Source organism: Vitis riparia, chromosome 14 (assembly GCF_004353265.1).
Source record: "Vitis riparia cultivar Riparia Gloire de Montpellier isolate 1030 chromosome 14, EGFV_Vit.rip_1.0, whole genome shotgun sequence".
In the NCBI taxonomy this organism is placed as follows: Eukaryota; Viridiplantae; Streptophyta; class Magnoliopsida; order Vitales; family Vitaceae; genus Vitis; species Vitis riparia.
This window is the reverse complement of record NC_048444.1, coordinates 453457-584071: the sequence shown is the minus strand read 5'-3', so window position 1 is coordinate 584071 and position 130615 is coordinate 453457. Positions and strand designations below refer to the sequence as shown.

Here is a 130615-nt window from a genome sequence, read left to right as displayed (position 1 = left end):
CCCTTGGTTTTTCAATTTTTGATCAAAGTAGTGTTCAAATGCATGCATGAGAAAATGATAATCGAAACCTCCAATAATTGGAAGATACACAATCAAAATTATAAATCATGAATTTATCATATTTATCATAATTTATATATATGTCATCAAAAATTTAAAAAATTCAGAATCGGTAATATTGATTTAAGTTTTATGTAATTACATACTTTTATTATATACTAATCCATCTAATTTTAAATTATAATTATCATTAACCTTTTTTAGTAAGTTTTTGAGTCATGAATGAGCTTAGTCTAAATGTGATTGATGGTAATAATACTTACTTTACGATGATTAGTAATATTAAAATGTAAAAACTATTATTAAATTTGTGACACACAATATTAATTGCATGATCATATAAGTTGGTAATTAGCGTTCATTCGGTTTAAGGAATATAATAAATTGAAAATGCTATGACATCATTATTGCAAAAAATATATGTAATATTGTGTGTTCTTGGTTGAAAACTTAACCCTAATGCCTAATAATCAATACATCTACCATTATTTGATCGATATATTCAACTAATATTCGGGATTAGGTATTAATTATAGCAATAATTAAGATGCAACTCTAGTGCAATGTGATTTTCACATGCCACTCCATAACCCAAACCAAATATATCCTTCATAATGTACATTCTTTAGTTTAATTAAGCCTAAAAATTGATAAAAATTTAATCCTTACAAGAGAGTAGCTTTTCCTACATATGCATATGTTGCATGTGAATGGGTTGATTTGGATGAAGTATATTCTTTTGGATAATGTAGGGTTCAATCAAACCTATCCCTCTTTTACTTATTTTATCCACCTCCTTTATTTTCAGCAAGTCCTTTAATTAGAAGAAAGGTAAATGGAGTCATTTATAATCTTCTTTACTTGAGGAGAAATTGCTTAAACTTCCTTCACCTCCATATGCCTCCTTTGGTATGGCTGATTGCTTCCTTTTCCTCATTAAATCACTTTAAAATATGTTAATTAATTTTTTCATTAAAATCTTTTGACAATGTGGTTTTAATTTCTACTTTTACTTTTTTTTTCCTTATAAAAATAGATAAATTGTATTGAAAAACAAGTAATCTATTTTTTAAGAATTTTATCTATGAGTCTGTTTCTAATAATATTTAATATTTGCATTTAATAGTGGAAGTGAAAGCTACATGCATATTATGTTTGATAATTGCATTTCATAAATGTTTTTATTAAAAATAAGTTTACCTTCCGTCTACGTTTGAGAAAAAAACATGCGTGTTCCGGTTTTTCAAAATGTGAATAAATCACATTAGGAAAGATAAGGTCTTCGTAAGGAAATTCTTTTCAAACATTCTTAAAGTTATACCCGACCTTCAAACACAACTTTTTATATTTAAAAAACTCTCTCAAAATAAATTTAAGAAAATATTGTTTTTTACTTTAATGGCAAAAAAGATCCTAATTCTAAATAACAATTGAAAAATGAAGTCATGGAAGCATCACACTTACGCCATACCCATTGTGATTGCCATACCCATTGTGATTAGAGCGACAATACTAAAATGGCTAACATTTGAAAGTTATGAAAACATGGACATGTGTCGTATTGGTGACAAAAAGATGGGGGTTTAGAAAGCATGATGAATACACCATCATATAAAATGAAAATTCTCCCAAATTTAGCTAATCTAACAATTGAGGATTAGGGTTTGAAAACAATATATTGATTGGGAGAGCATATCATTTGGGAATCTAGATAGTAGTATAGTTTTCCTCCTTTAAAAACCCCTTTATCCCTTTCTGTTATATGGGAATTGTATGAGAGGTGCAAACAGTTGAAATGTGAACAACCCAACAATTTCATTTGACGTAAGAGATTGGACCCATTGCATCATTCCTTATTTTTCCATGTCCTTTTGCTAATGGGTAACATCTACTCTCAATGCATAAAGGAAAGAACAATGACATTGAAACTAACTATGAATGATGCTGTGTTTAGCTAAGAATGACGTGTCTATGAAGATTCTTGAAGCCAATGAAGAGGTGTACAGCTCGACGATGCTAGTTGTCATTGATTTTTTTTTTTTTTAATTTTATGGGGTTGGTTGTCATCATACGGATTCATACCTAAGTCTACAAAAAAGAAAAAAAAGAAAAAAAAAAAAAAGAAAGATAGCAACATGCATAAAATAACATGATGACTAGAGATATGGGGTTAGGTGTCACAACACTCACAAGTTCGCCTGAGGGGCTTTTCATACGACGCTAAGGAGACTTTATCTTTGCAGAAAATTGTGTAGGACTTTGCCCTTTGTCTTTCTCCATCCAGGCGGCAGGCACTAAGCTTGCTCGGTCAGGGAGCTAGGTGAGCTTCCCGTTGGCCTTCCTTTCTTCTCTCTCACTCCGTTAATTTTCAGTGTTTTTAGGCAAAGGAAAAGTGAGAAAACTAATTAATGTGAACGAATATACATACTGAAGTGCATGAAAATGTATAGATTTCCATTGCAAAATTATAGAAGTTATGGAAGAGTTTGTGTTATCAAATCGGACCTTGTTATCAGATATAATTAAGCACCTAGCTGGGCATATGATGTTCTTACACATGAACTTCTTGACATCCAAATCCTATATATTGGCGTACACTTTTGCTTCCAACCACTCGGTGAAATAATATATGGCTATCAACAAAAATTTCTTCCAAGTGGGGGCAGTAAGAAAGGAGACGATCATATATGTATTTGCACGAGTATCCGAAAAAATGTATCCATGAACGCAACTCCTCATGGGTATTTGGTTTATGAGGGGTAGCAGAAAGGTATCTTTGGGGCAAGCCTCATTGAAATCCATGCAAATTAACTTTCCACTTTTCACCCTTCTTCGATATGACAGTCATATCCAAGGATTAAATTGTAGGGCAAGGAATTGTCTACCATGGAGAACTACACATCTCCAAGGATTAGTATATGTATGAGGCCATCTATTGGCTAGAGACTGTCTGGCTTGAAGGCATATTAAAAGTTGTTGCCCGACCACGAAATCTGGCCTTATCATAATTAAACTTAGCCTGGCAACACATCTCCATTGAGAGTCGATTGATCCTCCATAAATGACATGAATGCTCGGTTTGGGCTTTGATTGAGTGGGAAGAATAGAGGCGACAGGATGTGCTTGTGAATGGCTAGAGGTCAAGTACCACACTTATACTGTCACATTAAGCCCTAACTGCACCAATTTTCTAGCATAACATGAAAGTGTCGACCCTCTTTTGTAAGAGCCCTTGTCCTTATGGTAACCGTGGAAGCGAGATTGGTCCCTCTGACTGAATTCTCCTCTCACAGGGTTTGGTACTGATCTTTTCTACCTCTAAGGGACTTTTTGAGATGGACTCAAAAGAACAGGGTGTTTGAGATGATATATGTCTTGAACCCTTGTTTTATAATTGCATCTCGCCTGCAAGCTTCCATTGGGGGTATAACCTGGCCAAACTATTTCATGTAATCTCGGGAGCGATCTGGATTCCATCATGTAGACGCTGTAAAGGCTGCATACACCTCGCTTATGTCTAATAGAGTAAAGATATTGCAAAAGGAAAAGATCTTAAGCAACAGTAAGATGGTGGTTAAATCTAAACAGAAATTCCATTCCTCTATAAATCCGATTTTGGGTTCACCAGAAATGATATCACTAAGACCTGAGTGAGAGATAGACATGAGCAGGAACATGCAACTCATGATTCTTTCTAGGTTTACTAGATGTAGCTCTGTCGATTACTGCAACAGAAGCCTGCAATTTCTGTGCGTAGATCACAAAGCAACCCATTGTCAGAACTGTACTAATGGTAGAGATAAATGTGGCCACAGTACAAGTACTTTGGAGACGATATTAAATAGAACTGTTAGATTATTCTTGCCTAGTAATCCATTCAATTATTGTTGGAGAGAAACTTAATTATATCCAAAAGCTAATCAACATTAATTTAATTGAACTGCATGCTCCCCATTTGTTATTTCCGGTCACGATCATCATTCTTGGACAACTTGAAACATTGACCCTTCAAGCTAAGACGTTGATTTGTATGGTTAATTAGAACATTATTACATGAGTGATATTTTTGCTTCTGGGTTTTGATTAATCACTAAACCAAGCGTACTTAATAAATTTAATTCTGAGCTGGTCCATTGGGTTTATATGCAAGAGAGAAAGGCATTCATTAGATAAGACAGCAAAGGAATTCCAAAAAGTTTAGCCCTGTGCTATTTTGGTAATGCAAAGAATTTTTGCTCATCTCCTACAGAAATTTTCATTTGTTTCTTCCTTCTATGATAGTTAATACTTGGAAAAATAGTGTTAGCTTGTGCTGAGGATGACAAACAACTTGAAATTAATCTCAATGTCTCATTTCAATAAATATATTGTGATATTTTACATAAAATAAGAGAATATATAAATATAGATTTCTCTTAATCTTATAGACATATTTTAAAGGTATAATGACCTTTTAGACCGAACACTTATACAGTTAAACGTGGATCGTTACCTGCATGAACCTATATAGCATCCTTCATGTCAAATTTTCAATTTTTACGTGCCCAAATGCAAGGATGGGTATAGTTCATTAACCATTTTTTCCCGGACAGACCAAATATCTAACACAAAATTTAATAAAAATAAAAATAAAGTACATCTTATATTTAACCAAAGGCCTATCTTGGGATAATCACAGGGTCGGCATCACATTTATTATCACCTTCACAGTTCTGAAACTTTGTCGCATTGCCATTTACACACAGTGTAACCTCATGGAGATAATTATTTGGAATATTTTTTGAACCACCACATGTGATGAGCGCTTTCACTCCTGTTGCGTTCTTGATGCCTTCTGTGATATTGGCGATCGCATAAAAATTGTTATCGTTTGGAATTCCTGCAGTTCAAATTTTTTTGAAAGGGGTAAGAAATGTTTTAAACTTATTTATATTATAAGAATAATTAAAATTTTAAGAAAAATGGGTTTCTATGTGTTGATTTGAAACTATATATATAAATGGGGATATATTTTTTCATCTTCGGGATGGATATCAAAATATTTATTATTTGAGGGTACGGAAAATTTGAATTATTTTTAAAGATTTTTTTGTTCTATTTTCTTTCAAAAGTGAGTAGAAAAACAAAATATTTTTCCTCTATAATTTAGATCTAAAATCTTTTTCTCTTTATAAAAACAAAAAATTATTTTCTAAATGTTGAAAAACATATTTAATAAAACAAAAATGATTATTTTTAATTATTTTTACTTGTTATTTTAGGTACTATTTCTAAAAAATAATTATATAAATATGAAAAAATAATTAAAAATCATTTTTAAGAATAGTTGATAAGAATATTTTTAAAAAATATTTGAAAACCTAGAAAATGGGTTTAAAATATTCTAAATTTTCAAAAAAAAATTTATCCTACAAAAATAAAAAAACTGATATTAAAAATTATTTAAAAAAACCTATTTTTGAGAACAATTTAAAAAACCTTACCAAACATGTCCTTATTACCTGGGTGACGTAGAATAATTTTACTGAGATTGTATTGATTGTAGAGAGAGACGGCCCTTCGGAAGTAAAGGTCTTGGCTAACATTAGGCAAAGAGCACGTGCCGTGCTTCTCCCATTGGTATCTCCAAAAGGATTCATTGTTTCGCGACTTGTTTAGACTTGGCCACGCCTTCTCTAATTCACAGAGGAAACGCTTGTCCTACGAAAGGTGATTATCTTAGAGAAGAAAACGCTGCACAAGATAAAAGAAACTGTAGTTTTGCTTAGGCTTGGCGCTCAAGGTTTCCGGCCTCTGCTCCATAAGATTGAAGATACGATAGTGTTGGCCCTTCTGAGTAGGATAAACATAAATGGCGAGAGCTACAGCAAGGACTGACCCTAGAAGGAGTTGCAATTTCTTACTCATCGCTCACTCTTACTCAGCTCCACCTCTTACTTCTTAGCATACTATCTTTTTTGCCCGACATAAACTCTTATTTATAGAGGAATGAAATTCTAAATTTTAATTTCTTAAAAAAAAAAAGAAAAAAAGACCCCAAACGTATTCATTTTTTATCTAACCAAATGTGAACTGAAAAGGACAATGGTGGTCTTCTTCCATCAACAATGTGAACTGAAAATTTTCTACCTAACCAAATAATGTACAGAATGATGGGTTATTTCACATTAGAAAAATGATATATTATTTATTTATTTTGAAATAAAAATTACTATTTCAAAAATAAAAATTATTTGGTTAAAACAGACAAACATTTATACATTCAAAAGAATAACCTCATCTTTTAAAAACATAAAATATAATCCTTAATATAAAAATTCATTTTAATAATTTTTTAATCATTTTCCTATTCCAAGCACTTTTTAGATAAAAATGTCAAGATTTCATGTATAAATTTTAATATATGAAATTTATTTTCCAAATATGAGTATTATGTCATCTCTTTCAATCAAATATTTAAAAAAAAAATGATAAAAATGAAAATGCTGAGGTTATGTTTATAATTTTTCGAGGATTATATTTTTCCTTTGGCACAAATATTTTATGTTGGTCCATTGAAATTTCATGATACCCTTTGGTGACTCAATATCATGCTAATTGCGGATTAAAAATGAAATTTAGATTCTTCTTTTTACCATGAAATTACATTTATACAATTTATTATAATGCATACATAATTTTTTTTTTTGGTAAATTTAAATATTGGGTTATCGATAATAATAATCATTTTTTTTGTTTGAAAATTTTAATATTTTACGGTTGTTAAATTTATATGAAATAAACTATTTAATTTTTTTTATTGGGAAACAAAAATTCAAGATATTTATTATCAATTTTTTTTTCTTATATTCAAGTTAGATGAAATTTTATGAGTTTAGGCCACATGACATTACAAAAGATTTATATAACACTAGGTTTATTGAGATCATAAAATTGCTTTTGGAAAGCTTTCCTCAAATTTCAAAATTCTAAATTTTCAAATCAATGCTTCTCAAAATTTATGATAGACTAAATATTTTTATTTCTTATTAAAATGATTTTTCCATCAAATATGTTCGTATTATACATGCTATAAATGAATATTTTCGTTGTTATTTTTTTTGTTCTTTTTTGTTTAAATATTTTTTTCTTAAAAAAAAATGAAAACATAAATGTGTTTTAAAGTAATAATAATAAATGAAAATGAAAGTATATATATATATATAAAAAAAAATGTGAATTGGAAGAAGCCCGATGACCTTGTTTTAGATTCCCATGGGATTTTAGAGAGAAGATAGAAAGCCGGATTTTGAGAAAGAAAAATAAGGGTCTAGTAACTATTTTTAAAAATAATTTTATATTCTTTGAGATTAAAAAAAATAATAATAGGATTGACAACCACATATAAAACGGTTTTTTATTCTTAAAAAATAAAAAATAAAGTATTTTCAAACAACACATTTTAATTGTTTTTACTTGTTTTTAAGTACTATTTAAAAAAATAATCATACAAATAAAAAAAATGATTAAAAATGAAGTACTATATATAAAATTTATTTTTAAAAATATAAAGAATATGTTACAAATATTTTAGGTTTTCAAATAGGTGTTTATTCCGTAAAACATCTTTGAAAAAAAATGTTCTCAAGGATACTTTTCAAAACCATTTTTAAAAATATTTCCCAAATAAAGCCTAAGGCTTTGGAAAATTTTCCAAAATCAATTTTATATTATTTTCAAGAATTAATAAAATTATATTTTAAAATTGAATTCTAGAAACTAATTTTCCATTCTTAATTTTAAGAAAACATCTTTGGTTAACTCGATAAAAATAGTTTTATAAAACAAATAAAAATAAAAAATTGTTTGGAAGTAGTTTTTTTTTTTTTTTTTTTAAATTTTATAAAATTGAGGGTTTTATTCTCATATTTAACATGATGTGGTAAATAAAAAATTTATAAATTTATAAAATTATATAATTAAAACATAAAAAAAATTCCATACATCATTTTTAAATAGTTTTATCTTTTAAAAAAAAATTTATAGTGTAAACATGTCTATTTACAATTAATTTTCAATATTCTTATTCACATATACAAATCATAAATTGACCAAAATTTCAATAGCATATGATATTTGAGAAAAAAATTTGAACATAAAAAATAACAACCCCACAAATATGATCCAGGATAAAAATTTTGCCCATTTTCAGTAAATTTTCCATGAAATATCAGGCTCTAGTACTCACTAAAAAATTAGAATGAAGACAAAATCAGCTATAGGAAAATTTCCAATTTTTCCCATATTATCCATTTTTTTCTCTCACAATTACCAATCTATTGGGATTTTCCTGATTTTTGGTTGATTTTATGATTTTTCGCCACGATCAAAGTTGGTTAAACTTAAAAATGAGAGGGTGTTGAGGATGATGCTCAAAGTAGAACTTGGTTCTAGGTTTAAAAAATGGACTAAAAAATTAAATATATTTTCAAGTTATATTTATTATTGTCAAGTTTTAATATTATTAATTTTTAATATGTTAATTTTTACTTAATATTGAATGCATCGATTTTTTTTTTTTTTTTTTTTTCAAATTTTCATACAAAATTTTTGTAAAATCTAATGGTCGATTTTTTCATAATTTCCAATATTTAAGTCTTAGGTACAATGCTTTCACATGGGGAATGATAAAAATCAAAGAAAATAAATGAAAGATAGAGAAAACACCTCCTTAATTAGTGGTCCATAAAAACACCTCATAGTTAAGACCCCAAACGGATTCATTTTTTATCTAACCAAATGTGAACTGAAAAGGACAATGCTGGGCTTCTTCCATCAACAATGTGGACTGAAAATATTCTACCTAACCAAATAATGTACAGAATGATGGGTTATTTCACATTAGAAAAATGATATATTATTTATTTTTTTAGGAATAAAAATGACGATTTCAAAAATAAAAATTATTTGGTTAAAACAGACAAACATTTATACATTCAAAAGAATAACCTCATCTTTTAAAAACATAAAATATAATCCTTAATATAAAAATTCATTTTAATAATTTTTTAATCATTTTCCTATTCCAATCACTTTTTAGATAAAAATGTCAAGATTTTATATTTATAATTTTTCGAGGATTATATTTTTCCTTTGGCACAAATATTTTACGGTGGTCCATTAAAAATTTCATGATACCCTTCGGTGACTCAATATCATGCTAATTGCGGACTAAAAATGAAATTTAGATTCTTCTTTTTACCATGAAATTACATTTATACAATTTATTATAATGCATACATAATTCTTGTTTGTTTTTGGTAAATTTAAATTTTGGGTTATCTATAATAGTGATCATTTTTTTTGTTTGAAAATTTTAATATTTTACAGTTGTTAAATTTATATGAAATAAACTGTTTATTTTTTTTTAATGGGAAACAAAAATTCAAGATATTGATTATCAATTTTTTTTTTCTTATATTTAAGTTAGATGAAATTTTATGAGTTTTGGCCGCATATGATATTACAAAAGATTTATATAACACTAGGTTTATTGAGATTATAAAATTGCTTTTGGAAACACTTTCCTCAAATTTCAAAATTCTAAATTCTCAAATCAATGCTTCTCAAAATTTATAATAGACTAAATATTTTTATTTCTTATTAAAATGATTTTTCCATCAAATATTTCATAACTATTATACATGCTATAAATGAATATTTTAGTTGTTATTTTTTCTATTTTTGTTTAAATATTTTTTTTCTTAAAAAAAGATGAAAACATAAATGTGTTTTATAGTAATAATAATAATAAATGAAGATGAAAGTATATATATAAAAAATGTGAATTGGAAGAAGCCCGAGGACCTTGTTTTAGATTTCTATGGGATTTTAGAGAGGAGATAGAAAAACTTAGAGCCGGATTTTTAGAAAGAAAAATAAGGGTCTAGTAACTATTTTTAAAAATAATTTTCTATTCTTTGAGATTTAAAAAAAAAAAATAATAGGATTGACAACCACATATAAAACAGTTTTCTATTATTAAAAATTAGAAAATAAAGTGTTTTCAAACAACACATTTTAATTAATTTTACTTGTTTTTAAGGATTATTTTAAAAAATAATCATACAAATATAAAAAATGATTAAAATCGAAGTACTATATATAAAATTTATTTTTAAAAATATAAAGAATATGTTAAAAATATTTTAGGTTTTCAAATAAATGTTTATTCTGTAAAACATCTTTGAAAAAAAATGTTCTCAAGGATACCTTTCAAAACCATTTTTAAAAATACTTTCCAAATAAAGCCTAAGGCTCCGGAAAAGTTTCCAAAATCAATTTTATATTATTTTCAAGAATTAATAAAATTATATTTCAAAATTGAATTCTAGAAATTAATTTTCCATTCTTAATTTTAAGAAAACATCTTTGGTTAACTCAATAAAATAGTTTTATAAAACAAATAAAAATAAAAAATTGTTTGGAAGTAGTTTTTTTTTTTTTTTTAATTTGATAAATTTGAGGGTTTTATTCTCATAATTAACATGGTGTGGTAAATAAACAATTTATAAATTTATAAAATTATATAATTAAAACATAAAAAAATTCCATACATCATTTTTAAATAGTTTTATCTTTTTTAAAAAAATTTATAGTGTAAATATGTCTATTTACAATTGATTTTCAATATTCTTATTCACATATACATATCATATATTGACCAAAATTTCAATAGCATATGATATTCGAGAAAAAATTTTGAACATAAAAAATAATAACCCCACAAGTATGACCCAGGATAAAAATTTTGCCCATTTTCAGTAAATTTTCCATGAAATATCAGGCCATAGTACTCACTAAAAAATTAAAATGGAGACAAAATCAGCTTGAGGAAATTTTCCAATTTTCCCCATATTATCCATTTTTTTCTCTCACAATTACCAATCTATTGGGATTTTCCTAATTTTTGGTTGATTTTCTGATTTTTCGCCACGATCAAAGTTGGTTAAACTTAAAAATGAGAGGGTGTTGAGGATGATGCTCAAAGTAGAACTTGGTTCTAGGTATAAAAAATGGACTAAAAAATTAAATATATTTTCAAGTTATATTTATTATTGTTAAGTTTTATTTATTATTTTATTATATATATATTATATTATATTATTTAATATAACAATTTTAATATTATTATTTTTTAATATTTCTTGGAATCTTTTTGAATAATTCTATGAGTTTTGAATGCATCAATTTTTTTTCTTCAAATTTTTATACAATATTTTTGTAAAATCTAATCTTTGATATTTTCATAATTTCCAATATTTAAGTTTTAGGAACAATGCTTTCACATAGGGAATGATAAAAATCAAAGAAAATAAATGAAAGATAGAGAAAGCACCTCCTTAATTAGTGGTCCATAAAAACACCTGATAGTTAAGCCACCATTGTTGACTTCTAATGGGAATGCTCCGGCAACCCATGAATCGAGGAAGTCTAAGGAATAGCCAAGCAAGGCAATTACTTGTCATAAGCTTATGTGTTTCCCAAGCACTCGCACACTTATATAACTCTAAAACAAAGAAATTGCTAAATCAGCCATTTTCAAGCTTAATTTATTATGCTAAGCAATGTTATACGATAGGAAGTAAGAGTGAATAAAGGAAGCAACACTAAGAGAGTTTAAAAGAATGGAGGCTTGTTTTACCCAAAAATTAAATGTGGTCATCATAGAAACTTTTTAGAATCCTTGATGGTTCCTTACAATTTTAGAAGTTTCTACATAGAAGTTATGTATAACTTACATATAAGAGTTTAAAGAATGCTCTAGCGTACTTCAAATCATTCCTACCCATTCATGGAGATGTGTCTAGGTCTCTCTAAAAACTTCTCTTATATAAGCTTAAGTGGGACAATTTGAACATGATGGAGTGACAATCTCTTCCACTTGTCTTTTTTTTTGTCCAAAAATTTTCGATGTGCTTTTGAAACTACCACAAAACCTTTGTAGGTTTGATCGAACTTCTCTATTGTATCAAAATATTTAATCATTTTACGTAACAACTCTGGTAAAAAAAAACTAGAGAAATAGTTATTACGACTTTTATAGTACTTCGGGTATGGTCTTCAAGGACTGGCTTATGGAAATTGTCAATACTAGAATAAATGAATTACTTTTGTTTAAATCTTAAAGTGAAAAACAATATGTGAATAATGTGAAACTAAGTAAAAGAAATTAAATTAATAACAAAATTAATATTGATTTTAAATTCAATTGATTCAAGTTTAGAGTTTTTCACAATCCAACCTATAGTATAGAAATTAGAGAAAACAAAGGTCTTTTAAGTAATATGATATTAGGGTTTTGGGATTCTTGGCCGCTTGCGATAAAGTTGAGTTCTATAACTCAAAATTGCATCTGAAACCTAATTTTTCTTTTTTAAAACAGATTCCTAAAACCATCAAATGAATTAGATTGATTACTAGTTTAAGATTTGACTTTTTAACCATTCCTACTCCTTATAACTTTGTTTAGGGGTAAATAACGATAGAGAAGACGATGATAACTAATGATCAAGAATTACCAAGAATCACTAGTATTGGGTAATAACTTACCATATCATTCCATAAACTAACTCACAAGAATATGATATAAAAAAATTGATAAATTTTCACCTAACCAATAATTAATTTCATTGTTATAATAATTTACCCATTGTCCCTATAGGTTTCCTAGCCCTTAGGTTTTCATACTTCAAGCCCCAAGTTGGCTTTTAGCCTCTCATGGGGGGTGATGTCACATTCACAATCCATAATAGGGTAAAAATCCATAATTTGAATAAAAAGAAACTAAAAACAATATATTTAATAAAAAAGAAAAAGAAAACAAACCAAAGTTTTCGTCATTTTCCACCTTCAATGTCAAACTCTCTAGAAAAAGATCCGAGATCTTTAAAACTTAGAATTAAGAGAGTTTATATAATATCATCAATTACCTAACATGTGACACACTCTCATTGGCCACTTATTACAAAATAATTTTCTAAAAATAATTAAAAAATAATAATAAAATGGTGATTTCTAGTCATGTGGGGTCCATTTAGGGCGGATGAAGTGCCCTAGATGCCATTCATGAGGTGGAGGAGGCGAAACATCAAAATGACAATGGGTGAATTTGAAATTGGTGTCATTTTGAAGTGGATTTCAAAATTCATAAGTTGGATTTCGAATTCATAAGTTGAATTTCGAAATCATTTCGAAATGACCATTCAACTTGGTGCAGTTTTTTTCAAATGGTCATAACTTCTTAATTTCAACTCTGATTTGCACACCGTTTAAAGCGTTGGACTCCTGGCTTCCCAATATTCGAAATGATATATAGTATGTATAAAATGGACTTCAGAAAGTACTCTAAATTTTTCCTCCAATTCAGAGTATATATTGTCATCAGATTTTTGAGATCTAAATTCCCATACAGCTGAATCTTGCTTCATGTATCATTTTCCATGTTTTCTTGCCTTCTTTCTTACTCCATAATGGTCATCTCTCATCTTCCAAACTTATGATATCCTCTTTTTACCTTTTCTTATGGTCCATGAGTCTTGACTCACTTATTTCCTCATTTAGCCTTTTCTTGATCTTTCAAAATCTAAAGTGATTCAACTTGCACCATTTTCTTCCCTTGAACCTGAGATAAGTCTCCAGAGTACAAATTAAACTCATGGCTAGAACACATTTTCTTCCCTTAGCATCGATTTAGGTCAAGTTGGGTGATTTGAATGTCTTTTGGTGCACAAATTATATCGAATATGTACCATTATAGCACATATTTTGGCTCCAATCAAGGTTCCCAACTACCCTCACTGTATGGTAATCACTTCCATTTAATTAGGTATCTCGTTGTAAAAGGTACCCTTTATCTCCTAATGACTCAATCAATTATGACATACTTCGTTTCCTTGTCATATAAAGTTATTATGATAACAAATGTACTTTTTGACATCTCATGACTTAGTGTGAACCTGCATTTTTTACGATGCGTTCCCACTTGATGATGCGACTTGATTTTTTTAAAAAAATTGGAGTTGTCACTTATTTTTTTAAAGGAAAACAAAATAAGAAAAAAAAACCCTAAATACGACTTTTAAAATAAAAAGATGGTCTGTGAAACCAAGTCTGGATCGAGGGTTAGGTTACCTATTGAGAAGGTACGATAATGAACCGTAGCACCCCTCTAAGCCACTAAAAATATGTTTCTACTAAATAAGGTGAGACAAGTGTGACAATTGATAAGGAAATCAATTGATGCCAAAGAATAATCTCATGATGGAAGCAAATCATGCATGAAGAATAAATAAACAAAGTGGGAGTGAGAGCGTACCTTAGCAACAAATAATAATGTGCTATTGGAGAAACAAGGTTAGCTTAAGCATAAAATAATCGCATGCATGTCACATAAAACAACAAAGATCAAGCAATATTCACTAAGTATAACAATTAATAATAAGAGGAAAAAACTCATATGTAGGGCCCCATCAAAGGCCCATTGATTTTGCATGAATTAATTCTCTAAAATTCCATTATTTTGGTATAGAATTGTATTCATGGCTTATTAAAAACCGAGAGAAACAAAAAAATATTAAAAATTAAGGAATTTGTGAAAGACACTTGTTGAAGAGAAAAATGACAGAAAGTTTATTAAAATTAGGAAATGATTTAAATTAGGAAAACTAAAAAAACATGCTTGTTGAAAGAAAAAAGACAGCAAATATTTTATTAAAAAAAAATTTTGTCTACCTAAAACTCTAAGGAATGATGAAAAGTTTTAGAGTTAAAATTATTTGAAAAAGAAAAGGGTTTTTTGAAAAATCAATTTTTGCAAGTGAGGACGAAGAATCAAAGAGGCGGGGACACGTGGCCTTTAAGGTAGTGCATGGAAGGTGGCCATGCATTCTCATGCACATGTGTGGGCTCGGGGTGCAAAGGTAAGTTGCATTGCTGGTGGTGAGTTGACCTTGTATTAAAGAATGCCAATATCCCTCCCAACTTCTAATTTCCACAAGGGCATCTTTCAATGATTTGACTTCGGTTTCAACTCTGCATGCTTTTTCTTGCCAAATTCTGTAGCATTTTTTTTGTTCATGGTTGAGAGCTCTCTCTCAAGATGGGATAGTTTTTCCAAACCCTGCTAATGATGAAGAAAAACGGCTAGATCCAAGTTCAACTTGTAGTTGGATGAAGAAGCTGGCAGGGAAAATGCACTATGATTGCTCACTGCTAGTACGTTTGTGAAGAATGTTGATGTGCTCAGAAATGCCAGGGGCACGATAGTTGGGATAGCACTTTATGCTCACTTATGTAATGAGGATGGGGTATTGGGTGCAGGTAGTGTTGGTGATTGTAGCTGTTATCTCTCTCTTAATTTCAAATGCTGAAATCAAATGTCTCGGGCTGCCCGCTCTGGAATTTCTATAGACGTACAAGCAATGTCAGGTCCTCAGTAGCCATCAATCAGGTTCCACACTAAACCCTGTTGCAATAGGGTGTGAAAAAACAAAAATGGAGCTTGAGATACCAGAATAGGGTGAGTATTCATGGACTGATTTGCAGGGACACCATCATATGCTGAGAACTTTGAAGTCAGTGCCTAGACTTGAGCTTTCCATCGTTCCAAGCCAGAAGCTGTGGAAATCCCATTTACTTTTCTTTGATCTGCATGGTTCAGGTCTTCAATTCCCGCATTCATTCTCTTATATGTATGACTTACTAGTACTGTAACGACCCGCATCCAACCATGTAGATATTGTCCGCTTTGGGCTCAAAGGGCCTTTACGGCTTTAAAACGCGTCTACTTGGTTAAGATGAACTTTTACATATATAGTGCCAGGAACATTCTCCCATATCCGATGTGGGACATCACAAACACCCCACAATGCAGACACAATGTCTTCGTTGTATCCCATGGGATTGCGGGGCCAAACAGACAAATATTAGGCCAAACAAACCCCCACACCGGGGTCGGAGATCGGCTCTGATACCATTTGTAACGACCCGCATCCAACCATGTAGATATTGTCCGCTTTGGGCCCAAAGGGGCCTTCACGGCTTTAAAACGCATCTACTTGGTTAAGAGGAGCTTTTACATATATAGCGCGAGGAACATTCTCCCATATCCGATGTGGGACATCACAAACACCCCCTAATGCAGACACAATGTCCTCGTTGTGTCTCATGGGATTACGAGGCCAAACAGACCAATACCAGGCCAAACAAACCCCCACACTGGGGTCGGGGATCGGCTCTGATACCATTTGTAACGACCTGCACCCAACCATGTAGATATTGTCCGCTTTGGGCCCCTTTACAAGTATGACTAAGGAAAATGAAAGGTTTATGTTGTTCGCCTGGGATGAGATCTGCTCTTTTGATAATCTAATGGATTCTCATGAAATGGGATGCCCCTTTCTTTTGTGGCCATGAGGATGAGAAACTATGAGAACCATACACCAATTCTTCTTTGGACCATTTACTTGGAATAGATTGTGGCAATCTGGGTGAAGTTGCTCTCTCACGTACTCATAGGTCTAGGAATAGATTCCATGAAAGGGTGTATCTCTAAGTATTAATCGATATTGAATCACCATGGCATCGCAAGTCTACCGAGGGAAACTGTTATGTTGGAAATGTCGGGGCCAATCTTTGAACAAAGGTACTCCAATTCTTCTAGTTGTTTTGCTAATCAAGGACTTGCTGTAAAATTAATGATATGTGTCAGACTGAGTGAAACTTCTGCTTGTGAAAATTTTGAAAGAACAAATAGCATCTGGTCAAAGACTTGACATCTCTTTGTGTTGAAGAACGACTGGGTTTCCAGTCTGCAAAATCCCCAGAACCTGTGCTTGATGATGCCATCAGCTTAGGAGAAGCATTCTATGCCTCCTTAAGTTCACATTCTTGTGTCTTGTAGCATCATGTTACGACTACAGTTGTAATTCCCAAATCTGGAAAGTTGGGTGATGACTTGAATGTTGTGAAGACTTAGCAACAAGCTGGAAGATTGGAAATGAATTGGCTACGTACACTAAGGTGGCCATGCCCATAAGGACTTCATGCATGTGGAAAGTGAAAGGAAATGAGCTAAAGTTGGGTTAGGTGGTGTGGTTGGGAAGTTTCACTGTCCAGAGAGAATAAGGTTGGGTTCTCCAGTTGTGACGAGTTCAAAATCGGGTTCTCTTTCAATATCTGATCAGATTGGATATGGCATGGGAATAATTTTCTTTTTTTAACTGTGTTATTCCCATCATCATCATCATCATCAAGAGAAACAACATCATGTCTTGCGTAGAAGCAAACCTTCTTCATGTCTTCCTTGGCTTGATAAACCTCCAGTTCACCAAATAGATAATAGGACAATGTCTCCCGAAGACCATACCTTGCAGTAGTCCTTGTAAATAAATGATGGCACCTTAGGTCAACCATGTTAATTGCATACCCCATGAATATCTGTAAGAAACACAATATATTCAGGCTTTAATTATGCTGCAAAAGGATGAATGATTACATCTCCATCCAATATGGTGCAGTCCAGAACTTCATCTAGCATCGCATTTTTATGCAGAACAAGTACAAAACCTGAATCAATAACCTTTTCCATCATGAACACATCAGCTGAGATTACATTTCTTTCATGAGTCAACCATCGGTGTAAAAAGGAGGGCATCCAAATAGATGGAATACCCTCTCTAGTCGATGCTCTGACAATTTCCAGATTGAGTGTTGTAACAACAATGCATGTGGCACCAAACCTATCTCTTCCAAAGTTATTCCAAACTTCATTATTTCCCTCACGAGACCTCTTTGACACTTTCACTGAATTTATCACTTCTTGAGCAGCCCATTTTAAAAGTTCCATGTTGATCAAACCAAGAAAGTGTTATTCGGGGACTAACCTGAGAATGCTCAGCTCCATACATCAAGAAAAACTGAGGCATCGACAATACTAATTTCCCCACATAAGTCCAACCAAGATACCTTATCACAATTGTGAATGCCAATCTTGAACAATACTCAATGGAGCCACCAGAAAGCCATAAAGACGGGAAAGAAGTGAAAAGAGTTTGGTATTCAACAATGGGTTGCTGGTCTAGTGGAACATGACACTCTGTTTTTGGAGGGGTGTTGCTTCCACATGATCAAATGCCACCACGTGCTCACCACTAGCAGAAACCAATTACCTCTTGCAACACCCCCATACCCAATGGATTTAAAATTCTGACCTTACAGTCTCCATCAACAGAGAAAAAAAAATACAAACAAAAATAGAGTATAACCCCAGAAGAGCAAACAAGCAAACAAATCATTGAACTAGATCATGTTTCATGTGTTAATCAATGATCCAGAACAGGTGGAAGAAACGGGAAGTAGCAACATGATTAATAAAATATTGAGCTCAAAAACAAATCTATACAACGATTATTTATCAGAAAAGCCCAAGAAACCAAGAAACAACCAAAACAGAGCAAGCATGAAAGTAAACTCAGATTCAACACAGCTCAATGCACAACAAAATAAACTAACGATGCTTAGGTAACAAGAAAAGATGATAAAAACTAGTGATAATGAGGAAGAATGAATAAGAAATGCACATAGAAACAATACCTGACGTGCTCATCTAATCCTCTGAAGATCGGTAAGCTCTCCTCCTCCTTCTTGTTACTCTCAGGTCACCTACTATAGCTCCATTCTCTGTTTCCCCTCACTCTAAAACCCAGAATATCCCTCTGTATATCCCTTTCTAGCTCTTTCTGTCAGTTTCATTTTTCTCAAACTGTGTGTTTTCCCTCATTCACCTGGCTAAGAACCCAGAAAAATCAATAGGTTCACCTTCTCTGCTCACAGCTCTCTCTTTTTCTCACCATCCAAAAAAATGAGAATCCTTCATTTTGCTCCTCTATGCTCCCATCTCTTTTGTTCATTTCTTTTCTTGCTTCTGCAAGCCTCTCCCAACGGTCTTGGCTATCACTTACTACGTGTCTGTCTCTAATTGCCTCTTAAAAAAACCACCACCTCCACTAACAGACAAGTTGCCACTTTCTAATAACCTCTCTAAAAATGACACGTGCTCCTCTAAAACTTCACCATTTGGCAAAAAATAAGTAAGTGCAATAGCAATCCCCAACATGGGGGCCTACACTTAGATCATCCTTATCTTTGTGATACTGTCTCAAGCCACTTGTATGAAATATATAATAGATCTTTTAATCTTAGAGGTAGCTCATCTTGAAAGGACACCTTATCTCGTAAGTATAGGGAAAATGTCATTATATCTCCTAACAAAGTCGTAGTGCATTACCCTTAAACACTTAATTGGTTGAGGAGGTATTAACTTGATCAGCATTAAGTCTCCCACTTGATATTCATGTGTTGTCTTTTTTGTCATTCCACTAAGCAGACTATGTCAACTTGTTTTTGCCACCTCTTTATGAATTTAAAAGTCAATGACTCTTTCTTGTATAGTTTGTTATCAGGGTGAGTCAATGGTAAAACAAATTAACATTGTAAGTATTGTGACATCAATATTATTGTTAAACTCCTAATTTTGTTTAGATCAGCATGATGTGGGTCCACTTTTACACATTCATTGATATTAATTTTAGTATTGTACTTCAACACTATTCCATAATAGTCTCCCTATGATAATTTTATTTTAATTCCATTTTGAATTTTTGGTTTTAATCTTGACCCAATTTTGCTTATTGACACACAAGTGAGTCATAAGTTTCAAATTTTTTTAAAAAAATCTAAAATTATAATTTTTTGAATTTTGAATTTTCAATTTTAAGCCAACAATTCTTTGTTTTTTTCTCTCAAATTTAAAATCTAAAATTTAAAATTTCTATTTTTAATTAATTTTCTAACTTTTAAGTTATGAGCTTTTATCTATAAAGTATATACAACAAGAAGTAAGGGGTTCTTTGTCACACTTGGTTTGATGTGTGCACATTGGGAATGAAAAAAGAAATGAATGATAGAAGATATGAGAAGAAAAAACATCATAGGAGAGTGCCAACGTCATTTAATTATCATAGTTGTTAGAGGTATCCATCATTTAAAAAAAAAAAAAAAACACATCATTAGTGGGAAAATGAAGAAGAGTTGAGAAAAAAAACGTCACATGAAGGTGTTGACATCATTTAATTCTCATAGCAACTATAGCGGTCCACCACTTTGAAGAAAATTCCTTATTAGTGGGGACTTGCTACTTTGATAAAAGTAAAACCACCTCATAGTTAAGCCACCATTTTTTTACCTTTAAATATGGACTGCTTAGGCAACTCTTGAACTGAGAAATCCTAAAGGAGAGTCATGCAAGACGACATGTTACTTAGGTATTTACTAAGAACATGTGTAACACTTAGACAACTCAAATACACTTAAAGTTACTAAATTTGTCTTTTTCAAACTTAATTTGTTATATTAAGTAATGTTACACAATATGGAAGTTAAAGTGAATGAAAGTAGCAATTCTTGGAAAGTTTAAAAGAGTTAAAGTTTGCATTACGTAAGGATGCTATACAAGGCATGGAAGTGTTTATTGTTTTGGTCAAATGTGGCCATGATCTATTCATAGGCAACAAGTGAACTCTTAATAACCCTTAATGGTTCCTTAAGATTTTAGAAATTTATACATATAAGTTATGTACAACTTACATATAAGAGTTTATAAGAACATTCTAGAATATATTACATAACTCCAATCATCGTTTTCCATTTATGGATAGGTATAGGTGCTTTTTGGAAGCTTCTTGCCTTTATTTAAGCTTAAGTGTGATGGTTTGGGTATGGTGTAACACTCATCCACCTCCTAATAATGCTATAGATATCTTTGTTACTTCTTCTATTTGAAAATTTTCAATCTACCCCTGAAGTTACCACAAAGCCTTTATAGGCTCCTAACTAGACTCACATTCTAGTAATTCCTTCCATTTGATTAGGTACCTCATATTAGGAGGTATCCCTCATCTCTTGATGACTTGATTAGCTATGGCATACTCTGCTTTCTCATCATATGTGCCTAACAAAAGCATAATAGAGATTAGTCAATTGAAACCACAATCAAGATCCTTCATCTCATATTGTAGTTGTGCCTATAAGATTTTATGGATAAAATTGTACTTGATATATATATATATATATTGGTATTATAAAAATTTCCCAAAGAAATAATATTAAGAGAGTATTGAAAAGCTTCAACACAAATATTGTGAAGAGCAATTAAGACACTAATAGAGTCCAATTTAAACTTTCTTCTAATTTGTCACCAAAAATATTTTAGCAAAAATGTAAGATACAATTAATGTACCATATGTTAATGACATAAGAAGTATTATGTATATTATGATTTACACTGTTGGGATTGAGTCTCTAAAAGCAAGATATGATGTAACAAAATTAAATTTCACTATTCCCTAACTATCCCTTTTATGCATTGATATTGATTTGATTATTTAGTCCATATCACTTACATTGTACATGACTTTGGTGCATTAGGAGTTGCACAGAGAATACAAGTCATTTCTTGCAAGATGATAAGTTGTTCACATTCGATTCATGGATTTGAGCAATCTACTATAGATCATAGTGTACTACCTCGTAATTGGAGGGATAACTTGTCTTAGTCATTGGGATGAAGTTCCCATGGTAAATGCTGGTTACACATTGGACATGACCTATGGTGAATCATGACGTAAGACTCTCAGATAGTCATGATTCATCAAGTTACTATATTGCATAAACTCTTAACTTTGAGAGGATATTAAGCATGTGCTAAAATCAATAGGAGGTTTTGACTTATGAGTGAGACCCTAAGGTGGTTATATATCCCTAGGGGTTAAATCACTGTTGATGGAGGCTTGTTGCAACATGTATTCTCAATAGAGACACTATGATATTTCATGGGATTGAGACAGTATGTCCCCTTAGGTGATCCAAAGGACATGTGATAATGAAATCTATAGTTGCAATAATTCTTTTAGTGAAATTTGACATATACTCCTTGAAGTTAGAGTATGTCAATTGATCATATAATAAGATGATTTGTAACTTAAGAATTGTAAAGATAATCTTGATAGATTGATAATACTACTCTGTTAAATTATAGACACTAGTTCATGAGAAGTCTACATGCAATAAATAGTAGGTCATGAACCCAAACTTTGCTCATTGTAATTTCATAGGATATTAGAGTAAGTTGACTCTCTTTAGTGGAGTATTGAGTCAATTTCAAAATTGGATTTTGAAGGAGCTAGTATTTTTTTATGGGTCTCAATGATTCCCGTTCAAGCTCTTGTTTTATGGTGGCGCGCTTAAAAGGTATTTTGGGTATGTAGTTCATAAATATGCATAAGGACATTTTGGTAAAAACATAAAGTTGTGCAAAATCTTATTAATTAACTTTTTGGAATAGGTTAATCAATTAATTGAAGCTCATTAGGGCTAATTAATTAATTAGGACCCAAGTTAGTTAGATTAGGTGACCCAAGCTCAATTTGGTCTCAAATCATTTAAACTTATAAGGAAACCTATATAAACATTTTTTAGGGGTTAGGGTTTCATTCTTCATACTCAGATTTTGAGATTCCAAAGTTACAAACCCTAACCACTCTCATGGGAGAGAAAAAAACCCACTTTTCTCTCGTGTTAAGTTCCATGGAAGGAGAGATTGGGTATAAGGCTTTTGGGTAGACAAGTTCTATGATGCCCACAACATCTTCATCAGCTTGAATTTGATTTGGGGACATCTAAATATCAGGTATGAGTATTATCTAGATCTATAGTTAATAATATTTTTATTACTATTTTGTTATGTTACGATAGATTTAGAGAAACTTAGGAATAGTTGCATGCGCCCTATAAGATCTAGGGCCAGGGAACGAAGTAATTCAGAGTTCCTAACAACTAGTATCAAAGCCTTAGGTTAGGATTTTACATGCTAGATCTGTTCTAGGTATGCTCACATTTTTTTTGTAGGATTGGTTGTTCATCCCATAGCCTAAAAGAATTAATTTGTGAATGTCTTTGATTTATTATATATTAATTTTGGTAATAATTGTTGGTTTATATGCTTTAATTTTTAGTTTGGGTTGTAAGCTCCGTGATTAGGAGCATAGAATTTCTTTTTAGATGTAAAAGTTTTTCTTTTTGGCTAGATTGATTGTAAACTTCATTTTGAGGAGAATAAGACTTTTGATTATGTAAAAGTTCAGTTTTTAATCAATCTTGTTACACAGAGAACATGAAAGCATTCTAACCAATCACAGTGGATCCATGGACATTCATTAACCAGAAAAAAGTGAGCTTTCGAAGTAGCCTTGGGTGTGCAACAAAGGGATGCAACACTTGAGCTCTCATATTAGTGCTCAAGCAATGGTGTCAAGTGCTCTTGAGCGGCTCGAGCAATCGAATGCTCCTTCCAATGTCCCAAAGCTACATTCAACAATCTTTTAGAATTTTGGACGCTTGAGCGCAAATGGCTTGAGCAATTGAATGCTCTTTCCAGTGACCCAAAGCTACATTCAACAATCTTTTAGAATTTTGGATGCTCGAGCGCAAATGACAACAAATCGACGCTTTTGAGGGAATTATAAGGTTTATTTTTTATTTTCTAATCCTATTTTTGGTTACAAGAGTACTTAGTGATAATGGTGATTTGGATTTTATCCAAATTTATTTCCAATTATGCAATAGGATCCCAAAAAGACATGCAAAAATATTTGTTTAATTATCTCCTTGTTTGTTTTATACTTTTTATTAATAGCTTTTGTGGCTCTAGATATTTTGGCATTCTTAATTGGAAACAATTTTTCATGAATTTTTTAAAATTGGAAAACTTATTTAAATTAGAATGTGCATGTTAGGAAATTCTATTATAAGAAAAGATGTTTGGAAAGGATTAAAAACTTTCTTTCCTTTTTAAAATTAATTATTAAAATTTTTAATTAAAATTAAAATCTTTGAGATCTCTAAAAATAAATTTTTTCTTTTAAAGAACAACTCTTGATTTTTCAAAATTTTCTTTTTTGCATAAAATTTTAATTTAAAGAAAATAAGTTAATTTTATAAATTCATGATAGATACATAAGAAAGGTATCAAAATATTTATGAAAGTTTTAGTAATTTAATGAAAATATAAAATATTTTGAAAATACTTTCCAAAATTGATTGTTTAATTCTTTTTAAGCTTGTAGGATTATTCCTTTTTTATTTAGAGAAAAATATAATTTTGTCAAGGAATTTAGAGAGTCAAACATTTCAATTCTTAAAAACTTATTTGAAAATTTCATAAAAAAAAACTCTATATTTCTTGAAAAATTCAATTTTAAGATAAGAGTGGGCCTTGACTGTCATTTGTTGGCACCAAGAAGTAAAGTTGGGCCAAGTCTACCTTTCTTGTATATTGAAGCCCATTATACTTCAAACATGAGAAGCCCATAGTTGTTCAAACCATGTTTGAGCTTCATTTGAGAAGTTGCTAGGCCTTGAGAAAACAAATTCACTAAATTTTAGGATCACTAGATAGTTGAAAACATTTTATTTCATTTGGTAAAATTTAATCCTTGGAATGGTGAAAGCTCATAAAAATGTTTTTTTTTTTGCTTTTTTGTTTTGTTTTTTAAAGACAAATCATACAAATCACAGGCTGAATATTTTTGAATTTTTTTTAAAAATATTTTCTCATGCTTTTCTTTTGGATAACTTTTGATTTTTTGTTTTTTTAGCTAAAAAAAATGAAATAGAATCAAAGTCATGATTTTCTTAAGAGTAATGTTAGTATTATAAAAGTAATTTTAATTCATAGCACTTTCATTGATAACACTTTTAAGTAGGATAACTAAATTCTAAGGTATAATAAAAAAAAAAGGTGTTTTCATAGTAATTTAAGTAATGAATTATCTATGAAAAGTGAATTTTTTTTAAATCACTTATTAATTTTTTAAAATCACTTATTAAATGATAATTTAAGATTCATTTGAGGAAATTTTTTAGAATTTTTCATATAATTTTTTAAAATTTGTCAAACACCTAATTTAAGAAAATGTTCTCCAATATCAATAAATATTTCTAATTTTTAAAAGATCACTCGTAAAGCAGCTTTTAATAAACTTAAAAGCACTTCTTTAATCTTCTTAGGGAAGTGCTTTAAGGTTTTCCAATAGAACTAATCAAATTATTGTATTATATATATATATATATATATATATATATATATATATTTTTTTTTTTTTCCTATTATTTTAGTACAATAGGAATTCAATATATTTTGGTAAGTTAAGTCTTGATTAAGGGAATTACAAAAGACATAAATAGGTAGTCGAGGCAAGTTATCCTTTTTTTTTTTCATTTTATCTAAAATTTAATAACATTGCTTAATTTTAAAGATTTCTAACAAGAAGTAAAAGAAATTCAATCCCATATAAGAACACTAGATATTATATGAAAAAACCACCCACAAAAACTTTGCAGAAACTCTACAAATGTAAAAAAATCATAGGTCCCAAAAACTTCGTAAAAAAACGTGTCAAATGACCGCAAACAAATCCATTAAATTTGAAAATGATTATACACAGAATTACCTAATTTAGATGCTTTTGCTTTTTATAGTTTTATACAGGTTAATCTCTACACAAACTTTCACTTCCTTAATGCAATACTTTTTACTCCTGGGGTGATATTTCAATTTTGAATTGAGGTTAATGGATCAAACACTTTTTTTTTTCCTTTTTTTTTTTCTATTGAAAAATATTTTCAAAATCGTTCTTGAAAGATTGATTGATTAAGAGTAGGGGCTATGAAGATAACTATGTTCTTAACTTAAATTTATATTAAAAAAAACTTTTAAAAATACAAAAAGGACAATTAAAAGAACTCAGAACATAGGATTGACTTTTAAAAATTCTAAAAAGGGCTTGCTTGTGAATGTTGAGGGAGACGACATTTGAACATCCTTTGAGAATTTTGAACGCTACTTTCCAATTTTGCATATAAACCCTTGTTTTTCGTGTTTACTCCAAAATTGTCATCTAACTAACGTGTCATAATCATTTCTTAAGCTCTAATTATATGAAATGCATATATACCTCAAAATTTAACCAATTCTAAATTAGTTTGAAATTAATTATAAATAATAAAATTCTTGAAGGTAATTCAATGCAAATAATAATAATAATAATAAAATAAATTTATCAATTTCTACCAATGCATACGTTTACATTTCTCTTTCAAGCTTACACATGAATATAATAAATAAATAAATAAACTATAGCAGAGGGATGCTATGTTAATCCACCAATGAGATACAAAAATTTGAATAATTAGATAATGATGGACATAAATCATATGACTTTGGTTGGATCCATATTTATTTTTTTTCTTTCTCCACGGGAATAATAATTTTGGACACCCACAAATCGTAACTTAATTAAATGTATAATGACATAGACGCATTGAATTTGCATACTTTCATTATGAAAACATAGTCTAAAACAACGACTGTGAGACCTAATAATCCATTCTAAGGCTTGTTGGACAGAGACATATAACCAAAGTTGAACATTAGCATGATTTCTCAAATTATTGTGATGTGGAATAATATGTGAACATATTTTTGAGTGGAAAAATAGCCACGTGGACAAATGCGAGGTTGACAAGTGTAATGGGAAGTCATTGAAGAGGGCAATTAAGGGGACGTTGGACCATATAAAAGACTGGAGCTGGCAGTGATCAAAGAGAATTTAAGGTGGTGACCCCAGTGTCTCCAACCAATACGAATCTTTGAGCCATTACACCATTGCTTGCCTTACCACAAACATTTATTTTTTTGTATTTAGCCTTTTGCTTGTGGGTCCAAACTCTTTGTCGTTTTCATATATCGTAATCATATAAATCAACTCCACAAGGTCTGAGCCCCACCTTCTTTAATGATATTATTTAGAGATTCCCTTCAATCTCAATTTACCATTTTTCTTTTGATTCTACTGTTGGGAAATCTCTGCCATGCAAGGGCTCTCTCCTATGTCACTGTTGTCATAAATCATGAACCCCCCACCTTTTTTTTCTTTGGGATAAGTATAAGAAAGTGGAGGGGAGTGAGTCAAGCTTCCTTGTAGGAATGTTGAAATTTTTTCAAATTATGCTTTTATATGCATTGATAGCTTTTATGAAATTAGTTTTGAGTTTATAATCATTGCTACTCTTAAGGAAATTTTCATAATCCAAACGCAATTACATGCTAAAAAGACATAGTTTCACTATGAAATATAATTTTTTAAATTGTTTTTGGGATTCATAAAAGATTGTGTCTTAAAATAGGGAGAATCATTGTGAAGATTGTGGATCCAAAATAAATAATATTCATTCAATGTTGATAAGTCATACTTAATTGTATCAAAATTAATCATTTGTAAGATGTGTACTTTAAATTTATATAAGAGAAGATGAGTTGTAATACTATACATCATATAAAAAAGAGAAGTTCATTGAATTCATAGGCAATGATGCATGCATTTGGGATTTAAAGGAGTAATATTGATCCTTTTATTATTTATAATTTGTCACTATGTATCTAACAAGTAGTGACTCAATGCCAACAAACTTGGATTTATGTAGTATCGTTATATTTATTTACATTTTCAAAATGTAAGACATTGTTATATTTATTTATGTTATGAAAAAGTAGGAAAACCCATTTTTCTTCTTATGCAAGGAATATATTTTTATTTAATTAAGTTTTTAATTATACTTATTTTTTTAATAAAAACAAAGTTAAATATAATTAACAAACAAAGAATTATTGGATTATGAAGTTTGAATTAGTTTTATTGTGCTTCACGCGAGATATTAAGTGTTGAGTTGTCTAGTCAGTTTGTGGGGGTTGAGCTCCAGGTGAACTTGCAAGGATCCAACTATTTGATTAACCCTCGGGATGTAGGGTGCCACACCCCCTATAGATGATTTTTTTTTTTTAATTAATTATGTGTTGACAGGTTTGTTTCTATTATATATTTAATATTTTTATGTTTAGGGTTCTGTTTTTTTAGATTGTGATTGTAATTGAGAAATTTTTTTGAAAGTTTCACCATTATAATTTTTCTATTTTATTTTGATTAGTAGATTATTGATTGTTGGTGTACTTCGTGATCTATATTAAAAATTGTGTCTTTTGTCTTTTTCTTTATTTTTCGCTTGTATACATGATTTGATTATATATATAAAAAAATTACAAAGCAAATATAACTATTTTTATTTCTAGCTACCTTGTTCTATTGGTATAAATGGAAGTTTAAAAGCTCCCCAAATAACCCAAAAAAAAAAAAAAAATCTCACCATCAATCCTTAATGCAAACTTCCAAAATATGGTACAACATTTTATTTGAATACCCACCATATTTGTGATCATGATCATCTTCTTGAACAACCAGGAACGTTTGTCCTGCATGTAAGGGATTTCTTATGGTTACAACTCTCATATGATGACACTTTTGCATTAATTACTAGCCAGGATCATTTAGTAAGATATTTTGGACCAGTCCCACTGGTTACGTGGACACATTGACATTCAGGAGGCAAAGGACATTCATTAAATGAGATGATAAAGGACTTACAAAGACATTTTTACCCATACAACTTTTGTATTACAAGGAACTTTGGCTCACAAATGAAAGAATTAAATTGTCTTTTACTCAATATTTTATTTTATTCTATTCTATTTTGTTTCCATCATCACTTGGATGATTGGAGGGACGGTACTGATGAAGTTGGCGCAACAAAATCCACATTTATCTCTATGTCCCATTGCATTAACTTTGTCCTAGATGTACTGTAACTTATTTTGGTGGGACAGTAATTTGTGATTACAATATATTAAAGTTTAGTTGAATCAATTCTACTTTTGACTAAGAAAAAGGGAAGAAAAAAAAATTTGCAGGTCACCATTTTTCTCTGAACTTATCTAGAATTGAGAGAATTTCTACATCTGGTTTTTGACACCCACCCATTTATTTCATGGATTTTAAATCATATTTAGTAATAGAATATTTGAAAAGTTCAATGTTTTTAACTTATCGATTTAAGTATTAAGACATATAAAGTTATATGAACTAATTATAAAATATTTATTATATTAAGTTGTGTATGTAAAAGAAGCTCAATATAAATAAATTGAATTATGTTATGGAATAATAATAAATCATTAAATTAATTTATCAAACACCCTTTAAAAATAGTAATTTAAGTTATATTAAAATATTAAAATTTATCAAATATGGCCTTAGAAAAGATATGTAAGTGTTATTCAAAAGAGTTTTTGAATCACCTCGATGTCATGGAATATAGGTCCTAAACTTTATAACTTAATTTGTTTATGTTAGAAGAGTAGGGCCTTATTATTATTTTTTTTCTTCTCAAATTTATGTTTGGAAACAAAATTTTGTTTTATAATTTTTTTTTTATAAAATATAGTGAAATATGTAATGTCCCACATCGGATAGGGGAGAATGTTCTTGGCGATATATATGTAGAGGTTCCTCTTAACCAAATAGACGCGTTTTAAAGCCGTGAGGGCCCCCTTGGAGCCAAAGCGGACAATATCTATATGGTTGGGTGCGGGTCGTGACAAATGGTATCAGAGCCGATCCCCGACACCGGGGTTTGTTTGGCCCCGTAAGGGACGTTGTGTCTGCATGGGGGGGTGTTTGTAATGTCCCACATCGGATCCTCTTAACCAAGTAGACGCGTTTTAAAGCCGTGAGGGCCCCCTTGGGACCAAAGCAGACAATATCTACATGATTGGGTGCAGATCGTGACAAAATATAAAATCAATTGCAACATCAAATATTGTTATTTCGTCCCCTTTCTTTTTTAATGCTAAAAAATAATTTGGGGGTGCCCCTTTAAAGGTAGAATGGGTTGCTTGGTCCCAACCAAGATAGCTAGGCCAATTGGGCAATTCACAATTCTAGTTCAGTTTGAAACCAAGTAAGCCTCATGGGGTTGTGACCCAAGTGTGGTACAGTCCTTTTTGGGCCTTAACATTAACTGAAGGGAGTAATAAGTGAAATCCACACCACTCATGCACTTTAATTTAGGATGTCATTGTATTGACCTTCACATCTTTGAACCCTTTTTAGCATCCATATGAGTTTTTGGAAGAAAATTGATTTTTGATTAGTGAAACCAACCAAGATGAATGCATTTATGGACCTGGCAAAGTCTTCCATGGGTTTGACGGTGAAGAAAGCTGAACTTTCATGATTTTAATTTTGGATTATATATGATGGGGGTCTAATCTCATATTGGAACGTAAATTCCCACCTACCTAGACAAGGGGTCTAATATTTTAGGGTTTGTCTTGCAACTCTAATTCTAAAAAATGTCCAATTTTTTTTACCTTCAAATTAACTCAATCCAAAGAGTTCTCACACTATGTTTTCATTTATAGTCTACCAATAGCTTGACCACCACAACCAAAGGAATAAATTATGACACATAAATGGTAAAATTATGTGTGTGTAGAATTCTATCAGTACTAAATTGCTTCACAACTTTGTTGTTTTATACAAGAAATTTCCATTTTAGCTCATCATAAAGTGGCCAGGATAAGCAATGAGATCACATTTCAACAAATGAGAGTGAATCCCATCTCATATTTTTTTCCCACTCCCTCCCATTTATTTAATGGCTTCTCCAATTTCCATTTTCAAGCTCAAAAAGATTCTTGAAGTACGTGTGGAGTTTGTGTAGGATTCATGATAAATGTAATAAATGAATGATTTACATAAGTGCATACCATCTTGATAAAAATGGTTTGAATTTTATTATTGAAAACAATTAATAATTATTGTAAGGAGCTATTTCCCAAAACATTTTTTCTTTTTTAAAATTTGTTTTCAAAATTAATATTTTTAAACAAATCCTTGGATTAAAAAAAGTGGCAATTTCTAATCATATTCTAAAATGATTTCTTTAACGAAAATGAGAAGATAAACTAGAAAACCATGGTAAGTTGGGCTGAAGAAATTAATTGTAGAAATGAATTAACAGTAGCAAGTGAAAAGGGGAGTATGAAAAAATGCAACCACATATACGTTAGAGGGTACTTTGGTCAATAGATTTTGCGCATACTCTGATCAAAATTTATTTCGTGATCCCATATATGTCGCTGACCTTTCTTGGCTACCCCATCTCTCTCCTTTCTTTCTTTTCTTCGGAGACTTCTTCTTCTTCTTCTTCTACAAATCTCTCTCCCTCTCTGTTTCTGTTCTCACTGACAAAAATGGGCAGATCACCATGCTGTGACAAGGTGGGGTTGAAGAAAGGGCCATGGACTCCGGAAGAAGACCAGAAACTCTTGGCTTACATTGAAGAACACGGCCATGGGAGCTGGCGAGCTTTGCCATCAAAAGCTGGTGATTATCCGCACTGAATTCTGCATGGAGATGGGTATTCTGAGTTTAGTTTACTGATGACGGGGTTTTGTGACTTGGTGGGTTGTTGTGTGTAGGGCTTCAGAGATGTGGCAAGAGTTGCAGACTGAGATGGACTAATTATCTGAGGCCTGACATTAAGAGAGGAAAATTCAGTTTACAGGAGGAACAGACAATCATTCAACTCCATGCCCTCTTGGGGAACAGGTACAAAAGTAGATTTTTTCTTCTTATGACTCTTATGATCAGTTTTAGTACTAGTGTTATAAATACTCTGTGAGGAGACAGGTGCAGGGTTCTTGAATTTTTTTCCTCAAACCTCCACTGTTTTCAGTGAAAATCCGAGTCCTAAGTCGTGAAATTTGAGAAGTGGGTGTCTGAGATGTAATTAATACCTGCTATTAGTGGAAGAAGCTTTGATGTTCATCACCAAAGCTGGCTTCCAAAATGTACCATATGTCTTTTGTTTTGGCATCAAAACCATCTCGAAATCTTCATAATCCATGTGAAGGGTTTTGAATATGGGGGGAGGAATCTTGAATTTTTCTCCAAAATGACATAGAAAATGATGTTAGTTTGTTGTATTATCATCTTGATTGAAATGGGAAATGGGGGTGGTAGTTGATGGTCACTAGGGCGTTTTTGTTTTATAGGGATTTTTTGGGGGTGTGTCTCTATTATGTTTTTGTTGTCTTGTCTGAAGGTGGTCGGCTATAGCAACTCACTTGCCTAAGAGAACAGACAATGAGATCAAGAACTACTGGAATACGCATCTCAAGAAAAGATTGGCCAAAATGGGCATTGATCCAGTCACCCACAAGCCCAAAAGTGATGCTCTACTCTCCAGTGACGGCCAGTCAAAGAACGCCGCTAATCTCAGCCATATGGCTCAGTGGGAGAGCGCTCGCCTCGAAGCGGAAGCAAGATTGGTCAGAGAGTCCAAGCTACGTTCCAATTCTTTCAACCATCATCCGGGGACTCCCTCGGCTTCTACTTCGGCGGCGGTTGGGGGCAAAACGGCTGCGGTTTCTAGCAGTCCGCCGCTGTATCTTGACGTGCTTAAAGCTTGGCATGGTGTGTGGCCCAAGTCAACTGAAGGTGGTGGCTCAAGCGGCGGCGGCGGCGGCGGCGGTGGTGGTGGGGGTGTGGCGGTCGCTGGCGACCTGGAGTCTCCTACTTCGACGCTTAGCTACTCCGAGAATGCAGCGGCGGTGGCGTCCACGGCGGTGATTGACTTCGTGGGCAACTCAGGCTCTTGTGAGGGCGGGATCATCAAAGACGAGGGCGACCAACAAGAGTGGAAAGGCATGGGAAGCTCGACCCAGTTGCCGGAGTCCTTCACGTCGGCACTCCACGACATGGCCGTGCCAATGGACAGCGGCGCGTGGACTCCAGAGTCGCTCAAAACCGTCAACGGCGGACACTTCATCGAGGGCTTCACCGAGCTTCTCCTCAGCAACTCAACCAACCGGACCCTCTCAGACACAGACGGCGGCGGAGACTCTGACAATGGCGGCTGCAGTGGCAGTGGCAGTGACTACTACGAAGATAACAAGAATTACTGGAACAGTATTCTAAATCTGGTGAATTCTTCACCGTACGATTCTCCCATGTTCTGAAAAACCTTATGGACATGGGCACACAGAGAGAACCAGTTCAATTGTTAATAGCTCGGCCGTTTCCGCTCAGTCCTTATTATCAGTACTCTGCCATTCCTTCGCTGCAAACTGAGCAGAATCGGAATGCAACTCGTTGGAGTCGACTCAGTGATTATCTATATTATTTTTTTTCCTCTCTCTCTCTCTTTCTTTTTCTTTTCTTTTTCTTTTCTTTTTTTTTTTCTTTTTAAGTTATTATTCAAATGTAGATCTAGGGTGTGGAGAGTGGGAAATGGTGGAATTGCAGAAACTAATGCTAAATAGAGTGTATGAAATGAATGAATAAATCTTATTAATAATAAATACCTTTGTATTTATGGAAATATAGATAGAGATGTCCACTAAGGGGTGTATTTATGATCAACTTTACTGCTGTTGGTTTCATGTCACATTCTGGTTTTATAAGCAATCAAATTCTTTTGTCGTGTTTGGTTCCCGTCAATGAGAAAGAAAATAGGAGAAAGTAGCTAGAAAAAAAGTGGTTTTTATAATTGGTAAAAAAAAAAAAGACTTATCTTATGGGAGAAAAAAAAATGATTTGGACGGTGGTATAGATAGAGTGTGTCAAATTGTCAATAGACAATTCAATGATTAATGTAGGAAGAAATGAGAAAATTTTCTTTTTAGTTTTCTAGGTGATCAGGGTTTCATGTGGAGCTTGAAAATTTGTAATTTTGTGGATATTAAAGAAAATTAAAGAATCTTGTTGGGACGGTGAGTTTTTGTACTATGCTTCTTCGATTCTTACATTGTAATCTTTAAAAACACACTACTCCATACATTCGGAATTAATATTTTTTTTCATATTATTTAGAAATTATTTGAAACAAATTTAAGTTTATTTATTTATTTATTTGTATATAGGAAGGAGAATGAACAAAAAATATTGCTTTCATTATTTAAGTATAAAAATAACTCTTAAAGAGTTATTTTTAAAAAGTTGATTTGTAATAATTATTTTTTAAAATGTGGTGAAATAAACCCTAAATTTTTTATATTCCATGTAGAAAAGTCTCATTAATTAAAATTTTTATATATATAAAAAATTAATTTAATAAGATTATTTTCATCTAAAAAGTTGATAATATAGGAATAAGAAAATAGATGGAAATAAAATTATAGGTTAGTAAATAATATTTCGTTAAAGACATTTCTCCTAAACATATTAGTCTCTCTTTTTGGCCTTATTCGGCTATTTATATATCTCAGTATTAAGGCAAATAACAAAGAAAGATATTTGTTGTTATTATAGTAATTAATTAATTAATCATAATTATATATATTATAGATTTTTTTTTAAAGAATATTTAATTTTTTTAAAATTTTTAATAAATGTTAGAATGTGTTTGAGAATCATTTTTTAAAGTGTTTTTATTATTTAAGAGTACAAAATTTTAAATATTTAAAAAGTTAAAAATGATTTATTATTACCAAACAGACTTTTGGTAGTAGAGGAAAAGAATCTAATTTATAAAAAATTAGGGTTATCTTTCAACATCTATTTTTAGAACTTATTTTACAAAATTGGAGTTTGCCAACTCTTTAAATTTTTAAGTGAAACAAATTAAAATGAAAGAAAATAATTTTAAAAATATAAATATTTAGATCAAATTCCTCATTTTCTTTTGGATTTTTTATAATAAATGAGTTTTATTTTTCATATCTTTGATGACAAATTTTTTTATGAATATATATATTTTTTATCTATTATTATTTAAAAATCAAAAAATATTTTTGGCTGGTAAACTATCTAAGGATGACCCATAAAAAATAAACAAAATGCAACTAAATCTCTTAAAAAAAAAAAAAAAATCATTTAAAAAACTCGCCATCACCACCCTCCAAGGGGAAGTACAGAAAATAAATCAAGGAGCCCACTAGGGCAAGTGTGGATAATATCACAATAAATATAGATTTTGGTCCCAAAGTCCCACACAAAAAAAAAAAAAAAAAAAAAAAAATTGCTTTTAATATAGCCTGCAACAGCGGCACAAAAAAGTCTGACCAAGAAATAGCCAGGATGGACCCCCATCCTCTGTGGATCCGTTGATATGTTGACTTTGATTTTGTGGGAACAGCAAAATTAAATAAATAAAAAGGGAAATTATTGGTGAGTGACGTGGATGAGTCGTAGAGGCTCCACGTGTCTGGTCCTGAAATTTCATAATACAATAATTGGGGGGGAGGGGGACAAGTCACTGACAAAATCCATGCAATGTTGTTAACAAGCCATGCACACATATAAAGTTGGAAGGGACTTCGCATTAAGTGTACAAAGTTGTCACACGTTGGACCACCTTCACAAAATTGGTCCTGGACCTTCAAAATTATCTTAGCTTAGTTATTATTTTTCACTTTTATCCTATGCTTCCTGATGAAAATGCTTATTTATACTTTTGTATGCATTCCTGTTCAGTAAATATGTATCATTTCGATATTTTAATATTCTTCAAATCTTTAAAAGTTTTTAAAAAAATGAAAATGACTTGTTTTTTTCAATATTTTTTGTATTAATAATATTTTTATTATAAATTTCTAATATAAAAAAATGCCGTTACTTGATAGGGGATTTTTTTTTCTCTTTTTTTCCTAATTCATGCTTATAACCTTGAGCTAAAAGGGGTTGGGTGAATAATAATTATGAGCCAATTGTAGGTTTTTCTTTTCTTTTTTTATTTTTATTTTTTATTTTTACCAAAATTATGATTCTCCATTTTTGTCGATCCTCATTTCTAATTGCCTAGCAGCTACAAATGGACATGGTTTCCCATCCATCCTTGTCCTCATGGATGATGCCAAAGTGTGTTTGGTTTTGTTGGGTCGTTGTGCTCCATTTCATAGCCATTGTTTTAGGCTTTTTATGACTTAGGAAGCAAACTGTCCATATCAATAACTTCTTTTTGTTTATTTTGTGGGGGGTTTTAGAGTCTATGTCAAAAGTGCCTATTGCCTAATTATCAAAATGGTTATAGGCTATATAAGAGAACATATTTTCATTTAGAAAATTCACAATAAATTTTATGTAAATGTAAATGATAATGATATAAATTGTAATTTGTTCAAATTTGAGATAAAAGCTATTGATGAATTAGTTTTAAGTTAATAATTTTATTTCATTTTTTTATTGAACCTGGTCCATCATACTTTCATTGGTTTAACCCGTTCTTGTTTCACCTTCGAACTACTTCAAAATTGTTATTTCTTGAATTGTGTATGTAATCGGAATTATTGAGGTTTAAAGAATGCCTAATATAAGTTACCATATTAATTGCTTTCAAAATCAATGCCTCGAGTTTTAATGTAAGACAAATCAGTCATCCCTATAGTCCTAAAATTCTTGTAAGAAACACTATAATTTAAGTTATCAAAACCTTAATACAAGAAGTCTAGGAACTGACATTATATATGAACAAGTGTTGCCTATTATAATACAGATGTTTTAAGTTATAATAAAGTTTTTTTGATGCAAATGATGACATATAATAGACTATATTTAACATTATGGAAAGGGTTATGGACTTTATTACAAATTATAATGAATGAACGTATAAAAAATTATTGGATTTTCTACAAATAATATATTCCACATAAAAATCTAAATGGGAATTGAATGAAAATTAAGTATAGACATAAATAGATGGATAGACAAGATAAGTAGATAAGGTGATAGGAAGCAAGATGAGGAACCTTCATTATAGGTCTGCTCTCTCTATCTCTCTCCATGGATATATATAAAACAGTATCTCATCGTTTCGAAGAGGAGAGAAGAGAGAAGAAACCATATTCTATTCTATTGCAGATTAAGAAACAAACCCATTATTGTACAATATCAGTTGGTGCAGAGGCAGGTGAACTTCTCAAGATTCCAATCTCATCACTTTGTTCCGCCAATAAACTAAGGTGGTTGGTGAAATGACTCATTTTTTTCTTTTCAAGTTGGGTGTGTCTCCTCCTAATTATGATGGTGTCGTTCTATACTTGTTGGCATATTCCGAGGGATAGAAAGGCAACATTGGATATACATTTTTCAGGCATACGGGTGGAAATGTCAATTTTCTTAGCTTATAGAAGATAAAATTTAATGATTTATTAGTTTAATAAAAGTCATTATGGTTAAGTATAAAAAAAATGTGATCAATTGTGCATTTAGATCTCATTATTTTGTACAAACTTTTATTCTTTTATATTTTGATTTTATTGTTTTTATCGGGTCTTGTTTGTATTATTAATCAACGACCTTAATCTTATTATGCATTTGGATGGAAAGATAGATAATAAACATATAATCATTTTTTGACGAGTTCAAAGTAAATAATATCCCATATCAATTCCTAATAAATATCTTTCTCTTCAACTACACAAAACAATTGATCGACACCATAAAGGTATCATATCGTCTTCCAAATTTGATAACAAAGTATGAATTGATGAGAGTCAACTACTCATTAAATTTTTTGTCTTCCAATATTTACTTTTAGTAAACGATGTTGGAAAGTAAGAACATGTACCCAAATTTATTTTTATTTTTTCAATTTTTAAGCTCTATTTCAAGTCAGAATAAGATAGAAAGCATAGTCAAACAAGTTATAAATTGCTAGGAAGCTTCATGATATATTTGAATGGCCCCTATAGCAGTTGAATCCAGCTTGCAAAATTTTTATTCACCTCAATGTTTAATCATAATTAATGTGCTCAACCAACTTGAATGAAATCAATGGTGTGGTTCATGGCTCATGAACTACTTTTAAATACAAGGAACCAAATAATCTCATCAAATCTATTTTGCCTTTTTGTGTAGCACTTTGAAACTCCCTAATTTAATTTTATCATATTAATAGTTGAAGGATGAAACGACTCTTATTCAAATTCTATATTTTATTTGATATATTTTTTTTTATATAAGAGTTATTTTTATCTTATAGAGTTTTTCTTGTGGGTGAAAGAATTTTAAAATAAAAATAAAAGAAAAAAACCCAAAAGGAAGCTTCCTTTTTCGTTAAAAGTTAGATAATTTCAATAAATGAATTTATAAGGAGATATTTAAAAAAAGAAAATATGAACATTTCTATTTGAAAAAAAAAATTAAATAAAAAAAGGTTAAATATGAATTCCAAGTTAAATTGATGCAAAAGTGTTTTATTTAAAAAAAAATTTAAATTATTTGAGATGAAATTATAAAAAGGTTTAGAGGAGGAGTTTTTAGAATTTGAAATTCTTTTATATATAAATTATAGATGGTTTAAAATAATCCTTATATTTCAAAATAATAATAATAATAATAATTGATAAAAGGGTACTTTGAAAATTTTGATAGTGGGAGAATTTTGGGAAGGTTTGATTATATTTTAACTTTAAGAGTGAAGAAGATAAGCTTGATAAACCATATCTTAATTGACAAACAACCTATTCAATTGAGTCCAAGTCTTGATTTTGGACTTGGACCATCAATACCCTGACGACTCATTTACTTTGACCAAGAACTAAAATATATACAATACTGATCTTACTATTGTCAAAAAATATGTTAGACGTGCTTAATTGAGTGAAAATTTTGATTATGAAGATATTGTTTTAAAATCTGATGATGTCTTTTAGTAATTCAAGAGATTGGTTTACTTTTCCGTATTCTATTTTGTCAATTTGTCATTTTTTTCAACACATTTAACATCACATTAGAACCATATTCAAAGATGTTGCTGTCAATAATGACATGCATGTATATCCTCAAGTTGAATTTAGAGAATTAAAAAACTCGGGAATTCAATTATAAGTCATAAATTGCATCATTAGCAAAGAATTCTAACCTAGTGCTCAATTAGGGATTTTTTTTAAAGATAAAAAAAAACAAAAAGTTGGATAAAATGCCAGCAAAATATCTACCATCCCACGTATTCCTAGGGTACACCATGACTCCACTGAACCAACTACCATAGGATTTATTACTCGGTCTTCCCTAAACTTGTAGGTCCTCCCACCACCTATTTTAAATTTTAAATTTAAATTTTTTTTAGAAAAACCAAAACCTAAGCCCATTGGGAGTCTCATTCAAGGGAGTTCCCGGAAATGAAGGTAAAGTCCCTCAATCTTAATGCCATTTGCCTTGGGCAGAAGACGCCCTGTCAATACATGCATATCCACATCAAGGGTTGTATCCTTATCTCTCTAGCTGGTTTCACCGACCTTTATAAATTAGGGGTCAAAGTTTAGTATGGAATAGCACTCTTTAGTACCATAGTCAATGTTCTTGTATAGTTTATTTGAAAGTGTATGAATTAATCTTTTAAATGTACTTTTTATATGATATGATTTGTTTCCAATTTATATGTATACACTTCAAATTTCATTCTTTGCATCAAAGTTCAATTGTAATTTGAATCTCATTTATAAATTGGCCCAAATTTTCGAAAAATCTAATGATTATTACTAAAATTTTGATATGATAGCTTCTAATGTTATATGATGTTTCTCAGAGATAATAGACGAACACAAAATAATAAATACTTTTGAAACAAAATTATGACGTATACATTCTTACATAGGTGTACATTTTGTGCGGTTATTTAATTTACACGATCCAAGTCATCAACCTCACCGCATTTTCATTTAATATAAGTACGTAAAATTAAATAGGAGACTGCCAAATTCAAATTCTAGTCAATGCAAACCCTAATCGACCATGTTGCAATTTCATAGTCGTACCATGGTGACCTTACAAGAGGATCCACATGGAGCATGCTCCTGATATATCGCAATCTCATAAATTTAAAAAACAAATAATGAAAAGGGGATAATTTTTTTAAAAAAATTTGGTACATTAAATGGATGAATAATGAAGCCAGGCTGTATGGAAAAGTTTGTGAAGAAATGGTGAAATTTTGGCCACGTGTCGAGCTGTCAAATGGGAGTATTTATTGGGACTTCCCTTCTTTTTTTTAACCTTTTTTTTGAAAAAATATTTCTATGGAGAGTACATGAACATTTATTTCAATGTATAAATGAATCCCACATGGGTCTTTTATACACCTCCCTTTGTGACCAACGGTCCACATTAAATTGGCCTTACTTGCTACTGGGCACGTGCCATGCACCCGGGGCTCATGCTACTAGCCCTTGACATCCGGATGCCAGCTTTAGACAAGTTCGTTTAATACTCAGATTGGATTTGGATTGAATTTTATTCATCACCTTGGACCAAAAGTTTTGGCTTCCTAACCCAAATTCGATCTATACAACCCAAGCAACCCATTCAATCTAAATATAAGCCAAGTTTGGAAAACCGAGGTGGATTGGACGTTGAGCATTTTGGGTTAGATGTTAGGTTAGATTTGAGTTGAATGTTTATTAATTCGGATCAGACTAGAATTAAGTGCAAAATCAAATCAACCCAACCAAGTTGCTGCCTTAATCCCAAGTGGTTTTTCACATCCCGTAGTATTCTAAATTTTTAATGATATTAAAATAAATTGATCTTTAAATACATAAATAAATAAATAATTTCTTAAAACCTTCCAAATATGTCTTCATTGCTCAGGCACCTGATTGCCGTCCATTGCAAAGGTAGGGCATGGGCTTCATTGCTCAGGCAGATCTAAACCAGCGAGAGCCCTTGCCCGGGCTAGACCAGACTTATATATGGACCAGGCTTCAAGCAAATGGACCAGATTTCCACCCCGAAGTCATAGCAGATTCATTTACCTTGGGCAATGCCAATCAAGAATTTCAAAACTTGGGCCGTCTTTGGGCTTTGCTTCCAACCACCCGGCCTTGCAGCATTCAGCCCAAATTCACAGCCCCAAGCTCAGGGCAGCCCATAAAATTCTCAGATATCCTGAATGGCATGATTTCCATGAAATGAAAACCCCACTTCTATCCTACAAATTTATTTCCCGGAATAGCTATGATTTCCAAACAATACCCAACAGACTGGTAGTCCAAACAAAAGACTAAGGGTCTATTTAACTAAGTTATCAAAAATAGTTCTCAAAAATCAATTTTCAGGATCAAAATCTGTTTGAAAACAGTATGTATCATCTGTGAAAGCATCATACAATTATGCACAATGGGAATGTTCCCAGCCTATTCTCCATGTTTTGAAATGTTTATCAAGACACTAAAAAAAGCCTTACATTTATTCTAAAAAGTCACCCTATTTTCGAAATAAATTCTCAAAAATCAATGTTTAGCTCAACATTTGCCAAACGTGTTCTTAAAGTTGGATGACTCTTTTCTATTTTAAAGAACACAGCTATTTTTAAAAACAGTTGCAAAATGGGCTCTAAACCATCTTGGAAAACAAGGGAACATGGTTTCAAATTAACAGAAGGCATGGTACCTGAAAACTATATGCAAATGAATGGAAAATTAGAAGCAATGCCCGATGAGGAACTTTTCCTCCTTGATCTACTCCACATTACTGCATCAACAGAATGTTTTCCATGGAATTCTCAAGGTTTCAAAACTTAATTTCAGACGTTTTAAATGCCATAGTACAAATTTTGTAAGGCTTCCTACATGAAGTTGTTTCTAAGATACCATGAATTGATGTTCAACCACTTCGATAGATGCTTCATCCTGTTGAAGCTTTGCTTCAAAATATTGACCCACCAGCAATTCAACTATCAAGCCTACAAAAAGGATTCTATCATCAGAAAATCTTAGCAAAAAGTCTATGAACGCATCACCCTCTGTTTTACAGAACATAGATTTCAGTTTGTAGCTTAGAAGGAAACTGTTTATCGAGTTCCCAAACTTCAGTTCTGAAGTTGGTGACAAACTTTATGGTCCGCCAGGCTCAATAATCATGACAACCCTTTTCTCGAGATGAGTTTGGGAACAAATATACCAGTTTGTTAATCAAACCCACCTTCATAATTTTGATCAAAACCAAACCTACCAGGGGACAAGTTCAAAATGTAATCTAAATAACCATATTGATCATCAAGGAACCCATCACCATCACCAAATCTTAACAAACAGTCTATAAACATATCACCCACTAGAACATGGATTTCAGTTCCCAAACCTCAGTTTTGAAGTTGGCAACGAACTTTATGATCCGCTAGGCTCATTATGCATACCAACCCTTTTGTCTAGATGGGTTTGGGAACAAATATACTAGTTTTCTAATCAAACCCACCTTCATAAGATACATCGAAACCAAATCTACTGGAGGACAATATCAAGATGTAATCTAAATAATTGCATTGGACATTAAGGATTGATATGCTAGTAAAGAAATGCACCTGATGTCAAATCAAGTATGAATACCATACTGGCATTGTCAATTGCTGGCATGGGGCCTCAATACTAATGCAATTAAGTTATACAAACCAAGCATCGAAACGGTTTGCTAAAATGTACAGCCATTAATATGGAATTTTTACATTTTCAAAACTAAATATAATATATACGGAATGGGCAGTTAACATGGTGAGTGTTAATATAAAAGTTAATAGAAGAGATAAGGCACACCCAGTAACAGGACTAGACGAACAAATTCACTTACACTGCCGAAAACATTTCAACAATGTGTGGGCATTACAGGCAGCAATAAAGATGTAACATTTAAGCTGCAAAGCGGATCCCAACATTTACTTTTGCACATTGAGATAAGGTAACCGATCATTCAATGGTCACAGAACCTTAGTACTAGTGCAATCTAATCACTATATTAACATCAAAGTTGATAAGAGTAAGTAAAGCACATTGCAGTAGAAGAATCAATTGGACCAAATTTCAGTTTTGGCTCAAGCACATACAATTAGGTTCCTCTGTGGACTAAAATTCGGGAATAGTTTCGGGAAATTACAGGCAACCGAAACATGTTATGTTTAAGCTGCAAAGCGGATTCCCCCATTTCTTTTTGCACATCAAGATTAGGTAACTGTTCGTTCAATGATCATGAAACCTCTTTACTAATGCAGTTTATTCACTTTACATTGAATCTAAACCATATACTAAAACCTCAAAATCATATATCATAAGGGAGCTTAGCTATTCCATTGATCCATCACAACAGAAAGGATTATGATCTCAACCCAAAAGCACTTAATACAAAATGGGTGGAAACCCAGCTGCCATATTGAAGTCAACTCAGATTTAGGCTATTCTGCAGCATCTTCTTATGAAACCCTAAAAATTCCAACCACAAAATACAGATAAACAGAGAGATATACAGTGATACACTGCACCCTTTCATCGAAACACCATGATAAATCAGCAATACCCTATTGAATCGTTCCATTCGTGCTAAATAATCCCAAGAGGTAAGAATACAACCAAACGGAACAATTTCAAACCCAAAAATGAAATACCCAGATTCAATCTGACTCCAAACATGCAAAATTCATCACAAAAAGCAAAGAAAACAGAATGGTTTGTAGCATAAAGCTGGTTCAACTCATAAAATATAACATCTATTCCTAGGGTTTTTCACTTCTTAAACCCTTGCTCCATGGTTCTTGTGGGCTCAGGAGGTGAAGATGGTATTTATAGGCATTTCATGTTAGGGCAAGGGAGGCACCAAGACGAGAAGTGAGATCAACCGTCAGGAAAAAAAGTAGGAGAATCACACACGGTAGAGAGGTTTGGATGATATTTCTACCGTTTTATTTTCATTTTCAAATGTAAAAAAGTGTTTGCATTTCAAAATTTTGTTATGTTTTAAAAAATAATCATAATTTTCAAACATCTACATACAAAAATACTAACCTTTCTCCATCTTTTTCTTTTTATTTTTAAATTCTTTTCAAACTCTAATCAAATTTGAACTAATTTATAACATTAACCAATATATGAAATTTATGGAAATGAAAAATTAAAAAGGAAATTTTACCAAAATGAAAATAATAAGAGAAGGAGAAGGGGAGAATAAGGTGATGGTGATTTTGATATTTCCAAATTATTAAATATTTTTCTTTTATTTAATTATTTTTATATTTAATAAAAACATTTTTTAAAATACAATTTCAGACATAAAATTTAATCGTTGTATTCTACTTGTTTGATCTGTTTCCCTATATTATAATAAGAACTGGGCCGAGCTGGGTTGGGTTGGGCCCAACAGCTTATGTTCTAACCCTAATTTTCCTGCAATTTTGAAATAGGGGAGAGACGTTTTGAGCTTTTGGGGTGCAAGTGCAACCAGGGCGACGATGCTAAAGTGCGCAGCGGACAATTTGAGGTGCAGGTTAATCAGTAGCAGAGGGCTCAGCCACCATGCGGCTATATCAGCGCCTTTGGGGAAGATGATGGACTGTACAACCGGACTACAGTTCGTTCTGCCTGAGTCAAACAATGAGTCACAGGAAAACCCCAAAATCGAATTACCCAATCCCTATTTTTCTGGTTCTATGGAGCTCATGGCTGTCCCAAAGAGAAAGGTCGGCTTTGGTACTTTATTTTGGCTGTTTTTCTTTTTTTCTTTTTACTTCTTGATGGGTATTGTGAGGTTTTCTGTATCGATTGTTGGTTGGTTTAAGCATTTGGGTCTTTCAGATTTTAATCATTGACTTCTGGGTTGTCCAGTGATTAGGTTTTCATCTCATTTCAAAATTGAATTCGAGGTGTTTTTACTGTTTTGAGTATCGATTATACTGGTAGGAGGCGAGCAGGAAATCATTATAAAGTAAAGTTTTTGTATACTGTGATGTGGATTTTTTTTCGGGGTCGTGGGTTGGCTGGTTAAGCGTCTGGGTCTTTCGAATTTTGAGCATTGATTGTTGGGGTGTCCAACGACTTGGCTTTTATATCGTTTCATAAGTGAATTTTGAGGTATTTTGCCCCTTCTGGATATTGATCATACTTGTAGTAAGTGAGAAGAAATGAATATAAATTAAAGGTTTTACGTGGTGTGTTGTTGATTTCATTCTTGGGTATTGATTGTTATCTGGTTTAAGCATATGGGTTTTCATGTTTTGAGCATTGAAAGTTTTGTTGTCCAATGGCTTTGCTTCCACCCTATTTCAGTAATGAATTTTGAATTGTTTTTGCTTCTTTGAGTGTTGATTATGATGGTGGTAGGTGAGCAGGAAATAAGTCATTGAGTATAAATCAAAGGTTCTGCCTAATGTGTTATTGATTTCTTTTTTCGGTGTCAATTGCTGGCTGATTTATCATTTGGGGATTCCATGTTTTGAGCACTGATTGTTGGCTTGTCCAACGATCTGGATTTAATCTGGCATCAGCAGTGAATTTTGATGTGTCTCCTTTGAATATTGATTATACTGGTGTTCAGTGAGCAGGAAACGAGTATAAATTAATATACTGAAAAAATCATATTAGTTTAAGAGCTTGTGTAATACATGCATAATAAATCTAAATCTAGAAAATGAAATCTTGAATTAGAATTCCCGGGATGGATGAGCTAACATGCGAAATCTTGATATCTAGACCTATAATGAGAGAAGGAATGCAATTTTTTATCGGAAAATTAAATCCATTACAGAATAGGTTTATGGATGTTAATTAAACATGGATGATCAAAACAAACTGTTTTACAAAAATCGGTGATGATCAAACCACACTTTATCTTCCCAATGCAACAAAACCAAGCACAGTTGTGAATTCATAATTTCGGTTTTCCATAAATAAAATAGGAATCAATGAATGGTATCATTTCAAGTCACACAATTACAGGTAGGCCTACATTGTGAAAGCTCTGCTTGCATTGTAAAGAAGCTTGGATTGAAGAAAAAATTTATAAAGAAAAAAGTACATGAGTACACCCAGATTTTTAATTTCAAGTTTTATTTGCAATGTGCTGTTTGGGGTTTTGCTTATTTATTTCATTTGTTTTAGGTGATGAAAATTTGTTACTTTCCGATCTCAAAGTTATCTATATGTCCTAAATATGCAGGTGTCTCGCCATAAAAGAGGCATAAGAAATGGACCAAAGGCTCTGAAACCTGTTCCAGTCATAATCCGGTGCAAGTAAGGGCACTGATTTTTCAGTTATTCAAATAGAAAATTCGACATGTAAATATACTATGAAGGCCAATAAACACTGAACTTAATTGAATGTTTTCCTCAGATAGACTAACACCTGACTAAGTGGATATTTGATTTTTTTCCTTTTTTAATATACTAAGGGGTGATTGGTGTAAGCACCAGTTTTGTATTGATTAAATTTATCTAGGAAAAAAACTCGAGCAAAGGCTGTCTCAAATGCCTTGTCTTGTTGCATAAGAAAGAAAGGGACAATTGTTCATTAGTTTCTTTAGTGCCATTTTCCCTTTTAGTTCATTATATAAGTTGTGTTGTGCTTTTTCTAAGACTATTAGTGGTTTATTTACTATGTAATAGAATTCGTAGTGCAAGTGGTGCAGTAAATTTCTGGGCTTCATTATCTTGAAATCATTTCTGTCCAAAAATTACGATAAAGTAAATCATTTCAATTAGAGTGAGATAAGGAAACATTAAATATTTAAATATGATTTTTGGACAAGAGGAGGTGTAAATGCAATGTTAGAGCAAGTTGCATGTATCTAAAAATATCCCTAGTATAGTCCTTGCTTTTTAGCTGCTTTGAAAGGAAATAGTCCTTGCTTTTTAGCCATTTCTTTTTAACATGAATGATAGACACAGAATACATCATCCACCTCTAAAATGATTATCATGTGCTTTTAAAAAGATGCATGAACTTAGGCAACTTGGTCTTCTAGTTGGTATTAATCTCATGTGCGTGCATAAAGAGTTTTTCAAGTTTTTTGTTTCTTCCTTTTGATTTGTGAAGCACGTCATAGTTTTAACACCTCAAAATACAATTTCCACGTTCTATGTACGTAAAAGTTGGACAATTGTTTTAGTTTGGGATATGGATGAGAAAATAAGAATTGGTCCACCCTGACTTAAGTTTTTAGAATTGGTATGCTCCTAATCATCTCTATTTTGACATGTCATACATTTTAAATTGAGGAAAATTAGCTTATTTAAAATTTATTTTGAAATTGTCTCTCCTAAGAATGACTCTGCTTCAAGAGATGCACTTGTCTCATATTATGAACAAACCATCCCTGCAGCTAAAACTGCTGATTACCAAAATCAAGCTGATCTAGCATTAAAGAAATTCGTTTTTGCTAAACAAATCTTGAATTTTTGTTTCTACACAAGAGAAACTAGACTTGAAATTTGCCTCATTTAGGCATTTGGGAGCTTTCCATATGTATTTTAGGTATTGTTCCTTTGCTCTTTGCCCAGTAGGATGAACAGACATACAAACTATAGTTAATAACAACTTAGCTTATTATACCGACCCTTTGGCTTATTTCATCTTATTTCAGTGTCTCAGACTTATTTTTTCTCTTCAGTCACAAGAATACACATTTGAATTTTGCTTGCTCTTGTTTCTATTTTCTTTTTGAGCCTTCTCTTCTTGCATGACCCCCCCTTGGCTTGATATTCACCTTCTCCTTATCAGAGAGGATGCGGTGTACTGCACAATTTGGATTTTTATTTTCATTATTCATTCTTTGTCCAGGAGCTGTGGCCGAGTCAAGCTACCACACTTTTACTGTTGCAGTGGAGATAGAGGGGGATCAGGGGAAGGGAATTAGTCAGCTTTTTGTCCATGTTTGCTGCAAATGAAGCTAGACATTATGGTCCAAGCAACTGAATCACGAAGTTCCATCGGTTTATATTCCTCTTTAAACATATTGCAGAACTCTCAATTGCAAATTTTTGAAGCACATATCGTCTGTTGATGTTTTCATAAATTAGCTGATTGGTCTCAATTATTTTTCCACAGAGTTTAAGCTATTATAGGTCATTCCTGAAAAGGAAAAACACATTCACTGACAGAAGTCAGTCTTTTTTTTTTTTTTTTTTTTCTCACTTTTGATTCTTGATTCTAGGGGCTTGTGGAATTCCCACAGGAATCCAACCATGAAACCTGGACCAACTCAACAAGCTTTCTTTATTAGAATTTCAATTCTCCCCATTCTTCAACCCCATGCCCTTCAAGGTAGCAAAGAAAGCTTTTGTATCATATTTGTCTTACAGGTTTAGAGATGTAAAAGGGGTGAGGCGTGGTCAAGGAGGACTCCTTGTCTCATCCCCGTTTGTAAATTTTTTCCCCATCCCTGCTGCCATTCTGCATTTTAGGCTAGACGAGTTCCAGGGGGACAAGTTCCCCATTCCCCTCTTAAAATTCACATTTAATAATATGATCTGGCTGGATTCTGGGCGGGGAGTATAGGGTCCTGGTCCTCAACCCTGCCTCGTTCCGGGTGGATTCCAGTGAAGACCTGATCCTATTGGTTTTTTTCTTCCTTTTTTGGGGCATCCTTCCCATCCCTATGAAGATTACACAGGTCAGAACCTACTTAACATGTCATTAGCGTAGGTTGTTAGTATTTCCTCATAACACTTTTGTCTATTTCTCTATTGTTCCATTCGTACTACACCCAACCTTGGTTTGTTTGTTTTTACCTTTTTTATATTTATTTTCGGCCACATGGGTCCATCCCTTTACCCTACGTTGTTTAAATATCTGGAATTTTGAAATAGGGACCTTTCGATCATTGTTACAGGACAAGACCTTTCGATCTTTGGTTTGATCATATTCATATGATCAGAGAGGACTTATGATCAATTTATACATGATTTCATGATTTGAATGTTTATCATGAATTTCCCATTCTGCATCGGAGTTATTATATCATGTCTTGGACTTTCTTCTTTCACAGATGTTGATTTTTTCATATGATTTTTTTACTAATTTTCATGATCCCTATATGGTCTGTATGAATCTTCAAGCAATTCTCAAATACAATTTGAATCAAATGACGAGGTTCTGTTTCTCATTTAAATTAAATTTCTTTAATAAATAAATAAGGAAAAAGTACAGGAACTTAATCATTGTAATATGCCGGAAAGGAATCATAAAATTCATTGAACCCACCATAGTACACGGTATTGCCACGGCGTCATTTTTCCTCAGTTCATGATTGGATCACCTGCTCCAGCAAGTACCTATCGCCCCCTCGCGATTTGATTGGATGAATTTCAAAACAACTATTAAACTTCGTCCTTTTCCCTAAAGCGGACGGTATTTTATTTTATTGGTTTGTGAGTTCCAAAGCGTCACAATGGGCCTAGCAAAGAGCGTCGACAAACTAACCCTAGTTAGTTTAAAACATTTAATTGTGGTTAGAAAATGTTCAATTTACATTTCTCACTCCCTATTTTTTTTTTTTTAAGAATAACAAAGTTTATCAGGTGATTTTTGAAATTACCATATCCTCATTCCCTTTTAAAAAATATAAAAATTCAGTAAATAACTAAATATCGCTATCGAATTTTATGCTATATTTCAAATTAGATACAATCATTATGAAGGAAGAGAGTGATTATCGATAAAATAGTCGTACACTCTCCTGACAAGTGGATATTTTTTATATATAAAGTTAGTAGATTTTTTAATACTAACGAAGTCATAGATTTTTTCTTTAATAAAAAAAGAAAAATAATATAAGATAGTAGTTTGAGTTGGCCACTAATCAACAACAAGTGTGCTTATATCACATATTATCAAATAAACCCTAAACATAAAACAATAATTTATTCGACACAATAAACAAATGGTTATTTGTCATTATATTTATTTTTTTTTTTATATAAAGGTTTTCGTGACATGACTACTTTTTTCATTTACATATTTTTTTTCTTACCTCCGACTTAGTAAAAAATTATTAATATATTTTGATATCGGATAGTAATACATTTACATATTACTACCTACCAAGTTGCTATAACTAGTATTTTTATTATTATTTTTTATGAAATTACCAACACTTTTTTTTTATTTGTTTTAAAAAAAACAAAGTTTACCAAACAAGTTTATTATTAATAAGAAAAAAACTTTAATTAAAAATAATGCTTTTGAAAAAAAAAAGGAGGGTTTTCATGACAAACTTTAATTATAAAAGGGGAAGTTTGCAATTGGGAAAACCTAAGGGAGGAAATTATAATTAGAGTAAAACGACAAAGAGAGGCGCTTATTTGAATGGTGAGAGAGGTTTCTGGAGATTGTTGAATCATATCAGAGAAGACAGCGATCTTGATCCATGGCTGTCTCTAGCTGCCCTAGGGTTTCCGCCGCCTTCGAGTGCCGTTCCGAACCAGACTTCTCTGGCGGACCTCATCGCCCGGAAGCTTTTGCCTCTGGCGGCCGATTCTCCGGCAAGGCAAGCTCGGTGCCGAGTCACCGAATTTTCGGTGCCTCAGCTCTGTCTTCTTTGATCTTCCGATTCCCTCCGAACTTTGTGCGCCAGCTCAGCACCAAGGCTCGGAGGAACTGCAGCAACATCGGCGTCGCGCAGGTCGTTGCGGCTTCTTGGTCAGCTGACTCGGCCGCCGCCGCCGCCTCCGCCTCCGCCGCAGCCGCTGCGTCGGTGGAGGCGTCGGTGGAGGTTTCGGTGGTGGAGAGTAGTGGTAGTGATGTACAGTATGAGGATTTGGCCGATGAGAAGGCCTCATTTTTGGGTTTTGATGGGACCCTTAGTATTCATGCTGGTATATATCTCTCTCTCTGTTTCCATCCTTCTATTTTGATTCTCAGCTTTTGTGTTTCTTTTGTTTTAAGGATTTGTCTTTTTCTTTTTATGTTTAATCTGTGGGTCTTGGTTTTGTTTGGTAGATAGATTTGGTTTCGTTTTGTTGTTTGTAGCGTCCAATTTGATGGATTTAACCGTTTTCATGGACATCTGAGATGGTATGGCTTGCTTCAATGGGATTTTCTAGGAAGGGTTGTACTCTCTGGTGAATATAATTAGGAAAGTCAGCCGATTAATTGATTCTTTAGCTGGGTTGGAACTCTTGTATTTTCTTGCTTTTGTGGACTTTCATCTGTATTTCATGCGTCCATTTCTGGTTGACGCCGCCACGCCTAATGGACTTTTGCAGAGCTCAGCTCGCTGGTCTGAACCATGGTCAGAACAAAAAAACTGGCTGACCTGTTGTGTGAAGCCTTGGTCAATCTGTATTATTTATAAAATATACCATCCAAAACAAAAAGTTCCTTTTCTCCCTTTTATCCGTCTTAAAGTGCATTTTTTTTTCTAATGAAATGAATTTGGCATATTTGTTAAGCCCTTCTTTTTACATGCATCTTGTTTATTATTTATTTTGGGGGTTAGCCACTCAGTGATGTTGCCTTTGGTTTGAGCAGGTGAAAGATTAGGTCGCGGCATAGTTACTGATGCAATTACTACCCCAGTGGTCAATACTTCGGCTTACTTCTTCAAGAAAACTGCTGAGCTCATTGATTTCAAGGTATGCATTCTACAGAAAGGAAATCCATTGCTACATCTCACTATTCATTTAGAAATGAAAAGAATGTGTCTGAACTTTTGATAGGAGAAACGCCGGGCAAGTTTTGAATATGGGCGTTATGGAAATCCAACAACGGTGGTTCTGGAGGAGAAGATAAGGTTTACACTCCATTCTAATACTTTTTTGTTGGTAGAACCCATTTGATCTAATTTTTAATGAGGTCCTTCTCTCTCTCTGGAACAGTGCACTTGAGGGGGCTGAATCAACTGTGATAATGGCATCTGGAATGTGTGCTAGTACAGTTATGTTGCTGGCATTGGTTCCACCTGGTGGGCATATGGTGACAACCACAGATTGTTATCGGAGGACAAGGATTTTTATTGAAACCTTTCTGCCTAAATTGGGGGTTGAGGTATTGTTTTCATCCCCATTTTCTTGATTTACGTGTTATGTTGTCCGGGTGGGGCGATGGAAGGGATACAAAGTTGTGTTTGTTATAATGATTTCAATAAATCAGTATAATGTTCAATATATGAACAGTTCCATCATCTCATCGAGTATTTTCCAAGATTAGAAACCTTCCTGTGGGGATTTTTCTATGACAATGTACTTTTTAATTTTGTAAACTTCCATGAGCGCTTATGTTCATAATAACTGAAATGCAGGTAACTGTCATCGACCCTGCTGATATGGAAGCTCTGAAATCTGCACTGGATAAGAACAATGTCAGTATTCAAGATGGTTGTTAGTTTTTCGAAGTTTTCTTTTCAGTAATCATTTTTCAGATGGCAGGTCATACTGAGATGACTGACATTGTCACATGCAGGTTACACTTTTCTTCACCGAGTCTCCGACCAATCCATTTCTCAGATGTGTTGACATTGAGTTGGTTTCAGAGCTTTGCCACAGGAAGGGAGCACTAGTCTGCATAGACAGTACATTTGCAACACCTCTCAACCAGAAGACCCTTTCTCTTGGGGCTGATCTCGTGCTGCATTCTGCAACAAAATATATTGCAGGACACAATGATGTAGGTCAAATTGCATTGGTGAATGTAGTTGGTTAAAAGAGTAGTTTTAATCAGTCCGTAGAGTACCATAATCTTAGCATTAAACAAGCAGATTTCTGTGCCAGGTAATTGCAGGTTGCATTAGTGGTTCTGAAAAGTTGGTTTCAACTATTCGGAATTTGCATCATGTTCTGGGTGGTGTTCTCAACCCGGTGAGTAATCTTTTAGTGTTGTCAGGATAACCTATGCTGTTTTCAACCTTTCTTACACACTGACTACTGGCAGAGATGTGATGTAAATTTGGAACTTGTTAACAATGCAGGCATTATTAATCAGATATATTTTTAGACTTCTAAACTAGATGTTTGTGGTGGTGTGTAAAACATGATGTGCATATGGGTGCTTATGAGTTTCTTTAAGATTTTCCTACAAGGAATTCTTGAAGTTGAAGAACTGTAAATGTTATTTATTCCACTGCAAGTCTTATGCAACTTGAGCCTGAGTCATAATAACTTGTTTTTTAAATTTCTTTTTATCAGAATGCCGCATATCTGATCATCCGAGGCATGAAGACACTGCATCTTCGTGTACAGCAACAAAATTCAACAGCATTGAGGATGGCCGAGATTTTAGAGGCCCATCCTAAGGTGCATTTCAATTCTAGAAATTTCATACTCCACCTCTTGTTTTTCTAATTTCTGTTGATAAAGAACCTACTGTGGTGTTGCTAGTATTACTGAATCTGGCATGTAAACATGTAGGAAGTTTTTGCCTGCAGAATTATGCTGGAATTAAGTATTAGAAGCATCACAATGGTGATGAGATGAAGCTCTATCTTTTAAAATAATTTGCAGCTAGCACAATCAATGCCCTATAAGTTTTTGTATCTGTCATTATGGAGCTTCATTGGTTATGCGCAGACAGCATATACGTAAGGAGTCATGCCTATGTATATGCATGGGGAAAGACAGTACACTATTATAGAATGAGAAGGCTTTGAATCAGACTTTATCTTTATTTTTATTTTAAAAGAAGGCCATCTTTATTGGATCTGCTTCATGCTAAACAATTTATGCATATATAATTTGATAAAAGCTAATAAAACCTTATTTTAGAACATTAAATAGAGACCATCCATATTATATTTTTCAATAATAGTTTTAATGACTCCTAATTTAATATCACCACACCACAACCAACCAAGTCACTACCATTAGAGTTGCTACCGCCTAAAGCATTTTCAGTCTGTAAATTTAGTGTTTAACCGGATCCGGATTGCAATCACTACTCACTCTGCTGCCACCTCAATGCAGTGAGTAGGCAACCACCACTGCAGGATAACCATGCCTCAAGCCCATTGCCACTGCCACCTTAGAACTGGGAATTCCCACCCTTACACCACACCATGATGGTGCAGCCCACCACACACCACACCACCCTATGTGACTGCCTTTGTCATGACTTGATCCTCACTAGTAAATACTGTTTGAATAACTTGATCCACCGTCATTGATGCCAACTTACCTAGTTTTACCTCTGCCATTTTCATCAGGACCCATTAAACTGCATCAGATCACCACTATAGGGAAATTATTAACTCATTTTTCTATGTTCCTGAGGTACCTGAAGTTTGTGCATAATTTGCTTGTCTGCCTGTTTATCTCTTTAATTAATTTCTCTTGTACCACATGCTGCTATTTTCCAATTCTCATTGTGCATCTAGTCCATCAAAAGCTGTTAACTTCAATATAAAGCAGTAAGGTTGCAAAGAATCTGTATGAAAAATTGCATTCTTCAAAATATAATCATTTACCATCTTAATCTGTGAGACCCTGATTGATAGATCATTGGCAGGTGAAATGCGTCTATTATCCAGGCTTGCCAAGTCACCCTGAACATCATATTGCCAAGCGACAGATGACTGGTTTTGGTGGAGTAGTCAGTTTTGAGGTAAGCATTTGTAACCATTTTCATGTGCTGGTGTGAGGTTGTTCATCTGGAAGTTGGATTTTAAGTGCTTATTGCTATTTAAATTTGCAGGTTGATGGAGACTTAACTACCACCATCAAGTTTGTTGATGCATTGAAAATCCCTTATATTGCCCCATCCTTCGGAGGCTGTGAGAGCATTGTTGATCAGCCTGCGATTATGTCTTACTGGTATTTCCCTTCATTCCTCTCATGTAGTAGCATAAATGAATACCTCTGTTTGGCATTGGTCTCACTGAATAATCACAAGACTTGCACATTGGGTTTCACCTTGTCCTTGTTACTTGGTTCTGATTCTTTTAATTGAATTGTTCGTGCTTTCCAAAACAGGGATCTTAACCAGTTGGAGAGAGCTAAGTATGGTATCCAGGACAACTTGGTTCGGTTCAGCTTTGGAGTTGAAGACTTTGAAGACTTGAAGGCTGACATACTCCAGGCTCTGGAGAGCATATAGGGCGCGGCACCTACAAGTTCTGACACCTTCTGTTTTCCTTATTTTTAGTGTTTTAATAGCTGAATGTTGTCTTCTTTCTTTAGTGGTTGGATCATCATGAAACGAATTGATCCCATTAATAACTCAATGCTCCTTCAGGACGATGTTTTTCTTTGTTGTGGTATTGAAGCTTCCTATTCTTGAACTTGAACGATGGAAAAGCCTGAATGAAAGAAATAAAGAGGGAAAATGAAGGTTTGGTCGGTAGTAGTATGTCTGATCATTCCAAAACCTTCTTCAATCTGAATTCATGGCCAGGATTATCTATGAAATCACAAAAGCACTGCATGAAATAAAAATAAATCTAAAAATATGTCTAAAATGTTTTACGGGCTTTGATTTGAATGGTCGTTGTCACCTTATAATGTTGTAATCTACCATTTCTAAGATTTTGTCATTGTCACCTTAATAATGTTTCAATGTACCATATTTATGAAGCGTACCAGCTGTGATCTAGAAGCAGACAAAGAGGGACGGCTTCTGTCACTTACGCCTACTTAGAAGAAGCCATGGAAATAAGTCATTTCAAGAACAGAATGTCGAAACAAACAATTCTTTCGTCGTCTTCCAACCTTGACTCTACTCTCTCGATGTACATTTTCATTCGAGCATTCGACGGCAAGATTAGTTTTATTGTAAAAAATAGATTTTTGGAAAGTTAGAATTGTGGATTATTTTATTTATTTATAAAAGGGAAAACAGAATATAAAAGAAATAATACTTGCAATTTCTTATTTTAAAAAAAAAATTCTATTGACTCAGGTTAGGTTATCCATCCAAAGCGTACGAAGATAAATTGTAACACCTTTTTAAACTCAAATAAATATGATTTCTGACCTGTAAAATGTAAATGGAGGAAAGTATGACATCCAATTAATTAATCAATGGAGTGGAGAGGCCGTGAATGCCGAGCGGAAGTCCGCGGCCCCGCAGTGTCAGCGATGGGCGGAGTGGTGGCTGAGAGACCTTTTAAAAAATTCTCTCTTTTTCTTGAAAGGTCTGATTTTCTGTTTTAAAAATATAGATAAAAATATATGGGGTTAAGGGTAAGAAGACTTAAGAGTTCCTAATATGTATGACTAAAAAAAGGACCTAAAACTTTTGGATAAGAACACCCTACTACCAATTTTGGGGTCTACGCCTTGGTTCTTGCATTCCTTGTCTGTGGGGCACCGGCTGTGTCTCATATCCTTGGTGTTTCAATCATGTTTAGTCTCACCCAATTTAGCAGTAAAAGCAATACGTGTAGGCGGGTCGACTCATCAGGTAGAGTTGGCAGGCAAATTTGCAGGAATGTGGCTGAAGATGGTTGTGAGAGTAGTGGGAATGGTAGTGTGCAGGATGAGGGCTTCAAGGCCCAAGGAACCCTGGGAGTTCATGCTGGTATTTGTACTTGATATGAAAAATGAAAATCAACTACTTCTTCAGTGACCAATTCGCATGTATTAGTGAGTAGTCACCTTCTCCTTGGTTGTGCAGGTGAAAGATATCTGCAGAGGACAATTCCAGATCCAGTTACTCCCCCAATTGTTAATACTTCTACTCAGTACTCACCTCTTCAACAGAATCAGCACAACTTCTCATCTCATTCATTCCAAGGTATATATATTCATTCCTTCACCCCATTGATCAAGCTCTGGACTCATTTTGAGGTGCCCCAAATCAAATCTTTATTCCTTATTTACATATTAATAAGTTAAACTTTATTCATTATTCCTTTCAAATAAAATATTATTTTAAATTTATAAAGATGCTAATATAATTACGTTTTTAACATATACTAAAATAATATATTTTACTTAAAAAATATATTTTATGATTTTATTATAATACTATTATTCATAATTTACCAAAAACTATTTATTTTTTAATTTATTTGTAACTACAAAACTATTTTTATTTTCAAATTTTAATTTGTATTATATAAATTGAATTTGCAATGTTTTTATAAAACCAAAACAAAAAAATTATTTTTAAAAATAACTTATTTAAATAAGTTTTTTATTTTTAAAAACAATTTATCAAACACCCTTATTTTTATAATTTCAAAATGGCCAAACATATTTGACAAAACTTTGAAAATTATTTTCTAAAATATAAAAAATGGGAGATATGATTATTAAAAACATTCTCGAAGTATTTATTTATACGTCAATATCAAGTAATTCTCCTTTGAAGTGAAAGCATTAGTGAAAACTTTAATGATGAAGTGGTAGAATTTTGGGACATAGAATGGATGGAAAAATGACGAAATAGTTGGTAACATCATCCGTTGGAAAGATGCCAATCCAAACAGGTATTTTATCCAATCTCAAAGATTCCGAAATTCCTCCTCCCCAACTCCCCTCCCTCTAACCATTTTTGCTCTAGCCTTCTCCCTACGCCTCTTCTTTACCCCACGCCACAGTTGCTTTGCTGGCGGCCACACCGCGATGAAATTCGGCAAGGAGTTCCGGACCCACCTGGAGGAGACCCTGCCGGAGTGGAGGGACAAGTTTCTCTGCTACAAGCCCTTGAAAAAGCTTCTCAAAACCATCCCCACCACCGCCGATTCGCTTCCTCCACCCCACGACTTTCGCCTCCTTGAAGGCTCCGCCGATGTCGATGACGTCCATGGTCTCCATGAGAACAGGCCCTTGATGGACCTCCAAGAATGGTTCGTTCGAATTCTCAACGAAGAGCTCGAGAAGTTCAACGATTTCTACGTTGACAAGGAGGAAGAGTTCGTTATTCGTTTGCAGGTTTTTACTTTTTTTCTTTCTTTCCTTTTTGTGGGTTTGACTCTATTTTCTCATCGTTTGAAGTTGAAGGGAAAAAGAAACTGCATGCCCATGTAGCCAAATGTAGTTTAATTAGGAAAAAGCTGAAAGAAATTTGTTTCATATGGATTTTTCACGAGGTTTTCACAATTGAATGCACTCACAAATCAACATAATTGATTCAATCCCATTTATTTAACTCTAAATTTTGAGCTGCCGCCCGATTTCGCCATCGTTGTGGTGCTAATCTCGTCTTGGGAATTAGCAACCAAAATTTGGTTATTCAGAGGCTTTTTCTGTAGAACTTTGACCTACTCTGGAGTTATATTTTTACATAATTACTTGAGCTTGCTGCCTGTAAATCCTAGTTGGAAAAAAATATTTTTTTTGAAGCAGATACCAGCTTATGATGGTGTGCTGCTCCTGCAACTCTCCATGATTTCCCTGAGTTCTTATTTAAATGTCTACTTCAATCACTGCTACAATTGAAAACTTCCCAACATACATACTTTTAGAGAAGTCTTATTCTTGATCATTATTTGGTAGGAGTTGCATTGGACAGGTCCCTTAGAACCAATGATTTGTCCTGGAACCCTGAATTTAATCCTTGATCCTATTAGATTTCCAAGTTTTCCTGGAAATTTGAACCAAACCCTTCAGAGACTCCAGGGTGTAGATCATCTGGAACAAACCTACACCTGCCTCTCCAACACTGCAACAAAAAACAGGCCAACTCTTCCATACTCTAAGTTGAATTTATGTTTTGACTGTTACCTTCAATGATGTTCTCAAGGCAGGATATCCAAAGAATAGAACTATCACTAATTTTTCTTTGTAATCCACTTGATGCTTTTGGTCTTAAATTGAGTGCAAATTTATCTTAAACAAGTCTTTTTCCCTGTATAATGGTCCAACTTTCAGTTGATAATCTCCATGATTGTAGTCATTGAGCAGTTTCTGGAGAATGCTGTGAAATTATGTCTTTGTGGCTCTTTATTGATTCTTAACTGCAATTGCTAAAGGAGCTGAAGGAAAGAATTGAACAAGTGAAGGAGAAGAGCATCAAGGGTGGAGTTTTGACGTCAGAGAGTGAGTTCAGTGAAGAAATGATGGAGATCCGGAAGGATTTTGTCACTATTCATGGGGAGATGGTGCTTCTCAAAAATTATAGCTCCCTAAATTTTGCAGGTATAGCAGTTACTTCACTTCTTTCTTTTCTTCTATGTCTAATTTGGGTCAGTCAAGGGCTTTGTCACCATTCATGGGGAGATGGTGCTTCTCAAAAATTATTGTTCCCCAAGTTCCACAGGTGAACTGCTGCTTCATTAATTCTTTTAGTACATGATATCAGTTGATGAACTCTAGATATCAGCAGTTCCTGATCCATTTCCACGTTCTTGCTTCAATAGGTCTGGTTAAAATTCTAAAAAAGTATGACAAAAGAACAGGCGGATTGTTGAGTCTGCCTTTCACACAACTGGCTCTTAATCAGCCCTTTTTCACAACAGAACCTCTCACAAGGTTAGTGCGTGAATGTGAGGCCAATCTCGAGCTCCTCTTCCCATTGGAAGCAGAAGTAATTGAATCTACACCCACTCTACGAAATCAGACAAACCAATTGCTTAATGACTTACCAAATCTCTCTTCTGACACACCCTCATCCCTTGGGGAGGAAACGGGGGATATATACCGCAGTACCCTTGCTGCAATGAAAGCCATAAGGGGCCTTCGAAAGGCTAGCTCCACCTGCAACCCATTATCATTTGCATCTTTCTTTGGTAACCAGGATGATGAAAGTGCTGGTGCAGTGACAGCTGAAAACTCTGCCTCCAACTCTTTAGCAACATTACAGAGTGGGGAGGAGGCAGATCAAGAGGATGCAAATTCAAGAAAACAGAATTAGCCTTTTAGGGTGCTTTTGTTTCTTGCTTTGGAATAGTTTCTTGTAATGAGTGGAAACTGACTGGCAGTGTGTACTTTCATTTACTTGTAATAAATAAAGCTGCAACCCTTACATCTCTAACCTTTTGCTCTACGTACAATAGGCTACCTTAATATTTACTGTTCCATTCCATTCTCACCAAACAAACAAGAAAAAAGAGAATAAAGGAAAAGATGAATGATATTTTCCATGAAACATAATCTCATCTTGCTTTCTAGCATCCCTTTCTATGCTTTTGGTTTCCTATGCATGCTTGCCGGCAGAGTTGTCGTCATAGTTGAAAGGCAGAGGGACTGACTTGAATGCCCTGTACTTCCCCACATTGTTCAGGTGCTCATTCTCCAACCTGATCAACTCAACATGAACCTCCCATCTGTGAGAAAAGCAACATTTTGAAGCATAACGGGTTTCCAGGTCTAAGTTCACATACCTGAAGAAGTTCCAGATGCCACGACGAATGATCTCCAAGCAGGCAACCACTGCAACCAATGCTGTTCTATGCATGAAAGGAAAATCTCGAATACCCATCACTGTCTGCATCCAAGCTAGTCTCAAAATGACATTCAACACCTGCAATTTGTACGAGACAAGATGCCTCTGAGGCTTTTGAGCAACCCCCTGATAAACAACATTACCTAAAAGGTTCCTGGGTTCTCACCATGGCTATGAAGTAGACACTTTTGGAGGGTACAAGGAGCTTGTCCCTCAGCCAAGGGTTTTTTGAGTTCCAACGTAGAAGACCCCAGTCTATGACGATGTCCCAGTACGTATTGGCAATGGTTGCAATGCCTGAACTGGCTGCAGCCATGATTTTCCAAATCATTCCCCCCCGTAGCTCATTAGCCGTCCTCAAGACAACTGCAGCAATCGTTGAGAAGTACTTCAGCCCGTTAAGCACATGACTTGGATCTTTCTCATCAACCCAGCGCCGAAAACACTACATTCCAGTACATAGAAAACCCCCATTAATAACCTCATTGTCATGTGTGCTATGATAGAAGAAGAATCCGACAGGAGAAACATCAGAACTACTGCTGTTTGATTTGGCATGCCAATACCTGAAGGAGGCGAAACGCATATGGAATCACTGCTACAACAAGATAAAAATCTTCGAAAACTTTACTTTCAGGGCACTTGTGTGATCTTGTTTTGAAGTTCCCCCAGACATAGTAGCAGACATAGAATTCTAGACTCCTAAAAGCCTGAACCTGAAATGGAGCAGTGAACTTTGGCTAAGTATTGTGATCAAACTGAACAAGTTCATATAATAATAGACTCAATGTCAAACCTGGCTTGTAAGCTGATCTGCCAAGAAGAAATCAGGGAGGGTGACCTACAGACACAAGGAAATGAAGATTAGATTCCACTAATTTATCCTCCTTTTACAGGTTCCTGGCGTGGTTACCTTGTAAAGGGGAGCACATATACAGTGAAATGCGCACTGGATAAAGAAGAAGCGACTTGATCGGTATATGATGTTGAAAGGACAGAAGATTATAAGAAGCAAAACCTGCAAGCCAGATGTTGAGAGTTCATACTCATTTGGAAAATGTTGGCTTGTTTTGTTAGATAAAAAAAGATTGAAATACAGAAGATCTTACAATGACTATGCCTAAAGGGACTAATTCTGTTAATGCTTTGAAGCTTTTAGTTCTTTCGTCCATCTCCATATCCAAGTTTGACAGGACACCGCCCAATGTGAGTACTGAAAGAGCAGAACTAAGAAGAAGAACTTCTCTGTAACCCAAAGCTGTTCCTTGCTTGAAACCAAATACAAATGTGTAATTGACCCGATACCGCCTCCAGAAGTATATGTTTGCAGAGTACATGAGCATATGTAGCACAATGAATCCAAACAAGCTGCAAAAATGTGGAAGCAACCATCTCAACCCTGAACAATTTTAGGATCCATGGAACACCAAAAACTTACCTGTAGAGTGGAAATATGTTGTCCATATACAGAGCACGGCCTGGGTTCTTCATGATATCTCTGGCATGTATGATTACAACAATGGCAACCACAAGTGCTATGGAGCAACCAGAGAAGAAACCTGCATAACAAACGGTTAAGAGAATTTGTTTTGATTTATTATTGATTGAAAAAAAAAAAAAAGAAGAAGAATGCTTTGAGCCCAAGTCTTACCCAAGAAATATGTTACTCTATGCCTTTCCCTCTTAGCTTTAGGCCTCAAAATATCCATTCCTTTTCTGTGGTTTCCATTTGCAAAGTGCTTGATGAAGGTAGCCTCCACCCTCTCCACAAGCTTAGTAACCTGCAGAGAGGAAGATGAACCCAAAAGTAGAGTTAGTGTGAGAAGACAATTGATCCTACTAACATAAGTAAATTCTCAAGAAATATGTCTAGCCTCATCTGAGCTTCCTATAGGCGAATTGTCCACCATCTCCAGGTAGGCCTTCGATGCATTCCTTGAAGTGATCTGCACTGAATCAAATTAGTGACATTGAACTATAAATTTTGCAGTTCAGTGAGTTATGAGAAACAGAATTGTTGGGGACCTTGTCATACTTCTTCATGATCTTAGAGAATGCTAACTGGTTCAAGAAGCTGGTACATTTATCAGTGATATGATCAGCTACATGCTTTTAAGAATGAAAACTTTAGATTATGTAGAAAGAAGAAGAGAAAGCCCTGTTACCAGTAACTTTTTAGAACCTGAAGTTTTTTATGGAATTCAACAAACGCCTTGGTTATTAGCTCTTCTGCTTTCCTCAGCTCTTCCTTGCTGAACGACGAATCAGACGTTGAAGTTGTGAGAATGCCCTTCAAAGTTGATATTGGAGTTTCTCGTTCAATGTTGATCTTGACATGATTCAAGATATCTAGTGAAGCTGGTTTAAAGCCCTCAATATCTGGCTTGCCCTCTCTGCCTTTGCTGCTTTTCGCCATGTTCCTCCTCCCTCTTTCATCTTCTGAATTTGCCCCATTTGCCCCACTGCTCATCTCAACTTCTTGGATTGCATCCATATGCACCCTTCCTTCACATACAAAACCAAAATTCTTCTATAAAACAGAAAAAATTCAAAAAATATCAGATTTTCCCTATTCCATTTCACAGTCCCAACATTCTTCTGCAGATAGGGAATTAGGATTTCTATAGATTTCTGACTGAAATGAAAATCTGAGCAAACAATTCCTCCTTACCGGGCTTTCTTCCATTGTCCTGATGATTAAGCCTCTCTGCTGGGCCAGAACCATCACCACCTCCTCCTCCTCCTCCTCCAAACCCCACCGGTGGATTCTCCACCTTGATCCGAAGAGCAATGAGAGCATCCATTTGCTTGTTCAGCTCCTCTGCCTCCCTCATCACTTCCTCCACCTTCCCTTTATAGAACTTCACCACTTTGTTGAACTCTTCATCAAGCCTCCTGAAATACACAAGCTCATACTCTCCTCCTGCTTCAGATGACATCAAAAACATGGTCTGGTAGTGCCCTTCTGACCCCTCTTCCTCCACTGCGCTCACCAGTATTGCTTCATCCTCATTGTTCTTCCTAGGAGACCCTCTGTATCTACCTGTAAGCCCACTAAACGCCCTGTACAATGACACCCTTCTCTTCAATGAGGATCTAGGTGTGACAGACATGGCCGCTGTCAACATATTCTGCTGCCTGAACCTCAACACATCTTTCAACAAACCCTTCAGAAAATTGTAATTCATGTATGCTTCTTGCCATTCGGGCACCATCTGTGATACGAACTCCTTCCCGAACTTCATTTTTTTTTTTTTTTTGTCCTTTTGATTCAAGGATTCAGCAGAAACACAGAGATGGAATCAGACCCCCATTCCATTTGAAGAGCTCAGAGAGGAAAACCCAACAGTATGAACAAGTTTCTTGATTATTCCTCATCTTAGACCCTCTCTCTCTGCAAGAACAGTTCAACAAACAATGAAACAAAGTAATAATATATACCACATCCACCACTCTTTTATTCAAAATCAATTAGATGGATAAAGTAGATAAAATATCATTGACTGCTGCATAGCATTGTTGGCCATGTATTTATTCATCACCCTTCCCACCAATCATGGGAAAAAATTGGGAGAATTGTGTTTTGGGCCCAGCTGGGCCCAAAAATTAACGAATGGTCCATATATCTATCAAAATTAAGCCCACCACCCAAGTAAAGTCTCAATATTAATAAGAAGGATATCCCATTTATAATATTCCAAAAATGCCCTTGGCTGGGATTAAAAAAAAAAAACCTGAAATCCACGTTGGATTTCCCTTTGTTTTCCCCAAATTGGACTTGTTTTAAACTTTTCACATTCCCGGCTTCGTCCCCCTCTTCCGCCCAAAGAATGCCCTAATCCTCAGTCCCAATCTCGTGATCTCTGAAGCTCGTGTTTCCCGGCCTTCTGATTGTTGGTGTAGGCAGTCTCGTTTTTCATCTGTATCGATCCATTGGCGTCGACGATCACAACTACATTTCGGCACTGTGGCGAAGCAGTTTATAGGTGAGGTTAGTAGGTTGATCAATTTCATCTTTTTTATGCTTCATTTCGGCTATCCGGACCATTTGATTTCAGCCCAAATACATTGCCCTAATTTATCTCGCCATTTCAGTTTGCCATATATTGTGGCCTGATCCATCCCCACCGGCAGTGCCCTCCGTATTGGTTATATTTACTGGTTATATTTTTTTCTATTTTTTTCCCCTTGCATTAGTGCAGACATATTTTTCCTCCGTTGGTTGAAATCAAATCTTTCAGCAGTATAGTGACTTCATCGTGTGGCAGTGTAGTTAAATACGATAGTTCGTATGTTAACTATCTTCGATAAAACCCAAGTTATGGTGAGCCTATAGTATGAGATATTGTTGTGTACTTAGTATGTGTCGATAGATTATCATTTCCAATTTCATGAAATCTGTAGCTAACATGAATATAAGTGGCAAATAACGAAACAAATCAGTTCAATTGATTCAAAACACTAACCACATAGCTAGCATATGTACATTTATGAGTGTCAAAAGTAACTGTTATGTTCCCATTGGGATCCAGAGGGTGATAGCAATATGCAAAAACAGAGAAAGAGTCAACCAATTTGTGGAAAAAAAAATAATAAGTGAAGTAACAAAAGGAAAAGTATATGTATAAATGATATATTATATACTTGACATGGCGACTAATAATAATGTCAACTTCAAAGGCAAAGGCCACATGGGAGAGAATATCAACCCCATTTTCTATACTATGCATAATTGATTGTTCTATAATATGAAATTTCTGCTATGTTTGTATAGGTTGATGGACGCAACTAATATGATATATTGTTACATTTTTGTGGGAGGCAAACTTGTCCAAAAAAATGATGGGCAATGGGAATACGTGGGTGGAAGAAGCAAAGGTATTCACATATATAAAGGAATGCCATTTGAAGAATTCACCAAAAAAATCTTGGAGAAATTCGACATCTCGTTTGATGCGATGAAGATGCACTACACCCTCAAGTTCAACCCCAGAGTCATCCAAGATTTAGAAGATGAGGATGACTTGGATAAGGTGGTTTCCCACAGTGATGACTTTGCAAATGTATACCTAGTAGACTTACCTTGTGTGGAAGGCATTGAAGCAAATATACCAAATAGAGAATTGGCAATTGGGTAATGGACGTTAACGTGAATGTCTATTTAAAATATTGTGAATATCACTTTTATGCATCACGTAGTTTAATTATGTTAATGTATGTAAATGCAGAGGTCCACCTGTGCCGTTTCCTTCCTCTAACGCATCATGCGATGCAATTCCTAATACTATGATGCTATCAAGAGGTTTTGTGTCGCGTTGTGCAGATAGTGAGTACACCCCTTTGGAATCGATTCGTTTTCGTGAGGCAATATTAGGGTCGGGACATACATTTAAAAATGCAGAGGAGTTTCGCAATGCAATTTACCAGATGTCATTAGGTGGAAGGTTTGAATACAAGTACAAGAAAAATTCTCCTACGCATATGTCTGTAAAGTGTTCAGTTGAGGGTTGTCCTTGGAAGATAACAGCTCACGCTGTCGAGGGAAATGTCATCTTGAGAGTTCATACTTACCAAGTGAATCATAATCATATAGCTCAGGATGAGTGCTCATCTAAAGTCAAGGTTTCTTCAAAGAGAGGCGCGATTGTTGTTGAAGATGTGTTTAGAACCACTCCAGACTATCTTCCCCGTCAAATTTGTAAGGATTTTGAACGTGATCATGGAGTTCAATTGACATATAACCAAGCATGGCTCGTTAAAGAGAAGGCAAAATAGCGCATATATGGAGCTCCACGTGAGTCCTACACGTTTGTCCCTTGGTTATGCCATAGGCTAAGGGAAATCAACCCCGGCACAATTGCGGAGTACACTTCGGACGAAGGTCACTTCATGCAATTGTTCATTGCCCATGCATTTTCAATTCAAGGGTTCATCAAGGGGTGTCGACCAATATTGGCTATTGATTCTTGCCATCTAAGCGGACCATACAAGGGAGCTCTTTTGTCGGCCATTGCATATGATGCAGATGATGGAATGTTCCCTCTTGCCCTTGGTGTGGTCAGTTCAGAAAATTATGAGGATTGGTATTGGTTTTTGGAGAAATTAAAGGGTGTCTTAGATGGTAAAGAAGTTGTTATTATATCTGATAGACATCAAGGAATCTTGCGTAGTGTTTCCGAGTTGTTCGGGATAGGAAATCATGCATATTGTTATCGACATGTTAAGGAAAACTTTTCTAGCTTCTTGAATAAGCAAAACATTAGAGGAAAGAAAGGGAAAGAAGATGCTTTGTTACTTCTAGACAGCATTGCATACGCTAGGTTGGAGATAGACTACAATGAGGCATTTGAAAAACTTGTGCGCTTCAATGACAACCTCGGTAAATGGGTTGTGGATAACAATCCGGAACATTGGGCAATGTCAAAGTTTCCAAAAAAACGATGGGATAAAATGACAAGTAACATTGCAGAGTCCTTCAATGCGTGGCTAAGAGATGAGCGTCACCAAACAATTTATACATTATTGTTAATGCACATGGATAAGCTTGTAGCCATGTTGGACACCCATATGCGTGGTACAGAAAAATGGAAGAGTGTGGTTGGACCGAAAACTGAAGAGAATCTAATGTCAAATATCATGAGGTCCGATCCGATTAGTGTGTTGCCATATTTGGGGGGGACGTTTAAGGTGTTTACCGGGGAGGTTTATTTGGTTGTGGATATCAATCAACGTACGTGTACTTGCATGACATGGCAAATGTCCGGCTTGCCGTGCTCCCATGTATGTGCTGTCATCCGCACACTCAGACACGACGTGTATGACTATATTGACCCATGTTTTCATGTCTCCGCCCAACATTTGATTTACTCTGGTCAGTTTCAACCATTACCAACACACAATATGCCGAAAGTTTGTGAGGATGGGAGTTTGCAAGATTGCGCCGGCAACTTCTTTTCTACTCTCCAACCCCCTCATGTCAAACGTCCTCCAGGAAGACCCCGACAAAGGCGCATTGAGTCACAGTTTACTCATAAGAGAGCAATTCATTGCTCTCGATGCAATGGCATAGGTCACAACCGCTTTAAATGTAATAATCCGTTGCCGTGACATGTGGCTTGTTTGTGGTTGTACGATTCTCAAACTTTGTATCAGCCCATACATTCTATTGTAGGGTATATTGTACGGTATTGTTGTGTTGCGTTCCTATGTATTGGCCTGGTTATAGGCACGATGCACTATCTTGTTATTTTCATGATTTATAGTTGCTTTGCTTAATCTACGTAATTAAAATTGCAATTTGAATGTGGATTCTTTAAAGTTGTTATTTAATTCCATCAGTGTCTCTACATTATCAAGCATTTGTGGTTCCAGCTACTAAAAAATGTCTTTCCATTTGTCTTCAATTAGATATACTCGTTTCACACTTTGTAAGCATTACATTTATAATCTTGTAATTCATATGATCTGTTTGCATTAGCATAGTACTACACTCACATATTTGCACCCAAACTGTTAGTGCTTTCCTCAAATGTTTTTTTTTTATTTATTTTTACCTTATACAGCTGAATATGGTATAGCCTGACAAAATTTATCCAACTTATTAATGGTACGATAGTGAACTGACGTTTCCCTTTATTATTAGTCTCNTCCATATGTATTTTAGGTATTGTTCCTTTGCTCTTTGCCCAGTAGGATGAACAGACATACAAACTATAGTTAATAACAACTTAGCTTATTATACCGACCCTTTGGCTTATTTCATCTTATTTCAGTGTCTCAGACTTATTTTTTCTCTTCAGTCACAAGAATACACATTTGAATTTGCTTGCTCTTGTTTCTATTTTCTTTTTGAGCCTTCTCTTCTTGCATGACCCCCCCTTGGCTTGATATTCACCTTCTCCTTATCAGAGAGGATGCGTGTACTGCACAATTTGATTTTTATTTTCATTATTCATTCTTGTCCAGGAGCTGTGGCCGAGTCAAGCTACCACACTTTACTGTTGCAGTGGAGATAGAGGGGATCAGGGGAAGGAATTAGTCAGCTTTTGTCCATGTTTGCTGCAAATGAAGCTAGACATTATGGTCCAAGCAACTGAATCATGAAGTTCCATCAGTTTATATTCCTCTTTAAACATATTGCAGAACTCTCAATTGCAAATTTTTGAAGCACATATTGTCTGTTGATGTTTTCATAAATTAGCTGATTGGTCTCAATTATTTTCCCACAGAGTTGAAGCTATTATAGGTCATTCCTGAAAAGGAAAAACACATTCACTGATAGAAGTCAGTCTTTATTTTTTTTTGTTTTCTCACTTTTGATTCTTGATTCTAGGGGCTTGCGGAATTCCCACAGGAATCCAACCATGAAACCTGAACCAACTCAACAAGCTTTCTTTATTAGAATTTCAATTCTCCCCATTCTTCAACCCCATGCCCTTCAAGGTAGCAAAGAAAGCTTTTGTATCATATTTGTCTTACAGGTTTAACGATGTAAATGGGGTGAGGCGTGGTCAAGGAGGACTCCTTGTCTCATCCCTGCTTGTAAATTTTTCCCCATCCCTGCTGCCATTCTGCATTTTAGGCTAGACGAGTTCCAGGGGGACAAGTTCCCCGTTCCCCTCTTGAAATTCACATTTAATAATATGATCTGGCTGGATTCTGGGTGGGGAATATAGGTCCTGGTCCTCAACCCTGCCTCGTTCCGGGTGGATTCCAGTGAAGACCTGATCCTATTGGTTTTTTTCATCTTTTTTTGGGGCATCCTTCTCATCCCTATGAAGGTTACACAGGTCAGAACCTACTAACATGTCCTACTAACATGTCATTAGCGTAGGTTGTTAGTATTTCCCACTTTGAGAAAGGTATCAAACGAATCTACCAACTTGAAAATGCTCTGTCAATTGATTCCACTACCCCCACCCCAATTGCTTGAAGCTAGTCACTTGAGCCACAGAAAGGAAAAAATGCCTTGGAGTCTTTGACAAACACCTCCACAGCTCATAACATTTTGTCTCTTTCTCTATTGTTCCATTCGTACTACACCCAACTTTGATTTGTTTGTTATTACCTTTTTTATATTTATTTTCAGCCACATGGGTCCATCCCTTTACCCTACGTTGTTTAAATATCTGGAAATTGTTTAAATATCTGGAAATTTGAACTAGGGACCTTTCGATCATTGTTACAGGACACGATCTACACCCTGGGAGCTAGCTTCGCCATTTCTTTGGTTTGATCATGTTCATATGATCAGAGAGGACTTATGATCAATTTATACATGATTTCATGATTTGAATGTTTATCATGAATTTCCCATTCTGCATCGGAGTTATTATATCATGTCTTGGACTTTCTTCTTTCACAGATGTTGATTTTTTCATATGATTTTTCGTGCTAATTTTCATGATCCCTATATGGTCTGTATGAATCTTCAAGCAATTCTCAAATACAGCTTGAATCAAATGACAAGAGGTTCTGTTTCTCATTTAAATTAAATTTATTTAATAAATAAATAAGGAAAAAGTACAGAAACTTAATCATTGTAATATGCCAGAACAAGAAAGGAATCATAAAATTCATTGAACCCACCGTAGTACACAGTATTTCCTATTACGGCGTCGTTTTTCCTCAGTTCATGATTGGATCACCTGCTTTATCTGGTACCTATCGCCCCCTCGTGATTTTATTGGATGAATTTCAAAACAACTATTAAACTTCGTCCTTTTCCCTAAAGCGGACGGTATTTTATTGGTTTGTGAGTTCCATAGCGTCACTGTCGGCCTAGCAAAGAGCGTCGACCTTTCCCTGTCGCCCATGGCAAAAGGGTCGCGGAACGCCAAGAAACTAACCCTAGTTAGTTTAAAATATTTAATTGTGGTTAAAAAATGTTCAATTTACATTTCTCACCCCCTCATTTTTTTAAGAATTACAAATTTTATCAGGTGATTTTTGAAATTACCATATCCTCATTTCCTTTAAAAAAAATATAAAAATTCAGAAAATATCGTTATCGAATTTTATGCTATATTTCAAAATTAGATACAATAATTATGAAGGAAGAGAGTGATTATCGATAAAATATTAGTACCCTCTTCCGACAAGTGGATATTTTTTTTATATAAAGTTAGTAGATTTTTTAATACTAACGAAGTCATGCATTTTTTCCTTAATAAAAAAAGAAGAATAATATAAGATAGTAGTTTGAGCTGGCTACTAATCAACGACAAATGTTCTTATATAACATATTATCAAATAAATCCTAAACATAAAAAAATAATTTATTGACACAATAAACAAATGGTTATTTGTCATTATATTTATTTTTTTTATATAAAGGTTTTCGTGACATGACTACTTTTTTCATTTGCATATTTTTTCTTACCTCGGACTTAGTGCTTACATAAGATAAAAAATTATTAATATATTTTGATATCGGATAGCTACTTACTACCTACCAAGTTGTCATAACTAGTATTTTTATTATTATTTTTTTATGAAATTAACAAACGCTTTTTTTATTTGTTTTTTTAAAAAAAAAACAAAGTTTACCAAACAAGTTTATTATTAATAAGAAAAAATCTTTAATTAAAAATAATGCTTTTGGGAAAAAAAAAAAAAAAAAGGAGGGTTTTCATGACAAACTTTAATTATAAAAGGGGAAGTTTTCAATTGGGAAAACCTAAGGGAGGAAATTATAATTAGAGTAAAACGACAAAGAGAGGCGCTTATTTGAATGGTGAGAGAGGTTTCTGGAGATTGTTGAATCATTTCAGAGAAGACAGCGATCTTGATCCATGGCTGTCTCTAGCTGCCCTAGGGTTTCCGCCGCCTTCGAGTGCCGTTCAGAACCAGACTTCTCCGGCGGACCTCATCGCCCGGAAGCTTTTGCCTCTGGCGGCCGATTCTCCGGCAAGGCAAGCTCGGTGCCGAGTCACCGAATTTTCGGTGCCTCAGCTCTGTCTTCTTTGATCTTCCGATTCCCTCCGAACTTTGTGCGCCAGCTCAGCACCAAGGCTCGGAGGAACTGCAGCAACATCGGTGTCGCGCAGGTCGTTGCGGCTTCTTGGTCAGCTGACTCGGCCGCCGCCGCCGCCTCCGCCTCCGCCGCAGCCGCTGCGTCGGTGGAGGCGTCGGTGGAGGTTTCGGTGGTGGAGAGTAGTGGTAGTGATGTACAGTATGAGGATTTGGCCGATGAGAAGGCCTCATTTTTGGGTTTTGATGGGACCCTCACTATTCATGCTGGTATATATGTCTCTCTTTTTCCATCCTTCTATTTTGATTCGCAGCTTTTGTGTTTCTTTTGTGTCAAGGATTTGTCTTTTTCATTTTATGTTTAATCTGTGCGTCTTGGTTTTGTTTGGTAGATAGATTTGGTTTCGTTTTGTTGTTTGTAGCGTCCAATTTGATGGATTTAACCATTTTCATGGACATCTGAGATGGTATGGCTTGCCTCAATGGGATTTTCTAGGAAGGGTTGTACTCTCTGGTGAATATAATTAGGAAAGTCAGCCGATTAATTGATTCTTTAGCTGGGTTGGAACTCTTGTATTTTCTTGGTTTTGTGGACTTTCATCTGTATTTCATGCGTCCATTTCTGGTTGACGCCGCCACAACTAATGGACTTTTGCAGAGCTCAGCTCGCTGGTCTGAACCATGGTCAGAACAAAAAAACTGGCTGACCTGTTGTGTGAATCCTTGGTCAATCTGTATTATTTATAAAATATATCATCCAAAACAAAAAGTTCCTTTTCTCCTTTTTATCCGTCTTAAAGCGCATTTTTTTTCTAATGAAATGAATTTGGCATATTTGTTAAGCCCTTCTTTTTACATGCATCTTGTTTATTATTTATTTTGGGGGTTAGCCACTCAGTGATGTTGCCTATGGTTTGAGCAGGTGAAAGATTAGGTCGCGGCATAGTTACTGATGGAATTACTACCCCAGTGGTCAATACTTCTGCTTACTTCTTCAAGAAAACTGCTGAGCTCATTGATTTCAAGGTATGCATTCTACTGAAAGGAAATCCATTGCTACATCTCATTATTCATTTAGAAATGAAAAGAATGTGTCTCTGAACTTTTGATAGGAGAAACGCCGGGCAAGTTTTGAATATGGGCGTTATGGAAATCCAACAACGGTGGTTCTGGAGGAGAAGATAAGGTTTACACTCCATTCTAATACTTTTTTGTTGGTAGAACCCATTTGATCCAATTTTTAATGAGGTCCTTCTCTCTCTCTGGAACAGTGCGCTCGAGGGGGCTGAATCAACCGTGATAATGGCATCTGGAATGTGTGCTAGTACAGTTATGTTGCTGGCATTGGTTCCACCTGGTGGGCATATGGTGACAACCACAGATTGTTATCGGAGGACAAGAATTTTTATTGAAACTTTTCTGCCTAAATTGGGGGTTGAGGTATTGTTTTCATCCCCATTTTCTTGATTTACGTGTTATGTTGTCTGGATGGGGGGATGGAAGGGATACAAAGTTGTGTTTGTTATAATGATTTCAATAAATCAGTATATTGTTCAATATATGAACAGTTCCATCATCTCATCAAGTATTTTCCATGTTAGAAACCTCCCTGTGGGGATTTTTCTATGACAATGTACTTTTTAATTTTGTAAACTTCCATGAGCGCTTATGTTCATAATAACTGAAATGCAGGTCACTGTCATCGACCCTGCTGATATGGAAGCTCTGAAATCTGCACTGGATAAGAACAATGTCAGTATTCAAGATGGTTGTTAGTTTTTCGAAGTTTTCTTTTCAGTAATCATTTTTCAAATGGAAGTTCATACTGAGATGACTGACATTGTCACATGCAGGTTACACTTTTCTTCACCGAGTCTCCGACCAATCCATTTCTCAGATGTGTTGACATTGAGTTGGTTTCAGAGCTTTGCCACAGGAAGGGAGCACTAGTCTGCATAGACAGTACATTTGCAACACCTCTCAACCAGAAGACCCTTTCTCTTGGGGCTGATCTCGTGCTGCATTCTGCAACAAAATATATTGCAGGACACAATGATGTAGGTCAAATTGCATTGGTGAATGTAGTTGGTTAAAAGAGTAGTTTTAATCAGTCCGTAGAGTACCATAATCTTAGCATTAAACAAGCAGATTTCTGTGCCAGGTAATTGCAGGTTGCATTAGTGGTTCTGAAAAGTTGGTTTCAACTATTCGGAATTTGCATCATGTTCTGGGTGGTGTTCTCAACCCGGTGAGTAATCTTTTAGTGTTGTCAGGACAACCTATGCTGTTTTCAACCTTTCTTACACACTGACTACTGGCAGAGATGTGATGTAAATTTGGAACTTGTTAACAATGCAGGCATTATTAATCAGATATATTTTTAGACTTCTAAACTAGATGTTTGTGGTGGTGTGTAAAACATGATGTGCATATGGGTGCTTATGAGTTTCTTTAAGATTTTCCTACAAGGAATTCTTGAAGTTGAAGAACTGTAAATGTTATTTATTCCACTGCAAGTCTTATGCAACTTGAGCCTGAATCATAATAACTTGTTTTTTAAATTTCTTTTTATCAGAATGCCGCATATCTGATCATCCGAGGCATGAAGACACTGCATCTTCGTGTACAGCAACAAAATTCAACAGCATTGAGGATGGCCGAGATTTTAGAGGCCCATCCTAAGGTGTGTTTCAATTCTAGAAATTTCATACTCCACCTCTTGTTTTTCTAATTTCTGTTGATAAAGAACCTACTGTGGTGTTGCTAGTATTACTGAATCTGGCATGTAAACATGTAGGAAGTTTTTGCCTGCAGAATTATGCTGGAATTAAGTATTAGAAGCATCACAATGGTGATGAGATGAAGCTCTATCTTTAAAAATAATTTGCAGCTAGCACAATCAATGCCCTACAAGTTTTTGTATCTGTCATTATGGAGCTTCATTGGTTATGTGCAGACAGCAAATACATAAGGAGTCATGCCTATGTATATGCATGGGGAAAGACAGTTCACTATTATAGAATGAGAAGGCTTTGAATCAGACTTTATCTTTATTTTAATTTTAAAAGAAGGCCATCTTTATTGGATTTGCTTCATGCTAAACAATTTATGCATATATAATTTGATAAAAGCTAATAAAACCTTATTTTAGAACATTAAATAGAGACCATCCATATTATATTTTTCAATAATAGTTTTAATGACTCCTAATTTAATATCACCACACCACAACCAACCAAGTCACTACAGACTACCATTAGAGTTGCTACCGCCTAAAGCATTTTCAGTCTGTAAATTTAGTGTTTAACTGGATCTGCATTGCAATCACTACTCACTCTGCTGCCACCTCAATGCAGTGAGTAGGAAACCACCACTGCAGGATAACCATGCCTCAAGCCCATTGCCACTGCCACCTTAGAACTGGGAATTCCCACCCTTACACCACACCATGATGGTGCAGCCCACCACACACCACACCACCCTATGTGACTGCCTTTGTCATGACTTGATCCTCACTAGTAAATACTGTTTGAATAACTTGATCCACTGTCATTGATGCCAACTTACCTAGTTTTACCTCTGCCATTTTCATCAGGACCCATTAAACTGCATCAGATCACCACTCTAGTGAAATTATTAACTCATTTTTCTATGTTCCTGAGGTACCTGAAGTTTGTGCATAATTTGCTTGTCTGCCTGTTTATCTCTTTAATTAATTTCTCTTGTACCACATGCTGCTATTTTCCAATTCTCATTGTGCATCTAGTCCATCAAAAGCTGTTAACTTCAATATAAAGCAGTAAGGTTGCAAAGAATCCGTATGAAAAATTGCATTCTTCAAAATATAATCATTTACCATCTTAATCTGTGAGACCCTGATTGATAGATCATTGGTAGGTGAAATGCGTCTATTATCCAGGCTTGCCAAGTCACCCTGAACATCATATTGCCAAGCGACAGATGACTGGTTTTGGTGGAGTAGTCAGTTTTGAGGTAAGCATTTGTAACCATTTTCATGTGCTGGTGTGAGGTTGTTCATCTGGAAGTTGGATTTTAAGTGCTTATTGCTATTTAAATTTGCAGGTTGATGGAGACTTAACTACCACCATCAAGTTTGTTGATGCATTGAAAATCCCTTATATTGCCCCATCCTTCGGAGGCTGTGAGAGCATTGTTGATCAGCCTGCGATTATGTCTTACTGGTATTTCCCTTCATTCCTCTCATGTAGTAGCATAAATGAATTCCCCTGTTTGGCATTGGTCTCACTGAATAATCACAAGACTTGCACATTGGGTTTCACCTTGTCCTTGTTACTTGGTTCTGATTCTTTTAATTGAATTGTTCGTGCTTTCCAAAACAGGGATCTTAACCAGTTGGAGAGAGCTAAGTATGGTATCCAGGACAACTTGGTTCGGTTCAGCTTTGGAGTTGAAGACTTTGAAGACTTGAAGGCTGACATACTCCAGGCTCTGGAGAGCATATAGGGCGCGGCACCTACAAGTTCTGACACCTTCTGTTTTCCTTATTTTTAGTGTTTTAATAGCTGAATGTTGTCTTCTTTCTTTAGTGGTTGGATAATCATGAAACGAATTGATCCCATTAATAACTCAATGCTCCTTCAGGACGATGTTTTTCTTTGTTGTGGTATTGAAGCTTCCTATTCTTGAACTTGAACGATGGAAAAGCCTGAATGAAAGAAATAAAGAGGGAAAATGAAGGTTTGGTCGGTAGTAGTATGTCTGATCATTCCAAAACCTTCTTCAATCTGAATTCATGGCCAGGATTATCTATGAAATCACAAAAGCACTGCATGAAATAAAAATAAATCTAAAAATATGTCTAAAATGTTTTACGGGCTTTGATTTGAATGGTCGTTGTCACCTTATAATGTTATAATCTACCATTTCTAAGATTTTGTCATTGTCACCTTAATAATGTTTCAATGTACCATATTTATGAAGCGTACCAGCTGTGATCTAGAAGCAGACAAAGAGGGACGGCTTCTGTCACTTACGCCTACTTAGAAGAAGCCATGGAAATAAGTCATTTCAAGAACAGAATGTCGAAACAAACAATTCTTTCGTCGTCTTCCAACCTTGACTCTACTCTCTCGATGTACATTTTCATTCGAGCATTCGACGGCAAGATTAGTTTTATTGTAAAAAATAGATTTTTGGAAAGTTAGAATTGTGGATTATTTTATTTATTTATAAAAGGGAAAACAGAATATAAAAGAAATAATACTTGCAATTTCTTATTTTAAAAAGAAATTCTATTGACTCAGGTTAGGTTATCCATCCAAAGCGTACGAAGATAAATTGTAACACCTTTTTAAACTCAAATAAATATGATTTCTGACCTGTAAAATGTAAATGGAGGAAAGTATGACATCCAATTAATTAATCAATGGAGTGGAGAGGCCGTGAATGCCGAGCGGAAGTCCGCGGCCCTGCAGTGTCAGCGATGGGCGGAGTGGTGGCTGAGAGACCTTTTAAAAAATTCTCTCTTTTTCTTGAAAGGTCTGATTTTCTGTTTTAAAAAATATAGATAAAAATATATGGGGTTAAGGACTTAAGGGTAAGAAGACTTAAGAGTTCCTAATATGTATGACTAAAAAAAGGACCTAAAACTTTTGGATAAGAACACCCTACTGCCAATTTTGGGGTCTACGCCTTGGTTCTTGCATTCCTTGTCTGTGGGGCTCCGGCTGTGTCTCATTTCCTTGGTGTTTCAATCATGTTTAGTCTCAACTTCAGGTTCGCTCCTCCCAATTTAGCAGTAAAAGCAATACGTGTAGGCGGGTCGACTCATCAGGTAGAGTTGGCAGGCAAATTTGCAGGAATGTGGCTGAAGATGGTTGTGAGAGTAGTGGGAATGGTAGTGTGCAGGATGAGGGCTTCAAGGCCCAAGGAACCCTGGGAGTTCATGCTGGTATTTGTACTTGATATGAAAAATGAAAATCAACTACTTCTTCAGTGACCAATTCGCATGTATTAGTGAGTAGTCACCTTCTCCTTGGTTGTGCAGGTGAAAGATATCTGCAGAGGACAATTCCAGATCCAGTTACTCCCCCAATTGTTAATACTTCTACTCAGTACTCACCTCTTCAACAGAATCAGCACAACTTCTCATCTCATTCATTCCAAGGTATATATATTCATTCCTTCACCCCATCGATCAAGCTCTGGACTCATTTTGAGGTGCCCCAAATCAAATCTTTATTCGTTATTTACATATTAATAAGTTAAACTTTATTCATTATTCCTTTCAAATAAAATATTATTAATAAGTATTATTTTAAATTATTATTATAATTTATTTTTAACCAGAAAAAAATTATAAAGATGCTAATATAGTTACTTTTTAACATAAACTAAAATAATATATTTTTTCTTAAAAAATATAATTTATGATTTTTATTATAATACTATTATTCATGATTTACCAAAAACTATTTATTTTTTAATTTATTTGTAATTGCAAAACTAGTTTTATTTTTAAACTTTAATTTATATATATAAATTAAATTTGCAATGTTTTTATAACACCCAAACAAAAAAATTATTTTTAAAAATAACTTATTCAAATAAGTTTTTTATTTTTTTTTATTTTTAAAAACAATTTATCAAACACCCTTATGTTTATAAAACACTACAAAATTTATTTTTATTTTTAACTTAAAAACAGTTTTTAAAAATAAATTTTGAAAAACATGGCCAAACATATTTGATAAAACTTTGAAAATTATTTTCTAAAATATAAAAAATGGGAGATATGATTATTAAAAACATTCTCGAAGTATTTATTTATTTATTTATTTATTTATATGTCAATATCAAGTAATTCTCCTTTGAAGTGAAAGCATTAGTGAAAACTTTAATGATGAAGTGGTAGAATTTTGGGACATAGAATGGATGGAAAAATGACGAAATAGTTGGTAACATCATCCGTTGGAAAGATGCCAATCCAAACAGGTATTTCATCCAATCTCAAAGATTCCGAAATTCCTCCTCCCCAACTCCCCTCTCTAACCATTTTTGCTCTAGCCTGCTCCCTACGCTTCTTCTTTACCCCACGCCACAGTTGCTTTGCTGGCGGCCACACCGCGATGAAATTCGGCAAGGAGTTCCGGACCCACCTGGAGGAGACCCTGCCGGAGTGGAGGGACAAGTTTCTCTGCTACAAGCCCTTGAAAAAGCTTCTCAAAACCATCCCCACCACCGCCGATTCGCTTCCTCCACCCCACGACTTTCGCCTCCTTGAAGGCTCCGCCGATGTCGATGACGTCCATGGTCTCCATGAGAACAGGCCCTTGATGGACCTCCAAGAATGGTTCGTTCGAATTCTCAACGAAGAGCTCGAGAAGTTCAACGATTTCTACGTTGACAAGGAGGAAGAGTTCGTTATTCGTTTGCAGGTTTTTACTTTTTTTCTTTCTTTCCTTTTTGTGGGTTTGACTCTATTTTCTCATCGTTTGAAGTTGAAGGGAAAAAGAAACTGCATGCCCATGTAGCCAAATGTAGTTTAATTAGGAAAAAGCTGAAAGAAATTTGTTTCATATGGATTTTTCACGAGGTTTTCACAATTGAATGCACTCACAAATCAACATAATTGATTCAATCCCATTTATTTAACTCTAAATTTTGAGCTGCCGCCCGATTTCGCCATCGTTGTGGTGCTAATCTCGTCTTGGGAATTAGCAACCAAAATTTGGTTATTCAGAGGCTTTTTCTGTAGAACTTTGACCTACTCTGGAGTTATATTTTTACATAATTACTTGAGCTTGCTGCCTGTAAATCCTAGTTGGAAAAAAATATTTTTTTTGAAGCAGATACAAGCGTATGATGGTGTGCTGCTCCTGCAACTCTCCATGATTTCCCTGAGTTCTTATTTAAATGTTTACTTCAATCACTGCTACAATTGAAAACTTCCCAACATACATACTTTTAGAGAAGTCTTATTCTTGATCATTATTTGGTAGGAGTTGCATTGGACAGGTCCCTTAGAACCAATGATTTGTCCTGGAACCCTGAATTTAATCCTTGATCCTATTAGATTTCCAAGTTTTCCTGGAAATTTGAACCAAACCCTTCAGAGACTCCAGGGTGTAGATCATCTGGAACAAACCTACACCTGCCTCTCCAACACTGCAACAAAAAACAGGCCAACTCTTCCATACTCTAAGTTGAATTTATGTTTTGACTGTTACCTTCAATGATGTTCTCAAGGCAGGATATCCAAAGAATAGAACTATCACTAATTTTTCTTTGTAATCCACTTGATGCTTTTGGTCTTAAATTGAGTGCAAATTTATCTTAAACAAGTCTTTTTCCCTGTATAATGGTCCAACTTTCAGTTGATAATCTCCATGATTGTAGTCATTGAGCAGTTTCTGGAGAATGCTGTGAAATTATGTCTTTGTGGCTCTTTATTGATTCTTAACTGCAATTGCTAAAGGAGCTGAAGGAAAGAATTGAACAAGTGAAGGAGAAGAGCATCAAGGGTGGAGTTTTGACGTCAGAGAGTGAGTTCAGTGAAGAAATGATGGACATCCGGAAGGATTTTGTCGCTATTCATGGGGAGATGGTGCTTCTCAAAAATTATAGCTCCCTAAATTTTGCAGGTATAGCAGTTACTTCACTTCTTTCTTTTCTTCTATGTCTAATTTGGGTCAGTCAAGGGCTTTGTCACCATTCATGGGGAGATGGTGCTTCTCAAAAATTATTGTTCCCCAAGTTCCACAGGTAAACTGCTGCTTCATTAATTCTTTTAGTACATGATATCAGTTGATGAACTCTAGATATCAGCAGTTCCTGATCCATTTCCACGTTCTTGCTTCAATAGGTTTGGTTAAAATTCTAAAAAAGTATGACAAAAGAACAGGCGGATTGTTGAGTCTACCTTTCACACAACTGGCTCTTAATCAGCCCTTTTTCACAACAGAACCTCTCACAAGGTTAGTGCGTGAATGTGAGGCCAATCTCGAGCTCCTCTTCCCATTGGAAGCAGAAGTAATTGAATCTACACCCACTCTACGAAATCAGACTAACCAATTGCTGAATGACTTACCAAATCTCTCTTCTGACACACCCTCATCCCTTGGGGAGGAAACGGGAGATATATACCGCAGTACCCTTGCTGCAATGAAAGCCATAAGGGCCTTCGAAAGGCTAGCTCCACCTGCAACCCATTATCATTTGCATCTTTCTTTGGTAACCAGGATGATGAAAGTGCTGGTGCAGTGACAGCTGAAAACTCTGCCTCCAACTCTTTAGCAACATTACAGAGTGGGGAGGAGGCAGATCAAGAGGATGCAAATTCAAGAAAACAGAATTAGCCTTTTAGGGTGCTTTTGTTTCTTGCTTTGGAATAGTTTCTTGTAATGAGTGGAAACTGACTGGCAGTGTGTACTTTCATTTACTTGTAATAAATAAAGCTGCAACCCTTACATTTAACCTTTTGCTCTACTAGTTAGTTTTGTTCTGTATCTGGATTATTTTTGTAGACTATGTAATTATCAATTCAGCAGTTTGTACATTGGATTAGGCTCAAAACCAATGGATTACTTCCCTTTGTGTGAGTACAATAGGCTGCCTTAATATTTACTGTTCCATTCCATTCTCACCAAACAAACAAGAAAAAAGAGAATAAAGGAAAAAATGAATGATATTTTCCATGAAACATAATCTCATCTTGCTTTCTAGCATCCCTTTCTATGCTTTTGGTTTCCTATGCATGCTTGCCGGCATAGTTGTCGTCATAGTTGAAAGGCAGAGGGACTGACTTGAATGCCCTGTACTTCCCCACATTGTTCAGGTGCTCATTCTCCAACCTGATCAACTCAACATGAACCTCCCATCTGTGAGAAAAGCAACATTTTGAAGCATAACAGGTTTCCAGGTCTAAGTTCACATACCTGAAGAAGTTCCAGATGCCACGACGAATGATCTCCAAGCAGGCAACCACTGCAACCAATGCTGTTCTATGCATGAAAGGAAAATCTCGAATACCCATCACTGTCTGCATCCAAGCTAGTCTCAAAAAGACATTCAACACCTGCAATTTGTACGAGACAAGATGCCTCAGAGGCTTTTGAGCAACCCCCTGATAAACAACATTACCTAAAAGGTTCCTGGGTTCTCACCATGGCTATGAAGTAGACACTTTTGGAGGGTACAAGGAGCTTGTCCCTCAGCCAAGGGTTTTTTGAGTTCCAACGTAGAAGACCCCAGTCTATGACGATGTCCCAGTACGTATTGGCAATGGTTGCAATGCCTGAACTGGCAGCAGCCATGATTTTCCAAATCATTCCCCCCTGTAGCTCATTAGCCGTTCTCAAGACAACTGCAGCAATCGTTGAGAAGTACTTCAGCCCATTAAGCACATGACTTGGATCTTTCTCATCAACCCAGCGCCGAAAACACTACATTCCAGTACATAGAAAACCCCCATTAATAACCTCATTGTCATGTGTGCTATGATAGAAGAAGAATCAGACAGGAGAAACATCAGAACTACTGCTGTTTGATTTGGCATGCCAATACCTGAAGGAGGCGAAACGCATATGGAATCACTGCTACAACAAGATAAAAATCTTTGAAAACTTTACTTTCAGGACACTTGTGTGATCTTGTTTTGAAGTTCCCCCAGACATAGTAGCAGACATAGAATTCTAGACTCCTAAAAGCCTGAACCTGAAATGGAGCAGTGAACTTTGGCTAAGTATTGTGATCAAACTGAACAAGTTCATATAATAATAGACTCAATGTCAAACCTGGCTTGTAAGCTGATCTGCCAAGAAGAAATCAGGGAGGGTGACCTACAGACACAAGGAAATGAAGATTAGATTCCACTAATTTATCCTCCTTTTACAGGTTCCTGGTGTGGTTACCTTGTAAAGGGGAGCACATATACAGTGAAATGCGCACTGGATAAAGAAGAAGCGACTTGATCGGTATATGATGTTGAAAGGACAGAAGATTATAAGAAGCAAAACCTGCAAACCAGATGTTGAGAGTTCATACTCATTTGCAAAATGTTGGCTTGTTTTGTTAGATAAAAAAAGATTGAAATACAGAAGATCTTACAATGACTATGCCTAAAGGGACTAATTCTGTTAATGCTTTGAAGCTTTTAGTTCTTTCGTCCATCTCCATATCCAAGTTTGACAGGACACCGCCCAATGTGAGTACTGAAAGAGCAGAACTAATAAGAAGAACTTCTCTGTAACCCAAAGCTGTTCCTTGCTTGAAACCAAATATAAATGTGTAATTGACCCGATACCGCTTCCAGAAGTATATGTTTGCAGAGTACATGAGCATATGTAGCACAATGAATCCAAACAAGCTGCAAAATGTGGAAACAACCATCTCAGCCCTGAACAATTTTAGGATCCATGGGACACCAAAAACTTACCTGTAGAGTGGAAATATGTTGTCCATATACAGAGCACGGCCTGGGTTCTTCATGATATTTCTGGCATGTATGATTACAACAATGGCAACCACAAGTGCTATGGAGCAACCAGAGAAGAAACCTGCATAACAAACGGTTAAGAGAATTTGTTTTGATTTATTATTGATTGAAAAAAAAAAAGAAAAAGGAAGAATGCTTTGAGCCCAAGTCTTACCCAAGAAATATGTTACTCTATGCCTTTCCCTCTTAGTTTTAGGCCTCAAAATATCCATTCCTTTTCTGTGGTTTCCATTTGCAAAGTGCTTGATGAAGGTAGCCTCCACCCTCTCCACAAGCTTAGTAACCTGCAGAGAGGAAGATGAACCCAAAGTAGAGTTAGTGTGAGAAGAGAATTGATCCTACTAACATAAGTAAATTCTCAAGAAATATGTCTAGCCTCATCTGAGCTTCCTATAGGCGAATTGTCCACCATCTCCAGGTAGGCCTTTGATGCATTCCTTGAAGTGATCTGCACTGAATCAAATTAGTGACATTGAACTATAAATTTTGCAGTTCAGTGAGTTATGAGAAACAGAATTGTTGGGGACCTTGTCATACTTCTTCATGATCTTAGAGAATGCTAACTGGTTCAAGAAGCTGGTACATTTATCAGTGATATGATCAGCTACATGCTTTTAAGAATGAAAACTTTAGATTATGTAGAAAGAAGAAGAGAAAGCCCTGTTACCAGTAACTTTTTAGAACCCGAAGTTTTTTATGGAATTCAACAAACGCCTTGGTTATTAGCTCTTCTGCTTTCCTCAGCTCTTCCTTGCTGAACGACAAATCAGACGTTGAAGTTGTGAGAATGCCCTTCAAAGTTGATATTGGAGTTTCTCGTTCAATGTTGATCTTGACATGATTCAAGATATCTAGTGAAGCTGGTTTAAAGCCCTCAATATCTGGCTTGCCCTCTCTGCCTTTGCTGCTTTTCGCCATGTTCCTCCTCCCTCTTTCATCTTCTGAATTTGCCCCATTTGCCCCACTGCTCATCTCAACTTCTTGGATTGCATCCATATGCACCCTTCCTTCACATACAAAACCAAAATTCTTCTATAAAACAGAAACAATTCAAAAAATATCAGATTTTCCCTATTCCATTTCACAGTCCCAACAATCTTCTGCAGATAGGGAATTAGGATTTCCATAGATTTCCGACTGAAATGAAAATCTGAGCAAACAATTCCTCCTTACCAGGCTTTCTTCCATTGTCCTGATGATTAAGCCTCTCTGCTGGGCCAGAACCATCACCACCTCCTCCTCCTCCTCCTCCTCCTCCTCCAAACCCCACCGGTGGATTCTCCACCTTGATCCGAAGAGCAATGAGAGCATCCATTTGCTTGTTCAGCTCCTCTGCCTCCCTCATCACTTCCTCCACCTTCCCCTTATAGAACTTCACCACTTTGTTGAACTCTTCATCAAGCCTCCTGAAATACACAAGCTCATACTCTCCTCCTGCTTCAGATGACATCAAAAACATGGTCTGGTAGTGCCCTTCTGACCCCTCTTCCTCCACTGCGCTCACCAGTATTGCTTCATCCTCATTGTTCTTCCTAGGAGACCCTCTGTATCTGCCTGTAAGCCCACTAAACGCCCTGTACAATGACACCCTTCTCTTCAATGAGGATCTAGGTGTGGCAGACATGGCCGCTGTCAACATATTCTGCTGCCTGAACCTCAACACATCTTTCAACAAACCCTTCAGAAAATTGTAATTCATGTATGCTTCTTGCCATTCGGGCACCATCTGTGATACGAACTCCTTCCCGAACTTCATTTTTTTTTTTTTTTTTTTGTCCTTTTGATTCAAGGACTCAGCAGAAACACAGAGATGGAATCAGACACCCATTCCATTTGAAGAGCTCAGAGAGGAAAACTCAACAGTATGAACAAGTTTCTTGATTATTCCTCATCTTAGACCGTCTCTCTCTGCAAGAACAGTTCAACAAACAATGAAACAAAGTAATAATATACACCATTAGGGATCCACCACTCTTTTATTCAAAGTCAATTAGATGGATAAAGTAGATAAAATATTATTGACTGCTGCATAGCATTGTTGGCCATGTATTTATTCATCACCCTTCCCACCAATCATGGGAAAAAATTTATTGCAACATTTTTCACTGTAGAAATAGGAAAAGGACGGCAGATTGTTGGAAGTTGACTTATGTGTGAAAGCTTAAGTTAGAATTTATGTCTCTAGTGATCATTAGCTCACATTACCAAGGTTGAAAATGCCGGTTTTTTTGCACGAAATTTCACCGAAATTTCGTGTTTCGGGTCGAAGAGGGGGGTGAAATGTCAACTGAAAAAATATCTGTAAATTTCACCAAAAACCGTAGAAATTTCGATAAAAAGTGATTTCGAAGAAATTTCCTTTTGTTTCAGTTTATTTTGGTGATTTTTCGTTGATTTTTTGAAAAAATTAGCGTCTTGCACCTGCTGATCCGACGGCTCATAGCTTCCCCATATTGATCTGACGGTCCAGATTTGGTCCAAGCTCCAACGGTGAATTTTATATGCATCTGATGGCCAAATTGAAGCTGGATGTGATCCAACTGCTAGAATTGAACCCCAACAGTTATGTGATGATCTAGTGGTCAATTTTTGTCCAGATTTCGATCCAACAACTAATTTTGTTTTCCAATAGTAAAATGAGATTCCAACGGCTATTTTGGCCCAATTTTTTTTCTATAAATAGCTCATTTTTACCAATTTCATCCACATTTCATATTTGATCTCTCATTGCTCCCAAGGTTACTCAGTTTCTTTTTAAAGTATGTTTGTTTTAAATTTTTATTATTTTGTATTGAAGTGTAATTAATTCCATTGAACCACATCGATCCTCATTTTGGTACTAAAGGGTTATTACAATGTAATATGTACAAATTATTGATATTTAATTAAATCAAGTCTTTTATGAAGTTTCATAATGAGTGTACAATTACAAAATTCATATTTCTTATCGATAATTATATTTAATATTACAAATTATATCATACATATATCAAATTTTTTAACAAAACAACTTTAAATAATCTATTATATTTCTAATTACATTACTATGAAGTTTTTCTTATATTTTCATGAATTTTAATTAAATTTTAGTATATCGAAAATTTATACATTGATATTTTTTCTAATATATTTATAAAATCAAGTTAATTTTCACCATTATCGATATTTTAATCATTGCACGTTACTACCATTTCCACCCTGTAAATCGGCGTGTTTGGTAGCCGGAATAGAAATTAATTTCATTTTCATTTTTTAAAAACTGAAAGTGCGGACATGGATGAAGCAGTGATTGCCGCGTGGAACTTGCATTAGGTGAAGTGTCTTAACTTTTGTCCTCTGGATACAGCCTCATATAAGCTGTCTTTAACCCCTCCCTTACGTAAACCAAATAATTTTCCAAAACCAGAAAAACGAAGAAAATGTTGCAACTTGTGATTCTGTGACCAACATTTCCTACACTACTTTAATATTCAATTTTTTCTTTTTACTTATTTTGGGTAGTAAAAACAAAATATTTACAAATTTATAAATTGATTTTACAAACTTAAATTTACATAACTTTTTAGTAAGAACTATATTTTGATTTTGTTTATATTAAAAGTAATGATAATTTTGATATTTTTTTAAAAATTTATTTCCTCACTCGCTTAAATTGGGTAAATTGGAACTATTAAATTTAATATTTTAAAATTTATTTTTATTAAAATATCATAATATTTTTATTAATATTTGGGTACCATGAATAAAAGTTTTGAATAATTTATAAAATAAAAGTAGGTGTGCACCTGTTTTTAAATTTATATTTAACATAATTCTGATTTAATTTGTTTATTAAAAGATAAAATGTGGTAAAAATTTCTTAAAACTGAATGAAAATAGACTGAAGTAAGGAAAAATATTTAGATTTTTAAAGAGTTTTGATTGAATAAGGATGAATTAATTATAACCGATTTATTTGATTTAAACTATTAATTGTGCGGTTTATTATAATAATTAATTGTAAATAAAGGGGGCAGATAAATATATTTAAGTCTAATTTATTTATGGATTAAATTCAAATATATGTAACAATAAATAGAATAAGCGAATTTCCAAAACTATCCATATTAAGTCTGAACTGATGACGTGTCACGAATTTATTGGATGGAAAACGTCACTGCTGAAACTACTCTTCGTCCCTAAGACAAACCAAACGGCCAGATCTCCGATTCAGCTAGTGAGTCACAGAGGCTCCGAGTTCGAACCGAGTCAGCGAATTCTAGGGTTTCAGAAGCGATGAGCAGATTCAAAACCCTAATTGTGATTGTAGGGCTGATGTGTACGGCCGCTGATTCGATGCGGTTCGACCTCACTTCAGGTGGCACAAAGTGCATATCGGAAGATATCAAGACCAACGCCATGAGTGTCGGCAAGTACAGCGTCATCAATCCGAACGAGGGGTTCCCTTTGCCGGACACGCACAAGATTACAGCTCGGGTGAGCTTGAATTCGATATTGAAACCCTAACCCCTTGTTTGGTTGCGGAGAAAGCAAATTTTGGAAGTTATGAAATTTTGTGTTTTATCTTGTCTTTGTATTTCTAAAATGGAAAAAATTACTTTAGGTTGTGTGAGAATTCGGGAAAAGAAAAGGACATACAATTTTGAGTTTGTTTTTAGGTTGTTGGGTTCCGGAAAACGGATGCCTTACCTCAACTGAGTCAAACGGTTGTATTTGGGATCCGATCTTTTCCTGCATTTTCTGGGGAACCAAATGGAGGGTTGAATTCCACCCCTTTTTATTCTATGGTATGCCTTTTTTGAGTGAAGATTGATTTGGTGAAAATGGAGTTGTTGCAGGTTTCTTCTCCGTACGGGAACAATTATCATACTGCGGATCATATAGAATCTGGTAATTTTGCTTTTACTGCAGCTGAAGAAGGTGACTACACCGCTTGCTTCTGGGCGCCTGATCACAAGCCTCCATTAACAGTAACTATTGATTTTGATTGGAGAACTGGTGTTGCTGCTAAGGACTGGTCCAAGGTTGCTAAGAAAGGGCAGGTTGAGGTGAGTGATATGCTATTACCTGTTTTTATAAATGGTTTTGAGTCCTTTCTTTGTATTATCTCGAGACCATTTGTTAATTAGTTACCATGTTTGGTTTCTTAATTCTTCATATACTGCTTATTTATATGATAATGGGCCTGAGTTGCATGGCATACAAAATTCACCTACTTGATGAACATTTGCTGGGTTGAGAATGCTGAAGGTTCGTGAGAAACAAAGATATGGTGATTCTTGTTTTATGGTGAACATACATAAGAAGCGAAGATATGGTCGTTCGCGGTTTAAGTAGAGATAACATTTTAGGTTGACTGTGATGCATGTATGCTAGGAAGTACTTGTGTACTCGGGTGTGACCCTTTTTTCTATGCCCCTTTTTCTAATTGCCTATCAAAAAATGTATGCTGGGAGTGACATTTATCTGGGACATCTATGTATTATAGGAAGCAACTTTTTTATCACCTCATTTAAAATAATTACACTTATTTCCAAACAGAATATATGTCCCTAGATTGGGTGGATTAGCCTAAATGGTACAGTAGACACCAATAGTTGTAATTAGGCTTTTTTTTTAGTTTGTGGTATGGAGTTAGCTCAGTGACTCTTATTTTGATCTCAGATTGGGGATCCTAGGATTTCAGCTGAAAGTCGTATATTTCAACTTAGAAATTTTGAGTCCTAAGATTTGGGTTTTTGGGCTAATGGTTAATATCAGTTGTAGAATTCAAAATTAACTATGTACTTGTTGCAATTTTGGGACGAGGGCGGCTTGGTAGGCAGAAGACATTGATTTTTCAGGAATTTGAGCAGTTCCTCTGATTGTTTACTGCTAACTTGCATTTTCTTTTATTTCATTTCTTGTCTTCCTTGCGTGTTTTGTTTTTCTGTGGTGCCAACCCATAATATTTCTTCTACATGGGTTGTGGCCATTATTTATTCTCTTTAATTATCAAAAAAGAAGGGGGGAAAAAACTACCTCATTGGTAGCAACTGCCTTAATGTATAACTAGCTATCATGGTTGTTAGTTGTGTGACTCAATGCACGACTTGTTTGGGCTTCCCCTCAGAACTTTTCAACTTTACAGAACTTCAACATGGGATGGAGGGATATTGTGAAGTGTGTATGACTGGGCATGTTTTTCATGAGTATAGCTGATGTGAACATAAATTATGAGGAAGAACTAGAGAATAGATACATGAAGTAGGTCAGGAGGTTGCCATTGTACTTGACCAACTCTTGTGCCCTTCTCATACCTCTCAAAAAATGGGTTTTAACAATTTCTTCACTTTGATCCAGTTGGCAAGGTAGGTTATAACTAAAGGACCCACCTAGCATTTTAAGTTTGATGTGTATTCACATTGCACCTTTTGCATGGGCAAAATCTTCTTCTTCAGTTTTCCATAGATTAATCTAGACATGGTTCTTATTTTGCCAAATTTATCTTCAACCTAGATATGGCCTCAAAAGTTTCATCATCTTCAAAACTTGGTTTCAAGTTTAGCTCCAGCTGGCTAGCTGACGTATGACAAAGGTAGAGCACCCATGTAGTATTTCAAGTTAGATGCCACTGATTTTTGTCTTTTGCTGTAGTTTAGATATAAAAAACAACTAGGGAGGCTTATGGGGTTGGTTTGTGGAAAGCTATAAATAAGGTGGGACAATTTGTGACCCCTTTTTTGGCTATGAGGTGGGGGATGGTAAGAATGTGAGGTTTTGGAAGGATAAGTGGTGTGGTACCAGCCCTTTAAGCGAGGCTTTCCCTTCTTTATTTTCCATAGCAACGTCAAAAGAGGCATGGGTAAATGAAGTGTGGACAGCCGAGGGGGATAGGAGGGGAAGTTGGACTCCTACTTTCAATAGGCCGTTTAATGATTGGGAATTGGAAGAAGTGGGAAGGTTACTTGGGTGTTTGGAAGGAAAGATGGTGAGGGTGGATGAGGAGGACAGGGTGAGATGGGTGGAATCAAAGGATGGGGTTTTTTCGGTAAAGTCCTTGTATAGGACAATGCAGTCGGTGTCGTCAGCTAGGTTTCCTTCAAAGATTATTTGGATGTCTTATGCTCAACCCAAGATAAGCTTCTTTGCGTGGGAGGCGTCGTGGGGTAGAGTCCTAACTTTGGACCGTCTGCAAAAGAGGGGTTGGGCTTTGGCAAATAGGTGCTTTCTTTGCCAAAAGTGCGGGGAGTCGATTGACCACCTTCTCCTTCATTGTGATAGAACAAGGGAGGTGTGGACCTTGCTCCTCTCTTTTTTTGGAGTCTCTTGGGTTTTTCCGCGTTCGGTTAAGGAAACTCTAATAGGTTGGAGAGGTTCCCTTATGGGCAAGAAGAGGAAGGTGACGTGGCTTTTGGGACCGTTATGCTTGTTTTGGGTCATTTGGAAGGCTAGAAATTCAATTGCTTTTGAGGACGGGGTGCTATCTATACAAAAGCTGAAAATTTCCTTTGTGTATTTGCTATGGTCGGAAACCAAAGTGTGGATAAAAGATGGTCCTTCGACCTTATTAGATTTTATAGATTGGGTGTGCATGTATTAAGGAAGAGGGTTTTTTGTGCTTTCATAGAGGGTTGGGTTCTTTTGTAAGGGGGTGAGTCGTTTTTTCTATACTGTAACTATTTGAGTCGCTTCTTTAGCGTCTCTTTTTTCAATACATATATCACTTACTGATAAAAAAAAAAAGATATAAAAAACAACTAGTTTATTTATGTGTTATCTTTCAAGATTGTTCTTCCTGAGCTGTATGTTTTCATTCAGTCAGTCTGGAGGTTGGGCCATTTGGACATTTTGGGGATTGATACCAAGCACTGTGTATCTTTTGTTGGAGATTGACACTGAGCATTGTCCAACTTCAGACCAACAAAATGATTTTAACATATAAAGCTCAGTTCTGAGAATTCAGTATTGTTCTAATTTGCTTTAGTTTAAAATTTCCTGGGCAAAAACTGCTACTTGTCAATCTTTTATTTAGTTGGAGATCTTTCAATATGGACAACTTGCTTTCAATTATCATTTTGGTATGCTATGCTCTTTAGGAGGCTTGTTATCTTCCATTTCCTCCTCAGCTTAAATCAACATTTTAGGAATTTATGGGTGTCCAGATGCCAGGTGAAACCAGTAAGGGAAAGATGAAACATGGAATAAATATCTGCCTCTTCTCAAGACTTCCTGTTCTGGATGACTTCTTAAAGATGGTGAAGATTAAGTAGAAGCCTTGTGGAGTCCTTAGAACCTTGTGGAATTGTTAATCAGTGGTACTTAAAGGCAGTAAACTTGGGGCCTTTCACCACATACAAAGAATGATAATTTGGTTTGGCTTGGCCATCTCCTGGACTGTCTTGAAGCAGCTGTGGAGGTCAAAGCAGTTCGGATGCATATGGTGAAACAATAGGAATCCAAAGAATCAAGCCATAGGTATAAAAACTAGTTTGGATGCATATATCGATTCATAAGAATGTAAAGATATTCAAAGCACAGATCTGCTGAGCCTCACCTCACCTTTTACCTCCTGCTAACTTTTCCAAGGTGTAGGGAGCTTATTTCCTAGTTTAATGTTACTTACTATCTCTTGTTTTTCTTATTTGGAAAGTTTCACTACTTCTCAAAAATTTACAGAAAGACATTGTTATGTGGTAACTACCCTGATGAATCCTTGTATTGTGTGTTGATGGTGTTGTATCCCACTTGTGCTAGGTGATGGAACTGGAGTTGAAGAAGCTGTACGACACAGTCACATCCATTCATGAAGAAATGTTTTATCTTCGTGAGAGGTATGGACAAACTAACTTCTGGTAATTTTAAATTTTTTATTTTCTTTTCTGGGATGGATCATATGAGAAGCCCCCTATATTTTATTCATTATAGCAAATGATTGTTCTCTTTTTCTGTCCGGGTGTTCCAGGGAGGAAGAAATGCAAGAACTTAATCGAGCAACCAACTCTAAGATGGCCACATTTAGTTTCCTCTCACTCTTAGTTTGCCTATCAGTGGCCGGATTGCAATTATGGCACCTGAAGACATTCTTTGAAAGGAAGAAGCTCCTTTAGTTTCTACCCTTCAATAGATCATGCAGTTCTCTTCTCCGCTCTTTTAGCTATTTTCCCATAGCACTGATTCATGTATCACTTGTGATGCGTTTGGTACTAAACAGAAGCAGACCCTAGAAATGATCCCATATTTGGATCACAATGTAACTGATATTTTATTGAAATCTGACATCTTAATATTATGAGAATTTTGTGGGTTGGTGTGAGGACTATATCCCGATTTTCAATGATTGATAGATGAAGAGGAAAGAATCCATCTTATGGTTGAATTTACTAGGATTTGGTTTTCTTGTTTTCGTGAACGGGTGTTGATGATGATAAATATAAGACCCTGAACTTATCTTACAATGCAACCATGCCCACGCTTTCCGTGCCAACCCCCACCACCAAGCCCTTGTGCTTGCCAAGATTTTCGGTTGCTTGCTTTATGTGGACTCTCTTCTCTCAAATCCACCAACCAAACACTTTCTTCTACAACACCCTCATCAGGGGCTACTCCAAAAGCTCCTCTTCACAGTCTGTTCTATTGTTCAATCAGATGAGGTGAAATTGCGTCAGCCCAGATGGGTTCACCTTCACATTCTTGCTAAAAGCATGGTCAAGAATGAGAGTTGATTTACCGTTAATAGTGGTGTCGGATGAGATTCATGGGGCGGCGTTGAAGTTGGGGTTCTACTTTCATTTGTTTGTTACGAATGCATTGATTCATCTATACTAGGCGAAGGGGTTCCCGCCACGGCTCGTATTTGATGAGACGATGGGGTTCAATGTTGTTTGGGTCTGGTTGTTGTGCATGTGAGAAAGGGAGAATTGGAACTTCCTCGTCAGGTGTTGAAGAAATTCTTGGGAGATGTTTCATGGACTGTGATGGTGTCTAGGTATGCACAAGCCAAACGTTCGAGGAAGCCACTGGAGTTGTTTAGGGAGATAAGAGATGTGAGAGTGAGACCTACTGATGTGGTCACCATGGTCAGTGTAATGCTACTAATGTCCTTGTTGCTTCTGCTGTCTGAAAATTTTCGATTTGCTCCTGGAGTTACAACCAAGCCTTTGCAAGCTCCCGGCTAACCCTACTTCTGGTACTTCGTATTAGGAGGTATCCTTGTCTCTTTGATAACTTGATTAGCTATGACATACTTCACTTTTTTGTCGTATGTGACCCATAAGAGCATAATAAAGAGACCTCAATCGAAGACACAACTGTAATCTTAATTTTAATTATATTTGATTTATTTTATTTTATTCTTTGCATTTTTCATAACAAAACCAAATATAAGAAAATTATTTTCCTTAATTTTATTTTTTCTTTCTTTAATATTTTTGGAAAAACAAATATAGTCATAGTGTTTTCTTACTATTGTTTCTATTAAAAACAATTTTATGAACAATCTTCTAATTTCTATATATAAGATTAAAAATGTTCTTAACTCTTTTAATATTAGATTTAATGGAACAATAATAAACAAACAACTTAGAAACGAGAAGTCTACATATGAAAAAGTGTTGCCTATTTTAGTACAAATGCTTAAGTTATAATGAAGTTTTTGATGCAAATGATGACCATATAATAGACCATATTTAACATCATCAAAAGGTTTATGGACTTTATTACTAAATATAATGAATGAACATAGAAAATATATTTGATTTCTGCAAATAATGTATTCCATATCAAAATGTAAATGAGAAACTTCACTCTATATTTTATATTGACTACCATTAAAAATTTTATTTATATATAAATAGATAGATAGATAGAAAAGTAGATAAGGTGATCGGAAGCAAGATGAGGAACCTCCATTGTAGGTCTTCTCTCTCTATATATACATATATAAATCAGTATCTTATCATTTCCAAGAGAAGAGAGAAGAACCATATTGTATTGCCCTTTCATGAAACAAACCCATTACTGTACAATATTAGATGCCACTGAATTTTGTCTTTTTCTGTAGTTTAGATACAAAAAATAACTAGTTCATGTGTGTGTTTTCAAGATTGTTCTTCCTGAGTGTATGTTGAGTTTGGGCCATCCCTATACCCATTAGGACATTTTGGAGATTGATACCAAAGCATTGTGCTCAATTCTGAGAGTTCAGTACTGTTGTAATGTGCTTTAGTGTATAATTTCCTGGGCAAAGACTGCTACTCATCGATCTTTTATTTAGTTGGAGATCTTTCACTATGGACAACTTGTTTTCATTAGGATTGTTATCTTCCCTTTCCTCAGTTCAAATCAAAATTTTAGGAATTTATGGGTGTCCAGATGCCAGGTGAAACCAGTAAGGGAAAGATGAAACATGGATTAAATACCTGCCTCTTCTCATGACTTCCTGTTCTGGATGACTTTTTAAAGATGGTGAAGATTAAGTAGAAGCCTTTTGGAGTCCTTAGAACCTTGTGGAATTGTTAATCCGTAGTACTTTAAGGCAGTCAACTTTCGGCCTTTCACCACGGACAATGAATGATAATTTATTTGGTCTTTCAATGATTGATAGAATAAGGGGAAAGAATCCATATTGGTTGAATTCACTGGGATTTGGTTTTCTTGTTTTTATGAACAGGGTGTTGATTATGATAAATATAAGACCCTGAAAAGTTACATTTCTAACAAAGTAATGCTTATGCTGCCAACAAGCCAGAGTTTGGCCTCCATGGCCGAGGCTTGTCTCACAATGCAAGCCCTCAAGCTCATCCACGCCCGCGCATTCCGTGCCAACCTCCACCACCACGCCCTTGTGCTCGCCAAGATTTTCCGGTTTGCTGCTGTCTCGCCCAACGGTTGTTTGCACTATGCGGACCGTCTCTTCTCTCAAATCCACCAACCAAACACTTTCTTCTACAACACCCTCATCAGAGGCTACTCCAAAAGCTCCTCCCCTTCACAGTCTGTGCAATTGTTCAATCAGATGAGGCGAAATTGCGTCGACCCAGATGGGTTCACCTTCACATTCTTGCTAAAAGGACGGTCAAGAATGAGAATCGATTTGCCGTTAATTGTGGCTTCGGACGAAATTCATGGGGCGGTGTTGAAGTTGGGGTTTGTTTCATTTGTTTGTTATGAATGCATTGATTCATCTATACGCGGCGAGGGGTGTTCCCGCTGCGGCTCATCAAGTGTTCAATGAGATGGTGGGGGCCGATGTTGTTTCATGGTCTGGTCTGGTTGTTGCGCATGTGAGAGCCGGGGAATTGGAACTTGCTCGTCAGGCGTTTGATGAAATGCCCGAAAGAGATGTTGTTTCGTGGACTGTGATGGTGTCCGGGTATGCACAAGCCAAACGTTCAAGGGAGGCACTGGAGTTGTTTAGGGAGATGAGAGATGTAGGAGTGAGACCTGATGAGGTCGCTATGGTCAGTGTAATCTCGGCGTGCACCAGCTTGGGAGACCTGGAAACAGGTTTTGAGGTGCATCGTTACATTGATGAGAATGGGTTCGGGTGGATGGTTTCGCTCTGCAATGCATTGATTGATATGTATGCGAAGTGTGGGTGCATGGACCTGGCATGGCAAGTGTTCAACAACATGGAAAGAAAGAGCTTAATTACTTGGAACTCAATGATATCAGCCTGCGCAAACCATGGGAACGCAGAAGATGCATTCAGGGTGTTCACTCTTATGTTGAATTCTGGGATTAGGCCTGATGGAGTAACGTTTCTGGCCCTCTTAGTGCATATACACACAAGGGGTGGGTTGATGATGGGTATGGATTGTTTGAGAGTATGCAGAGGGACTATGGAGTAGAGGCAGGCGTTGAGCATTATGGGTGCGTGGTAGATATGTTAGGCCGGGCAGGACGGTTGGAGGAGGCGTATAAACTAATCACTAGCATGTCAATGCCTGCAATGATGTGGTATGGGGAGCACTGCTTGCAGCTTGCAGGATTTATGGGGATGTAGAGATGGGTGAAAGGGTTTTGAAGAAGTTGATAGAGTTGAAACCAGATGAAGGAGGGTACTACATTCTCCTCCGTGATATTTATGTTGCTGCCGGACGAAGGGCAGAAGCAATTGAACTGAGAAGAGCTATGGATGTCAATGGAGCAAAAAAAACACTAGGCTGCAGTTGGGTAGGAGCATGATTTTCACAACTGGCGAATACCTGCATTTTTTAACACTACTAGGGATCAAGTATCATGCCTAGTGCTGCCTTCACGACCAAATGGTTGTAAGTGAAAGGTAATCTCACCATCCTCCTAATTCTAAAGCTCTGTTGCATACAAAACCAAGGAGCTAAGCCGGATTTATCACCAAATAATAAGTGGTTTCTCCCAGAAGAATTCAATACCTCCTATGCAATTGTTATTATTTTGATAAACCTCTATGTGCCCTGTGAAGCCCCAAACAAGTTGACCATTTTTAAGTTGACTGAGTAGGACAGTGGATTGACTGTTCGTTTCTATAATCAAGTGAACAGAGGTGAGGCTGAATCTGAATCTGCATGCTTCTACCTAAACACTCTCTTTTGCAAGGCTGCCATCATGGGAAGGATTAGCTTGTGCATCAACAAAAGGATTTGCAGCTGAAATAATGGATTTGCTGGTATTCCACAAACCACAGCAAGCGTGGGGATTCAACTTCCAAGGTCCCAACTCTTTTCTTCTTTATTAATACACAACATTTGGTTTTTATGAAACCAAATTTCTTCATGGGCCCATAGACATCAATCAATTTACACACTGGGCGTGCTCGGACTGAATTGAGACTTTTGGGTGCTCATAGTCTAATAATTTAAAATAATAATTGCAATGTTCCTTTTGCAGGCATGGAGAAATAGTCTCGATTAAAAGTAGTCTAATTTTCTTTTGAACTGGGGAACAACCTGATAGAAGATAACCACCTGAAATCTTATTCAGAAGCCATCGGGTTTTTCTGGTTAAATTGCATTAAATAAAAATCCCATGGTTTTCACGAACCATCAACCTCCAAAAGCTAGCCAATTACCAACAGTATGATCCCAACAAATAGAACCCTCTTGGGAAAAAAATATATTCAACATGTTTGTGAAGAACATTTCTAAAGCCCATAATACTGCTAGTCCGTCCAACATAAAATTATAATGAAAAGGGTTCATGCAGATTGATAACACAGGCCAAACCAACCTGACACATGCAAAATTTTTATAAACTAGAACCAGCATCCCATATGTGCAGGATTTTATTAATAAAAAGCACCAACACTTGCACGCATACTAAGTTTCATATAGCCAATAATGTCAACACAAAGCAACAGAACACCAGGCAAACAAACACATGCCCCAACCCTTTATTTAGTAGCAAGCTATGGCTGAGACCTCATTCATAAGGAGAACCACCACATTATGCTCACTCATCATCATAGCTCTCGCGGTGGTGGTGATGGTGGTGATGCTTCCTAGACTTCTTTCCTCATCATCATCGGAGTTGTCATCTCCCTGACAATTCAAAAATGTAATCAGAATAATTAAAGGACAAATTTATGATCATATAACATAAACAACCATCTCACATTCTTTTCCAACATGATTTTACAACATGCATGGGATGTATGAAATGAAAAATAGTTCTCCAATAATAGGTCCATGCCAGAAAATTGTGCTAATCAAAAGCACAGCTGTATTAATGGGTTTTGCACTTCCATGATAATAGAAGTACACATGAGGATAGGTTTTATAAGAAAATAGAAAAAGTTGTATAACTCAACCAAGGTGCAATGTTAAAATGTGCAGGCACCATGGAGGCCTTCATGTTTATATGGGCCTAACTTCTGTGTCTTAGACTGCAAGTACTCCTTGAAACAATTAGCAACCCTTGGAAGGCTCTTAAGAATTTGGGTCCAAGATGGGTATGAATGTATCCATGCCCAAATCCTATTTTTTATCAGCAGTTCTCAAAGCCTGCAGGATCCATTTACAAGTATGAAACCATTTCCTCATGCCACATCCTTTCACACACCCATTCATTGAATAGGTTTTAGGACTGGCAAACCAGATGACAACTTACAATTGCAATACCTCATAGTCTGATTGTGCAAAACAATTAAATAATGACCAAAAAGAAGGAATGAGAGAGGGAAAGCTCTTATGCCATTACAAGTTTTAAGTAGGGAAAGACTAGATGTTCAGTAAAATGAGGAAGCAGGAAACAACAATGGTAAGAGAGGAGATGATTCCTTTCCTTTTTTAAGTGGATGGCATCAAAAAGCCAAGAAAAGGTATTCCACTCTGATTTCAGCATAAATTTATCACGTTTCTTATATTAAAATAAGTGTTATGTAAACAAGGGTAATAAAAAAACATAAAAAGATTAAACATGAACTCATTTCAACAGAACAGTTATGCCACATTCTCCATGAATTTCTAATCTATCAGACAAATATGAGGAGATGCAAAAAACAAAAAAAATGCACTGGTACCATGTCACAGAACTCAACTGCATAACACCTTATCCAAATTATAGACCAGCTTGGCTACCCTCACAGCCTCAACCTGCATATTCAGACTTAACAACTTCACATTATACTTGAGCCTTCAACTTAATCCATGGCCAGACCATCTCCAAGCACTTTCTCTCATTTTATGATCAATCAGCCACCTCCTAGCTTCTCACAAATGTACCCATTCCCAATTGACTTCTTTTTAATTTTCAAAACCAAAATTCAAAATAAACCTATAGCAAATGTATTATATTAATGAGACAGTAGAGCTAGTTTCCATTTAGAATTAAGTTCTATACAAAGAATTACAATGCATGAAAAAAAAAAAAAAAAAAAAAAAAAACAAAGGAAAAAATTAATAATAAGGGAAAAAAAAACCCTGGCATTTATGAAAAGAAATTACAGTTCATAAAAAGATTAAAATGAGATAGAAATTGAAGGCATCCTTTGGTTAACATTTCCATGAATACTCTTATATTTTTCAAACGCTATAATCCAAGTACTAACCAGATAGTGCCTGAATTGTAGAATAGGAATTCAAATGAGCACCCATCTAGATCACAATTAGGTAGATGAAAAACCAGAATAATGGGCCACAAAAGAGTAACCAAATGAAACCTTTAGATATGTTTTTTGAATGGAAACCCAAATAATAAATCACAGCAAAATCAATACAGATCTCCTCACATTCAGAAACCAAAATTATCAATAATCTACTAGTCTCGGATCCAATTAGCCAATAAGAAACAATGCAGCAAAGAAAACCTTGTCAGATCACACTCACAACTAGTCCACAGAAAACTAGGAACTAAAGTGAGGAAAGCATTAATGTACTCACGTATTTTTTGCGGCCATAGCCCTCTTCACCATAACCGTACTTGCGAGGCTCATCATCATCATCGCGCCTCTCATAAGCCGGCTTCTCGTAGCCCTCCTCTTCTTGCCCCTCATTACTTGGCCTCCCATAACTAGGCCTCCTCGGTGGCTCCTCCACCTCCGGACTCTCGTAGCTCGGCCTCCCATACTGTGGCTTCCTGGGGGACCCTTCCCCACCATAACCATACCCACCACCTTGTTCCTCTCCGAAGCTAGGTTTCCGACCGTACCCAGATCCATATTCAGAACTCGGTGCTTCGTACTCAGGCCTCCGACCATACCCAGATCCATACTCCGAACTGGGCTGCTCGAACTCGGGCCTCCGACCATACGCAGATCCATACTCCGAACTAGGTTGCTCGTATTCAGGCTTCCGACCGTACCCAGATCCATATTCCGTGCTAGGCTGTTCGTATTCAGGCTTCCGACCGTACCCAGATCCATATTCCGAGCCAGGCTGTTCGTATTCAGGCTTCCGACCGTACCCAGATCCATATTCCGAGCTAGGCTGTTCGTATTCAGGCTTCCGACCGTAGCCAGATCCATATTCCGAGCTAGGCTGTTCGCATTCAGGCTTCCGACCGTACCCGGATCCGTACTCCGAACTGGGTTCCTCGTAATCAGGCTTCCGCCCATGCCCAGATCCATACTCACCCTCCCCACCAAAACTCGACGGCGGCTTCGGCTGATACCCATACTCACCACCATCACCACTGCCTCCGAACCCTCCTTGGCCAGGAGGTGGTCCGGCGTAACCAAGGACCGGACGAGGCTTGGGACGAGCATAGCTCTTGTATTCATTCTCAAGAGCTTCATCACCGTAAGCCGATGGTTCAGAGCATGATGTGTAGCTTGGGCGATCGTAGTCTATATCACCGGATTTCGAGGCGATCGGATAGCAAGTCTCCTCCGACGGCTCCAAAGGGCGGCCATAGGTGACCGTGATGTCGTAGCCTCCACCATACGGGGTCGGATCGTACTCATCGAACTCGTCGCTAACATCTTCGTTACGATTGTACGTCATTGTTTCGTCTCCCTCCCTGATCTGATCTCAGATAGAGAATGAAGAAGATATCCAAATCTCAGGTATTTATAGACGTCGTTTTTGCACATTTTCTCGTTTACATTTTGTTTTGCATCGTGTACGAAAATGCCCTTGGGTGATGAGGCTCAGTAAGTGTGACTGTGTGAGCGATGAGTAACCAATGAAATATCGGTTTGTAATTCAATTTTACGGATATATCAAAAATATCGATGGATATTTTTCAGAAATATCGGTAGATATTTTTTAAGAAATATCGATGGATATTTTTTTTATAAATATCAATAAAGTGAAAATTATTTAAAATTAATAAAAAGACTTGAAAAAATTTTAAAAAATAATAAAATAAGTAAAATTTATTAAATAAAAACAATTTATACATAAATATAATACATATGATATTGCAAAAGTCCTTATATTCATTATATTGTTAGATGAAGGGAAAACTTGTCGAAGATAATATTTATTTAAAATTTTTTAAATATTTTTATTAAAATATGTTTTATTATATTTTAAATGAAAATTAAATTAATTTATATAAAATATTTTATTTAGATTTAATTTTTAAAATTTTATTAAAAATATATAGTAACAACTTTTTTTTATTAATATTAATTTATTTAATAATCAAAATAAATTTTGATAATTTATAATTATTTATATAGACAGAGGAAAATTGTTTTCATGATTTTTTTTTTTTTTTTTTACCTCTACTAAATCTAAAAATTAAAAGGCCACCTACTTAAATCCCTTTTCTGAAGTTGCCCTCGAGATAATTCCTTAAAAAGACCTATTTTCCTCTGCACTCTCAATCCTCTTAGGTACTAATCTAATCACGTTGATATTATTTTTTTTGCAACCCCCGTTTGATTCCCAAGAAAATCCATCCCCCATTCGATTTCGGGAAAATTCATCCTCGTTTGATTTCCGAGAAAATCCATTCAAAACCCTCAAAGAAAACCAAAAAAATTGTTTTCTTTTTCTCTCTATTTTCTGGATCTGTTTTAGGGGTCTCTTTGCTGTTGTGCCATTGGATTTAAATTTCACGAACCCTAAATCCACGATTTTGAGCCAGGTTTTGTATCCTGTGCGCGGGCTGTCGAGTAATAAAGAAGATGATTTGATGGATGGGGCTTCAGGGCCCAAACCAATCCTCTAGGGTCACTGTCAAGTGGGCCACCAGCCATGTATTGGGCCGCTTGAACGGCCTCTCTAGTCAATGACACTAGGGAGGGAGTGACGCGTGTTATACGAGTGCCGAATGTCGGCAAATTAAATAATTAGGGCAACAATATTGGAGATAAGAGCAATATGTGCAATATATGGTGATATCCACATCAAATCAAAAAGAATTTCTAAATTTAGAAAATTATAATCTTTTAGAATTGCTTCTAATATATCTTGATAATGTGAGGGCAACAATACAACCATCGAACCTAACCCAATTTTATGATTTTGTACATCAAATCAAACCTATTGAATGTATTCACTAATTGAGTCCAATCTACTCAACTTATAAGATTCAAAATCACGACAGCACATGATAAACGGGTGGGGTTGCTCACCCCGAATCTTTCGCCTTCTGCAAACTCCGCCGCTTCGACAAAGAATAATGAGAAGAATCAGAATTCAGAATCGTTTCCGAATTTACATCCCACCTCCGTTTCGCATAGCTCCCATAAACCCAAGAGAGAGAAAAACCCTATACGCAGAAAAGGGGGATGGCGGCCAGAGTGATCCGCGTGGCGCAGGACGGCACTGGAGATTACCGGACTGTGCAGGAAGCCATAGACGTTGTGCCTCTCTGCAACAAATGCCGGATTGTGATTCGCGTGTCGCCGGGTGTGTACAAGCAGCCAGTCTACGTTCCCAAGACGAAGAACCTCATTACACTTGCTGGGTTGCGCCCTGAGGACACTGTACTCACCTGGAACAACACCGCCACCAAAATCGATCATCACCAGGTACACACCCATTTCGTCGTCTACCGGCTGGGTTGTAAATTTGGGTGGCGGTTTGAATTTGGGGCTTTTTTTATTTTTCAGGCGGCTCGGGTGATTGGGACTGGAACTTTTGGGTGTGGGACTGCTATCGTTGAAGGGGAGGATTTTATTGCCGAGAATATCACTTTTGAGAACTCTTCTCCTGAGGTGAAGTTTCTGAAACTCCCAGTTTTATCTTCAATCTTAGCTTGCTCCAATTGGCGAAATGTGTACTCATTGGTTAGTAATGAAATATGGGTTTTTTTTGTTTTTTCTTTCCAGATTGTAATTTAGGTTTTGGGTGTTTTTTTGTTTGTTTATGAGAATTGGAGTTTAGTTTTTTGGGGCATTGGATATATTGAAGTTCTGAGGGCCTGGATCTACTCCAAAGTGCTGTTTCTTTTTGTTCTTTTATGGGTATTGTAATTTGGACTTTTGGGATGTGGATATGTTGGAGTTTTAGGATGGTGCTTCTTCTATGAATTTCTTCAAGTTGTTATAAGACAATTTTTTCTTCCTTTTGTCATAGGGTTCAGGACAAGCTGTGGCAATTAGAGTAACGGCTGATCGTTGTGCCTTCTACAATTGCAGGTTTCTTGGGTGGCAGGTATAATCATAATGGGGATCAATAGCTTTCCTGAAAACTTCGCTAAAATGTTACATTGCTATGAAATTCGTAACTCTGAAATGATTCATGTTATGCTATACAATTAAGCAATTAAGATATTAACCTATGGGGGATAAGGAGTACAAAATTTTGCTAGAAATGCCCTCAAATCCTGTTTTTTATTTTTTTTGAGGAACATGTGGAGATGACTTGTTTTCCTTTGAAGCCATAATATCTCCCTGGCAAAGATATATCCTACGTTCATCAATAACAAAGGATGAGCATTTATTTTTCAACTAATCAGCATGTTAAGATTGTTTTTTTTTTTTTTTTCTATATCAGAAACAACAAATGTATTAAGATCGGTTAAAATTGGGCATGCATAATTTTTCATTTTATGATACTATATATGATAGTATATGCATGCAAGATGTATTGAAGCTACAAAATGAATCCTTTTCTTTGCAAACTTTTATGGATGAAGAAAATCTAGCATCTGGAGGTATTCCTTTGTGCAAGTTTTAGATTGTTTTTTAGCTTTTGCTTGGCTCAGTCAATTCATTTTTCACATGGAATTAATTAACCACATTGATTGGTGAACTCTAGGCTTATATATATAGTTCAATCAGTTGGTTGCTGATGTCTCCTTCATTCTCAGGACAATTCAGAACAAACTATCTTGGACATGATGTTGCATGTCTAGCTTCATGAGTCTATCCTTAAATGTTTATGCAGGATACTTTGTATTTGCATTACGGAAAACAATATCTGAAAGATTGCTATATTGAAGGAAGTGTGGATTTCATCTTTGGGAATAGCACTGCTCTGTTGGAGCATTGTCATATTCACTGCAAGTCAGCGGGATTCATAACAGCACAAAGTAGGAAATCTTCTCAGGAATCAACTGGCTATGTATTCCTCAGGTGTGTAATAACCAGTTTCCAATTTCAAATTCTAAAGTATGGCCTATTAAAGAACTTCAAATTCTAAAGTATGGTTGTAAAAATAAGGGCTTGATATTGTTTGTTACTTGCAAGAGCATTTTAATGTGAAATTTTTTTCTTTTGGAAAATTTTAACAAATTAGTGTCATACAAGATATATTCCATTTAATATTCATAATCTTGATTGACAATCTCATCAACTAGCACAATTTTGGGAAAAACATGTGCTTTTTTAAGACATAGAAGTTTGGTATATGCTTTTACCACATGTGTTATGTTTAAAAACTCATTGCTTACATAGCTAGTCTCAAGCCAGGACAAAGGGAGTCCTATCTCATTAGATTGAAAACCACAATAAGCTTGTAACACCTTTAGTTAAATGACTGTAAACATTTGGTAAGAAATCTATGATCGTATGCTGATGTGAGGCAAAATACAAGTAGAGAGAGTAGAATTGGGAAATAAGATTTGTGCGTTTATTTCCCAACCCCCATCTTGCAATTCTGTTTCTAAGTGAAATGGAATGGATAATTATACATCACTCTCAAAAGGTTGTCTGATTAGGAATATGTCTGACTCAAAGAAGAATCTATGTCTAGGTTCTGTACTTCTTGCCTTTGTTTCTCCTTAGTTATAATTGCCTAACCAACCAGTCCTTGTATATTTTCTTCTTTTTGAAATTTATGGTGTTGATGCAGATGTGTGATCACTGGCAATGGTGGGGCTTCGTATACACATCTTGGACGACCGTGGGGACCCTTTGGAAGGGTGGTCTTTTTATACACATGGATGGATGCTTGCATCAAACTTGTAGGCTGGCATAACTGGGGCAAAGCCGAGAATGAGAGAAGTGCTTGCTTTTATGAGTACAGGTACTTCATATTCAATCCTTTCTCTGTATAGCTTTGAAACTTTAGGGGCTGTTTCAGATACCAGAAACCCAGTAAGCTGAAGATCTGATGATTGGTTTTGATTTACTCTGTTTGATAAGAATGTTTGGTTTGGGCTGTATTCCATTCATCTATATTCAATATCCAATGTCTGTTGTTTTCAACTTGAACTTTGTCACTTCTCACTTCATCTATTCAAGAAATTCTGGCCTGCTCTTAGTGCAGCCACTGTGACAGACTGTAATAGTATCGTTGAATACTCTCTAACCTAAGAAAATACTTGGATAGTACCATTAGTACTATTGAAATTCTCATTTAATTGTAAGGTTCAACTCTGTTGGATTTGAGTTTTCAACATTTTTTTTACATGAATTTTTCCTTTTTTCTTTATTTTTTTAGAAAGCGTTTTACGTTTGAGTTTGAAAACCTTTGTCATCTACTTGCTTGTTAAATGGAAGGGGAAAGAAACTGAATAGCATGTATACTTAGATTACTGCCTTGTTGAAAGTGAGCTTTGTGAACTCCCCTTCCTCCCATGAGACTCTACTAATGCCACATCTTTTGTTGCTTTAATCAACACTGCAGGTGTTTTGGACCAGGCAGTTGCCCATCAAAACGTGTAACATGGGCTAGAGAACTGGTAGATGAAGAAGCAGAACAGTTCCTCATGCATTCTTTTATTGACCCGGATGTGGAGAGGCCTTGGCTGGCCCAGAGAATGGCTCTGAGGATACCATATTCCGCATAGAAATTATATTGCTGGAAATATGCAGTAGGTTCCCATCTGAAAATTGGAAAAAAAAATGAAAAAGAAAGAAAAAGAAAAAAAAAAAAGGTTTTCAGACCTTATATGTACGATGGGTTCAGCCTTTATTTGACTTCCCTGCAGATGATTTGTGATTGTATTATTTATGCTATAGAGTTGTATCCTCAACTAGGTTCTGAGGAAATCAAATGGTTGTTTCTGGGCACACAATTAAACTGTTTAGCTCAGTAGTATTGAGACCCTTGTATAATGGTCAATGTGCCAATAAGAATTTTATGATATTGAACAAATGAGCTGGATATGGAATGCGAAAAATTACCAATAGCTAGTTTTGAGAAATGCTTTGTTATAAAATTGTAACAGTACAGGAATGAGGTAAATGGCAGTTTAAAGATTAATCAGGTGGAGTCCACCAAACCAAAATCAGGACTCTCACAGATTGGCTTTCACATGGAATTCTGAGGACTGGATGGAAGCTCCTTGCATCTCACGCCGCCCTGATTTTTCCAGTGAATTATCACCACATGCGTCTTGACTCTTGAGCAGTATCATTTACCAAATTTTATTTGCCAACTCACCAATTTGGAGTGGACAAGCCCAGAAACGCAAACAGAAATATTAGGGTTCTGTCTATAAAATTTGATATATTTTTTGGCATGTGATGACTGATGGGTGGACCACTCACCCATCAACCAGAACCACCAAATATTTTTCCTTTCCTAAAGCAGCTACAGGTGGTCACACCACCCGACATAATGCCAGCACTTCCAAGGCTCCAACCACTGTTTGCCACATGCACAGGATAAAAGCCATGTCACATATGCTTATCTTTCATCTACCCATTTTCACAATGTGCATTCTATGATATAGCACTTTTTGCAGCTAACCCCAAAACCCAGAAAGAAGAGAAACAAAACCAGAAAGGAAAAGGTATTGAAGGTTCATACATGAGTGAGGTTGCAGCTGGTAGTGCCTTCATTCCTCGCCACCACCACCACTTGCCCCTGGGCATAGGAAAATGGAAGGATCAGCTTGTCAAGCCCAACAGGCAGTGGCATGTGGTGACTCAACCAAAGTGGCAGCCAGTGATCAAGAACCAGATGGTTAAGCCTTCTACTTACACTTCCAGAATCTCCACTGATCTCCCTCTCTATGAGTCTCCTGGGGTAAGTGACCATCTCTCTCTCTCAAGTCAATTGGGTGTTTCCTTTTTCTTTTTTCTTTCTTTTTCCCTCTATTTCCTTTGACACCAAGCTACTGATGTAAGGAATTTTGAACTCCGGCACATACATTTTCCATTATTGGTAAATTGGGATGAAATTGAATTTTTTTTCTTTTTTCAGGCTTTGTTTGATGAATATCTGGAGGACAAGCCCAGAGTGTTCAAAGCAATATTTCCAGACAAAAGAAGAAGCCAACGAATTAATGAGGTTTGCACATTGGTTTATTAATTTCCCCTCTTCTTAATTGTTGTGCCAGCAAATGAAATTAGAGAGTAAAAATGAATCGTTAGTTCATTTTTATGATTAACTTCTTTGATATTAAGGCAGATCATGTAAGTCCCTCAGATTTTAGCTTTTACTTAGTAGAGGATGGGCACTAGAACAATATTCTGTCTTCATTTCAAAGCAAAAAGCTGATTAATCTCTCCTTTTCCTTAACATTTCTGTTATACCACATTATCAAGGATGGGGAAGGAGCTTGTAATTTTTCAAAGTTTAGTGGGAGTCTTGTTTATTAGATAAGCTATTCTGGTGGTGATTAAAGCCTTAAAAGATATGTGGGAACTCACCAAGCCTACTGTCTTTAAATATATTTGGGTATTTTATAAAACCATATGAACTTATATGGGTTTAGGATTATTTCTTAATAATTAAGTCATGGTCATACCATAACTGAAGACTATTCCAACATCTCCATCTTAGCTCTTCTCTTGAGCTGGTGATTTGTAGACTCAGCTGTGCCCTGTAACCCCTTTGTATCTACTCAATTACGTTTTATCAAATTCCTTGTACTTGTAGCTCAAACACAAAACACCACAGAAGGGAATTCATCTTATTTCCTGTGCCATTATTTTCATTATTTCATCACTCATAAGTTAAGACATTTTCTTGAAGAGTTAGTTGTTTTAAGTCTCTTGTATCCCTCCTAACAAGGGCACTCGATTTGTTTGTGCAAAGATTTCAGACAGTTTTGAGTTTTGGTTAGACAGGTATTAATTGCCAGTCATTCCTATTAGAATGTGAAAATGATGTTCTATCGAGTTACTTCTAAAACCCCTTTGTTTTACGATTCCAGGCCTTTTTAAGAAGTTTTTGTCAAAGAAGAACATCCAGCCTAAGATCTAAGGAAGTGTATTTAACCCTTCTTTGTAGTGCTACTAGGAATAGAATCCATAAATGCAAAAGAAACAAAGGAAGAGATCAAAACAAACTGCTTAATAGATCTGTAAACCTGGCTCCTTTATTTCCTAGAGTGAAAATCTTGCAGCTACTGATGTTGGTGAAATAAGATGAAAATTTTTGGTGGTTTGGCAGCTACTGATGTTTGGATTAACTCATTTATGCAGGAAGAATGGAGGATTCAAATGTTGCCCATACAGTTCCTTTTCCTTACTGTGTGGCCAGTAATAGACATGAGATTGAGATGCAAATCAAGAGGGAAAGATTACCCACCTGGCGTTCCTCACAACATCACAAAGGTTCTTGAGCTCAACATTGTGAGTCTACACAAGAAATTACCCAGATATTAAGTAGTACTCTCATGAGTTCATATGTAACCAGTATCAAACCTGTTATTTTGCAGATTAGATGGGAGCTCCAAGGGCTTGATGATCTTCTCAAACCATCTCATTTTAGCCTAGGTGTAAAAGGAGCCTTGTATCCAGAGAGACAGGCAATGCAGAGCCGGCTTAAAGGTCAGCTAGAGATGAGCATAAGCTTTGTCCTTCCTCCTGTGCTTGCTCTGGTCCCTGAAGATGGTCTCCGAAGTGTTGCAGAGTCGGTTAGACCTCTAAAGCCACTGCACAATCATTATTTTCCTTGATTCTATAGAAATGTGCTACAAGATTCAGGAAGGAAAAGAACATACGAACTAAAATGTTGGTCCTAACTACCCTGTCAACAAATAATTCTTAACAGGTGCTAAAAAGATTGCTGGAGAACATGAAGCATAAAGTTAATGGAAGCCTGCTTGCAGACTATAACGAGTTCAGGAAGCAGAAACTGAAGAATCTAGTTTGAGCTTATTGCTTGATCTCCCTATAAATTCATACCAGGCAATAAATTTTGAAAGCTGGAGTTCTTGCATTTTCCATCAACCCAGATGAAGCTGACCAAAACTACAGAAGCAGGACAAATTGCAGACATGATACAAAGGATCCTGAAGAATCTGCCACCTTGTAGAGAGATTTCCTTTCTTTTAGCACTCGTTGAGTTGAACATATTCTTTTGAAGGTAGTTATTCTTGAGAAAATTGTGGTATCAGAGAGCATTTCTGGGGCATCCCACTTCCATATGTAGAATTTGAATACCTGAAATCAATGGGAAGAATATCTTAATTTCAAGTTTGAGTATTTTAGAACAGACCAAGCAAAATGACAATGTTGTTCAGGCTCTGCTTTGATCAGGGTAAGCACAATGCAAGGGAAAAAAATCAATTAATTGTTTTCCTCTCAAAAGGGAAAAAGAATGGAGATGCGGGGGATCGAACCCCGTGCCTCTCGCATGCAAAGCGAGCGCTCTACCATTTGAGCTACATCCCCATTCATGACGATGTCTCAATGCTAATTATTGATTACCTTTTAACCTTACACGATCATTCAATCGATTTGCAGATGCACATGGAAAAAGAAACACAAAATAGCCGGAGGAGGATGCCATTTACATGGGGAGATGAGCTATGCATGTCAAGCCAAACTTTGTTCTCCACTAGTAGAAAATCAAATGGTACAAGATTGAAAGATCTTGTCTTGATGTGGTCCTATTGCGATATCTTCAAAGTTATAATCTTCATAAAATTTATAATTATTTTAATGGATATATCAATAATGAATAACTATTGATCAATATAGTCACAAAAATAATCAATTGCATATGTGACACAAGATTTGATGTGGAAAAACCACATAACAATCCCTAGGTATAAAAAACCACGGATGATCTATTAACCATGGTCGATCCACTAAATTTGAAAAAAAAATAAAAATATACATTATTTTACTTATTTAGATACACTACTCTTTGAGGTCTTATACCGTCAACATTTATACTCTTCCTTAACATCCCGATACAACACTCTCTCATGCTCCTTAGTGGACCAACTCAAAGACCTTGTTAAGGCTTTAGCAACTCAAATCCTTAACCTTTGGATTGTCAAAAAATTTCTTTCAAGAATGGTCTTGAAAGATTTAAAGATGGAGGTCTTAGGGCTGTAGGGACGACTAATTTCTTGTGAATCATATTCAATATAATAAAACTCAGCATTATACTAAAAACCTAGGGCATGGATTTGGAAAACAATTGTAATGTTAATTATACGAAAATGTCCCTGAAAACAAGAGCAACAAAATAAAAAAAAAAAATACAAAAAAAAAAAAAAAATGATTCAAGCGCTCAAAGGGGACATTCAAATGTTTTGTGTTTCAAACTTTGTTTTTTATGTTTTTCTCCAACATGAACATAAGTATTCTTTTATAATAATTTCCCAACCTCTAATCGGTAAGACCCTTCAGTACAAAATGGAAAATAAATTACTATCCTAAAACATACATTAACAAAGGTAAAAAGACAGTGCATTTAAGGTTATAACTTCCTTCAGTGCCTATTGGCAGTATACAGTTATGGTCACCAATAACCAAACTATGAACAAGAGGGTATATAAAACCACCCTTTAGGATGCAGATCATTAAAGGAAATGGTACAGACAAAGGCCATGGAACATGAATGAAATAAGCTGACAAATAAGATGCACAGTTTTTTGAAATGATGTGTAAACCATCAGTTACATACCCAAATGAAAAACAAAGAAGAAACATAAATTAAGGAGTGCAAGAACCTAATTTCCATGGGACATCAAAATCCAGCTCAATTTCCTGAACCATAAATTACAACATTTCAAGAAAAAAGAAATCAAATGAATTTAGTAATTATGCAGTGCAAATTATCAGCATGATGCAGTTGGGATCACCAATAATCACAACAAGAACATGAACCTTCCTTGAAACAATGAAAACGATTGCGATCTCTGATGACAATTTCTCGGTTGTATATCTTAGAAACAATCTTGATAGCAGAATGACAATCTTGGCATATTCGTAGATTCTTGAAAATATGAAGGGGCACACCAGGCCTTGTGCTTATAAGCCCAAAACAAATTGCCAGCTTCTCACTATGAGAGAACAATGCCTGCTCTTTCTCCTCCTGCTCAACTGAATCATCCTCCAAGCTATCACAACCAGCAAAAATTTGTAAGGCGGTGTTGGGTGCATAACCAGCCAACCTTAACCTTCGAATCATCTCATCCAACATATTGTAAACCTCTCGTGTTCGTGGGTGTGATTTATCCCCCGCACTGAACTGATGAACTTGGCCACCAACATGGATGGAACTCATGCCAGGCACCTTTTTAATACCCCTCTTCTTAAGAACCTGGCGAAGAGAATTAGCCCTGTTCTGCTTTCCAGCCAAAGCATACATATTGGAAAGTAGAATATGATACTCAGTGTTTTGGGGATCCAACTGAACCAGCTCTTGCAAAAGGTGTTCCCCCAACTGGAGCTTCCCATGGATGCTGCAGGAACCCAAAAGTGATCCCAGAACAACCTCATTGGGACGAATTGGCATCTCCCTCACTAAAATCTCTGCTTCTTCTAAACGACCAGCCCGACCTAAAAGATCAACCATACAAGCATAGTGTTCTACCTTAGGGGTGATGCCATACACAGATTCAAGGTTACCAAAGTAAAAGCAACCTTGATCAACCAAACCTGAATGACTACATGCACTTAACACAGACGTAAAGGTGACATCATCTGGCTTAGCTTCTTTAAACATCTGAGGAAATATATCCAGTGCAGCTCTACCTAATCCATGCATTGCCAGACCACTAAGCATAACATTCCAAGCCACCACATTCCTTTGAGGCATTTTCTTAAAAAATTTAAATGCAATATGTATTCTACCACATTTGGCATACATATCAACCAATGCTGTGCCCACCATGATATTCAGCTCCTTCTCCTTTGTCTTCAAAGCATAGGCATGTACCCACCTGCCCATCATCAAATCCCCTGACTGAGAACAAGCGGTTAGAATTGAACATAAGGTAACGTAATTCAACTCCATTTCCAAATCAAATATCATTTCTCGGACAAGGGCAAAACTCTCCTGGGTCAATCCACTATCCAAATACCCTGCAATCATTATCGTCCAAGCAACCTCATTCCTCTCAGGCATCTCATCAAACACCACTCTCCCATTCCTTACACCCTCTGATCTAATCACACCATCAAGAATCACAGTCCATGACACAACACTCTGCCCCTTCATTTCATCAAAAACCCGTCTAGCCTCACCCATTAGCCCAGACTTCGAATACATATCCATAACAGCATTACACGCTTTCACAACACCACCCAAACCCATTTTCACCATACACCCATGTCCCTGCGCACCAACCACCACATCTCCCAACCGAGCACAACCCCCAAATAGGCAAACCAACGTCACCTCATCAGGCTTCACTCCACATCTTCGCATTTCAACGAAAATAAGAAGAGCCTCATCAGACACATTGTGGCGTACAAAGCAGCCCATAAGGGTGGTCCAGTCCACAGTGTCTTTGTGCGAGTGGGGAATTTCATCGAACACCTTGCGTGCCTGCCATGCGCAACCGCAGGAGGCGTAGAACTGGAGAAGGGCATTGTGGAGGAAGGTCTCCGGTGCTCCGGCGATGCCGGTGGTGATGATGGTGGCGTGGAGCCTTTCGCCGATGTCGAGAGAGGACTCTCTAGCGCATGAGCGTAGAAGGAACCGATAGTGGCGAGAGACTGAAGACAAGGCCGTGTGGCGAGACCATATCATATATTGTATATCCGTAGAGGGAGAATTTGAATCAGCCTTGAATATAAACCTGCGAGATAAACAAAACGACGTCGGTTAAGGTCTTTTGGTAAACTTGTCTATACCAACTTATTTAAATTTTTTAAATTATATTCAAATAAATATAATTTAAAAATAAATAAATTAAGTTTACAACAATTTTATTTTGTCTTTTTTTTTAAAAAAAAGCCTTCACTTCCATTATTGTGCTTAAAAAGGGAAAAAAAATTATATTAAGCTTAATTTTACTTTTATTTTATATAGATCAATATGGGGCAAAATGATGTAAAACTTAAATTTACTTGAAACTGAACCTAGGTCTTAAATTGAAATTTCAAACCCCCTATTGTCTCAATGAAACTTTCACCTCACTTATTTTATTAGGGATGAGGGGAGGGAAGTCTTAAAAATACTTTTTTTTTACTACCATCTATAATATTAATAGAATCGGTCATTTATGATTGAAGTTGAAACATCGTATAGAGTTTTTCTCAAATGTTTCCACCCTACATGTTGTAATATATGCATTATCAAATTATAAATCGTAATAAATACATAATTAAATTATAAATAGTTCATGAATAATTTCTTAATAATACCAAACAAAAATAATAAATCATATGTATGAGAGATTTTAAATAAACGATAACATAGGATGATCAACTCATCTTAAAAGAGTTGCAAGTATCCAAAGAATATCTTGTCAAAGCAATGCCCGAAGAAGGCTTTGATTTAGCGTAACATAAGGTAATGGATAGAGGAGCAATATTCAAATCATTGGTCACGAGGGGAAGCTTGGGGATTAATTTGATACAGTGCCTATGACCTATGTTGGCTATGGTTGAAGTATGGACTTCCTTTTAGTCAAACATTAATGACACCGAATATAACCTCCTTCTTAAGTCTCTTTTAGGCTAAGAGGAACTTGCGCTAGTGGATACTCTCTTTCTAAGGGTTGGAGTAGAAGTTCACAACGCCTCCAACAAGTTTAGGATGAGAGAATTCATGCCTTTAATAAAAGTTTCTTTATGGAATCAGGTCCCAAAATCCTGAAAGTGATAAGAAAGGGGTAGCACAATAGAGAACATCCTATTATTAGCTGAAGAGGCCCCATGAGTGTCCTTAACTAGAACATGTTCCTAAGATTATGAAGTTGTGTTCATCATTTCATACAAAAGTGACTCTAATACTAAAAAGTAGCATGAAGCCTCAAAATTGACCACCCTAAGCACCCTCCAACATCGGTCTCATTATAGGTATGTGACTTGAGAAACCTTAGGCTCTCAATTAATAGGAAACATAGGTAATAGATTAGTAGCAATGTCAAAACATAAATATAATTAAAAGAAAAGGAAGGGTCATCATAACATCTCCACCTTTTACAAAAGGTATTGAGGGTACATTCCATGGCATGTTTGATACCTCTCATTCTTTGCTGAGTAGTAAGAAACTTTGGTCCTCCTATTTTTTTCCAAGAATTTGAAATTTTGGAAACCAAATTTTGAGACTTGTTAGGAAATATATACAAGTGTCATTGCTAACACTTAGTATAAATTCAATAACTCTCTCACCCTAATCTTATAATTTAGGGTAGATTCATGATTGTTATGGCCATTAAAATGCCAATGGTATTAGGATTGAAATGTTGTAATGTCATCTTGACAAAAGAAAAGAAATTCAAAATAATAATGGAAGAAGGAAATGAAGCTTGGCTTTTAAACACTCTATTGGAACTATACATTCCCTTGGTCTAAAGGGGCGAAGCTCCTCTTTGCGAAGAAGGAATTTTAAAATGCTCAATAGAAACTTTAAGCCAATCATTATACATTTCACAAAAGAAAAACAAAGAGAAAGAAAATCAAGTAAAAGAGTTTTCTATAAGGCATGGGTAACGATTGGCCTTCTCACGACACTTTGAGAAATGATTGAACTATCTTCTTTGAAAATATGTGTCACATAACTTTTGGTTTTTCCTCTTATTTATTAAAATCACTGGAAAATAGAGAGAATGATGTAAGGACGGGTTAATTGCTTAATAAGTGTCATCATCCAAACGAAAGGCCACATATCCATAGTTAGGCTTACCATCATCATAGTTCATTAATTATAAATTAATCTTCTTCATTTTTACAATAATGAGACACCTCCCATAATACTTCCCAATTACTTTCCCTCAATATAAAGCAAATGACACACCACACTATTCTAAATTATCGATTCCTTATTAATAGTGAAACAACCAAAATTATTTTTTATAATATAAATGAAATGGATGACCCATTAACAATGTTATGATTTATTGGCAACAAATACCTAAAAAGTGACATAATTCAATCCCTAGAAAATTATAAAAATAGGTGAAGTTTTTCATTCAAAGGTAAGTAAACACACACTTCTATCTATTGATTCTCTGATTAAGAATCATGCTTAACTTGATCGTCAGGAAAAGGTTAGCTTAACTGGCACACTCTTTGTTCTAATCATCTTATTGCAAGTATGTACATAGGATCAAGCAAGGACAATTTCAACTCAACAAAAGACAAAACATAAGTTATGCATTAAAATCTAAGACAACTTAAAAATGAATTTAAATGCAAAAGTACAATATCAATTAATATATGATTGGTTCCTATTAAATCTTTTTAATAGACAAATGAAGTCCTAAATACTAAACTTGCCCCTAATAAATATCTAAAATGTCAATCTAGTTTTCCACAAATTAAGTGTCATAAACTTAGGCATCTTTCATGCACTCATGCAAAATTCAAGTATGCTCTGGTGTTGCTAAGTCAACATTTCTTGTATACCCATACTTACAATGTCTAGGTGATGTGAAGACTAAATATAAAGAAGAACACCTAAGAAGTTTAAAAGAATATTGCAAGTGTATTGCATTTAGGAAACTTTATAAGGCTTGTTTCTTACAAGTTTCGGTACCTTGAGATGGGTCTCACTAATTTGTTCACACCCAAAGAATGCTCTAGAATGCTTGAAGTCAAAGACTATTCAAAACCTTCATACACTACCCACACCATGCACAATAGTACATGGTTATAAGTATTCTAGATATCTTTGGTCTTTTTATTACTTTAGAATTTCCATAATGTTGTAGAGATTTCAACAAAACTCCTAAAAAATTCATACATCTTTCTAAAGGGCTCCATACTTTTCTTTTGGGAACTTCTAGAATATTCTAACATTTTATGGTAAGCTTCATAAGAGGTGTTGAGTAGTCTTAGTTGCAATTCCATTAATAGAATTTAAATTCCTTTAGAACTTTTTGCCCCTCTATGCATACTTATGTGTCAAAGGACATAACAAACTTTTCTACTAAAGCTGACAACATCATTGTCAAACCTCATTATCAATTCTTGAAATTGCATAAATCCTGTATTGATTCCTCTATGGTCTTGCTCTATGGAAATCCATTTTGCTATCTAGATCACACATGTTTTATCTTCCTTCAAGGTTGCCATTTTGTGTTGGAAATTTTTTAACATTGCTTCAGTATTTTCCATGGGGTATAGAACTACCTAGTACTCATCCATTGGTGCCACAATCAAGTTAACATTACCATACTAAGCCCCAATTTGTAGCTTCAACCCATAAGCTACTCCATGAGCTCCAACCTTAAACTACCTTAGCTCTTTGCTTATCTTGAGTTCCAACCTCTTTGCCTTACCTATAACAACAAAGTTGTGGATTATTCACATGTCTACAATGGAAACATAGTGTCACAAACTTATTTTTTTCCTAAGCTCATGCGACACTTAAACAAATCAAGACCCTTGACCTTGCTAAGTCAGCCTTACTCCCGATACTTCACTTCCTATTCTAAGATGCACATGAGTTGGGAGCTAATAGGCACACGTAGGCAACACTTGAAGAATAAGAAGTTTTTTTGCTCTCAAATGATGCTTCACAAGTGCTTTGGAACTCACTTGCTTGGTTAGGAAGTGATTTGGGTGGTGTCTTGGCCAAATAAGGTCCTCACCTATTTATAAGCACCAATGGAACTCTCTAGAATCTACAAAGGTTCCCTACTATCCTAGAATTATCTAGAAGACTCTATACAAAAGCTATGTACAAGTATTTACAAGACATGTTTGGAAGTTTCTAGAACATCCCATAGGCTTACCTTGATGTAAAGAAGTGTGGTTGTCTCTAGCATTTTCTAGAACCTTCCACTCTTCCCACTAATGGTTAAGTGTAGGTAGTTTTAGAAGCCTCCAAAAGCTTTCTACCCTCTATATAAGCCCATGGGAAGGGTCATTTGAGCAAGTCGAGACAATAGGCTTTCTATTAGTGTAGACCTCCACAAACTCCAATCTTTTACTTTAAGTTTTATCAAACACTATTTTTACCTTGAGAGAACTAAGTAATTAGAGTGATCAAATGACTTTAAAGGATTTCATAATTTGGTAGTCCTTTACTTATGTGGATTATTGCACAAGAAAATTTAAGCTTAGATGTGAGTTTTTTCTTTCACTTTTTGTTCTTACCTATTTGATCATAGGTTTTTAGTAATGCCCTTCTAAGTAGTCTCATTTCCTGTAATTTGCTAATGAGTCAACAACTACTCTGGTATATAGCAATATCCTTGATGTCTTGAACTTCAACCCTTAAATCCCTAGTCAACCTAATCTTTGTGCTCGTCCATGTATTGAAGGATGAGTTCCTTTTTTTGTGATGTATAGGACCTCTAACATAAGCAATGGACCTCTTCATGCATTTACATGCCTAGTAAGTAGCATCTTGAGGTAATACTCTCTCTTGATTCCCTCTTATTTGTACATGTTTATATTAGGCATGTAAATAAACTAAGTCAAGTGGGGCCTAAGTGCTCTTAGTGTGGGTTTTCAACCAAAGCTAGGGGCAAGCATGCTTTTGAATGAGGCTTAATCTTAGCTAGGAATTTTAACTCCTATCATGAGCCCAATCCTTATACTAACTATTTAACAAAAAAACCAATGGTTGTTAATAAGAATCAAGAGAAAGGTTTATATAGTGCTTAGATATTAGACAACATTTTTGCTTATTTGAAAGAGTTCAAATACCTTGTAAATCATATCTATTGGTGGGTCATAGTCTCTAGGTCTTTGCCTTATTCTGAGCCTCCATATTACAAGTGTTTTTCGTCCAGTTATGCATTTAGTCTCATCCATTGTCTTTATGGTGCAAAAGTCATTGTCTTTCCCTTTGTCAGCGTACTTGTGTCCCATCATCCATAATCACTACAATATACAAACCTTTATCTAAAGTTTCTCTTTAATACCACTATAAAGTTGCAAATATATAAGCTTGCACTACCTAAAGTTTTAGAGTATATAAGGTTGCCACCATAAGCGCAAGCCTTCATACATAGCCTCATTTTGAGGCCACCATAGTTACCATAAAGTTGCATAGGTAAAGCAACCTAAATTTGAAGAGTCTATAAGTCTATTACCATAAGCACAAGTCTTCAACTAAAGTCTCTTTTCGATGCCACTATGGTTATTATAAAGTTGCAAAGGTGGAGCATTATTGTCTACACATTTTCTTACTCATTTGAGAGCTTCACTACCTCAAATTTCCTTTCCATATGTTATAGGTAGTTGTTACTTCAAGGTTCCACTCCACCGTTGCAAAGTTCCTCCCCATGTGCCATAAGTGTTGGCACTTCAAAGTTCCTCTCCTTGTACCATGGGTAGTAATCTAGCTTCTTAGCGTCATGGCTTGGGCACCTTCACCATAAATTCCCTTGGTCGCTTCTGCTAGTTATTTCTAAAACCTTCCATACTTCTATAAATACTTTTAAGGCATATGACAAAGGTCTTTAGATGTATTTTAGCTTTTACAAAATAACACTAAATTAACCAAAAAAAAAAAAAATCTATTTCTAGATTTTTTTTTTCTTCTCATATTTGACATATAGCTTTATTCCCAACTCTTTAATATGAGTAGACCTTCAAAATAATTCTAAGTTACTAATACATTCATAAGATTTTTCATGGTGTCCTAACTAGCTGAAAATCCCATTGTCACCTTAATAGAACACCATCATAATTTAAAAGTACAAGCAAACACCAATAAAATATGATAAAAAAAATTATAATAAGAGAGAAGAATCAAAAGTCAATTGTTGAGAAAGTGGGTAAAATTTAAAGGTGTATTAGATTGATTGAAAGGTATTATACAGCAAGGAGATACATTATTCTATAAAAAAAAATTATTCTTGAAAACCCATTTATAATATTTTTAACTTGATTGTTGTAAAATAAAAAACTAGTCGTCAAATATCAATATCGCTTACGAACTTGAAAAAATCAATTCAAAGTATTTTGTACATGCAAAAAATACATCAAGAAATCTTACTAAATCATCAATAAACTTGAGTCTTTAACTTAAGCATCAAGGTTCGATATGAACTTAATGACCATATTGACTCTTTTTTTCCAAGTAGAAAACAATATTTACAACTTGTTTTTAGGGTTTTCGACTTACACATTAGAGAACTGGTATTGATCATACTGCAACGATCTTGTGATGTGATTTTCTTTTTGTTTTTTGAAAATAGACCACATAGGTTAAATATAAAGCATTTGAGTTATTAAAACACTTCATGATCTTGAATAAATCAATTAAAAATATTTTCTACGTAGAACAAACCTTACCAAATCTCAATAAAAAGCCCTACTCAAGCTCATCTTAGAAAGAAATAAGGAAAAAAAAATCCATTGAAGAATATTTTCCAAACTAAGTTATAATGCCATTTACACTATCTATGAGAACCAAGAACATCCCGTACCTCTCTCATTAAAAGGCAAAATTGAACGAGTGAATATGGAAACCAAAATATATGATTTAAATTACTAAAAACAAGCTTAAATCTTGAAAAAAATGAACTTCAGACACCTATGATCGCATGTCTCATGACGAGGCATTCAAGTGTACAGAGTGCGTCTCTCCACGTAGCTGCCAAGCCCATACAAAGGAATCAATTCAGCAACTCTGATGAGCGTCTCAAGATCGAAGCGGTGGAGACTCTAGGGTTTTGCCTCTGCCCCGTCGTTTCCACTGCTACTCTGAGTCCTTCTGAAGGTGGTTCTTGTGTTTTGCTTGGAGGGTTCAGTGTTTGAAGCTGTAAAATGATGTTTTTCCTGAATTTTTTGGGTTTGCCTCAATTTGTTTTTTCATTTAATGGGTGATTCTTGGGTTAGGGTTGGATCTCTCTGAATTTAGAACTTCTGGGTACGGATCATGCCTGTGTTCATTGATAGGCAAATGAGAATGAGTGTGCATGTCGGTCTTTAGCTTCTGATCGAATATGGTGATGATTTATCTAATGGGTATACTTGTTTTTGTTCATTACTGTTTGATCTTTTATGGAAGATGGTTAATTCTCAGAATTGTTTGTAATGTGTGTGTTTGTCTATGTATGTGTTGGAAAATTAAGGCATTTGTGTTAGTGATTACTTGCTGGAGTTTTTTTTTGTATAGTCATGTTGTCAAGTCTAGCAATCTCTTCCTGTGGTTGTGGACCATGAATCTTCTAATTCATAGGAAAATGAAAATGGGTGACACCATTCTTTCTTTAGCTTCTCATGACTGGGATGATGCTTTATATGTGAGTTTTTAGTCCAAAACTTGTTTGGTTATTTTTTGGAACATGGTAAATTTTCAGAATTTCTTCTCATGGATTCCCTTTTTTGCAAAATCATTAGTGAGTCTTGCTGGAGACTCTGTTTGGGTGATCATTATGGCAAATGTAGCATTTATTTCTCTCCTTCTTTGGGCACAAATGATAGAAGAAACATAATGCCACAACACTCTCTATCCACTCCTGGTTGATGGGCTTTGGTAGATGGTCCCTTTGCAGCAATTTATGATGTTATAGGAAATTGGAAATGCATCCGTTTGGATTGGAATTTGGTTTTATATATGATGGACATGTTGGAATTTTTTGTTTGTGAAGCCTCTTATATGTAGACAGAGATGCCCTGAGAAATTGACATGATGTTGTGTTAAGTTGGAAGGATTTGATCTGTGTGGGCATTTGTAGAGTGTAAGAAAACTCCTTTTGGCGTTTTCGGGAATAGATTATGCTGAGAGGACTGCAATGTGGAACTCTATAAATAGGCGATGTCTATGGGATTTTTCTTGCATAGAAAGTTGAGCTTTTGCAATGAATTTCCATGAGCCTGATATATTATGGCTGGTCTTTCTTTGCATGCTGTTTTCTTACATTTATTTAATATATATAACCAAAGTGCCAAAGGGACAAAACCTTGTATGCGGTTAATAATTTTGTGTTCTTGTACTTTAATTTCTATTTAATTTTTGCCAACACAGTACAATAATATATTCAGAAATTTTTGGAAATAAATCAATCTAATAATTTAGTTGATATAGTGTTTGTGAGGGTGCTTTTCCTTGTTGCATCTTGGGTTTCAGTCTTTCTGAACCATTCAAGAGTCCTTTCTGATGTTTGATATGTTTGTTTGACAGTGGCTGTTTGCATCTCACTCTCAGGCTTTTTCCTTCATTAGGGTATTTTTCGTTTACATACACAACAGCTCTGTTTTTATTTTTTTTCTTGTAACAAACTTCTCATTGTTTATTAAGAAGCACAGACACGTGTTTGTGGGATTCCATGATAAGCAAAATCTATTTGCAAGCATCTTGGATGGTTAAATTGTCTGTACGTAATCTCTATGATTGGCGCTATCTAAAGTGTAGAGTTCGTTACTTTACACTTTTGTTTTTTAGGATAACCGAACAGAAATTGCAGTTGAGATTGGACAATGAAAGACCGCAACTGCAATTTCTGTTTTCAAAATCACAGCAGTAGTATCACATGGAAACCATGAACTAGAGTCAATTGTTAATGTGATTTATGACATTCAAAAGCATGTATCTATCTTATCTGCAGTTCATATTAATCATGAAGCGGAGGCGCACTAGAATCACTGATCTGAATGACGATGTCCTCACGCACATCATGTGCTTCGTTGCTGATTCACCCGATGGATCTGTGGATATTGCAAAAACTATCTGTGTGTAAGACTCTAAACCTTAACCTTCTGCTTAAGCTATCTGTGTGTAAGACTAAACCTTAACCCTCTCCTTATATTAATTACATTTATGATGGCTTTTCCTCCTAAAATTTCACATTGTGAAATTGCTGAAGAGGATGTAAAACTTGGATTTGACTCACTATATGACTTAGATGTGACCTAGTATAGGATAATATATATTTGTTTGCACCAGGAGTGTTCCTGGATTTCTCTAGTTCTTCTTTCGCAGAATAGCAAAAGAAGTATTTTGGTTTTGCACCTTTGTTCTAGAAGGCAAGTAAGTTTATTGCCTCTAGGGCTGAATATAGGTAGTTTTTAATTCTAGTAACCTTCAAATTACAGATGTAAAGCGTTTTGGAAGCTTTCTGAGGACCCAATCGTCCTAAAATCATTAGCTTTTGATGAAGATAAGCTTGATGATTTTACTGGATTGTTGTGGGAGCCGAACGGCTTGTTGAACCGAAGCGCACAGGCTGGGAACGTGAAAGCTCGGGAGATCCTAATTAAGGTAGTTTTTATCTAGTTATTCTTTTTTTCTGCAGATACCTATTGAATTCTTGATTTATTTTCTCAGACAAATGGGTAATAAACCTGTGTTTGTTATAATGTCTCCTCACAGACAAAAAGTTTATGGAAGTATCAAGAAGATAGTTATACCCAGCTATGATAATGGTTTCTCATAAGTATGTTGGTTGGGAACTTACGCATGAATGTAAGACTTTGGCATAATAATATTTATTAAGGAGTGGGTTGGAATATTTAAAAGTTCAGAAATTTTATTTATGGATTTTATGATGAATCAAATTAAAATGTCCCATTTTGTTAAGTTGATTTCTCCAAAGCTTGCTATGTTTGATATATACATATCTGACTGGAATGCGAATGTGTAGACCTTTTAGCTTTACTGTCTTTTGTGAAACCAGTTATATGCTATATTTATACGTATCTTTTCCTATTATTGTCCAGCATTCCCAAAGAAATAAATAAATAAATAAATAAAATGCTACCATTGTGAATGCAGAAAAATAGGAAAATGAATGTATATTGCTCAATAAACTACCTCCTTTTCTTTGCCTACTAAACCGTTGTTTTATATCCTGAAACTTTTGGTGACTATGTATTAAAATGTACATGCAGGATGTGAATGAAAGGCTGATGGCGACGACTGTGAGGGCAAGAGCTATAAAAGTTGCTGAGAAAGTAAGAATTTGATTTTCAGGGTTTGCTCCATTCAGTAGTAGTTCAACTTGTGAAGCTAATTGATTTGTACATGCAGACTATGTCACTGATGATGAGGGCCTTTGATACTGTTGTGGCTACGAGGGCAAGAGTGAGGGCGTTTGAATCAGCCATCCAGGTAAAAGTGCTTTTAAATCTTGTGCAACATTGGTTTTTTATTTGCTTGGGATTTGGATACTTTAATAAAACCATACTCGCAGTTTTGCTCATTAATGTGTGTATGTGCAGGACATTGTGGACATGGTTGATTCTGTAGAGGTTGAATGCAAAGAAATAATGGAGCAAATGGGGCGAATGGGGTACGCTGCAGGTGGCCCCATTATTCCAGTTGCTCCTCATACTGCCTATGCTGCTTATGCTGCCTATGCTGCTTATGTTCCCGATGCTCCAGGTGCTCAAGATGATCCAAATGCCCCAGATGCTCAAGATGCTGCCGGAGCTCCCCATGCTCCAGTTGCTGAGAACCTTCTCCCCAGGGAGAACTAAGTTGTAGCTCAGAGTCTAGAAGGACATTTTAACTTCTGTTTCTATGTTTATGGTAGAACAACTTTTTCAAACACACGTTTGTGTGTGTTTTGTCTAGATGAATCCCCAGCTACTTTGCTTAATGTATATACTGGGCTTTGGTGTCGACCCACGTGAATTGCCATGGCTAATGCTTTGCAGTAACTTTTTCCGAGCTAACAGCAAAGAAGAAAGTCTCCTGACTTCCAGTTGTTGTGAAAGGTTCAGTTTGGAAACTGGAGAGGAAGATGGTGGGTTGAACTTTGTAGCTCAGAGACTAATGAGTAAATTTTAGCTTTTCTCTTTATGCTTATGTCCAAATTGCTCTTGAATCCCTGCTGTCTTGCTGAAACAGCAAAGAAACAAGTGCGAGGCTCACAGTTTTGACAAAAACTGGAGAGCAGAGCGGATATGGAGTTCCAACTTTGAAGCTAACTTGTGGATACTACAAGCAATTCATTCTTTCTAATCAGGTTGAATTCCTGTTCCAGATTAGTGTTTTTGCAAAGAAAATCAAACAAAATAGTACACAGAATGAAACATGACTTTGTGGTATTTCAGATTTGTTCCCAACCAAAACAAAAAAAAAAACAAAAAAACAAAAAAAGAAAAGAAAAAGGTGACAGTAGATTAATCAAATATCCGGAAGTTGGCACTCAATGGCAAAATAGCAAACTCACAAGATGAAAATGAAAGAGATTAGAAGGGGAAAAAAGGGAAGCTCATGTCTCTTGGAAACACACAAACCAAAAGAGGTTAACAGTCGTGGCTATTTGGAGAGTTTGAAGTACAAGATCAAGGCAATGACAACAACGAGGACTGCAATTATGGAGCCGATAATCCACTTGTTCCTGCTCATCCTCCTTGACATGTTGGTCAAAATTTTCTTACTTCTGCTAACGTTGTCATCTACTCCATGCAGCTGCAATACAAGAATGAAAACCCTCAAACAAAGATAGTCTAAAAGGCATTCTATTCTGACTGTTGCTGCTGCAAGGTAAAGTTTATGAACCATTGATGCATAGCACAATTGTATTGACCCTGCTCATCGGTTTTGCTTTTTCAAATGTTAATTAAGAGGAGCTTCTGAAGAACATTAATGAAGAAAAGAAAGACGGAGGCCAAAAAAAAAGGAATTGAAAAGTAGAAAAGCTCTTGATAGAAACTTCAATGCTCTGTTTGAATCATGGAAAGAGCTAAGGAAAGCCAAAAAGAAAAAAAAAGGAGAAAGACACCAAGTTCTCTTGTTTGTTTTAATATGGAAACTAGGGAAGAAAGTCAAATGTAATGAAAATATTAAAAAGCTTATACATTTCCAAAATTTTTAATTCTTTATAAAAGAGGAAATAAGAGAAATAAATTTGAGAAGCACGTGAAAAAAAATTAGTGGGTGTTTTAGACTAATAATTTTTCTTCTTCAATTTAAGAGCACTCCTCTCAATGTTGTTCAGCTCGATTGGTATCCAACGTGTAGATCAAAAGGGTTTGGATGACTAGGAGAGATACATTGATTAGGTTTTATTAGAAGATGTGTTAACCCTCATGGAGTAATGAGATACTCTATATTATATTTCCTCATGTGATACTATACTGATGTAAAGGCCTCCTTAATATATTGAAGGAGTTCAATCATACATTTCTTATTTAGATTTTGTAAATTTGGAGAGAATCCTTTCACTTTTTCTTTCCTTCCATCTTTACCCTCTATTTTCTTTCCCTCATACTTTCTCTCAAACTTTCCAAGATCCAAATGGAAGCATAAATTCAGACTTCAAATTTGGATCCAAGAGTAGGGAAAGAGAAAACATGAAGGAATCTCAAATTATCTTATTTGATTTTTCATGGAAAATATGAAAGAAAATAAAACATAATGAAAATTATTTAAAAACTTGTAGATTTTCAAATTCATCATTCTCTAAATAAAATTGGAGAAGGGTGCAAAAAGAGGAAAATTTTCTTAAGCTTAAAACTTAATTTTTATTTTCCTTCACTTGTTCTTTTCCTCCCCCTTTCCCCATTAATTTCTTTCCCTCAAACTTTTCAGTATGCAAATGAAGCCTAAATGGGACCTTAAGAGGAGGAATACCGTGTCATTGGCATGTAAGAGCGATTGTCGTTGTTGATGCAAATCTTGAAGAATTGAAACACCAAGCTCTTCTGTCTCCAGCATGGTTCTTTTACTTTCCTTAATTCTATCACTGGACTGATTTAATCTGTCTGTTGACATCATCAATCGTCCTCTTTGATTAGCCGATACCTATTACATGAACTCAGCATCAACAGATTGTTCCACAAATTCAAGATGGGGACTTCCAGAAGAAATTCCTTAATATATAAAATAACCATAAATGTTTGAAAAGTTCTATAAGCAAATGGAGTTCATTAAATCAGAAAATATAACTGCCAAAATAAGAAGCAAAAAATATGCACTAAAAAGATACATAAAAAATGGTAGTAAAATGGGTAATCATGTACAGGCTTACAACTTGGATGCCCAATAGCCTTTTTGGCTCATATTTGTGTTTGACATGAACAATAAAGGAAATTTTATGAGTGCCCCTAAAGCTGCTCCATCTATCTTGTCAATTTATAGAGTCAGTGGATAAAATTGCCACAAATTGATGGCAAAGCAAGCTATTAAATATAACTTAGAAACAAAATGCCAATGACAATCTGGAAAACAGTTTTAATGTTGACAGCGATGGTAATCTATTGTAGCAACTGTAACAATATCAACCACATATTTTCTCAAATAAACTAATCACCAGGGCATTTTAAAACAAGAAGCATGACAACAAGGAAGCTAAATGGATTCAGACATACCGACATTGCATCAGCCATTCCTGATTCTAATAAGTCGTCTCGGGCAGCCTGATTTGAGTTAGCTGATGCAATTCTTTTAACCTCACTTTTCAAATTGTTCAGATCAGATTTGTATTCCCTTAGCTTAGCAAGAAGTACAGCCTTTACATTCGGCTGCAGACTTCTAGCCTCAAGGTCCATTTTCCGTATCTGGAGAAATATGGGCAAAGCTCACATTCAACCCCAAAAATATGGGGAAAAAAAAAAAAAGAGATTAATTTCTGCAACAAGCAAATACAGTACCAGAGAGTCTGCTTCATCCAATCCGGCTTTTATTTCAGAAATTTTTTGCCTCTTCTGCTCTGCAAATCAACAAGAAGTTGCACAATCATAAAACCACAGCCATAACCAACATGAAAATAACAAAAAAAAAAAAAAAAGGGAAATAAAAGAAATACTAAACATGCCACTTTTTTTCTGGTCATGAAGATAAAAATTAAAATTAAAATAAAACTCAACATGCTACACAATTTTTTTTTGAGAGCGAAAACATGCTACGCAATATAAGAATGCGTATAAACCCCCAACAACCAATTACAACATGATAAAATGGTACTATAATCCATCACATCAAACAATAAAATAATATCTCTTCTATGAAAACCAACATTGTGTGGACTCTGTTAAATGAGTTTAAGTGCCAATCTCATACAAATATTTGAGATTGTATTTTCTTAGTTTGACAAGCATAAAGTACAGTCCACCACAGGAGCATAGAGAATGCCTTATTTTGTGGTAGATAAAAGTAAATCATTGAGAGGTGGCAGGTGCAACCCATTTTAGATGGCAAGTGTATTAGAAAGGACCCAACAGGAGCCAGAAACAGGGGAAACAAGACAAAAAATTGCCCCTAATTTAGCTTGTCTACATAATCCACCAGAACCCCTACTTACAGCAACAATCACTTTTAACCTGTATTAAAGTAATGCCCATGAAAACATAAAATGGGAGGTCAAAAGAAGTGAGACAATAACTTGTAACTGTGACTACCAGAAGAGGGAATGTTAAAACCATGGAGTTTATCTTGGTAGTTAAGAAGTCCTCTTCATAAATCATTTTTTCCCTCTCTATCCAATATGCACCAATCTACACAGTGGGGGGTAGCACTCCAAGTACACTTTATTTCTTGCCCACAAATCTTCTTGCAATCCCACCAAAAGCTCTCAAACCAATCCTAGGATCACCAGTTAACTCCAAATATGACAAAGATAAAGGACCCTAGCTACCAATCCACAACACAATGCAAAAGAAGTTACAGATTACTCAACTATCTTATTCATGCAATGCCAGGTAGGCAAAACTTGGTCCCTTGAACAAGCCAATGACCAATCAATTGTGACTTGCGAGAATTCCTATATTTCAATGTCCAAAAAACAAAAAAAAACAGCCTTGTAGGACAGGGCAAAGCACCACACTTCCTTCCAAGGGAAACCAAAGTAAGCCCCAGTCAAAGACCTTATTAAGCTCATTAAGTATTTCATTGTAAATTTACACTCAAATGATTAGACGTAATATCATTAAATCCTATATATTAAATTGTTCTCAATGTTTTGTAATTACACTGCTGCACCTCAAATTCCTAATTTCTTGAAATTGCCAAATCCAAACTAGCTATAAATTTTATTCTCAACGTTTTCTAATTACTAATTACACTGCTGCACCTCACATTCCTAATTTCTTGAAACTGCCAAATCCAAACTAGCCATCCATGTTGGATTTTGACACTGGGCCAAAGGAAGAAAGAGAAGAGGAAATTCTTTTGCATATCAAGAAGGACAATGATGATGGAGCAGATAATTTAGTTTCAAATGTATATTAAAAAAGACATTAGATTTTGGTTATAAAATGAGTTCAAATATTCATCGACAATCCTTTCAATGAGTCCAAATAAAAAACTGCAATCCTTTTTTATTTTTTATTCCTCCTTTTGATGATCGGATAAAGTATTATGCTGCGTTGTATAGCAATTCAATTGTATTTACAAGACCTACATTACAAAACTAACAACAAAATACAGAAGCTAAGGAATGCCACAGATACCACAGGATTTAGAAAAAAGAAACCATCATGTAGAACTTTAAAAGCAAGAAAAAGTACAGTGGCCATTGAGATACAATATGTAAAGAAAAAAAATACAGGCATAATGCAACGAGTAACACCCTCCAATGATTCTGGACTAGGGTAAATTACAACCCTTTAAGTCTCCATGAAAATCCAAGATCGAAATTCCAAAAAAGTCAGTAAACCAATGTATGGCTGCATGCAATTGCGCCTTGCAGTCCCACTGTTCGGTTACTTTATAAAACAATTGAATCGAAAATGGAACTTAAGTTCCTCAAAATCAGAATATCACCAATCCTAGCATAATTAAACAACCAACAAAATGATAATTCATCTGCATTCTGCATGTATTGACAAAACGAAAGAAAAATCAGATGAGATTTTCCTATTACCTCCATCCAGAAGACTAGCTGTCGTACACTTCTTGGACAAATTGGCTGAAAGCTCACAGTACTGGCGCTCGTATCCATCAAATACCTCACCCATCGTCTTCAATTCTCCACAAATGACTGTGCAATCAATAATCCACACATTCAATCCCACTCACTCCTGAAACTAATCAAACTTTTTAATCAAAATCACAAAAAGCGCCCTCTATTTCTACAAATAATAACACAAATTTTCAGTTCGCTTAAAAAATATCTCCTCGCAACTAGAATTTGACATTTTTTTTGGGAAAAGATAAACCCTAATTTGATCGGAATCATGAGATCATAAGAGGGAGGTACTCCATTCCTAGTAACAGTCACATGATTATGAATAGTTGAAGAGACCGATTGGATGAATCACTATTGAATAACTGGAGCAGACCTGAGATGATGAGAAAAAAAGAAAAAGAAAAAATCAAGCTCAAATCTCTCCGGAATTCAGAGAAGTTGCCGGAAAAGTAGCCTGAGTCCGGTGGCGATGGATCTGGAGTTGATCAGGAGAAAGTGGTAGTGCTTTTCAAACGACAAGCTCGTGGGCTTCGACCCACCTTGTTAATAATGCGAAGCTGAATGATAACCCTACACGCTGGGGTACAGTAAAAAAGTAACCTTCCTCCTATGATTGACAGCTGTCTGGATGGGTGAATGAGGCATAGGCGCATTTTTGCTAAATCGCCAGCACAAAATTATGGGACACATGGATTTAAATTTTACATTTCATATGTAAAAGCAATTAGTTTTCAACTCAAAATCCATTATTTTATCCATATTTATCTTATTTATTTTCATTTTTAATTCTTTTTCCATGCCTTCCATTACTTCTTCTTTTGTTAAAAAAAAAGTTATTACCTTCTATTAATATCATTTTAATTGAAAATAAAAATTTTATTATCAAATAAAAACAAAAAATATCTAATATAATTCGTCATGTAAATAATGTTAACGAGGTTACAAATCAAATAGAGTTAAATTATTTGGCTTCAATTATTATCTTTTTATTTTTAAATTTTAAGTGTATCTTTTAATATTTTAATATTTATTTAATTATAAACGATAATTAAAAAAAAATCTAATATGACTCATCATGTTAACATCAATGTTAACGAGGTTACACATCTACTAAAGTTAGATTATTTGGATTCAAATTTTATTTTATTTTTCAATATTTTGTTTTTATTTAATTACTCATAGCTTGTAACTGAGTTCTTATTTAATTTTAATGATTAAAAAAAATGAAGTATTTTAATAATAAACCTTGGATTGTTTTTACACTATTTTAATCTATGCCCTTCATTTATAGTTATATTCATATAATTTATCTTTCTTTTAATTGTTATATATATATATATATATATATATATTATAATACAATTAGTTAATCATAAGTATTTAATTGTATATTAACCCTCTTTTTTTGGGTTTAGATTTTGAGTTCCCCTATAGGATGGATAGCCAAATTATGAAAAGGTGGCTCTAGACTTTTCACCGAACCAAGATACCATATTGAACAATCAATTTTTCGAAAAACTTAAGGTTACATGATTTATATTATGCTCCTTAACAATTTTGTTTAATCATTCTTCACACTATAGCCTTGTTTGGGATAAGGTTTGTTGATTTCATGTTTTATACAGTGGATATAGACCCTCACGACACTCCATGTGGTTAACAAATGATATGGCATGTAAGCTCCACCAGGACTCGTCTAAATAAATAATAGCATCATGTTTCGTGGTCTATAATGGTGCATGCTCTAGACTGGGCTAATGAATCTTGCCCATTGATAGAATCTTAAGAAAGAAGATTCTGAAGAGAAGATTGTGAAAAAGGTTATTTGGAAGACTATCAGAGAGTATCTCCCCTTACTCTCTGATTTCTTTATATATTTCTAAAGCTCAAGTATTGTTACAATCTGTTACAATCTGTTAAGCATGAGCTGTCAAGACTAATCCAAAACTAATTCTTAACTGATCCTAACTAATCTTCTCTAACATCCCCCTTCAAACTCAGGGTAGAAAGATTTTCTATCCTGAGTTTGTGTCTGAAATCAATAAATTGAATTGAGGAAATTGTCTTTGTCAACACATCTGCAAGTTGATCAGCTGAGGGGACATGGCGAACCTCTACCTCCTTCCGAATGACCTTTTCACGGACAAAATAGAGATCAAGCTCTATGTGCTTTGTTCTT

The 130615-nt window shown here is 35.2% G+C and overlaps 16 protein-coding genes, 1 non-coding gene and 1 pseudogene across 23 annotated transcripts; 12 read left to right on the top strand and 6 right to left on the bottom strand.

Moving 5' to 3' along the window:
- The first annotated feature begins 31275 nt into the window (after positions 1-31275).
- LOC117929527 (transcription factor MYB16) lies at positions 31276-33517 on the top strand. Its single transcript, XM_034849835.1, has 3 exons — positions 31276-31496; positions 31592-31721; positions 32218-33517. Exons 1-3 carry the CDS (start codon positions 31364-31366, stop codon positions 33131-33133), a joined length of 1179 nt encoding a protein of 392 aa, XP_034705726.1. The 5' UTR covers positions 31276-31363; the 3' UTR covers positions 33134-33517.
- A 10739-nt stretch (positions 33518-44256) lies between these two features.
- Positions 44257-47926, top strand: LOC117931399. The gene is made up of 3 exons (XM_034852380.1): positions 44257-44553; positions 46029-46102; positions 47649-47926. Exons 1-3 carry the CDS (start codon positions 44326-44328, stop codon positions 47722-47724), a joined length of 378 nt encoding a protein of 125 aa, XP_034708271.1. The 5' UTR covers positions 44257-44325; the 3' UTR covers positions 47725-47926.
- Positions 47927-50213: 2287 nt separating this feature from the next.
- On the top strand, positions 50214-55179 carry LOC117931396 (cystathionine gamma-synthase 1, chloroplastic-like). The gene is made up of 11 exons (XM_034852376.1): positions 50214-50683; positions 51339-51442; positions 51527-51600; positions 51686-51854; positions 52108-52167; positions 52269-52472; positions 52577-52663; positions 52991-53098; positions 54306-54401; positions 54492-54610; positions 54770-55179. Exons 1-11 carry the CDS (start codon positions 50236-50238, stop codon positions 54891-54893), a joined length of 1593 nt encoding a protein of 530 aa, XP_034708267.1. The 5' UTR covers positions 50214-50235; the 3' UTR covers positions 54894-55179.
- A 2057-nt stretch (positions 55180-57236) lies between these two features.
- On the top strand, positions 57237-59714 carry LOC117931398 (SPX domain-containing protein 4-like). The gene is made up of 3 exons (XM_034852378.1): positions 57237-57673; positions 58714-58879; positions 59101-59714. Exons 1-3 carry the CDS (start codon positions 57365-57367, stop codon positions 59592-59594), a joined length of 969 nt encoding a protein of 322 aa, XP_034708269.1. The 5' UTR covers positions 57237-57364; the 3' UTR covers positions 59595-59714.
- On the bottom strand, positions 59641-63527 carry LOC117931394 (phosphate transporter PHO1 homolog 9-like). 2 transcript variants are annotated; one of them, XM_034852373.1, is made up of 13 exons: positions 62797-63527; positions 62291-62630; positions 62151-62199; positions 62000-62071; positions 61777-61906; positions 61564-61684; positions 61235-61493; positions 61039-61143; positions 60922-60966; positions 60692-60841; positions 60292-60570; positions 60064-60203; positions 59641-59979 (listed from the first exon to the last, which is right to left on the bottom strand). In XM_034852373.1, exons 1-13 carry the CDS (start codon positions 63368-63370, stop codon positions 59877-59879), a joined length of 2367 nt encoding a protein of 788 aa, XP_034708264.1. In that variant the 5' UTR covers positions 63371-63527; the 3' UTR covers positions 59641-59876. The 2 variants fall into 2 exon arrangements, with proteins under 2 accessions (XP_034708264.1, XP_034708265.1); XM_034852374.1 differs by having other exon boundaries at positions 62291-62655; positions 62797-63012.
- Positions 63528-65083: 1556 nt separating this feature from the next.
- LOC117929936 lies at positions 65084-67232 on the top strand. Its single transcript, XM_034850385.1, has 3 exons — positions 65084-65259; positions 65354-65569; positions 65957-67232. The coding sequence occupies exons 1-3, from the start codon at positions 65084-65086 to the stop codon at positions 67230-67232; spliced, it is 1668 nt and encodes a 555-aa protein (XP_034706276.1).
- Positions 67233-70881: 3649 nt separating this feature from the next.
- LOC117931395 (cystathionine gamma-synthase 1, chloroplastic-like) lies at positions 70882-75867 on the top strand. Its single transcript, XM_034852375.1, has 11 exons — positions 70882-71366; positions 72019-72122; positions 72209-72282; positions 72368-72536; positions 72789-72848; positions 72950-73153; positions 73258-73344; positions 73672-73779; positions 74994-75089; positions 75180-75298; positions 75458-75867. Exons 1-11 carry the CDS (start codon positions 70919-70921, stop codon positions 75579-75581), a joined length of 1593 nt encoding a protein of 530 aa, XP_034708266.1. The 5' UTR covers positions 70882-70918; the 3' UTR covers positions 75582-75867.
- A 2152-nt stretch (positions 75868-78019) lies between these two features.
- LOC117931397 (SPX domain-containing protein 4-like) lies at positions 78020-80554 on the top strand. The gene is given in 4 exon segments (XM_034852377.1): positions 78020-78514; positions 79555-79720; positions 79942-80250; positions 80253-80554. Coding segments are annotated over 4 exon segments (1116 nt in total). The 5' UTR covers positions 78020-78055; the 3' UTR covers positions 80435-80554.
- A 76-nt stretch (positions 80555-80630) lies between these two features.
- Positions 80631-84497, bottom strand: LOC117931393 (phosphate transporter PHO1 homolog 9-like). 2 transcript variants are annotated; one of them, XM_034852370.1, is made up of 13 exons: positions 83746-84497; positions 83240-83579; positions 83100-83148; positions 82949-83020; positions 82727-82856; positions 82513-82633; positions 82185-82443; positions 81989-82093; positions 81872-81916; positions 81642-81791; positions 81242-81520; positions 81014-81153; positions 80631-80929 (listed from the first exon to the last, which is right to left on the bottom strand). In XM_034852370.1, the coding sequence occupies exons 1-13, from the start codon at positions 84326-84328 to the stop codon at positions 80827-80829; spliced, it is 2376 nt and encodes a 791-aa protein (XP_034708261.1). In that variant the 5' UTR covers positions 84329-84497; the 3' UTR covers positions 80631-80826. The 2 variants fall into 2 exon arrangements, with proteins under 2 accessions (XP_034708261.1, XP_034708263.1); XM_034852372.1 differs by having other exon boundaries at positions 83240-83604; positions 83746-83977.
- A 2265-nt stretch (positions 84498-86762) lies between these two features.
- Positions 86763-91873, top strand: LOC117931059 (transmembrane emp24 domain-containing protein p24delta9-like). Its single transcript, XM_034851914.1, has 4 exons — positions 86763-87048; positions 87411-87620; positions 91309-91385; positions 91517-91873. Exons 1-4 carry the CDS (start codon positions 86848-86850, stop codon positions 91659-91661), a joined length of 633 nt encoding a protein of 210 aa, XP_034707805.1. The 5' UTR covers positions 86763-86847; the 3' UTR covers positions 91662-91873.
- Positions 91874-93695: 1822 nt separating this feature from the next.
- Positions 93696-96364, top strand: LOC117929832 (annotated as a pseudogene).
- Positions 96365-96736: 372 nt separating this feature from the next.
- LOC117929834 (uncharacterized protein At5g39570) lies at positions 96737-100016 on the bottom strand. Its single transcript, XM_034850257.1, is given in 3 exon segments — positions 96737-97032; positions 97035-97070; positions 98910-100016. Coding segments are annotated over 3 exon segments (1149 nt in total). The 5' UTR covers positions 99972-100016; the 3' UTR covers positions 96737-96981.
- Positions 100017-101482: 1466 nt separating this feature from the next.
- LOC117930679 (pectinesterase 31) lies at positions 101483-105483 on the top strand. 2 transcript variants are annotated; one of them, XM_034851315.1, is made up of 6 exons: positions 101483-101953; positions 102035-102211; positions 102501-102578; positions 103314-103501; positions 104220-104393; positions 104997-105483. In XM_034851315.1, the coding sequence occupies exons 1-6, from the start codon at positions 101711-101713 to the stop codon at positions 105157-105159; spliced, it is 1023 nt and encodes a 340-aa protein (XP_034707206.1). In that variant the 5' UTR covers positions 101483-101710; the 3' UTR covers positions 105160-105483. The 2 variants fall into 2 exon arrangements, with proteins under 2 accessions (XP_034707206.1, XP_034707207.1); XM_034851316.1 differs by having other exon boundaries at positions 101491-101953; positions 102035-102139; positions 104997-105476.
- A 98-nt stretch (positions 105484-105581) lies between these two features.
- LOC117930680 lies at positions 105582-108742 on the top strand. Its single transcript, XM_034851317.1, has 5 exons — positions 105582-106343; positions 106521-106607; positions 107747-107896; positions 107983-108180; positions 108318-108742. The coding sequence occupies exons 1-5, from the start codon at positions 106125-106127 to the stop codon at positions 108417-108419; spliced, it is 756 nt and encodes a 251-aa protein (XP_034707208.1). The 5' UTR covers positions 105582-106124; the 3' UTR covers positions 108420-108742.
- A 125-nt stretch (positions 108743-108867) lies between these two features.
- On the bottom strand, positions 108868-108940 carry TRNAA-UGC. The gene has a single exon. It is a non-coding gene; the product is annotated as a tRNA-Ala (tRNA).
- A 1172-nt stretch (positions 108941-110112) lies between these two features.
- LOC117929934 (pentatricopeptide repeat-containing protein At5g15340, mitochondrial) lies at positions 110113-112259 on the bottom strand. Its single transcript, XM_034850382.1, has one exon. The coding sequence runs from the start codon at positions 112257-112259 to the stop codon at positions 110361-110363; it is 1899 nt and encodes a 632-aa protein (XP_034706273.1). The 3' UTR covers positions 110113-110360.
- A 6809-nt stretch (positions 112260-119068) lies between these two features.
- LOC117930984 lies at positions 119069-123383 on the top strand. Of its 2 annotated transcripts, XM_034851814.1 has the most exons (7): positions 119070-119357; positions 120765-120806; positions 121189-121316; positions 121676-121841; positions 122471-122533; positions 122610-122690; positions 122801-123383. In XM_034851814.1, the coding sequence occupies exons 3-7, from the start codon at positions 121201-121203 to the stop codon at positions 123056-123058; spliced, it is 684 nt and encodes a 227-aa protein (XP_034707705.1). In that variant the 5' UTR covers positions 119070-119357; positions 120765-120806; positions 121189-121200; the 3' UTR covers positions 123059-123383. The 2 variants fall into 2 exon arrangements, with proteins under 2 accessions (XP_034707706.1, XP_034707705.1); XM_034851815.1 differs by lacking the exon at positions 120765-120806 and having other exon boundaries at positions 119069-119357.
- Positions 123384-123602: 219 nt separating this feature from the next.
- Positions 123603-128959, bottom strand: LOC117930985 (vesicle transport v-SNARE 13). 3 transcript variants are annotated; one of them, XM_034851816.1, is made up of 6 exons: positions 128810-128959; positions 128392-128554; positions 126182-126240; positions 125900-126088; positions 125163-125333; positions 123603-123998 (listed from the first exon to the last, which is right to left on the bottom strand). In XM_034851816.1, the coding sequence occupies exons 2-6, from the start codon at positions 128483-128485 to the stop codon at positions 123846-123848; spliced, it is 666 nt and encodes a 221-aa protein (XP_034707707.1). In that variant the 5' UTR covers positions 128486-128554; positions 128810-128959; the 3' UTR covers positions 123603-123845. The 3 variants fall into 3 exon arrangements, with proteins under 3 accessions (XP_034707707.1, XP_034707708.1, XP_034707710.1); XM_034851817.1 differs by having other exon boundaries at positions 128392-128548; XM_034851819.1 differs by having other exon boundaries at positions 128392-128508.
- Between the last annotated feature and the right edge of the window lie 1656 nt (positions 128960-130615).

Excerpts from the sequence above, each read along its gene's own strand:
- LOC117931396 (XM_034852376.1), top strand. The coding sequence starts at position 50,236 with ATGGCTGTCTCTAGCTGCCCTAGGGTTTCCGCCGCCTTCGAGTGCCGT. Across the intron at positions 52,168-52,268 it reads CTGCACTGGATAAGAACAAT|GTTACACTTTTCTTCACCGA; the intron begins GTCAGTATTCAA and ends TGTCACATGCAG. Across the intron at positions 52,664-52,990 it reads TGGGTGGTGTTCTCAACCCG|AATGCCGCATATCTGATCAT; the intron begins GTGAGTAATCTT and ends TCTTTTTATCAG.
- LOC117931394 (XM_034852373.1), bottom strand. The coding sequence starts at position 63,370 with ATGAAGTTCGGGAAGGAGTTCGTATCACAGATGGTGCCCGAATGGCAA. Across the intron at positions 61,494-61,563 it reads AACATATTTCCACTCTACAG|CTTGTTTGGATTCATTGTGC; the intron begins GTAAGTTTTTGG and ends ACATTTTTGCAG. Across the intron at positions 59,980-60,063 it reads GGCATCTGGAACTTCTTCAG|GTTGGAGAATGAGCACCTGA; the intron begins GTATGTGAACTT and ends TGAGTTGATCAG.
- LOC117930680 (XM_034851317.1), top strand. The coding sequence starts at position 106,125 with ATGAGTGAGGTTGCAGCTGGTAGTGCCTTCATTCCTCGCCACCACCAC. Across the intron at positions 106,344-106,520 it reads CTCTCTATGAGTCTCCTGGG|GCTTTGTTTGATGAATATCT; the intron begins GTAAGTGACCAT and ends TTCTTTTTTCAG. Across the intron at positions 108,181-108,317 it reads TCCGAAGTGTTGCAGAGTCG|GTGCTAAAAAGATTGCTGGA; the intron begins GTTAGACCTCTA and ends AATTCTTAACAG.
- LOC117929527 (XM_034849835.1), top strand. The coding sequence starts at position 31,364 with ATGGGCAGATCACCATGCTGTGACAAGGTGGGGTTGAAGAAAGGGCCA. Across the intron at positions 31,497-31,591 it reads AGCTTTGCCATCAAAAGCTG|GGCTTCAGAGATGTGGCAAG; the intron begins GTGATTATCCGC and ends TGTTGTGTGTAG. Across the intron at positions 31,722-32,217 it reads CATGCCCTCTTGGGGAACAG|GTGGTCGGCTATAGCAACTC; the intron begins GTACAAAAGTAG and ends TCTTGTCTGAAG.
- LOC117931395 (XM_034852375.1), top strand. The coding sequence starts at position 70,919 with ATGGCTGTCTCTAGCTGCCCTAGGGTTTCCGCCGCCTTCGAGTGCCGT. Across the intron at positions 72,123-72,208 it reads CTGAGCTCATTGATTTCAAG|GAGAAACGCCGGGCAAGTTT; the intron begins GTATGCATTCTA and ends AACTTTTGATAG. Across the intron at positions 72,849-72,949 it reads CTGCACTGGATAAGAACAAT|GTTACACTTTTCTTCACCGA; the intron begins GTCAGTATTCAA and ends TGTCACATGCAG.
- LOC117930985 (XM_034851816.1), bottom strand. The coding sequence starts at position 128,485 with ATGGGTGAGGTATTTGATGGATACGAGCGCCAGTACTGTGAGCTTTCA. Across the intron at positions 126,089-126,181 it reads TGGATGAAGCAGACTCTCTG|ATACGGAAAATGGACCTTGA; the intron begins GTACTGTATTTG and ends ATATTTCTCCAG. Across the intron at positions 125,334-125,899 it reads GAATGGCTGATGCAATGTCG|GTATCGGCTAATCAAAGAGG; the intron begins GTATGTCTGAAT and ends TTCATGTAATAG.
- LOC117931059 (XM_034851914.1), top strand. The coding sequence starts at position 86,848 with ATGAGCAGATTCAAAACCCTAATTGTGATTGTAGGGCTGATGTGTACG. Across the intron at positions 87,621-91,308 it reads CTAAGAAAGGGCAGGTTGAG|GTGATGGAACTGGAGTTGAA; the intron begins GTGAGTGATATG and ends CACTTGTGCTAG. Across the intron at positions 91,386-91,516 it reads ATGTTTTATCTTCGTGAGAG|GGAGGAAGAAATGCAAGAAC; the intron begins GTATGGACAAAC and ends CGGGTGTTCCAG.
- LOC117929934 (XM_034850382.1), bottom strand. The coding sequence starts at position 112,259 with ATGATATGGTCTCGCCACACGGCCTTGTCTTCAGTCTCTCGCCACTAT.
- LOC117930679 (XM_034851315.1), top strand. The coding sequence starts at position 101,711 with ATGGCGGCCAGAGTGATCCGCGTGGCGCAGGACGGCACTGGAGATTAC. Across the intron at positions 102,579-103,313 it reads GCAGGTTTCTTGGGTGGCAG|GATACTTTGTATTTGCATTA; the intron begins GTATAATCATAA and ends ATGTTTATGCAG. Across the intron at positions 103,502-104,219 it reads ACTGGCTATGTATTCCTCAG|ATGTGTGATCACTGGCAATG; the intron begins GTGTGTAATAAC and ends GTGTTGATGCAG.
- LOC117931398 (XM_034852378.1), top strand. The coding sequence starts at position 57,365 with ATGAAATTCGGCAAGGAGTTCCGGACCCACCTGGAGGAGACCCTGCCG. Across the intron at positions 57,674-58,713 it reads AGTTCGTTATTCGTTTGCAG|GAGCTGAAGGAAAGAATTGA; the intron begins GTTTTTACTTTT and ends CAATTGCTAAAG. Across the intron at positions 58,880-59,100 it reads TAGCTCCCTAAATTTTGCAG|GTCTGGTTAAAATTCTAAAA; the intron begins GTATAGCAGTTA and ends TTGCTTCAATAG.
- LOC117930984 (XM_034851815.1), top strand. The coding sequence starts at position 121,201 with ATGAAGCGGAGGCGCACTAGAATCACTGATCTGAATGACGATGTCCTC. Across the intron at positions 121,317-121,675 it reads ATTGCAAAAACTATCTGTGT|ATGTAAAGCGTTTTGGAAGC; the intron begins GTAAGACTCTAA and ends TTCAAATTACAG. Across the intron at positions 121,842-122,470 it reads CTCGGGAGATCCTAATTAAG|GATGTGAATGAAAGGCTGAT; the intron begins GTAGTTTTTATC and ends ATGTACATGCAG.
- LOC117929936 (XM_034850385.1), top strand. The coding sequence starts at position 65,084 with ATGAAGATGCACTACACCCTCAAGTTCAACCCCAGAGTCATCCAAGAT. Across the intron at positions 65,260-65,353 it reads AATAGAGAATTGGCAATTGG|AGGTCCACCTGTGCCGTTTC; the intron begins GTAATGGACGTT and ends ATGTAAATGCAG. Across the intron at positions 65,570-65,956 it reads CAGATGTCATTAGGTGGAAG|GCTAAGGGAAATCAACCCCG; the intron begins GTTTGAATACAA and ends GTTATGCCATAG.
- LOC117931393 (XM_034852370.1), bottom strand. The coding sequence starts at position 84,328 with ATGAAGTTCGGGAAGGAGTTCGTATCACAGATGGTGCCCGAATGGCAA. Across the intron at positions 83,149-83,239 it reads CGGGTTCTAAAAAGTTACTG|CTTCTTGAACCAGTTAGCAT; the intron begins GTAACAGGGCTT and ends TAAATGTACCAG. Across the intron at positions 81,917-81,988 it reads TATGTGCTCCCCTTTACAAG|GTCACCCTCCCTGATTTCTT; the intron begins GTAACCACACCA and ends TTGTGTCTGTAG.
- LOC117931399 (XM_034852380.1), top strand. The coding sequence starts at position 44,326 with ATGCTAAAGTGCGCAGCGGACAATTTGAGGTGCAGGTTAATCAGTAGC. Across the intron at positions 44,554-46,028 it reads TGGCTGTCCCAAAGAGAAAG|GTGTCTCGCCATAAAAGAGG; the intron begins GTCGGCTTTGGT and ends CTAAATATGCAG. Across the intron at positions 46,103-47,648 it reads CCAGTCATAATCCGGTGCAA|GAGCTGTGGCCGAGTCAAGC; the intron begins GTAAGGGCACTG and ends TTCTTTGTCCAG.